This window comes from Crinia signifera, unplaced genomic scaffold (assembly GCF_055691185.1).
Source record: "Crinia signifera unplaced genomic scaffold, ASM5569118v1 HAP2_SCAFFOLD_69, whole genome shotgun sequence".
NCBI lineage: Eukaryota > Metazoa > Chordata > Amphibia > Anura > Myobatrachidae > Crinia > Crinia signifera.
In genome coordinates this window covers 843,366-987,544 of record NW_028142589.1, presented here as the reverse complement: position 1 = coordinate 987,544, position 144,179 = coordinate 843,366, and positions in this window count along the sequence as shown.

The window sequence follows — 144,179 nt, the reverse complement described above, 5'->3', positions numbered from 1 at the left end:
CCATCACATCCACAATCACATTACATCACATCCACAATCACTTCCCATCACATCCACAATCACATCACATTACATCACATCCACAATCACATCAATCCACAATCACATCACATCCACAATCACATCACATCCCATCACATCCACAATCACATCACATCCACAATCACATCCCATCCACAATCACATCCCATCACATCCACAATCACATCACATCCACAATCACATCCCATCACATCCACAATCCCATCACATCCACAATCACATCACATCCACAATCACATCCCATCCACAATCACATCACATTCACAATCACATCACATCACATCACATCCACAATCACATCACAATCACATCCCATCCACAATAACATCCCATCACATCCACAATCACATCCCATCCACCATCACATCACATCCACCATCACATCCACCATCACACCCACAATCACATCCCATACACAATCACATCCCATCCACCATCACATCCCATCACATCACATCCACAATAACATCCCATCACATCCACAATCACATCCCATCACATCCACAATCACATTACATCACATCCACAATCACATCCACAATTACATCCCATCACATCCACAATCACATTACATCACATCCACAATCACATCTACAATCACATCACATCCACAATCACATCACATCCCATCACATCCACAATCACATCACATCCACAATCACATCACATCCACAATCACATCCCATCACATCCACAATCCCATCACATCCACAATCACATCACATCCCATCCACAATCACATCCCATACACAATCACATCACATTCACAATCACATCCTATCACATCCACAATCACATCACATCCACAATCACATCCACATCACATCCACAATGACATCCACAATCACATCCACGTCCACAATCACATCCACATCCACAATCACATCCACAATCACATCCACAATCACATCCACATCCACAATCACATCACATCCACAATCACATCCACCATCACATCCACCATCACATCACATCCACAATCACATCACATCCACAATCACATCACATCCACAATCACATCACATGCACCATCACATCCACAATCACATCACATCCACAATCACATCACATCCACAATCACATCACATGCACCATCACATCCACCATCACATCCACCATCACATCACATCCACCATCACATCACATCCACCATCACATCACATCCACCATCACATCACATCCACAATCACATCACATCCACCATCACATCACATCCACCATCACATCACATCCACCTTCACATCCCATCACATCCACAATCACATCACATCCACAATCACATCCCATCCACAATCACATCCCATCCACAATCACATCCCATCCACCATCACATCACATCCGCCATCACATCCCATCACATCACATCCACAATCACATCCCATGCACAATCACATCCCATCCACAATAACATCCCATCACATCCACAATCACATCACATCCACAATCACATCACATCACATCCACAATCACATCCACAATCACATCCACAATCACATCCACAATCACATCACATCCACAATCCCATCCCATCCACAATCACATTCCATCACATCCACAATCACATCAAATCCACAATCACATCCCATCACATCCACAATCACATCACATCCACAATCACATCCACAATCACATCACATCCACAATCACATCCCATCACATCCACAATCACATTACATCCACAATCACATCACATGCACAATCACATCACATCCACAATCACATCACATTCACAATCACATCCCATCACATCCACAATCACATCACATCCACAATCACATCACATCCACAATCACATCCACGTCCACAATCACATCCACAATCGCATCACATCCACCATCACATCCACAATCACATCACATCCACCATCACATCACATCCACCATCACATCCACAATCACATCAACAATCACATCACATCCACCATCACATCCACCATCACATCACATACACCATCACATCCCATCACATCCACATCACATCACATCCACAATCACATCCCATACACAATCACATCCCATACACAATCACATCCCATCCACCATCACATCACATCCACCATCACATCGCATCACATGCACAATCACATCCCATCCACAATAACATCCCATCACATCCACCATCACATCCCATCACACCCACAATCACATCACATCCACAATCACATCACATCCACAATCACATCCCATACACAATCACATCCCATCCACCATCACATCCCATCACATCACATCCACAATAACATCCCATCACATCCCATCACATCCACAATCACATTACATCACATCCACAATCACATCCACAATCACATCCCATCACATCCACAATCACATTACATCACATCCACAATCACATCATATCCACAATCACATCACATCCACAATCACATCCCATCACATCCACAATCACATCCACAATCACATCCCATCCACAATCACATCCCATCACAATCACATCACATCCACAATCACATCCCATCACATCCACAATCCCATCACATCCACAATCACATCCCATCCACAATCACATCCCATCCACAATCACATCACATTCACAATCACATCCCATCACATCCACAATCACATCACATCCACAATCACATCACATCCACAATCACATCCACGTCCACAATCACATCCACATCCACAATCACATCACATCCACAATCACATCACATCCACCATCACATCCACCATCACATCCACAATCACATCCACAATCACATCACATCCACCATCACATCCACAATCACATCACATCCACAATCACATCACATCCACAATCACATCACATGCACCATCACATCCACAATCACATCCACCATCACATCCACCATCACATCACATCCACCATCACATCCACAATCACATCCACCATCACATCCACCATCACATCACATCCACCATCACATCCACAATCACATCACATCCACAATACATCCCATCCACAATCACATCCCATCCACAATCACATCCCATCCACCATCACATCCGCCATCACATCCCATCACATCACATGCACAATCACATCACATGCACAATCACATCCCATCCACAAAAACATCCCATCACATCCACAATCACATCCCATCACATCCACATCACAATCACATCCACATTCACATCACATCCCATCACATCCACAATCACATCCCATCCACAATCACATCCCATCACATCCACAATCACATCACATCTAATCACATCAACCATCACAGCACATCCACCATCACATCACATCACATCCCATCACATCCACAATCACATCCCATCACATCCACAATCATATCCACAATCACATCCACAATCACATCACATCCACAATCACATCCACAATCACATCATATCCACAATCACATCCACAATCACATCACATCCACAATCACATCACATCCCATCACATCCACAATCACATCACATCCACAATCACATCCCATCCACAATCACATCCCATCACATCCACAATCACATCCCATCACATCCACAATCCCATCACATCCACAATCACATGACATCCACAATCACATCCCATCCACAATCACATCACATCATCCCATCCACAATCACATCACATCCACAATCACATCCCATCACATCCACAATCACATCACATGAACAATCAAATCACATGCACAATCACATCACATCCACAATCACATCACATTCACAATCACATCCCATCACATCCACAATCACATCATATCCACAATCACATCCACAATCCCATCACATCCACAATCACATCCACGTCCACAATCACATCTACAATCACATCCACATCCACAATCACATCACATCCACAATCACATCACATCCACCATCACATCACATCCACCATCACATCCACAATCACATCACATGCACCATCACATCACATCCACCATCACATCCACCATCACATCCACAATCACATCACATCCACCATCACATCCACCATCACATCACATCCACCATCACATCCACCATCACATCACATCCACAATCACATCACATCCACAATCACATCCCATACACAATCACATCCCATCCACCATCACATCACATCCACCATCACATCCACAATCACATGCACAATCACATCACATCCACAATCACATCAAATCCCCAATAACATCCCATCACATCCACAATCACATCCCATCACATCCACAATCACATCACATCCACCATCACATCACATCCACCATCACATCACATCCACCATCACATCCCATCACATCCACAATCACATCACATCCACAATCACATCACATCCACAATCACATCCCATACACAATCACATCCCATACACCATCACATCACATCACCATCACATCGCATCACATTCACAATCACATCACATGCACATCCCATCCACAATAACATCCCATCACATCCACAATCACATCCCATCCACCATCACATCACATCCACCATCACATCACATCCACCATCACATCCCATCACACCCACAATCACATCACATCCACAATCACATCCCATACACAATCATATCCCATCCACCATCACATCCCATCACATCACATCCACAATCACATCCACAATAACATCCCATCACATCCCATCACATCCACAATCACATTACATCACATCCACAATCACATCCCATCACATCCACAATCACATTACATCACATCCACAATCACATCCACAATCACATCATATCCACAATCACATCACATCCCATCACATCCACAATCACATCACATCCACAATCACATCCCATCACATCCACAATCACATCTCATCCACAATCACATCCCATCACATCCACAATCACATCACATCCCATCACATCCACAATCCCATCACATCCACAATCACATCACATCCACAATCCCATCCCATCCACAATCACATCACATTCACAATCACATCCCATCACATCCACAATCACATCCACAATCACATCACATCCACCATCACATCACATCCACCATCACATCCACAATCACATCACATGCACCATCACATCCACAATCACATCACATCCACAATCACATCCACCATCACATCACATCCACCATCACATCACATCCACCATCACATCACATCCACCATCACATCCACAATCACATCACATCCACAATCACATCACATCCACAATCACATCCCATCCACAATCACATCCCATCCACCATCACATCACATCCGCCATCACATCCCATCACATCCACAATCACATCACATGCACAATCACATCCCATCCACAAAAACATCCCATCACATCCCATCACATCACATCACATCCACAATCACATCCACAATCACATCCCATCCCATCACATCCACAATCACATCCCATCCACAATCACATCCCATCCACAATCACATCCCATCACATCACATCCACAATCACATCTAATCACATCAACCATCACAGCACATCCACCATCACATCCACCATCACATCCACCATCACATCCACAATCACATCCACAATCACATCACATCCACAATCACATCCACAATCACATCATATCCACAATCACATCCACAATCACATCACATCCACAATCACATCACATCCACAATCACATCATATCCACAATCACATCCACAATCACATCACATCCACAATCACATCCCATCCCATCACATCCACAATCACATCACATCCACAATCACATCCATCCACAATCACATCCCATCACATCCACAATCACATCCACAATCACATCCCATCACATCCACAATCACATGACATCCACAATCACATCCCATCCACAACACATCATCCCATCCACAATCACATCACATCCACAATCACATCCCATCACATCCACAATCACATCACATGCACAATCACATCACATCTACAATCACATCATATCCACAATCACATCACATCCACAATCACATCCACAATCACATCTACAATCACATCCACAATCACATCACATCCACAATCACATCACATCCACCATCACATCCCATCCACCATCACATCGCATCACATCCACAATCACATCACATGCACAATCACATCCCATCCACAATAACATCCCATCACATCCACAATCACATCCCATCCACCATCACATCACATTCACAATCACATCACATCCACCATCACATCCCATCGCACCCACAATCACATCACATCCACAATCACATCCCATACACCATCACATCCCATCCACCATCACATCCCATCACATCCACAATCACATCCCATCCACAATAACATCCCATCACATCCACAATCACATTACATCACATCCACTATCACATCCCATCACATCCACAATCACATTACATCACATCCACAATCACATCCACAATCACATCATATCCACAATCACATCACATCCACAATCACATCACATCCACAATCACATCACATCCCATCACATCCACAATCACATCACATCCACAATCACATCCCATCCACAATCACATCCCATCACATCCACAATCACATCACATCCACAATCATATCCCATCACATCCACAATCCCATCACATCCACAATCACATCACATCCACAATCACATCCCATCACATCCACAATCACCTCACATCCACAATCACATCACATCCACAATCACATCACATCCACAATCACATCCACGTCCACAATCACATCCACATCCACAATCACATCACATCCACAATCACATCACATCCACCATCACATCCACCATCACATCCACTATTACATCCACAATCACATCCACAATCACAATCCACCATCACATCCACAATCACATCCACAATCACATCCACGTCCACAATCACATCCACAATCACATCACATCCACAATCACATCACATCCACAATCACATCCACTATTACATCCACAATCACATCCACCATCACATCCACCATCACATCCACAATCACATCACATCCACAATCACATCACATGCACCATCACATCCACAATCACATCACATCCACCATCACATCATATCCACCATCACATCACATCCACCATCACATCCACCATCACATCACATCCACCATCACATCACATCCACCATCACATCCACAATCACATCACATCCACAATCACATCACATCCACAATCACATCACATGCACCATCACATCCACAATCACATCACATCCACAATCACATCATATCCACCATCACATCACATCCACCATCACATCCACCATCACATCACATCCACCATCACATCCACCATCACATCACATCCACAATCACATCACATCCACCATCACATCACATCCACCATCACATCCACCATCACATCACATCCACCATCACATCCCATCACATCCACAATCACATCACATCCACAATCACATCCCATCCACAATCACATCCCATCCACAATCACATCCCATCCACCATCACATCACATCCGCCATCACATCCCATCACATCACATCCACAATCACATCACATGCACAATAACATCCCATCCACAATAACATCCCATCACATCCACAATCACATCCCATCACATCCACAATCACATCACATCACATCCACAATCACATCCACAATCACATCCACAATCACATCACATCACATCCACATCACATCCACAATCCCATCCCATCCACAATCACATTCCATCACATCCACAATCACATCAAATCCACAATCACATCCCATCACATCCACAATCACATCACATCCACAATCACATCCCATCCACAATCACATCCCATAACATCCACAATCACATCACATCCACAATCACATCACATGCACAATCACATCACATCCACAATCACATCACATTCACAATCACATCCCATCACATCCACAATCACATCACATCCACAATCACATCACATCCACAATCACATCCACAATCACATCACGTCCACAATCACATCCACATCCACAATCACATCACATCCACAATCACATCACATCCACCATCACATCCACAATCATATCACATCCACCATCACATCCACCATCACATCCACAATCACATCACATCAACAATCACATCACATCCACCATCACATCACATCCACCATCACATCCACCATCACATCCCATCACATCCACAATCACATCCCATACACAATCACATCCCATCCACCATCACATCACATTCACCATCACATCGCATCACATCCACAATCACATCACATGCACAATCACATCCCATCCACAATAACATCCCATCACATCCACAATCACATCCCATCCACCATCACATCACATCCACCATCACATCACATCCACCATCACATCCCATCACACCCACAATCACATCACATCCACAATCACATCACATCCACAATCACATCCACAATCACATCACATCCACAATCACATCCCATACACAATCACATCCCATCCACCATCACATCCCATCACATCCCATCCACAATAACATCCCATCACATCCCATCCACAATCACATTACATCACATCCACAATCACATCCCATCACATCCACAATCACATCACATCACATCCACAATCACATCCACAATCACATCATATCCACAATCACATCACATCCACAATCACATCACATCCCATCACATCCACAATCACATCACATCCACAATCACATCCCATCCACAATCACATCCCATCACATCCACAATCACATCCCATCCACAATCACATCCCATCACATCCACAATCCCATCACATCCACAATCACATCACATCCACAATCACATCCCATCCACAATCACATCACATTCACAATCACATCACATCACATCCACAATCACATCACAATCACATCCCATCCAGAATAACATCCCATCACATCCACAATCACATCCCATCCACCATCACATCACATCCACCATCACATCCACCATCACACCCACAATCACATCCCATACACAATCACATCCCATCCACCATCACATCCCATCACATCACATCCACAATCACATCCCATCCACAATAACATCCCATCACATACACAATCACATCCCATCACATCCACAATCACATTACATCACATCCACAATCACATCCACAATCACATCCCATCACATCCACAATCACATTACATCACATCCACAATCACATCTACAATCACATCACATCCACAATCACATCACATCCCATCACATCCACAATCACATCACATCCACAATCACATCCCATCCACAATCACATCCCATCACATCCACAATCCCATCACATCCACAATCACATCACATCCCATCCACAATCACATCCCATACACAATCACATCACATTCACATCCCATCACATCCACAATCCCATCACATCCACAATCACATCACATCCACAATCACATCCACGTCCACAATCACATCACATCCACAATAACATCCACAATCACATCCACGTCCACAATCACATCCACATCCACAATCACATCCACGTCCACAATCACATCCACAATCACATCACATCACATCCACAATCACATCACATCCACCATCACATCCACCATCACATCACATCCACAATCACATCACATCCACAATCACATCACATCCACAATCACATCACATGCACCATCACATCCACAATCACATCACATCCACAATCACATCACATCCACAATCACATCACATGCACCATCACATCCACCATCACATCCACCATCACATCACATCCACCATCACATCACATCCACCATCACATCACATCCACAATCACATCACATCCACCATCACATTACATCCACCATCACATCACATCCACCATCACATCACATCCACCTTCACATCCCATCACATCCACAATCACATCACATCCACAATCACATCCATCCACAATCAAATCCCATCCACAATCACATCCCATCCACCATCACATCCGCCATCACATCCCATCACATCACATCCACAATCACATCACATGCACAATCACATCCCATCCACAATAACATCCCATCACATCCACAATCACATCCCATCACATCCACAATCACATCACATCACATCCACAATCACATCACATCCACAATCCCATCCCATCCACAATCACATTCCATCACATCCACAATCACATCACATCCACAATCACATCACATCCACAATCACATCCCATCACATCCACAATCACATAACATCCACAATCACATCACATGCACAATCACATCACATCCACAATCACATCACATTCACAATCACATCCCATCACATCCACAATCACATCACATCCACAATCACATCCACAATCACATCCACGTCCACAATCACATCCACAATCACATCCACATCCACAATCACATCACATCCACAATCACATCACATCCACAATCACATCACATCCACCATCACATCACATCCACCATCACATCCACCATCACATCCCACAATCACATCAACAATCACATCACATCCACCATCACATCACATCCACCATCACATCCACCATCACATCACATCCACCATCACATCCCATCACATCCACAATCACATCACATCCACAATCACATCCCATACACAATCACATCCCATACACAATCACATCCCATCCACCATCACATCACATCCACCATCACATCGCATCACATGCACAATCACATCCCATCCACAATAACATCCCATCACATCCACAATCACATCACATCCACCATCACATCCCATCACACCCACAATCACATCCCATACACAATCACATCCCATCCACCATCACATCCCATCACATCACATCCACAATAACATCCCATCACATCCCATCACATCCACAATCACATTACATCACATCCACAATCACATCCACAATCACATCCCATCACATCCACAATCACATTACATCACATCCACAATCACATCATATCCACAATCACATCCACAATCACATCACATCCACAATCACATCACATCCCATCACATCCACAATCACATCACATCCACAATCACATCCCATCCACAATCACATCCCATCACAATCACATCACATCCACAATCACATCCCATCCACAATCCCATCACATCCACAATCACATCCCATCCACAATCACATCCCATCCACAATCACATCACATTCACAATCACATCCCATCACATCCACAATCACATCACATCCACAATCACATCACATCCACAATCACATCCACGTCCACAATCACATCACATCCACAATCACATCACATCCACCATCACATCCACCATCACATCCACCATCACATCCACAATCACATCCACAATCACATCACATCCACCATCACATCCACAATCACATCACATCCACAATCACATCACATGCACCATCACATCCACAATCACATCCACCATCACATCCACCATCACATCCACCATCACATCCACAATCACATCACATCCACAATCACATCCCATCCACAATCACATCCCATCCACAATCACATCCCATCCACCATCACATCACATCCGCCATCACATCCCATCACATCACATGCACAATCACATCCCATCCACAAAAACATCCCATCACATCCACAATCACATCCCATCACATCCACATCACATCCACAATCACATCCACATCCACAATCACATCCACATCCACAATCACATCACATCCCATCACATCCACAATCACATCCCATCCACAATCACATCCTATCACATCCACAATCACATCCACAATCACATCACATCTAATCACATCAACCATCACAGCACATCCACCATCACATCACATCCCATCACATCCACAATCACATCCCATCACATCCACAATCACATCCACAATCACATCCACAATCACATCACATCCACAATCACATCCACAATCACATCATATCCACAATCACATCCACAATCACATCACATCCACAATCACATCACATCCCATCACATCCACAATCACATCACATCCACAATCACATCCCATCCACAATCACATCCCATCACATCCACAATCACATCCACAATCACATCCCATCACATCCACAATCCCATCACATCCACAATCACATGACATCCACAATCACATCCCATCCACAATCACATCACATCATCCCATCCACAATCACATCACATCCACAATCACATCCCATCACATCCACAATCACATCACATGCACAATCAAATCACATGCACAATCACATCACATCCACAATCACATCACATTCACATCCCATCACATCCACAATCACATCATATCCACAATCACATCCACAATCACATCACATCCACAATCACATCCACGTCCACAATCACATCCACATCCACAATCACATCACATCCACAATCACATCACATCCACCATCACATCACATCCACCATCACATCCACCATCACATCCACAATCACATCACATGCACCATCACATCACATCCACAATCACATCACATCCACCATCACATCCACCATCACATCCACCATCACATCACATCCACCATCACATCACATCCACCATCACATCCACCATCACATCACATCCACAATCACATCACATCCACAATCACATCCCATACACAATCCCATCCCATCCACCATCACATCACATCCACCATCACATCCCATCACATCACATCCACAATCACATGCACAATCACATCACATCCACAATCACATCAAATCCCCAATAACATCCCATCACATCCACAATCACATCCCATCACATCCACAATCACATCACATCCACCATCACATCACATCCACCATCACATCACATCCACCATCACATCACATCCACCATCACATCCCATCACATCCACAATCACATCACATCCACAATCACATCACATCCACAATCACATCCCATACACAATCACATCCCATCCACCATCACATCACATCAACCATCACATCGCATCACATTCACAATCACATCACATGCACAATCACATCCCATCCACAATAACATCCCATCACATCCACAATCACATCCCATCCACCATCACATCACATCCACCATCACATCACATCCACCATCACATCCCATCACACCCACAATCACATCACATCCACAATCACATCCCATACACAATCATATCCCATCCACCATCACATCCCATCACATCACATCCACAATCACATCCACAATAACATCCCATCACATCCCATCACATCCACAATCACATTACATCACATCCACAATCACATCCCATCACATCCACAATCACATTACATCACATCCACAATCACATCATATCCACAATCACATCACATCCCATCACATCCACAATCACATCCACAATCACATCTCATCCACAATCACATCCCATCACATCCACAATCACATCACATCCCATCACATCCACAATCCCATCACATCCACAATCACATCACATCCACAATCCCATCCCATCCACAATCACATCACATTCACAATCACATCCCATCACATCCACAATCACATCCACAATCACATCACATCCACCATCACATCACATCCACCATCACATCCACAATCACATCACATGCACCATCACATCCACAATCACATCACATCCACAATCACATCACATCCACCATCACATCACATCCACCATCACATCACATCCACCATCACATCCACCATCACATCACATCCACCATCACATCCACAATCACATCACATCCACAATCACATCACATCCACAATCACATCCCATCCACAATCACATCCCATCCACCATCACATCACATCCGCCATCACATCCCATCACATCCACAATCACATCACATGCACAATCACATCCCATCCACAAAAACATCCCATCACATCCACAATCACATCCCATCACATCCACAATCACATCACATCACATCCACAATCACATCCACAATCACATCCCATCCCATCACATCCACAATCACATCCCATCCACAATCACATCCCATCCACAATCACATCCCATCCACAATCACATCCCATCACATCACATCCACAATCACATCTAATCACATCAACCATCACAGCACATCCACCATCACATCCACCATCACATCCACAATCACATCCACAATCACATCACATCCACAATCACATCCACAATCACATCATATCCACAATCACATCCACAATCACATCACATCCACAATCACATCACATCCACAATCACATCCACAATCACATCATATCCACAATCACATCCACAATCACATCACATCCACAATCACATCCCATCCCATCACATCCACAATCACATCACATCCACAATCACATCCCATCCACAATCACATCCCATCACATCCACAATCACATCCACAATCACATCCCATCACATCCACAATCCCATCACATCCACAATCACATGACATCCACAATCACATCCCATCCACAATCACATCACATCATCCCATCCACAATCACATCACATCCACAATCACATCCATCACATCCACAATCACATCACATGCACAATCACATCACATCTACATCACATCATATCCACAATCACATCCACAATCACATCACATCCACAATCACATCCACAATCACATCTACAATCACATCCACAATCACATCACATCCACAATCACATCACATCCACCATCACATCCACCATCACATCCACAATCACATCACATGCACCATCACATCACATCCACCATCACATCCACAATCACATCACATCCACAATCACATCACATCCACCATCACATCACATCCACCATCACATCACATCCACCATCACATCACATCCACCATCACATCACATCCACCATCACATCACATCCACAATCACATCACATCCACAATCACATCCCATACACCATCACATCACATCCACCATCACATCCCATCACATCCACAATCACATCACATGCACAATCACATCACATCCACAATCACATCAAATCCCCAATAACATCCCATCACATCCACAATCACATCCCATCACATCCACAATCACATACCATCACATCCACAATCACATCCACAATCACATCACATCCACAATCACATCACATCCCATCACATCCACAATCACATCCCATCCACAATCACATCCCATCACATCCACAATCACATCACATCCACAATCACATCCCATCACATCCACAATCCCATCACATCCACAATCACATCACATCCACAATCACATCCCATCCACAATCACATCCCATCACATCCACAATCACATCCACCATCACATCCACAATCACATCCACAATCACATCACATCCACAATCACATCCACAATCACATCACATCCACCATTACATAACATCCACCATCACATCCACAATCACATCACATCCACCATCACATCCACCATCACATCCACCATCACATCCCCCAACCATTACGCCGTGGCCAGAACATTTTCTGCGTCGGTTCCGGCTTTCACTCCCAGAAGCATCCCGTCGCGTCCAGAACATCTCATGTGTCGGTTCCAGCTTTCAGTTCCAAAAACACCTCGCCGCGGCCATAACATCTCATCCGTCGGTTCCGGCTTTATCCCCAAGCACCTTGCCAAGGCGGTAACATTTCATTCACAGGTTCCAGCTTTCACCCTCCAGGCACATAGCTGCATACTGTATGGACAAGTTATTCGCCGGATCCAGTTTTCACATCCCAATCAAGTGTGATAGGGTACAATGGTGTGAAAGTGATATATGGGGCCTATATACAGTATTATCACTTCATTTCTGCCAATGTAGGTGAAAATTATAATTTTCACTTACTTTTGTAGAAAATAAGTACGTCACAGCGGCCGGTACATCTCATTCTCCGTTTTTGGCTTTCACCCCTCAACCATTACGCCGTGGCCGGAACATTTTCTGCGTCGGTTCCGGCTTTCATTCCTAAAAGCATCTCGTCGCAGGCCAGAACATCTCATGCGTCGGTTCTGGCATTCACTCCCAAAAGCACCTCGTCACGGCCAGAACATCTCATCCGTCGGTTCCGGCTTCAACCCCCAAGCACCTTGCTAAGTCAGGAACATTTCCTCACAGGTTCCAGATTTTACCCTCCAGGCACATAGCTGCGTACAAGTTATTCCCAGATTCCGGTTTTCACACCCCAATCGAATGTGAAAGGGTACAGCGGTGTGAAAGTGGTATTTGGGGTCTAAAAATTATCACTTTTTTTTACCAAAGTAGGTGAAAATAACAATTTTCACCTACTTTTGTAGAAAATAAGTACCTTGCAGCAGTCGGTACATCTCATGCGCCGGTTCCGGCTTTCACTGCCCAACCATCACGCCGGAACATTTCTTGTGCTGCTTCCAGGTTTCACCCACAAAAGCACCTTGCCAAGGCGGTGACATTTCATTCACAGGTTCCAGCTTTCACCCTCCAGGCACATAGCTGCATATGGACAAGTTATTCGCCGGATCCAGTTTCCACATCCCAATCAAGTGTGATAGGGTACAATGGTGTGAAAGTGATATATGGGGCCTATATATTATCACTTCATTTCTACCAATGTAGGTGAAAATGATCATTTTCACTTACTTTTATAGAAAATAAGTACATCACAGTGGCTGGAACATCTCATACTGTTTTTGGCTTTCATCCCCCAACCATTACGCCGTGGCCAGAACATTTTCTGCGTCGGTTCCGGCTTTCACTCCCAGAAGCATCCCGTCGCGTCCAGAACATCTCATGCGTCGGTTCCAGCTTTCAATTCCAAAACCACCTCGCCGCGGCCAGAACATCTCATCCGTCGGTTCCGGCTTTACCCCCAAGCACCTTGCCAAGGCGCTGACATTTCATTCACAGGTTCCAGCTTTCACCCTCCAGGCACATAGCTGCATACTCTATGGACAAGTTATTCGCCGGATCCAGTTTTCACATCCCAATCAAGTGTGATAGGGTACAATGGTGTGAAAGTGATATATGGGGCCTATATATTATCACTTCATTTCTGCCAATGTAGGTGAAAATTATCATTTTCACTTACTTTTGTAGAAAATAAGTACGTCACAGCGGCCGGAACATCTCATGCTCCGTTTGTGGCTTTCACCCCTCAACCATTATGCCATGGCCGGAACATTTTCTGCGTCGGTTCCGGCTTTCACTCCCAAAAGCATCCCGTCGCGTCCAGAACATCTCATGCGTCGGTTCTGGCTTTCACTCCTAAAAAGAACCTCGTCGTGGCCAGAACATCTCATCTGTCGGTTCCGGCTTAACCCCCCAAGCACCTTGCCAAGTCGGGAACATTTCATTCACAGGTTCCAGCTTTTACCCTCCAGGCACATAGCCGTGTACGGAACAAATTATTCCCAGGTTCCGATTTTCACACCCCAATCAAATATGAAAGGGTACAGCGGTGTGAAAATAATATATTGGGCCTATAAATGATCACATTTTTTTTTTACCAAAGAAGGTGGAAATAACAATTTTCACCTACTTTTGTAGAAAATAAGTACCTCACAGCAGCCGGTACATCTCATGCGCCGGTTTCGGCTTTCACCGCCAAACCACCACGCAGCTACTGGAACATTCCTTTCACCGGTTCCAGGTTTCACCCACAAAAGCACCTTGCCACGGCAGTACCATTTCATTCACAGGTTCCAGCTTTCACCCTCCAGGCACATAGCTGCATATGGACAAGTTATTTGCCGGATCCAGTTTCCACATCCCAATCAAGTGTGATAGGGTACAGTGGTGTGAAAGTGGTTTATGGGGACTATATATTATCACTTCATTTCTACCAAAGTAGGTGAAAATGATCATTTTTACTTACTTTTGTAGAAAATAAGTACCTCACAGCGGCCGAAACATCTCATGCTCCGTTTTTGGCTTTCACCCCCCAACCATCACGCCGCAGCCGGAACATTTTCTGCGTCGGTTCCAGCTTTCATTCCCAAAAGCATCTCGTCGCAGGCCAGAACATCTCATGCGTCGGTTCTGGCTTTCACTCCCAAAAGCACCTCGTCGTGGCCAGAACATCTCATCCGTGGGTTCCGGCTTTACCCCCCAAGCACCTTGCCAAGGTGGGAACATTTCATTCACAGGTTCTAGCTTTTACCCTCCAGGCACATAGCCGCGTACATAACAAGCTATTCGCCGGTTCCGGTTTTCACACCCCAATCAAATGTGAAAGGGTACAGCGGTGTGAAAGTGGTATATGGGGCCTATAAATTATCACTTTTTTTTTTTACCAAAGTAGGTGAAAATTATTATTTTCACCTACTTTAGTAGAAAAAAGTATTACTGACATTCAATAAAAAAGCAATGCAGACAATATCACTGCTATCTCCCGCACTGATATCAGCCCTGATTTGGCTCGCTGTCTGCATAAAATAATATAATGACCTCAATTCATCAAACTTTAAACATAATTTAAGGAAGACCATACATATTTGATAAATATACATGTATGCCAGGAAGATATTATCGCGCCTGCTTACCTGTTGTGGGTAGCTGCTCCTGCAATTTGACGTTTGGAATATGCTGTAGTAAAAATGATGTCACAGTAGTCCAGAGACGTAGTTGGGTAAGTAGTTGACATCACAATTCATTCGTGGAGAAGGTCTACCTGAAAAAAAGAAGTAGGAGGCGCGATAATATGTTCATGACATACATGCATATTTATTAATAATGTGTCTTACATCGTAACACACATAAATGCAGTACTATACAGACAACACAAGTCATCCTTATCAGTTCCTGCCCCAGTGATTGCAAATACATGCTACAGCACATATTAGACCCTTAACTGTGGACCCGTTACTCAGTTTTACAAACTGAGCAGGTCCCCGGGTATGTGCTCTGCAGCAGCAAGTCTTGAGGGGACTATCACCCCCCAAAGCACCTCACAGTGCCTGGAACATCTCATGCGCCAGTTTAGGCTTTCACCTGCCTTCAAGCCCATCGCAAAAGCATGACAATCTCATGCGACGGATCTGGCACCTCTCCAAAGCACCTCAACGCGTCCGGAACATTTCATGCGCCGCTTCCGGCTTTCACCCCCAAACACCACGCCGCGACCAAAACATTTATTACGCCGGTTCCAACTTTCACCCCCAAAAGCACCTTGTCGCAGCCAGAATATCTCATACGTCGGTTCAGGCTTCAACCCCTCCCAAGCACCTTGCCAAGGTGGGAACATTTCATTCACAGGTTCCAGCTTTTACCCTCCAGGCACATAGCTGCATATGGACAAGTTATTCGCCAGATCCAATTTTCACAACCCAATCAAGTGTTATAACACTTCCTGCACCGGTTCCGGCTTTCACTCCCAAAAGTACCTCGTCGCGGGCCAGAACATCTCATGCGTCGGTTCCGGCTTTCACTCCCAAAAGATCCTCGTTACGGCCAAAACATCTCATGCGTCGGTTTCCGGCTTTCACACCCCAAATGTGAAAGGGTACAGCGGTGTGAAAGTGGTATATGGGGCCTATAAATGATCAATTTTTTTTTACCAAAGTAGGTGGAAATAACAATTTTCACCTACTTTTGTAGAAAATAAGTAACTCACACGCCGCGACTGGAACATTCCTTGCGTCGGTTCCGGCTTTCACTCCCAAAAGCACCTCGTCGCGTGCCAGAACATCTCATGCGTCGGTTCAGGCTTCAACCCCTCCCAAGCACCTTGCCAAGGTGGGAACATTTCATTCACAGGTTCCAGCTTTTACCCTCCAGGCACATAGCTGCATATGGACAAGTTATTCGCCAGATCCAGTTTTCACACCCCAATCAAGTGTTATAACATTTCCTGCACCGGTTCCGGCTTTCACTCCCAAAAGCACCTCGTCGCGTGCCGGAACATCTCATGAGTCCGTTCCAGCTTTCACTCCCAAAAGCATACCATCGCGGCCAGAACATCTCATGCGTCGGTTCCAGCTTTCACTTCCAAAAGCACCTCATCACAGCCAGAACATCTCATCCGTCGGTTCCGGCTTCAACCCCCAAGCACCTTGCTAAGTCAGGAACATTTCATCACAGGTTCCAGATTTTACCCTCCAGGCACATAGCTGCGTACAAGTTATTCCCAGATTCCGGTTTTCACACCCCAATCGAATGTGAAAGGGTACAGTGGTGTGAAAGTGGTATATGGGGTCTAAAAATTATAACTTTTCTTTTACCAAAGCAGGTGAAAATAACAATTTTCACCTACTTTTGTAGAAAATAAGTACCTTGCAGCAGTCGGTACATCTCATGCGCCGGTTCTGGCTTTCACTGCCCAACCATCACGCCGGAACATTTCTTGTGCCGGTTCCAGGTTTCACCCACAAAAGCACCTTGCCAAGGCGGTGACATTTCATTCACAGGTTCCAGCTTTCACCCTCCAGGCACATAGCTGCATATGGACAAGTTATTCGCCGGATCCAGTTTCCACATCCCAATCAAGTGTGATAGGGTACAGTGGTGTGAAAGTGGTTTATGGGGACTATATATTATCACTTCATTTCTACCAAAGTAGATGAAATTGATCATTTTCACTTACTTTTGTAGAAAATAAGTACGTCACAGCGGCCGAAACATCTCATGCTCCGTTTTTGGCTTTCACCCCCCAACCATCACGCCGCAGCCGGAACATTTTCTGCGTCGGTTCCAGCTTTCATTCCCAAAAGCATCTCGTCGCAGGCCAGAACATCTCATGCGTCGGTTCTGGCTTTCACTCCCAAAAGCACCTTGTCGTGGCCAAATCTACAATTTGTCGGTAGATACTCTCAATAGAAATAATATACAATAATTGAATGAGTGCCCCGAATTGGGAATTCTTCTCTTCCTTCTAGTATTTGCAAATATATTCCCAGGGAGCACCTCCAGAGCCAAAAGAGATATAAATTATACATCTAAATAAACAAAAATATATATCTGGAAATATCGAACCAAAAGAAACTGATATTAGTCTGTGCGGACAACCACAATTCTTCTGGACCCCACAATGGATAAGGTCTCTATGAGACCACTCCCCACTCAAACTAGACCCTCACACTTTCCGGGAATAGTAGCAGAGATGGGCCTCATTGATGCTTGGAGGGTGAAACATCCTACCTCTAAACAATACTTGTGCTTCTCCCATTCCCACTCCTCCTTCTCTAGGATTGATCTAGCACTGATTACACCGGATTTGATTCCTAGAATCCGTCACACTACGTATGAGAGTAGAGGCATTTCAGATCACTCCCCTGTTGCGCTCCACCTAGACCTTAACGGCCAAAGGGGTCAGTCACTGTGGAAACTAAACCCCTTCTGGCTGACCCGAATGGGTACAGGACTGGACCTCGAGGCGGCATGGAAGGAGTTTTTTGAAAAAAAACTCTGGAACTGTAGCTACGGAAGTCCTGTGGGATGCCTTCAAGGCCTTCCTCAGGGGGACCCTGATCCAGAGGGTCTCTAACCTAAAAACGTTTTACAGGAAACAAGAGTCAGAATTAGAAGAACTGTGTGTTGCGGCTGAATTAAAATACCTCACAGATAAATTAGAATCCTCCAAAATAGAATGGTTGAGCGCCCAAAAAAAATGGAAATCATATCTTCTAGACAAAACCCGATACAAATTACTGTTCACCTCGCACTCGACCTATGCCTTTGGTGATAGGCCGGGCAGCTTCATGGCAAGACTTATGCGAGGGGAGAGGGGCCCCTGTACAGTCGTAGAACTCCATACAACTAGCGGACAAATAGTCGCGCAGACCCCCGACATCGCTAACGAATTTGTCTCTTACTATAAAAATCTTTATACTTCCAAATCTCTAGCTGAAGAAGATGATCTCAGGGCATATCTACGCAACATCACGCTCCCCTCTCTATCCACTGAAGACCGCAATCTGTTAGACTCACCCTTCACACTAGAAGAAATAAAATCTGCTATACAGGCCTCCCCTGGTGGTAAAGCACCAGGTTCTGATGGAATCCCATCCGAATTATACAAGAAACACATAGACTTCTTTGCAGCTCACCTACTGGACATCTCCCAACAAATAATCAAAGAGGGTAGTCTCCCGACATCAATGTCGGAAGCTATAATTATCGTCCTCCCCAAACCCGGCAAAGATCCCTCTTATCCAGACTCCTACCGTCCTATTTCCCTTCTCCCAACAGATATTAAGATACTCGACAAAGTATTGGCTGCCAGACTCAATCGAGTTATAAGCCACATAATCCACCCAGACCAGATGGGCTTTATGCCCAATAAAACCACCTCCATCAACCTCCGCCGACTGTTCACACACCTGCAGACTCCTGGAGAGGACCGATCCACCTCAGCCATTGCCTCCCTAGATGCAGCAAAGGCATTCGACTCGGTTGAGTGGAATTACCTTTGGGAGGTAATGGACTGTTTTGGCTTTGGACCAAAATTTATTGGCTTCATTCAAACACTATATGCCTCACCGTCGGCTAGGATATCGGTAAATGGATACTTATCCCAATCATTCCCCCTGTTCAGAGGCACTAGGCAGGGCTGTCCCCTGTCCCCCGCATTATTCGCCATTGCCATTGAACCCTTGGCCTGTGTGATCAGGGCAAACAACAACATTGCTGGCTTAAAAGTGGGGTCCAGGGAAGACAAAATAGCCTTATACCCCTTTTACACCAAAATCCCTGGTCAGACCCTGGTCTTTGAACACGCTAGTTTCTAGGGTTGGACCCAGCTTCCTACCCCATTTACACAGCACTGTGACCCAGGTTGGACCCAGGTCTGCACCGTTTACACTGAACCTGGGTCAGCCCTGATTTTCCCTATGGATGACATTAAAAATGTCCATTTTAGGACTGATAACCTGCCATCCAACCTTCCTTCAAGGATTTAAAATAAAAATTAAAAGACATGACTAGTTAGCATTGAAGAATGTTGGTTTGTTTATTTTGTATAATATTTTTCAAAAAGTTTTATTCAGTGCTCAAGCACACATAGCGGTATAAAAGTGCAACATCTCCCATGTGCTCCCCCAGCCCCCCCCCCCCAAAAAAATAACATAAATGACACTGCATCCAATTTTGATTTCTGTGTGCACTGCCCGTATCCTTCCTGCTGTATTTTGCCACTGCAGCGCACTGTGAAAAGGCGTCCAGCACTTCTGGTATCCTTTCAGCACTACCTACTTGGGACCATTTACACCGCCCACGACCCAGGTCCAACCAGTGTTCAACCCTGGTCAGGACCTGGGAAGGAGACCAGTGTTACTGGACCTGGGTTGGCCCCTTTTACACCAAAGTTGACCTGGGTCCAACCTGGGTTTTTCATTGGTGTAAAAGGGCTATCATATGCCGACGACATCCTCTTATTTATTCAGGACTACTCCAATTCTCTGCCCCTAATATTCAGTACCATTACAGAGTTCGGTCAATACTCCGGACTATTAATTAATTGGTCTAAGTCCTCTATTACACCACTTAGAGGCACGGTTCCAAACCCTCTCCCCATGCAACTCCCACTCCCATGGTCAGACACCTTTAAATACCTAGGAATATGGGTATCAAATAAATCCAACTCTTATGTCGCACTGAATCTTCTCCCACAAATAACCTATCTCCGCACAAAAACACCACTTTGGAGCAAATTACCACTAACGGTCACTGGAAGAATCAATCTGGTGAAAATGGTCTTCCAACCGAAACTTCTTTACATTCTCCAGCAAGCTCCAATATATATCCCCCAGAAGCACTTAAAAAAAATAGAAAGCTTACTCTCCTCCTTAATATGTGCAGGCAAGCGCCCTAGGGTCAGCCTACAAACCCTCACTAGACCCAAAAATCTAGGCGGCTTGGCCCTACCTGATTTCAGGCACTATTACTACGCAGCCCAGCTGTGCTTCATATGGGAATGGTTAAACGTAAAAGACACTCCTACCCTCCACATACAATTATTTGCCCAACACTACCCGGGAAGTTCCCCACTACAAATCCTTTTAGGTGGCACCACTGGGAATATTAGAATCCCCTTGGTCAGACAAGCAATTATTGTGTGGAAACTGATCCACGGAGTTATGGGGGGTCAAGGGTGGGACCCAGAGATATCCCTACTTAATACCAATGCCCTCCCCGAACTGGCTTCTCTGGAAGTGGACAGCACATGGAATAGGTGGAGTGTATCCAATCTGGGAGAATTGTACCAAAACAACACTATTAAAACTTTCCAGGAGCTGCAGGTGGATTTCCCTATTCCCACCTCGCAGTTCTATAGATACCTCCAAAAACGTCATGCCCTAAACAAACAAGTGGGGTCCTCACCTTGCCCATCTATTAATCACTTCCCCGTTAAGACACTGATTCAGGGAACCCCGGGAGGTCACCTGGTATCCACACTATATTCGGCTATACAGCAGAAATCGCACTCAGAATCCCTCCCCCATATTAGGTCAAAGTGGGAAGCGGACCTGGGGACCATGACAGATGAAATTTGGTCCACTGCACTGGAGGCTCACAGGTTGTCCACAAATAGTATCAGATTCCAACAGATACAGTACTATATTCTGCACAGGGTGTACATGACACCGTCACTGCTACATCGCATAGGAGGATCCTCATCCTCGGTATGCCCCAGGTGCAATGCAGCAGAGGGTACCTTATTCCACTTGCTGTGGTCATGTCCTAACATAACTGCATACTGGGAAGCTGTAACTGATTTTTTGAGGGGTGCGGGCATCCCCGGGAATGCGATCACTCCTGGTGCTTGTTTGATATCAGCCTTTGAAGAGGAAGCCCTCACTGTTATGGATAGACGCTTTGTGATCAATATATGTGCCCTAGTTAAAGTGCTCATAGCTAGACTGTGGATGAGGGGTGAAGCCCCGAGTAAAGCAGCTTGGATCTCCCTGGTCAATGAAACAGTGAGTCATGAAAAATTCGTATACTTGTCCAGAAATAGTGTGAAAAAATTCCACTCTATATGGTGTAAATGGTTGGAGTCTTCCTATTCAACAAGAGTTACTCCTTAAAATCAGTGCCTGGGGATCAGCGCCCTACTATACGGCAGGTTAACTAAAGTGTGAAGGATCCAATAATAATACTACCTTCCCAGTAGCTTCTATGTGTATATAATCTGTCACCCGAACACCGATGCCCTGTACCCTTTTAAATGCAACCACTGCCTATAATATTGTGATCCGCCACATGAAGAGCCCAACACATCTCTTGTATCTATGCCTTGAAATTCCCTATACAAATTGCCTACGCGCAAAGCACCTATGTCACGCCTGCAACTAATCCAAATTTTAAAGATGCCTGTTACTAGATAGTAACATAAACCGTGCTCTGTTGGGACACTAATGTATGTACTGTACCATTATACATGTATCGACATATGGGTATCACCTCTTTATATCTACTTGTTGTAACCCTCTATTAGATGAAGGATTCTGCACTTATGTACTAAGTCTTGCTTGTATGTAACTTGTTTTTGTTTGTTATTGTTCTTAATGCATATAAAAAACAATAAAAATTTATTGAATAAAAAAAAAAAAAAAAGTGGTATATGGGGTCTAAAAATGATCAATTTTCACCTACTTTTGTAGAAAATAAGTACCTTGCAGCAGTCGGTACATCTCATGCGCCGGTTCCGGCTTTCACTGCCCAACCATCACGCCGGAACATTTCTTGTGCCGGTTCCAGGTTTCACCCACAAAAGCACCTTGCCAAGGCGGTGAAATTTCATTCACAGGTTCCAGCTTTCACCCTCCAGGCACATAGCTGCATATGGACAAGTTATTTGCCGGATCCAGTTTTCACATCCCAATCAAGTGTGATAGGGTACAGTGGTGTGAAAGTGGTTTATGGGGACTATATATTATCACTTCATTTCTACCAAAGTAGGTGAAATTGATCATTTTCACTTACTTTTGTAGAAAATAAGTACGTCACAGCGGCCGAAACATCTCATGCTCCGTTTTTGGCTTTCACCCCCCAACCATCACGCCGCAGCCGGAACATTTTCTGCGTCGGTTCCAGCTTTCATTCCCAAAAGCACCTCGTCGCAGGCCAGAACATCTCATGCGTCGGTTTCCGGCTTTCACACCTTAATCTAATGTGAAAGGGTACAGCGGTGTGAAAGTGGTATATGAGGCCTATAAATGATCACATTTTTTTTACCAAAGTAGGTGGAAATTTTTTTCACCTACTTTTGTAGAAAATAAGTAACTCACACGCCGCGACCGGAACATTCCTTGCGTCGGTTCCGGCTTTCACTCCCAAAAGCACCGCGTCGCATGCCAGAACATCTCATGCGTCGGTTCCGGCTTTCACTCCCAAAAGCATACCGTCGCGGCCAGAACATCTCATGCGTCGGTTCCAGCTTTCACTTCCAAAAGCACCTCGTCACGGCCAGAACATCTCATCCGTCGGTTCCGGCTTCAACCCCCAAGCACCTTGCTAAGTCAGGAACATTTCATCACAGGTTCCAGATTTTACCCTCCAGGCACATAGCTGCGTACAAGTTATTCCCAGATTACGGTTTTCACACCCCAATCGAATGTGAAAGGGTACAGCGGTGTGAAAGTGGTATATGGGGTCTAAAAATTATCACTTTTCTTTTACCAAAGCAGGTGAAAATAACAATTTTCACCTACTTTTGTAGAAAATAAGTACCTTGCAGCAGTCGGTACATCTCATGCGCCAGTTCTGGCTTTCATTGCCCAACCATCACGCCGGAACATTTCTTGTGCCGGTTCCAGGTTTCACCCACAAAAGCACCTTGCCAAGGCGGTGACATTTCATTCACAGGTTTCAGATTTCACCCTCCAGGCACATACAGATGGGTCTGTTCCCATCCTTGCAGGGGATGGCGCTGGCGTCGCCAGCCGCCATCCCCCGCCAGCGCCATGGCGATCGTGAGAAGGGGATGCGCGCGCACGAGAGGCGCGCGCGCCCCCTTCCGACGGCGCTTCCAAACGTTTCCCCGGGTCCCCGCCGCCTGCCCGCACCCCCCCTAACCCCCCCCTAACCCCGTCCGTCTCCCTGAGGCGGAGACGGACAGGGTTTCCGCCACGCTAGCGACGGAGACTGAGACGCGCGTGCGCGTGAGACGCACGCGCGTCTCAGTCTCCTCGCTGGCGAGGCTGCTGGCGGGTCGCCAGCGCGTACGTTCTGGCGACCCGCCAGCAAGGATGTGCATAGGCACATACTGTAGCTGCATATGGACAAGTTATTCGCCGGATCCAGTTTCCACATCCCAATCAAGTGTGATAGGGTACAGTGGTGTGAAAGTGGTTTATGGGGACTATATATTATCACTTCATTTCAACCAAAGTAGGTGAAATTTATCATTTTCACTTACTTTTGTCGAAAATAAGTACCACACAGCGGCCGAAACATCTCATGCTCCGTTTTTGGCTTTCACCCCCCAACCATCACGCCGCAGCGGGAACATTTTCTGCGTCGGTTCCAGCTTTCATTCCCAAAAGCATCTCGTCGCAGGCCAGAACATCTTATGCGTCGGTTCCGGCTTTCACTCCCAAAAGCATCCCGTCGCGTCCAGAACATCTCATGCGTCGGTTCTGGCTTTCACTCCCAAAAGCATCCCGTCGCGGCCAGAACATCTCATGCGTTGGTTCCAGCTTTCACTTCCAAAAGCACCTCGTCACGGCCAGAACATCTCATCCGTCGGTTCCGGCTTCAACCCCCAAGCACCTTGCTAAGTCAGGAACATTTCATCACAGGTTCCAGATTTTACCCTCCAGGCACATAGCTGCGTACAAGTTATTCCCAGATTCCGATTTTCACACCCCAATCGAATGTGAAAGGGTACAGCGGTGTGAAAGTGGTATATGGGGTCTAAAAATTATCACTTTTTTTTTACCAAAGGAGGTGAAAATAACAATTTTCACCTACTTTTGTAGAAAATAAGTACCTTGCAGCAGTCGGTACATCTCATGCGCCGTTTCCGGCTTTCACTGTTCAACCATCACGCCGGAACATTCCTTGTGCCGGTTCCAGGTTTCACCCACAAAAGCACCTTGCCAAGGCGGTGACATTTCATTCACAGGTTCCAGCTTTCACCCTCCAGGCACATAGCTGCATATGGACAAGTTATTTGCCGGATCCAGTTTTCACATCCCAATCAAGTATGATAGGGTAAAGTGGTGTGAAAGTGGTTTATGGGGACTATATATTATCACTTCATTTCTACCAAAGTAGGGTGAAATTGATCATTTTCACTTACTTTTGTAGAAAATAAGTATGTCACAGCGGCCGAAACATCTCATGCTCCGTTTTTGGCTTTCACCCCCCAACCATCACGCCGCAGCCGGAACATTTTCTGCGTCGGTTCCAGCTTTCATTCCCAAAAGCATCTCGACGCAGGCCAAAACATCTCATCCGTCGGTTCCGGCTTTACCCCCCAAGCACCTTGCCAAGGTGGGAACATTTCATTTACAGGTTCCAGCTTTTACCCTCCAGGCACATAGCCGCGTACATAACAAGCTATTCGCCGGTTCCGGTTTTCACACCCCAATCAAATGTGAAAGGGTACAGCGGTGTGAAAGTGGTATATGGGGCCTATAAATTATCACTTCTTTTTTTTTACCAAAGTAGGTGAAAATTATTATTTTCACCTACTTTAGTAGAAAAAAGTATTACTGACATTCAATAAAAAAGCAATGCAGGCAGTCAGCACCAATTTACTACTGTATATCTATGTATTCTAAAGGTAGCTTACTCTAGTTCCCCTCTACCCCCACCGCTCTGCTGTAAAATTGTAGACTATGGGCCTTTTTAGGTTCCCCAGGTCTATAAACGCAGAGTCTACTTGTGCATTTAAGAATCTGTATTTTCAACACTACATGCTTTGTACCCACGCCCCCCTCCCTCGCCCCCCATGTGTTCCCCCGGCTTCCCCTCCTCACCCGTGCCCAATCAGCAGGAGGCGACACTATAAGATGCTATTGAAACTACTATTAATGAATGGCTAATCTAAAAGTGATCTCCCTTAACGTGAAAGGCCTTAATATACCGGAGAAAAGATCTAAGATTCTCCACATGATGCACACTGACGGGCAGATGTAGTCCTCCTACAGGAGACCCATTTTAAAAAGGGTTCAGCTCCGAGACTATCCTCCAAACACTATCCAGTGGGCTATTTCAATGACTTCTCAGAGACCAAATCCAAGGGAGTAGCAATCCTATTCGCTAAAAATGTCTATTTGTCAGCAGTTACAGAGACTCCGATTGGCGACGGTAGAGGTCTGATGGTTAAGGCGACCATCGCACATCAGACCTTCACATTTGTCAATTTATACCTCCCCAATAAAGGCCAAATCCGCTTCCTTAGAGAAGCCCTGGAGCAGATAGAAGAGGCCCTGGAAGGAGTAATAGTAGTGGGAGGTGACTTCAATTGGGTCTTAGAACCAGAAGTGGACTCCACAAGCACACCTAACAGAAGCTCACAAAAGGACACTAGGAGATTCAAAACACTACTACATGATTTCCAGCTAATAGACACCTGGCGCTTAGCCCACCCCACAGACAGGGATTACACATTTTATTCACACCCACACAATTCTTACTCCCGTATAGATTACCTTTGTGTAGACCATAAATCCCTTGACCTAGTAGTCGAAACATCAATAGGACAGATAGCGAGCTCGGATCATGCCCCTATAGTTCTCTGCCTATCCCTTGCCCACCCACCCATTCGCCAATGGAGATGGCGCCTCAACGAACAGCTCCTGAGGGACGATGGTTGTCGGACTCAGATTGCAGAGGCCATCGATGATTACATAATCCACAATAATATAGATAAAATATCGCCAGTCTCCTTGTGGGAGGCCCACAAGTGCGTAATTAGGGGCAAATGCATTCAAATAGGTTCCCGTTTGAAAAAGAAAAAGACAGAATGTAGGGAGGCCCTACTCGACAAAATTAAGAAATTGGAACTAATACACAAAACCTCCCTGACCCCAGAAATTTTAGTAGAACTACAGGAAGCAAGGCCCGCCCTAAGCAGCCTACTCAATGAAAGCACCCGCAGAGCGTTTCGATGCTGCCGCCACAAATATCATAGATGGGGAAACAAGCCTGGTAAACTACTTGCCAGAGCCCTAAGGGCCCAAAGAGCCCAAACATATATCAAAGAGATGAAAGACCCGGCTGGTATCCTACATGCATCTGACACCAAAATGGCGGAAATTTTCCACAGTTATTACACGACCCTTTATAACCTGGCATCCAGTAACCCCTCCAGTGACCCCCTAGCCCATAGACGCGAGGTGATGAAATACTTAGAGGAAATAAACTTCCCCGCTCTCCCAACGGATATTACATCCGCACTAAACAAACCTTTTACAGAACCAGAACTAGTAGAGGTATTGAGGACGTCCCCATCGGGCAAAAGTCCGGGGCCGGACGGCTTTACGATAACATACTACAAGGCATTCCAGGATAGGCTCCTGCCTCTCCTGCTACGAGCCTGCAATGCAGTTTCCCAAACCTCCCCATTCTCACCACAATACCTGGGTGCCCACATAACAGACTTACCAAAAGACGGCAAAGACCCAACCCTACCGTCCAGCTACCGACCCATATCACTGCTAAATGTGGATGTTAAATTATACGCTAAACTATTGTCCAATCGTCTGGCCCCTTTAATGCCTAAGGTGATTCACCCAGACCAGGTAGGCTTTGTAAGGGGGAGAGAGGCAAGGGATAATACTATAAGAGTCATCGACCTGATTGCACACGCCCAGAACACCAAGACCCCTACTATGCTCCTCTCCACAGACGCAGAAAAAGCGTTTGACAGGGTGGACTGGATATTCATGGAGGCGATCTTACGACGTATAGGCATAGGCGACATGTTTCTACAAAAGATTCTGGCACTATACCGGTCACCTTCTGCACAAGTGAGAGTCAATGGCCTTCTGTCCGGTCCGATAGCCATATCGAATGGCACAAGACAGGGATGCCCACTGTCCCCTTTAATATTCGTACTATGTATGGAAGCTCTGGCTAGAGCCATTAGGTCGAATCCTGACATCAAGGGGCTGACAGTGGGCAATACTGATCATAGATTAGCATTGTTCGCTGATGATCTATTGGCGGTGATCACAAACCCCACAGTTTCGCTACCCAACCTTATGAAAGAATTCTCACGCTTCAGCATATTGTCAAACTTTAAGATAAACTATACCAAGTCCATGGCTCTAAATGTCTCCCTCCCCACCAGCCTAGCTTTGTCTCTAAGACCCACGTTCCCCTTCTCATGGCACCCGACACACATTAAGTACTTAGGCATATCTATCCCCTCTTCACTACCAACTACGGTAACCCTTAACCACACCCCATTACTACAGAACTTACGGAGAGAAATGGTGCAGTGGTCGACACAGAAGTTCTCATGGCTAGGCCGAATAAACATAGTTAAAATGAACATACTACCCAGGCTTGTATATTTATTCCAGACCATCCCCCTAAAACTCCCGCAGCAGTTCCTAGTAGAAACCCAAAGAATGATCAGCAAATTCGTATGGGGGGGCAAGAAACCCAGATTTAAACATTGCTACCTACACCGCAGGAGATCCCAGGGAGGCCAACAACTTCCAATGATCTCAGCATTCCACCAAGCCACAGTCCTCCACAGAATATTAGACTGGACACGGGCAGACACATCTGGGAAACAATGGGTTGACCTAGAGGGCCACTCCTCCGGAATATGCCTACAAACCACCCCATGGCTCCCGAACGTAATACGTTCCACACATCCAACGGTGGGGCCTACACTGTCACTGTGGAGAAATATGAGATATAAATTAGGCCTGTCCTCGAAAGATTCCTTATTACTCCCTTTTCTCAATAACCCAGACTTCACACCAGGAAGAGCGGGGGCCATTGCTACTAGATGGCGAGAGGCTGGGTTGACAAGAATAGTGAATCTAGTGTCAATGGGACATATCACACCCTTCAGCGAGCTTAGAACAGCTAAAAAATTACCTGCATCTGACCATTGGTTTTACCTACAGATACGACACTTTACCAATTCCAAAAGGTCCCCAGCCCAACTAACAATGGAACCCACACCATTTGAAATACTGTGCTCCCACCCCTCGGAACCTGTCCATGTGATATCAACAATCTATAAGATTGTACTTCACAGCCATACCAGTGAAGATCCCTCTTTCTATGCGGCATGGGACTCCGACCTTTCCCCCCGAGGGATAACAATAAATTGGTCTAAACATTGCGAGACCATGGCCCGCTGCTCCACGAGCTTAGAGGTGGTGGAGACGCAGTACAAGCTATTCACCAGGTGGTATCGTTGCCCACCCCTACTACATAAGATCTATCCATCAGTTTCCCCCCTCTGTTGGCGCTGTGATAGCGACAGGGGCACATTGGTACACATTTGGTGGGACTGCCCCCGAATTGCGGCCTTCTGGAAAGCGGTCATCCAGCTCTCCTCGGAAATAATAGGTCACCCGGCTCCCGACAACATTGATTTTTGGTTGCTATCCCACAGCACCATCCCCATAACAAAATACAAACAATCCCTGCTTAGACATCTTAACAATGCAGCGAGAGCAATAGTGCCAGTACATTGGAGGTCAGCAGACCCCCCGGGGATTTGGGAATGGTTTCAGAGGATAGAATTTTATAGGTCCATGGAAGACATATATTACTCAGCTTTGGAAAAGTATTCCGACTATCAAGCCACTTGGTTAACCTGGATTAATTTTAAATCCTCAGAATTATATAGAAGCTATATGCCTCGGGACTCGGCGTCTCCCTGACAGAGTGCACCATACGGCCGCATAGACAAAGTAGCCGAAAACCCCAAACACAACCTACTCATCTGTATACATGTAAGACGACAGCCCGCCCTGCTACCCCCCCCCTAACCTTTCATTCCTCCCCCTCATACCCCTCCCCTTATGTCATGTATGTACCAATGTTCATAAAGACACGAAGCAAGGAGTTTTCAAATATCCAGCGCAACTCTTTTCTTGTACCAATCAGAAGAAATCAGAGTAGTTGTCTTCTTTTTATCTACCAATTTTATTGTTTGTTAAAGACATATTACATCACCTTTATATTTTGTCACACTGTTTGAATGAAGAATGTCACTCCTTGTTACATATATGTTTCAAAATACCAAAATGACATGTACTGCCTGTAATTATTTTGAAAAATCTAAATAAAGAATATAAAAAAAAAAAAAAAGCAATGCAGACAATATCACTGCTATCTCCCGCACTGATATCAGCCCTGATTTGGCTCGCTGTCGGCATAAAATAATATAAGGACCTCAATTCATCAAACTTTAAACATAATTTAAGGAAGACCATACATATTTGATAAATATACATGTATGCCAGGAAGATATTATCGCGCCTGCTTACCTGTTGTGGGTGGCTGCTCCTGCAATTTGACGTTTGGAATATGCTGTAGTAAAAATGATGTCACAGTAGTCCAGAGACGTAGCTGGGTAAGTAGTTGACATCACAATTCATTCGTGGAGAAGGTCTACCTGAAAAAAAGAAGAAGGAGGCGCGATAATATGTTCATGACATACAGATGGCGCCGGGCTTGTCTTTGCTGGGGATGGCGGAGGACTCGCCACCCGCCATCCCCCGCCCCGCGCCATCTGTATGTCGGAAGGGGACGCGCGTGCACGAGGTGCACGCGCGTCCCGTTCCGACGGTGCTTTTCCCCGGGTCCCCGCCGGCTTCCCCGGGTCCCCGCCGGTCCACACCGCCCCCCCGCAGCCCCCCGCAGCCCTGCCCGTCTCCCTGAAGCTGGATACGGGCAGGACTGCACCCGCCGCGCCGCCTCGCCGCCCGGCTATTGAGACGCTCGTGCGTGGGAAACGCACGAGCGTCTCATTCAGCCAGAGCGCCAGATTGCTGGCGGATCGCCAGGGACACGGTCCTGGCGCTCCGCCAGCAATAATAAGGCCGGCGCCATCTGTACATGCATATTTATTAATAATATGTCTTACATCGTAACACACATAAATGCAGTACTATACAGACAACACAAGTCATCCTTATCAGTTCCTGCCCCAGTGATTGCAAATACATGCTACAGCACATATTAGACCCTTAACTGTGGACCCGTTACTCAGTTTTACAAACTGAGCAGGTCCCCGGGTATGTGCTCTGCAGCAGCCAGTCTTGAGGAGCTGTCAGGGACTATCACCCCCCAAATCACCTCACAGTGCCTGAAACATCTCATGCGCCAGTTTAGGCTTTCACCCGCCTTCAAGCCCATCGCAAAAGCATGACAATCTCATGCTCCGGATCTGGCACCTCTCCAAAGCACCTCAACGGAACATTTCATGCGCCGCTTCCGGCTTTCACCCCCAAAAGCATCCCGTCGCGTCCAGAACATCTCATGCGTCGGTTCTGGCTTTCACTCCTAAAAGCACCTCGTCGCAGCCAGAATATCTCATCCGTCGGTTCTGGCTTAACCCCCCAAGCACCTTGCCAAGTCGGGAACATTTCATTCACAGGTTCCAGCTTTTACCCTCCAGGCACATAGCCGTGTACGGAACAAATTATTCCCAGGTTCCGATTTTCACACCCCAATCGAATGTGAAAGGGTACAGCGGTGTGAAAGTAATATATGGGGCCTATAAATGATCACTTTTTTTTACCAAAGGTGGAAATAACAATTTTCACCTACTTTTGTAGAAAATAAGTAACTCACAGCAGCCGGTACATCTCATGCGCCGGTTTCGGCTTTCACCGCCAAACCACCACGCCGCTACTGGAACATTCCTTTCACCGGTTCCAGGTTTCACCCACAAAAGCACCTTGCCAAGGCAGTACCATTTCATTCACAGGTTCCAGCTTTCACCCTCCAGGCACATAGCTGCATATGGACAAGTTATTTGCCGGATCCAGTTTTCACATCCCAATCAAGTGTGATAGGGTACAGTGGTGTGAAAGTGGTTTATGGGGACTATATATTATCACTTCATTTCTACCAAAGTAGGTGAAATTTATCATTTTCACTTACTTTTGTAGAAAATAAGTACCACACAGCGGCCGAAACATCTCATGCTCCGTTTTTGGCTTTCACCCCCCAACCATCACGCCGCAGCTGGAACATTTTCTGCGTCGGTTCCAGCTTTCATTCCCAAAAGCATCTCGTCGCAGGCCAGAAAATCTTATGCGTCGGTTCCGGCTTTCACTCCCAAAAGCATCCCGTCGCGTCCAGAACATCTCATGCGTCGGTTCTGGCTTTCACTCCCAAAAGCATCCCGTCGCGGCCAGAACATCTCATGCGTTGGTTCCAGCTTTCACTTCCAAAAGCACCTCATCACGGCCAGAACATCTCATCCGTCGGTTCCGGCTTCAACCCCCAAGCACCTTGCTAAGTCAGGAACATTTCATCACAGGTTCCAGATTTTACCCTCCAGGCACATAGCTGCGTACAAGTTATTCCCAGATTCCGGTTTTCACACCCCAATCGAATGTGAAAGGGTACAGCGGTGTGAAAGTGGTATATTGGGTCTAAAAATTATCACTTTTTTTTACCAAAGGAGGTGAAAATAACAATTTTCACCTACTTTTGTAGAAAAGAAGTACCTTGCAGCAGTCGGTACATCTCATGCGCCGGTTGCGGCTTTCACTGCCCAACCATCACGCCGGAACATTTCATGTGCCGGTTCCAGGTTTCACCCACAAAAGCACCTTGCCAAGGCGGTGACATTTCATTCACAGGTTCCAGCTTTCACCCTCCAGGCACATAGCTGCATATGGACAAGTTATTTGCCGGATCCAGTTTTCACATCCCAATCAAGTGTGATAGGGTACAGTGGTGTGAAAGTGGTTTATGGGGACTATATATTATCACTTAATTTCTACCAAAGTAGGTGAAATTGATCATTTTCCCTTACTTTTGTAGAAAATAAGTACGTCACAGTGGCCGAAACATCTCATGCTCCGTTTTTGGCTTTCACCCCCCAACCATCATGCCGCAGCCGGAACATTTTCTGCGTCGGTTCCAGCTTTCATTCCCAAAAGCATCTCGTCGCAGACCAGAACATCTCATGCGTCGGTTCTGGCTTTCACTCCCAAAAGCACCTCGTCGTGGCCAGAACATCTCATCCGTCGGTTCCGGCTTTACCCCCCAAGCACCTTGCCAAGGTGGGATCATTTCATTCACAGGTTCCAGCTTTTACCCTCCAGGCACATAGCCGCGTACATAACAAGCTATTCGCCGGTTCCGGTTTTCACACCCCAATCAAATGTGAAAGGGTACAGCGGTGTGAAAGTGGTATATGGGGCCTATAAATGATTACTGACATTCAATAAAAAAGCAATGCAGACAATATCACTGCTATCTCCCGCACTGATATCAGCCCTGATTTGGCTCGCTGTCTGCATAAAATAATATAAGGACCTCAATTCATCAAACTTTAAACATAATTTAAGGAAGACCATACATATTTCATAAATATACATGTATGCCAGGAAGATATTATCGCGCCTGCTTACCTGTTGTGGGTAGCTGCTCCTGCAATTTGACGTTTGGAATATGCTGTAGTAAAAATGATGTCACAGTAGTCCAGAGACGTAGCTGGGTAAGTAGTTGACATCACAATTCATTCGTGGAGAAGGTCTACCTGAAAAAAAGAAGAAGGAGGCGCGATAATATGTTCATGACATACATGCATATTTATTAATAATGTGTCTTACATCGTAACACACATAAATGCAGTACTATACAGACAACACAAGTCATCCTTATCAGTTCCTGCCCCAGTGATTGCAAATACATGCTACAGCACATATTAGACCCTTAACTGTGGACCCGTTACTCAGTTTTACAAACTGAGCAGGTCCCCGGGTATGTGCTCTGCAGCAGCCAGTCTTGAGGAGCTGTCAGGGACTATCACCCCCCAAAGCACCTCACAGTGCCTGGAACATCTCATGCGCCAGTTTAGGCTTTCACCCGCCTTCAAGCCCATCGCAAAAGCATGACAATCTCATGCTCCGGATCTGGCACCTCTCCAAAGCACCTCAACGCGTCCGGAACATTTCATGCGCCGCTTCCGGCTTTCACCCCCAAACACCACGCCGCGGCCAGAACATTTATTGCGCCGGTTCCAACTTTCACCCCCAAAAGCACCTCGTCGCAGCCAGAATATCTCATACGTCGGTTCAGGCTTCAACCCCTCCCAAGCACCTTGCCAAGGTGGGAACATTTCATTCACAGGTTCCAGCTTTTACCCTCCAGGCACATAGCTGCATATGGACAAGTTATTCGCCAGATCCAGTTTTCACACCCCAATCAAGTGTTATAACATTTCCTGCACCGGTTCCGGCTTTCACTCCCAAAAGCACCTCGTCGCAGGCCAGAACATCTCATGCGTCGGTTTCCAGTTTTCACACCTTAATCTAATGTGAAAGGGTACAGCGGTGTGAAAGTGGTATATGAGGCCTATAAATGATCACATTTTTTTTACCAAAGTAGGTGGAAATAACAATTTTCACCTACTTTTGTAGAAAATAAGTAACTCACACGCCGCGACCGGAACATTCCTTGCGTCGGTTCCGGCTTTAACTCCCAAAAGCACCTCAACGCATGCCAGAACATCTCATGCGTCGGTTCTGGCTTTCACTCCCAAAAGCAAACCGTCGCGGCCAGAACATCTCATGCGTCGGTTCCAGCTTTCACTTCCAAAAGCACCTCGTCACGGCCAGAACATCTCATCCGTCGGTTCCGGCTTCAACCCCCAAGCACCTTGCTAAGTCAGGAACATTTCATCACAGTTTCCAGATTTTACCCTCCAGGCACATAGCTGCGTACAAGTTATTCCCAGATTCCGGTTTTCACACCCCAATCGAATGTGAAAGGGTACAGCGGTGTGAAAGTGGTATATGGGGTCTAAAAATTATCACTTTTCTTTTACCAAAGCAGGTGAAAATAACAATTTTCACCTACTTTTGTAGAAAATAAGTACCTTGCAGCAGTCGGTACATCTCATGCGCCGGTTCTGGCTTTCACTGCCCAACCATCACGCCGGAACATTTCTTGTGCCGGTTCCAGGTTTCACCCACAAAAGCACCTTGCCAAGGCGGTGACATTTCATTCACAGGTTCCAGCTTTCACCCTCCAGGCACATAGCTGCATATGGACAAGTTATTCGCCGGATCCAGTTTCCACATCCCAATCAAGTGTGATAGGGTACAATGGTGTGAAAGTGATGTATGGGGCCTATATATTATCACTTCATTTCTACCAATGTAGGTGAAAATGATAATTTTCACTTACTTTTATAGAAAATAAGTACCTCACAGTGGCTGGAACATCTCATACTGTTTTTGGCTTTCATCCCCCAACCATTACGCCGTGGCCAGAACATTTTCTGCGTCGGTTCCGGCTTTCACTCCCAGAAGCATCCCGTCGCGTCCAGAACATCTCATGCGTCGGTTCCAGCTTTCCGTTCCAAAAACACCTCGCCGCGGCCAGAACATCTCATCCGTCGGTTCCGGCTTTACCCCCAAGCACCTTGCCAAGGCGGTGACATTTCATTCACAGGTTCCAGCTTTCACCCTCCAGGCACATAGCTGCATACTGTATCGACTGTAAGTTATTCGCCGGATCCAGTTTCCACATCCCAATCAAGTGTGATAGGGTACAATGGTGTGAAAGTGATATATGGGGCCTATATATTATCACTTCATTTCTGCCAATGTAGGTGAAAATGATAATTTTCACTTACTTTTGTAGAAAATAAGAACGTCACAGCGGCCGGAACATCTCATGCTCCGTTTTTGGCTTTCATCCCTCAACCATTACGCCGTGGCCGGAACATTTTCTGCGTCGGTTCCGGCTTTCACTCCCAAAAGCACCTCGTCGTGGCCAGAACATCTCATCCGTCGGTTCTGGCTTAACCCCCCAAGCACCTTGCCAAGTCGGGAACATTTCATTCACAGGTTCCAGCTTTTACCCTCCAGGCACATAGCCGTGTACGGAACAAATTATTCCCAGGTTCTGATTTTCACACCCCAATCGAATGTGAAAGGGTACAGCGGTGTGAAAGTAATATATGGGGCCTATAAATGATCACATTTTTTTTACCAAAGAAGGTGGAAATAACAATTTTCACCTACTTTTGTAGAAAATAAGTACCTCACAGCAGCCGGTACATCTCATGCGCCGGTTTCGGCTTTCACCGCCAAACCACCACGCCGCTACTGGAACATTCCTTTCACCGGTTCCAGGTTTCACCCACAAAAGTACCTTGCCAAGGCAGTACCATTTCATTCACAGGTTCCAGCTTTCACCCTCCAGGCACATAGCTGCATATGGACAAGTTATTTGCCGGATCCAGTTTTCACATCCCAATCAAGTGTGATAGGGTACAGTGGTGTGAAAGGGGTTTATGGGGACTATATATTATCACTTCATTTCTACCAAAGTAGGTGAAATTTATCATTTTCACTAACTTTTGTAGAAAATAAGTACCACACAGCGGCCGAAACATCTCATGCTCCGTTTTTGGCTTTCACCCCCCAACCATCACGCCGCAGCCGGAACATTTTCTGCGTTGGTTCCAGCTTTCATTCCCAAAAGCATCTCGTCGCAGGCCAGAACATCTTATGCGTCGGTTCCGGCTTTCACTCCCAAAAGCATCCCGTCGCGTCCAGAACATCTCATGCGTCGGTTCTGGCTTTCACTCCCAAAAGCATCCCGTCGCGGCCAGAACATCTCATGCATTGGTTCCAGCTTTCACTTCCAAAAGCACCTCGTCACGGCCAGAACATCTCATCCGTCGGTTCCGGCTTCAACCCCCAAGCACCTTGTTAAGTCAGGAACATTTCATCACAGGTTCCAGATTTTACCCTCCAGGCACATAGCTGCGTACAAGTTATTCCCAGATTCCGGTTTTCACACCCCAATCGAATGTGAAAGGGTACAGCGGTGTGAAAGTGGTATATGGGGTCTAAAAATTATCACTTTTTTTTACCAAAGGAGGTGAAAATAACAATTTTCACGTACTTTTGTAGAAAATAAGTACCATGCAGCAGTCGGTACATCTCATGCGCCGGTTCCGGCTTTCACTGCCCAACCATCGCGCTGGAACATTTCTTGTGCCGGTTCCAGGTTTCACCCACAAAAGCACCTTGCAAAGGCGGTGACATTTCATTCACAGGTTCCAGCTTTCACCCTCCAGGCACATAGCTGCATATGGACAAGTTATTTGCCGGATCCAGTTTTCACATCCCAATCAAGTGTGATAGGGTACAGTGGTGTGAAAGTGGTTTATGGGGACTATATATTATCACTTCATTTCTACCAAAGTAGGTGAAATTGATCATTTTCACTTACTTTTGTAGAAAATAAGTACGTCACAGCGGCCGAAACATCTCATGCTCCGTTTTTGGCTTTCACCCCCCAACCATTACGCCACAGCCGGAACATTTTCTGCGTCGGTTCCAGCTTTCATTCCCAAAAGCATCTCGTCGCAGGCCAGAACATCTCATGCGTCGGTTCTGGCTTTCACTCCCAAAAGCACCTCGTCGTGGCCAGAACATCTCATCCGTCGGTTCCGGCTTTACCCCCCAAGCACCTTGCCCAGGTGGGAACATTTCATTCACAGGTTCCAGCTTTTACCCTCCAGGCACATAGCCGCGTACATAACAAGCTATTCGCCGGTTCCGGTTTTCACACCCCAATCAAATGTGAAAGGGTACAGTGGTGTGAAAGTGGTATATGGGGCCTATAAATTATCACTTTTTTTTTCACCAAAGTAGGTGAAAATTATTATTTTCACCTACTTTAGTAGAAAAAAGTATTACTGACATTCAATAAAAAAGCAATGCAGACAATATCACTGCTATCTCCCGCACTGATATCAGCCCTGATTTGGCTCACTGTCTGCATAAAATAATATAAGGACCTCAATTCATCAAAATTTAAACATAATTTAAGGAAGAACATACATATTTGATAAATATACATGTATGCCAGGAAGATATTATCGCGCCTGCTTACCTGTTGTGGGTAGCTGCTCCTGCAATTTGACGTTTGGAATATGCTGTAGTAAAAATGATGTCACAGTAGTCCAGAGACGTAGCTGGGTAAGTAGTTGACATCACAATTCATTCGTGGAGAAGGTCTACCTGAAAAAAAGAAGGAGGCGCGATAATATGTTCATGACATACATGCATATTTATTAATAATGTGTCTTACATCGTAACACACATAAATGCAGTACTATACAGACAACACAAGTCATCCTTATCAGTTCCTGCCCCAGTGATTGCAAATACATGCTACAGCACATATTAGACCCTTAACTGTGGACCCGTTACTCAGTTTTACAAACTGAGCAGGTCCCCGGGTATGTGCTCTGCAGCAGCCAGTCTTGAGGAGCTGTCAGGGACTATCACCCCCCAAAGCACCTCACAGTGCCTGGAACATCTCATGCGCCAGTTTAGGCTTTCACCCGCCTTCAAGCACATCGCAAAAGCATGACAATCTCATGCTCCGGATCTGGCACCTCTCCAAAGCACCTCAACGCGTCCGGAACATTTCATGTGCCGCTTCCGGCTTTCACCTCCAAACACCACGCCGCAGCCAGAACATTTATTGCGCCGGTTCCAACTTTCACCCCCAAAAGCACCTTGTCGCAGCCAGAATATCTCATACGTCGGTTCAGGCTTCAACCCCTCCCAAGCACCTTGCCAAGGTGGGAACATTTCATTCACAGGTTCCAGCTTTTACCCTCCAGGCACATAGCTGCATATGGACAAGTTATTCGCCAGATCCAGTTTTCACACCCCAATCAAGTGTTATAACATTTCCTGCACCGGTTCCGGCTTTCACTCCCAAAAGCACCTCGTCGCAGGCCAGAACATATCATGCGTCGGTTCCGGCTTTCACTCCCAAAAGATCCTCGTCACGGCCAAAACATCTCATGCGTCGGATTCCGGCTTTCACACCTTAATCTAATGTGAAAGGGTACAGCGGTGTGAAAGTGGTATATGGGGCCTATAAATGATCACATTTTTTTTACCAAAGTAGATGGAAATAACAATTTTCACCTACTTTTGTAGAAAATAAGTAACTCACACGCCGCGACCGGAACATTCCTTGCGTCTGTTCCGGCTTTCAGTTCCAAAAACACCTCGCCGCGGCCAGAACATCTCATCCGTCGGTTCCGGCTTTACCACCAAGCACCTTGCCAAGGCGGTGACATTTCATTCACAGGTTCCAGCTTTCACCCTCCAGGCACATAGCTGCATACTGTATGGACAAGTTATTCGCCGGATCCAGTTTCCACATCCCAATCAAGTGTGATAGGGTACAATGGTGTGAAAGTGATATATGGGGCCTATATATTATCACTTCATTTCTGCCAATGTAGGTGAAAATTATAATTTTCACTTACTTTTGTAGAAAATAAGAACGTCACAGCGGCCGGAACATCTCATGCTCCGTTTTTGGCTTTCACCCCTCAACCATTACGCCGTGGACGGAACATTTTCTGCGTCGGTTCCGGCTTTCACTCCCAAAAGCATCCCGTCGCGTCCAGAACATCTCATGCGTCGATTCTGGCTTTCACTCCTAAAAGCACCTCGTCGTGGCCAGAACATCTCATCCGTCGGTTCTGGCACATAGCCGTGTACGGAACAAATTATTCCCAGGTTCCGATTTTCACACCCCAATCGAATGTGAAAGGGTACAGCGGTGTGAAAGTAATATATGGGGCCTATAAATGATCACATTTTTTTTACCAAAGAAGGTGGAAATAACAATTTTCACCTACTTTTGTAGAAAATAAGTACCTCACAGCAGCCAGTACATCTCATGCGCCGGTTTTGGCTTTCACCGCCAAACCACCACGCCGCTACTGGAACATTCCTTTCACCGGTTCCAGGTTTCACCCACAAAAGCACCTTGCCAAGGCAGTACCATTTCATTCACAGGTTCCAGCTTTCACCCTCCAGGCACATAGCTGCATATGGACAAGTTATTTGCCGGATCCAGTTTTCACATCCCAATCAAGTGTGATAGGGTACAGTGGTGTGAAAGTGGTTTATGGGGACTATATATTATCACTTCATTTCTACCAAAGTAGGTGAAATTTATCATTTTCAATTACTTTTGTAGAAAATAAGTACGTCACAGCGGCCGAAATATCTCATGCTCCGTTTTTGGCTTTCACCCCCCAACCATCACGCCGCAGCCGGAACATTTTCTGCGTCGGTTCCAGCATTCATTCCCAAAAGCATCTCGTCGCAGGCCAGAACATCTTATGCGTCGGTTCCGGCTTTCACTCCCAAAAGCATCACGTCGCGTGAAAGAACATCTCATGCGTCGGTTCCGGCTTTCACTCCCAAAAGCATACCGTCGCGGCCAGAACATCTCATGCGTCGGTTCCAGCTTTCACTTCCAAAAGCACCTCGTCACGGCCAGAACATGTCATCCGTCGGTTCCGGCTTCAACCCCCAAGCACCTTGCTAAGTCAGGAACATTTCATCACAGGTTCCAGATTTTACCCTCCAGGCACATAGCTGCGTACAAGTTATTCCCAGATTCCGGTTTTCACACCCCAATCGAATGTGAAAGGGTACAGCGGTGTGAAAGTGGTATATGGGGTCTAAAAATTATCACTTTTCTTTTACCAAAGCAGGTGAAAATAACAATTTTCACCTACTTTTGTAGAAAATAAGTACCTTGCAGCAGTCGGTACATCTCATGCGCCGGTTCTGGCTTTCACTGCCCAACCATCACGCCGGAACATTTCTTGTGCCGGTTCCAGGTTTCACCCACAAAAGCACCTTGCCAAGGCGGTGACATTTCATTCACAGGTTCCAGCTTTCACCCTCCAGGCACATAGCTGCATATGGACAAGTTATTCGCCGGATCCAGTTTCCACATCCCAATCAAGTGTGATAGGGTACTATGGTGTGAAAGTTATATATGGGGCCTATATATTATCACTTCATTTCTACCAATGTAGGTGAAAATGATAATTTTCACTTACTTTTATAGAAAATAAGTACCTCACAGTGGCTGGAACATCTCATACTGTTTTTGGCTTTCATCCCCCAACCATTACGCCGTGGCCAGAACATTTTCTGCGTCGGTTCCGGCTTTCAATCCCAGAAGCATCCCGTCGCGTCCAGAACATTTCATGCGTCGGTTCCAGCTTTCAGTTCCAAAAACACCTCGCCGCGGCCAGAACATCTCATCCGTCGGGTCCGGCTTTACCACCAAGCACCTTGCCAAGGCGGTGACATTTCATTCACAGGTTCCAGCTTTCACCCTCCAGGCACATAGCTGCATACTGTATGGACAAGTTATTCGCCGGATCCAGTTTCCACATCCCAATCAAGTGTGATAGGGTACAATGGTGTGAAAGTGATATATGGGGCCTATATATTATCACTTCATTTCTACCAATGTAGGTGAAAATGATAATTTTCACTTACTTTTATAGAAAATAAGTACCTCACAGTGGCTGGAACATCTCATACTGTTTTTGGCTTTCATCCCCCAACCATTACGCCGTGGCCAGAACATTTTCTGCGTCGGTTCCGGCTTTCACTCCCAGAAGCATCCCGTCGCGTCCAGAACATCTCATGCGTCGGTTCCAGCTTTCAGTTCCAAAAACACCTCGCCGCGGCCAGAACATCTCATCCGTCGGGTCTGGCTTAACCCCCCAAGCACCTTGCAAAGTCGGGAACATTTCATTCACAGGTTCCAGCTTTTACCCTCCAGGCACATAGCCGTGTACGGAACAAATTATTCCCAGGTTCCGATTTTCACACCCCAATCGAATGTGAAAGGGTACAGCGGTGTGAAAGTAATATATGGGGCCTATAAATGATCACATTTTTTTTACCAAAGAAGGTGGAAATAACAATTTTCACCTACTTTTGTAGAAAATAAGTACCTCACAGCAGCCGGTACATCTCATGCGCCGGTTTTGGCTTTCACCGCCAAACCACCACGCCGCTACTGGAACATTCCTTTCACCGGTTCCAGGTTTCACCCACAAAAGCACCTTGCCAAGGCAGTACCATTTCATTCACAGGTTCCAGCTTTCACCCTCCAGGCACATAGCTGCATATGGACAAGTTATTTGCCGGATCCAGTTTTCACATCCCAATCAAGTGTGATAGGGTACAGTGGTGTGAAAGTGGTTTATGGGGACTATATATTATCACTTCATTTCTACCAAAGTAGGTGAAATTTATCATTTTCAATTACTTTTGTAAAAAATAAGTACCACACAGCGGCCGAAACATCTCATGCTCCGTTTTTGGCTTTCACCCCCCAACCATCACGCCGCAGCCGATACATTTTCTGCGTCGGTTCCAGCTTTCATTCCCAAAAGCATCTCGTCGCAGGCCAGAACATCTTATGCGTCGGTTCCGGCTTTCACTCCCAAAAGCATCCCGTCGCGTCCAGAACATCTCATGCGTCGGTTCTGGCTTTCACTCCCAAAATCATCCCGTCGCGGCCAGAACATCTCATGCGTTGGTTCCAGCTTTCACTTCCAAAAGCACCTCGTCACGGCCAGAACATCTCATCCGTCGGTTCCGGCTTCAACCCCCAAGCACCTTGCTAAGTCAGGAACATTTCATCACAGGTTCCGGATTTTACCCTCCAGGCACATAGCTGCGTACAAGTTATTCCCAGATTCCGGTTTTCACACCCCAATCGAATGTGAAAGGGTACAGCGGTGTGAAAGTGGTATATGGGGTCTAAAAATTATCACTTTTTTTTACCAAAGCAGGTGAAAATAACAATTTTCACCTACTTTTGTAGAAAATAAGTACCTTGCAGCAGTCGGTACATCTCATGCGCCGGTTCCGGCTTTCACTGTCCAACCATCACGCCGGAACATTTCTTGTGCCGGTTCCAGGTTTCACCCACAAAAGCACCTTGCCAAGGCGGTGACATTTCATTCACAGGTTCCAGCTTTCACCCTCCAGGCACATAGCTGCATATGGACAAGTTATTTGCCGGATCCAGTTTTCACATCCCAATCAAGTGTGATAGGGTATAGTGGTGTGAAAGTGGTTTATGGGGACTATATATTATCACTTAATTTCTACCAAAGTAGGTGAAATTGATCATTTTCACTTACTTTTGTAGAAAATAAGTACGTCACAGCGGCCGAAACATCTCATGCTCCGTTTTTGGCTTTCACCCCCCAACCATTACGCCACAGCCGGAACATTTTCTGCGTCGGTTCCAGCTTTCATTCCCAAAAGCATCTCGTCGCAGGCCAGAACATCTCATGCGTCGGTTCTGGCTTTCACTCCCAAAAGCACCTCGTCGTGGCCAGAACATCTCATCCGTCGGTTCCGGCTTTACCCCCCAAGCACCTTGCCAAGGTGGGAACATTTCATTCACAGGTTCCAGCTTTTACCCTCCAGGCACATAGCTGCGTACATAACAAGCTATTCGCCGGTTCCGGTTTTCACACCCCAATCAAATGTGAAAGGGTACAGCGGTGTGAAAGTGGTATATGGGGCCTATAAATTATCACTTTTGTTTTTTACCAAAGTAGGTTAAAATTATTATTTTCACCTACTTTAGTAGAAAAAAGTATTACTGACATTCAATAAAAAAGCAATGCAGACAATATCACTGCTATCTCCCGCACTGATATCAGCCCTGATTTGGCTCGCTGTCTGCATAAAATAATATAAGGACCTCAATTCATCAAACTTTAAACATAATTTAAGGAAGACCATACATATTTGATAAATATACATGTATGCCAGGAAGATATTATCGCGCCTGCTTACCTGTTGTGGGTAGCTGCTCCTGCAATTTGACGTTTGGAATATGCTGTAGTAAAAATGATGTCACAGTAGTCCAGAGACGTAGCTGGGTAAGTAGTTGACATCACAATTCATTCGTGGAGAAGGTCTACCTGAAAAAAAAAGAAGAAGGAGGCGCGATAATATGTTCATGACATACATGCATATTTATTAATAATGTGTCTTACATCGTAACACACATAAATGCAGTACTATACAGACAACACAAGTCATCCTTATCAGTTCCTGCCCCAGTGATTGCAAATACATGCTACAGCACATATTAGACCCTTAACTGTGGACCCGTTACTCAGTTTTACAAACTGAGCAGGTCCCCGGGTATGTGCTCTGCAGCAGCCAGTCTTGAGGAGCTGTCAGGGACTATCACCCCCCAAAGCACCTCACAGTGCCTGGAACATCTCATGCGCCAGTTTAGGCTTTCACCCGCCTTCAAGCCCATCGCAAAAGCATGACAATCTCATGCTCCGGATCTGGCACCTCTCCAAAGCACCTCAACGCGTCCGGAACATTTCATGCGCCGCTTCCGGCTTTCACCCCCAAACACCACGCCGCGGCCAGAACATTTATTGCGCCGGTTCCAACTTTCACCCCCAAAAGCACCTCGTCGCAGCCAGAATATCTCATACGTCGGTTCAGGCTTCAACCCCTCCCAAGCACCTTGCCAAGGTGGGAACATTTCATTCACAGGTTCCAGCTTTTACCCTCCAGGCACAAAGCTGCATATGGACAAGTTATTCGCCAGATCCAGTTTTCACACCCCAATCAAGTGTTATAACATTTCCTGCACCAGTTCCGGCTTTCACTCCCAAAAGCACCTCGTCGCAGGCCAGAACATCTCATGCGTCGGTTCCGGCTTTCACTCCCAAAAGATCCTCGTCACGGCCAAAACATCTCATGCGTCGGTTTCCGGCTTTCACACCTTAATCTAATGTGAAAGGGTACAGTGGTGTGAAAGTGGTATATGGGGCCTATAAATGATCAAATTTTTTTTACCAAAGTAGGTGGAAATAACAATTTTCACCTACTTTTGTAAAAAATAAGTAACTCACACGCCGCGACCGGAACATTCCTTGCGTCGGTTCCGGCTTTCACTCCCAAAAGCACCTTGTCGCGTGCCAGAACATCTCATGAGTCGGTTCCGGCTTTCACTCCCAAAAGCATACCGTCGCGGCCAGAACATCTCATGCGTCGGTTCCAGCTCTCACTTCCAAAAGCACCTCGTCACGGCCAGAACATCTCATCCGTCGGTTCCGGCTTCAACCCCCAAGCACCTTGCTAAGTCAGGAACATTTCATCACAGGTTCCAGATTTTACCCTCCAGGCACATAGCTGCGTACAAGTTATTCCCAGATTCCGGTTTTCACACCCCAATCGAATGTGAAAGGGTACAGCGGTGTGAAAGTGGTATATGGGGTCTAAAAATTATCACTTTTCTTTTACCAAAGCAGGTGAAAATAACAATTTTCACCTACTTTTGTAGAAAATAAGTACCTTGCAGCAGTCGGTACATCTCATGCGCCGGTTCTGGCTTTCACTGCCCAACCATCACGCCGGAACATTTCTTGTGCCGGTTCCAGGTTTCACTCACAAAAGCACCTTGCCAAGGCGGTGACATTTCATTCACAGGTTCCAGCTTTCACCCTCCAGGCACATAGCTGCATATGGACAAGTTATTCGCCGGATCCAGTTTCCACATCCCAATCAAGTGTGATAGGGTACATTGGTGTGAAAGTGATATATGGGGCCTATATATTATCACTTCATTTCTACCAATGTAGGTGAAAATGATAATTTTCACTTACTTTTATAGAAAATAAGTACCTCACAGTGGCTGGAACATCTCATACTGTTTTTGGCTTTCATCCCCCAACCATTACGCCGTGGCCAGAACATTTTCTGCGTCGGTTCCGGCTTTCACTCCCAGAAGCATCCCGTCGCGTCCAGAACATCTCATGCGTCGGTTCCAGCTTTCAGATCCAAAAACACCTCGCCGCGGCCAGAAAATCTCATCCGTCGGTTCCGAGTTTACCCCCAAGCACCTTGCCAAGGCGGTGACATTTCATTCACAGGTTCCAGCTTTCACCCTCCAGGCACATAGCTGCATACTGTATGGACAAGTTATTCGCCGGATCCAGTTTCCACATCCCAATCAAGTGTGATAGGGTACAATGGTGTGAAAGTGATATATGGGGCCTATATATTATCACTTCATTTCTGCCAATGTAGGTGAAAATGATAATTTTCACTTACTTTTGTAGAAAATAAGAACATCACAGCTGCCGGAACATCTCATGCTCCGTTTTTGTCTTTCACCCCTCAACCATTACGCCGTGGCCGGAACATTTTCTGCATCAGTTCCGGCTTTCACTCCCAAAAGCATCCCGTCGAGTCCAGAACATCTCATGCGTCGGTTCTGGCTTTCACTCCTAAAAGCACCTCGTCTTGGCCAGAACATCTCATCCGTCGGTTCTGGCTTAACCCCCCAAGCACCTTGCCAAGTCGGGAACATTTCATTCACAGGTTCCAGCTTTTACCCTCCAGGCACATAGCCGTGTACGGAACAAATTATTCCCAGGTTCCGATTTTCACACCCCAATCGAATGTGAAAGGGTACAGCGGTGTGAAAGTAATATATGGGGCCTATAAATGATCACATTTTTTTTACCAAAGAAGGTGGAAATAACAATTTTCACCTACTTTTGTAGAAAATAAGTACCTCACAGCAGCCGGTACATCTCATGCGCCGGTTTCGGCTTTCACCGCCAAACCACCACGCCGCTACTGGAACATTCCTTTCACCGGTTCCAGGTTTCACCCACAAAAGCACCTTGCCAAGGCAGTACCATTTCATTCACAGGTTCCAGCTTTCACCCTCCAGGCACATAGCTGCATATGGACAAGTTATTTGCCGGATTCAGTTTTCACATCCCAATCAAGTGTGATAGGGTACAGTGGTGTGAAAGTGGTTTATGGGGACTATATATTATCACTTCATTTCTATCAAAGTAGGTGAAATTTATCATTTTCACTTACTTTTGTAGAAAATAAGTACCACACAGTGGCCGAAACATCTCATGCTCCGTTTTTGGCTTTCACCCCCCAACCATCAAGCCGCAGCCGGAACATTTTCTGCGTCGGTTCCAGCTTTCATTCCCAAAAGCATCCCGTCGCAGGCCAGAACATCTTATGCGTCGGTTCCGGCTTTCACTCCCAAAAGCATCCCGTCGCGTCCAGAACATCTCATGCGTCGGTTCTGGCTTTCACTCCCAAAAGCATCCCGTCGCGGCCAGAACATCTCATGCGTTGGTTCCAGCTTTCACTTCCAAAAGCACCTCGTCACGGCCAGAACATCTCATCCGTCGGTTCCGGCTTCAACCCCCAAGCACCTTGCTAAGTCAGGAACATTTCATCACAGGTTCCAGATTTTACCCTCCAGGCACATAGCTGCGTAAAAGTTATTCCCAGATTCCGGTTTTCACACCCCAATCGAATGTGAAAGGGTACAGCGGTGTGAAAGTGGTATATGGGGTCTAAAAATTATCACTTTTTTTTACCAAAGGAGGTGAAAATAATAATTTTCACCTACTTTTGTAGAAAATAAGTACCTTGCAGCAGTCGGTACATCTCATGCGCCGGTTCCGGCTTTCACTGCCCAACCATCACGCCGGAACATTTCTTGTGCCGGTTCCAGGTTTCACCCACAAAAGCACCTTGCCAAGGCGGTGACATTTCATTTACAGGTTCCAGCTTTCACCCTCCAGGCACATAGCTGCATATGGACAAGTTATTTGCCAGATCCAGTTTTCACATCCCAATCAAGTGTGATAGGGTACAGTGGTGTGAAAGTGGTTTATGGGGACTATATATTATCACTTCATTTCTACCAAAGTAGGTGAAATTGATCATTTTCACTTACTTTTGTAGAAAATAAGTACGTCAAAGCGGCCAAAACATCTCATGCTCCGTTTTTGGCTTTCACCCCCCAACCATCACGCCGCAGCCGGAACATTTTCTGCGTCGGTTCCAGCTTTCATTCCCAAAAGCATCTCGTCGCAGGCCAGAACATCTCATCCGCCGGTTCCGGCTTTACCCCCCAAGCACCTTGCCAAGGTGGGAACATTTCATTCACAGGTTCCAGCTTTTACCCTCCAGGCACATAGCCGCGTACATAACAAGCTATTCGCCGGTTCCGGTTTTCACACCCCAATCAAATGTGAAAGGGTACAGCGGTGTGAAAGTGGTATATGGGGCCTATAAATTATCACTTTTTTTTTTTTTACCAAAGTAGGTGAAATTATTAATTTCACCTACTTTAGTAGAAAAAAGTATTACTGACATTCAATTCAAAAAAGCAATGCAGACAATATCACTGCTATCTCCCGCACTGATATCAGCCCTGATTTGGCTCGCTCTCTGCATAAAATAATATAAGGACCTCAATTCATCAAACTTTAAACATAATTTAAGGAAGACCATACATATTTGATAAATATACATGTATGCCAGGAAGATATTATCGCGCCTGCTTACCTGTTGTGGGTAGCTGCTCCTGCAATTTGACATTTGGAATATGCTGTAGTAAAAATGATGTCACAGTAGTCCAGAGACGTAGCTGGGTAAGTAGTTGACATCACAATTCATTCGTGGAGAAGGTCTACCTGAAAAAAAGAAGAAGGAGGCGCGATAATATGTTCATGACATACATGCATATTTATTAATAATGTGTCTTACATCGTAACACACATAAATGCAGTACTATACAGACAACACAAGTCATCCTTATCAGTTCCTGCCCCAGTGATTGCAAATACATGCTACAGCACATATTAGACCCTTAACTGTGGACCCGTTACTCAGCTTTACAAACTGAGCAGGTCCCCGGGTATGTGCTCTGCAGCAGCCAGTCTTGAGGAGCTGTCAGGGACTATCACCCCCCAAAGCACCTCACAGTGCCTGGAACATCTCATGCGCCAGTTTAGGCTTTCACCCGCCTTCAAGCCCATCGCAAAAGCATGACAATCTCATGCTCCGGATCTGGCACCTCTCCAAAGCACCTCAACGCGTCCGGAACATTTCATGCGCCGCTTCCGGCTTTCACCCCCAAACACCACGCCGCGGCCAGAACATTTATTGCGCCGGTTCCAACTTTCACCCCCAAAAGCACCTCGTCGCAGCCAGAATATCTCATACGTCGGTTCAGGCTTCAACCCCTCCCAAGCACCTTGCCAAGGTGGGAACATTTCATTCACAGGTTCCAGCTTTTACCCTCCAGGCACAAAGCTGCATATGGACAAGTTATTCGCCAGATCCAGTTTTCACACCCCAATCAAGTGTTATAACATTTTCTGCACCAGTTCCGGCTTTCACTCCCAAAAGCACCTCGTCGCAGGCCAGAACATCTCATGCGTCGGTTCCGGCTTTCACTCCCAAAAGATCCTCGTCACGGCCAAAACATCTCATGCGTCGGTTTCCGGCTTTCACACCTTAATCTAATGTGAAAGGGTACAGTGGTGTGAAAGTGGTATATGGGGCCTATAAATGATCACATTTTTTTTACCAAAGTAGGTGGAAATAACAATTTTCACCTACTTTTGTAAAAAATAAGTAACTCACACGCCGCGACCGGAACATTCCTTGCGTCGGTTCCGACTTTCACTCCCAAAAGCACCTTGTCGCGTGCCAGAACATCTCATGAGTCGGTTCCGGCTTTCACTCCCAAAAGCATACCGTCGCGGCCAGAACATCTCATGCGTCGGTTCCAGCTCTCACTTCCAAAAGCACCTCGTCACGGCCAGAACATCTCATCCGTCGGTTCCGGCTTCAACCCCCAAGCACCTTGCTAAGTCAGGAACATTTCATCACAGGTTCCAGATTTTACCCTCCAGGCACATAGCTGCGTACAAGTTATTCCCAGATTCCGGTTTTCACACCCCAATCGAATGTGAAAGGGTACAGCGGTGTGAAAGTGGTATATGGGGTCTAAAAATTATCACTTTTCTTTTACCAAAGCAGGTGAAAATAACAATTTTCACCTACTTTTGTAGAAAATAAGTACCTTGCAGCAGTCGGTACATCTCATGCGCCGGTTCTGGCTTTCACTGCCCAACCATCACGCCGGAACATTTCTTGTGCCGGTTCCAGGTTTCACTCACAAAAGCACCTTGCCAAGGCGGTGACATTTCATTCACAGGTTCCAGCTTTCACCCTCCAGGCACATAGCTGCATATGGACAAGTTATTCGCCGGATCCAGTTTCCACATCCCAATCAAGTGTGATAGGGTACATTGGTGTGAAAGTGATATATGGGGCCTATATATTATCACTTCATTTCTACCAATGTAGGTGAAAATGATGATTTTCACTTACTTTTATAGAAAATAAGTACCTCACAGTGGCTGGAACATCTCATACTGTTTTTGGCTTTCATCCCCCAACCATTACGCCGTGGCCAGAACATTTTCTGCGTCGGTTCCGGCTTTCACTCCCAGAAGCATCCCGTCGCGTCCAGAACATCTCATGCGTCGGTTCCAGCTTTCAGATCCAAAAACACCTCGCCGCGGCCAGAAAATCTCATCCGTCGGTTCCGAGTTTACCCCCAAGCACCTTGCCAAGGCGGTGACATTTCATTCACAGGTTCCAGCTTTCACCCTCCAGGCACATAGCTGCATACTGTATGGACAAGTTATTCGCCGGATCCAGTTTCCACATCCCAATCAAGTGTGATAGGGTACAATGGTGTGAAAGTGATATATGGGGCCTATATATTATCACTTCATTTCTGCCAATGTAGGTGAAAATGATAAGTTTCACTTACTTTTGTAGAAAATAAGAACATCACAGCTGCCGGAACATCTCATGCTCCGTTTTTGTCTTTCACCCCTCAACCATTACGCCGTGGCCGGAACATTTTCTGCATCGGTTCCGGCTTTCACTCCCAAAAGCATCCCGTCGAGTCCAGAACATCTCATGCGTCGGTTCTGGCTTTCACTCCTAAAAGCACCTCGTCTTGGCCAGAACATCTCATCCGTCGGTTCTGGCTTAACCCCCCAAGCACCTTGCCAAGTCGGGAACATTTCATTCACAGGTTCCAGCTTTTACCCTCCAGGCACATAGCCGTGTACGGAACAAATTATTCCCAGGTTCCGATTTTCACACCCCAATCGAATGTGAAAGGGTACAGCGGTGTGAAAGTAATATATGGGGCCTATAAATGATCACATTTTTTTTACCAAAGAAGGTGGAAATAACAATTTTCACCTACTTTTGTAGAAAATAAGTACCTCACAGCAGCCGGTACATCTCATGCGCCGGTTTCGGCTTTCACCGCCAAACCACCACGCCGCTACTGGAACATTCCTTTCACCGGTTCCAGGTTTCACCCACAAAAGCACCTTGCCAAGGCAGTACCATTTCATTCACAGGTTCCAGCTTTCACCCTCCAGGCACATAGCTGCATATGGACAAGTTATTTGCCGGATTCAGTTTTCACATCCCAATCAAGTGTGATAGGGTACAGTGGTGTGAAAGTGGTTTATGGGGACTATATATTATCACTTCATTTCTATCAAAGTAGGTGAAATTTATCATTTTCACTTACTTTTGTAGAAAATAAGTACCACACAGTGGCCGAAACATCTCATGCTCCGTTTTTGGCTTTCACCCCCCAACCATCAAGCCGCAGCCGGAACATTTTCTGCGTCGGTTCCAGCTTTCATTCCCAAAAGCATCCCGTCGCAGGCCAGAACATCTTATGCGTCGGTTCCGGCTTTCACTCCCAAAAGCATCCCGTCGCGTCCAGAACATCTCATGCGTCGGTTCTGGCTTTCACTCCCAAAAGCATCCCGTCGCGGCCAGAACATCTCATGCGTTGGTTCCAGCTTTCACTTCCAAAAGCACCTCGTCACGGCCAGAACATCTCATCCGTCGGTTCCGGCTTCAACCCCCAAGCACCTTGCTAAGTCAGGAACATTTCATCACAGGTTCCAGATTTTACCCTCCAGGCACATAGCTGCGTAAAAGTTATACCCAGATTCCGGTTTTCACACCCCAATCGAATGTGAAAGGGTACAGCGGTGTGAAAGTGGTATATGGGGTCTAAAAATTATCACTTTTTTTTACCAAAGGAGGTGAAAATAATAATTTTCACCTACTTTTGTAGAAAATAAGTACCTTGCAGCAGTCGGTACATCTCATGCGCCGGTTCCGGCTTTCACTGCCCAACCATCACGCCGGAACATTTCTTGTGCCGGTTCCAGGTTTCACCCACAAAAGCACCTTGCCAAGGCGGTGACATTTCATTTACAGGTTCCAGCTTTCACCCTCCAGGCACATAGCTGCATATGGACAAGTTATTTGCCAGATCCAGTTTTCACATCCCAATCAAGTGTGATAGGGTACAGTGGTGTGAAAGTGGTTTATGGGGACTATATATTATCACTTCATTTCTACCAAAGTAGGTGAAATTGATCATTTTCACTTACTTTTGTAGAAAATAAGTACGTCAAAGCGGCCAAAACATCTCATGCTCCGTTTTTGGCTTTCACCCCCCAACCATCACGCCGCAGCCGGAACATTTTCTGCGTCGGTTCCAGCTTTCATTCCCAAAAGCATCTCGTCGCAGGCCAGAACATCTCATCCGCCGGTTCCGGCTTTACCCCCCAAGCACCTTGCCAAGGTGGGAACATTTCATTCACAGGTTCCAGCTTTTACCCTCCAGGCACATAGCCGCGTACATAACAAGCTATTCGCCGGTTCCGGTTTTCACACCCCAATCAAATGTGAAAGGGTACAGCGGTGTGAAAGTGGTATATGGGGCCTATAAATTATCACTTTTTTTTTTTTTACCAAAGTAGGTGAAATTATTATTTTCACCTACTTTAGTAGAAAAAAGTATTACTGACATTCAATTCAAAAAAGCAATGCAGACAATATCACTGCTATCTCCCGCACTGATATCAGCCCTGATTTGGCTCGCTCTCTGCATAAAATAATATAAGGACCTCAATTCATCAAACTTTAAACATAATTTAAGGAAGACCATACATATTTGATAAATATACATGTATGCCAGGAAGATATTATCGCGCCTGCTTACCTGTTGTGGGTAGCTGCTCCTGCAATTTGACATTTGGAATATGCTGTAGTAAAAATGATGTCACAGTAGTCCAGAGACGTAGCTGGGTAAGTAGTTGACATCACAATTCATTCGTGGAGAAGGTCTACCTGAAAAAAAGAAGAAGGAGGCGCGATAATATGTTCATGACATACATGCATATTTATTAATAATGTGTCTTACATCGTAACACACATAAATGCAGTACTATACAGACAACACAAGTCATCCTTATCAGTTCCTGCCCCAGTGATTGCAAATACATGCTACAGCACATATTAGACCCTTAACTGTGGACCCGTTACTCAGCTTTACAAACTGAGCAGGTCCCCGGGTATGTGCTCTGCAGCAGCCAGTCTTGAGGAGCTGTCAGGGACTATCACCCCCCAAAGCACCTCACAGTGCCTGGAACATCTCATGCGCCAGTTTAGGCTTTCACCCGCCTTCAAGCCCATCGCAAAAGCATGACAATCTCATGCTCCGGATCTGGCACCTCTCCAAAGCACCTCAACGCGTCCGGAACATTTCATGCGCCGCTTCCGGCTTTCACCCCCAAACACCACGCCGCGGCCAGAACATTTATTGCGCCGGTTCCAACTTTCACCCCCAAAAGCACCTCGTCGCAGCCAGAATATCTCATACGTCGGTTCAGGCTTCAACCCCTCCCAAGCACCTTGCCAAGGTGGGAACATTTCATTCACAGGTTCCAGCTTTTACCCTCCAGGCACAAAGCTGCATATGGACAAGTTATTCGCCAGATCCAGTTTTCACACCCCAATCAAGTGTTATAACATTTCCTGCACCGGTTCCGGCTTTCACTCCCAAAAGCACCTCGTCGCAGGCCAGAACATCTCATGCGTCGGTTCCGGCTTTCACTCCCAAAAGATCCTCGTCACGGCCAAAACATCTCATGCGTCGGTTTCCGGCTTTCACACCTTAATCTAATGTGAAAGGGTACAGTGGTGTGAAAGTGGTATATGGGGCCTATAAATGATCACATTTTTTTTACCAAAGTAGGTGGAAATAACAATTTTCACCTACTTTTGTAAAAAATAAGTAACTCACACGCCGCGACCGGAACATTCCTTGCGTCGGTTCCGGCTTTCACTCCCAAAAGCACCTTGTCGCGTGCCAGAACATCTCATGAGTCGGTTCCGGCTTTCACTCCCAAAAGCATACCGTCGCGGCCAGAACATCTCATGCGTCGGTTCCAGCTCTCACTTCCAAAAGCACCTCGTCACGGCCAGAACATCTCATCCGTCGGTTCCGGCTTCAACCCCCAAGCACCTTGCTAAGTCAGGAACATTTCATCACAGGTTCCAGATTTTACCCTCCAGGCACATAGCTGCGTACAAGTTATTCCCAGATTCCGGTTTTCACACCCCAATCGAATGTGAAAGGGTACAGCGGTGTGAAAGTGGTATATGGGGTCTAAAAATTATCACTTTTCTTTTACCAAAGCAGGTGAAAATAACAATTTTCACCTACTTTTGTAGAAAATAAGTACCTTGCAGCAGTCGGTACATCTCATGCGCCGGTTCTGGCTTTCACTGCCCAACCATCACGCCGGAACATTTCTTGTGCCGGTTCCAGGTTTCACTCACAAAAGCACCTTGCCAAGGCGGTGACATTTCATTCACAGGTTCCAGCTTTCACCCTCCAGGCACATAGCTGCATATGGACAAGTTATTCGCCGGATCCAGTTTCCACATCCCAATCAAGTGTGATAGGGTACATTGGTGTGAAAGTGATATATGGGGCCTATATATTATCACTTCATTTCTACCAATGTAGGTGAAAATGATAATTTTCACTTACTTTTATAGAAAATAAGTACCTCACAGTGGCTGGAACATCTCATACTGTTTTTGGCTTTCATCCCCCAACCATTACGCCGTGGCCAGAACATTTTCTGCGTCGGTTCCGGCTTTCACTCCCAGAAGCATCCCGTCGCGTCCAGAACATCTCATGCGTCGGTTCCAGCTTTCAGATCCAAAAACACCTCGCCGCGGCCAGAAAATCTCATCCGTCGGTTCCGAGTTTACCCCCAAGCACCTTGCCAAGGCGGTGACATTTCATTCACAGGTTCCAGCTTTCACCCTCCAGGCACATAGCTGCATACTGTATGGACAAGTTATTCGCCGGATCCAGTTTCCACATCCCAATCAAGTGTGATAGGGTACAATGGTGTGAAAGTGATATATGGGGCCTATATATTATCACTTCATTTCTGCCAATGTAGGTGAAAATGATAAGTTTCACTTACTTTTGTAGAAAATAAGAACATCACAGCTGCCAGAACATCTCATGCTCCGTTTTTGTCTTTCACCCCTCAACCATTACGCCGTGGCCGGAACATTTTCTGCATCGGTTCCGGCTTTCACTCCCAAAAGCATCCCGTCGAGTCCAGAACATCTCATGCGTCGGTTCTGGCTTTCACTCCTAAAAGCACCTCGTCGTGGCCAGAACATCTCATCCGTCGGTTCTGGCTTAACCCCCCAAGCACCTTGCCAAGTCGGGAACATTTCATTCACAGGTTCCAGCTTTTACCCTCCAGGCACATAGCCGTGTACGGAACAAATTATTCCCAGGTTCCGATTTTCACACCCCAATCGAATGTGCAAGGGTACAGCGGTGTGAAAGTAATATATGGGGCCTATAAATGATCACATTTTTTTTATCAAAGAAGGTGGAAATAACAATTTTCACCTACTTTTGTAGAAAATAAGTACCTCACAGCAGCCGGTACATCTCATGCGCCGGTTTCGGCTTTCACCGCCAAACCACCACGCCGCTACTGGAACATTCCTTTCACCGGTTCCAGGTTTCACCCACAAAAGCACCTTGCCAAGGCAGTACCATTTCATTCACAGGTTCCAGCTTTCACCCTCCAGGCACATAGCTGCATATGGACAAGTTATTTGCCGGATCCAGTTTTCACATCCCAATCAAGTGTGATAGGGTACAGTGGTGTGAAAGTGGTTTATGGGGACTATATATTATCACTTCATTTCTACCAAAGTAGGTGAAATTTATCATTTTCACTTACTTTTGTAGAAAATAAGTACCACACAGCGGCCGAAACATCTCATGCTCCGTTTTTGGCTTTCACCCCCCAACCATCACGCCGCAGCCGGAACATTTTCTGCGTCGGTTCCAGCTTTCATTCCCAAAAGCATCTCGTCGCAGGCCAGAACATCTTATGCGTCGGTTCCGGCTTTCACTCCCAAAAGCATCCCGTCGCGTCCAGAACATCTCATGCGTCGGTTCTGGCTTTCACTCCCAAAAGCATCCCGTCGCGGCCAGAACATCTCATGCGTTGGTTCCAGCTTTCACTTCCAAAAGCACCTCGTCACGGCCAGAACATCTCATCCGTCGGTTCCGGCTTCAACCCCCAAGCACCTTGCTAAGTCAGGAACATTTCATCACAGGTTCCAGATTTTACCCTCCAGGCACATAGCTGCGTACAAGTTATTCCCAGATTCCGGTTTTCACACCCCAATCGAATGTGAAAGGGTACAGCGGTGTGAAAGTGGTATATGGGGTCTAAAAATTATCACTTTTTTTTTACCAAAGGAGGTGAAAATAACAATTTTCACCTACTTTTGTAGAAAATAAGTACCTTGCAGCAGTCGGTACATCTCATGCGCCGGTTCCGGCTTTCACTGTCCAACCATCACGCCGGAACATTTCTTGTGCCGGTTCCAGGTTTCACCCACAAAAGCACCTTGCCAAGGCGGTGACATTTCATTCACAGGTTCCAGCTTTCACCCTCCAGGCACATAGCTGCATATGGACAAGTTATTTGCCGGATCCAGTTTTCACATCCCAATCAAGTGTGATAGGGTACAGTGGTGTGAAAGTGGTTTATGGGGACTATATATTATCACTTGATTTCTACCAAAGTAGGTGAAATTGATCATTTTCACTTACTTTTGAAGAAAATAAGTACGTCACAGAGGCCGAAACATCTCATGCTCTGTTTTTGGCTTTCACCCCCCAACCATCACGCCGCAGCCGGAACATTTTCTGCGTCGGTTCCAGCTTTCATTCCCAAAAGCATCTCGTCGCAGGCCAGAACATCTCATGCATCGGTTCTGGCTTTCACTCCCAAAAGCACCTCGTCGTGGCCAGAACATCTCATCCGTCGGTTTCGGCTTTACCCCCCAAGCACCTTGCCAAGGTGGGAACATTTCATTCACAGGTTCCAGCTTTTACCCTCCAGGCACATAGCCGCGTACATAACAAGCTATTCGCCGGTTCCGGTTTTCACACCCCAATCAAATGTGAAAGGATACAGCGGTGTGAAAGTGGTATATGGGGCCTATAAATTATCACTTTTTTTTTTTTTACCAAAGTAGGTGAAAATTATTATTTTCACCTACTTTAGTAGAAAAAAGTATTACTGACATTCAATAAAAAAGCAATGCAGACAATATCACTGCTATCTCCCGCACTGATATCAGCCCTGATTTGGCTCGCTGTCTGCATAAAATAATATAAGGACCTCAATTCATCAAACTTTAAACATAATTCAAGGAAGACCATACATATTTGATAAATATACATGTATGCCAGGAAGATATTATCGCGCCTGCTTACCTGTTGTGGGTAGCTGCTCCTGCAATTTGACGTTTGGAATATGCTGTAGTAAAAATGATGTCACAGTAGTCCAGAGACGTAGCTGGGTAAGTAGTTGACATCACAATTCATTCGTGGAGAAGGTCTACCTGAAAAAAAGAAGAAGGAGGCGCGATAATATGTTCATGACATACATGCATATTTATTAATAATGTGTCTTACATCGTAACACACATAAATGCAGTACTATACAGACAACACAAGTCATCCTTATCAGTTCCTGCCCCAGTGATTGCAAATACATGCTACAGCACATATTAGACCCTTAACTGTGGACCCGTTACTCAGCTTTACAAACTGAGCAGGTCCCCGGGTATGTGCTCTGCAGCAGCCAGTCTTGAGGAGCTGTCAGGGACTATCACCCCCCAAAGCACCTCACAGTGCCTGGAACATCTCATGCGCCAGTTTAGGCTTTCACCCGCCTTCAAGCCCATCGCAAAAGCATGACAATCTCATGCTCCGGATCTGGCACCTCTCCAAAGCACCTCAACGCGTCCGGAACATTTCATGCGCCGCTTCCGGCTTTCACCCCCAAACACCACGCCGCGGCCAGAACATTTATTGCGCCGGTTCCAACTTTCACCCCCAAAAGCACCTCGTCGCAGCCAGAATATCTCATACGTCGGTTCAGGCTTCAACCCCTCCCAAGCACCTTGCCAAGGTGGGAACATTTCATTCACAGGTTCCAGCTTTTACCCTCCAGGCACAAAGCTGCATATGGACAAGTTATTCGCCAGATCCAGTTTTCACACCCCAATCAAGTGTTATAACATTTCCTGCACCGGTTCCGGCTTTCACTCCCAAAAGCACCTCGTCGCAGGCCAGAACATCTCATGCGTCGGTTCCGGCTTTCACTCCCAAAAGATCCTCGTCACGGCCAAAACATCTCATGCGTCGGTTTCCGGCTTTCACACCTTAATCTAATGTGAAAGGGTACAGTGGTGTGAAAGTGGTATATGGGGCCTATAAATGATCACATTTTTTTTACCAAAGTAGGTGGAAATAACAATTTTCACCTACTTTTGTAAAAAATAAGTAACTCACACGCCGCGACCGGAACATTCCTTGCGTCGGTTCCGGCTTTCACTCCCAAAAGCACCTTGTCGCGTGCCAGAACATCTCATGAGTCGGTTCCGGCTTTCACTCCCAAAAGCATACCGTCGCGGCCAGAACATCTCATGCGTCGGTTCCAGCTCTCACTTCCAAAAGCACCTCGTCACGGCCAGAACATCTCATCCGTCGGTTCCGGCTTCAACCCCCAAGCACCTTGCTAAGTCAGGAACATTTCATCACAGGTTCCAGATTTTACCCTCCAGGCACATAGCTGCGTACAAGTTATTCCCAGATTCCGGTTTTCACACCCCAATCGAATGTGAAAGGGTACAGCGGTGTGAAAGTGGTATATGGGGTCTAAAAATTATCACTTTTCTTTTACCAAAGCAGGTGAAAATAACAATTTTCACCTACTTTTGTAGAAAATAAGTACCTTGCAGCAGTCGGTACATCTCATGCGCCGGTTCTGGCTTTCACTGCCCAACCATCACGCCGGAACATTTCTTGTGCCGGTTCCAGGTTTCACTCACAAAAGCACCTTGCCAAGGCGGTGACATTTCATTCACAGGTTCCAGCTTTCACCCTCCAGGCACATAGCTGCATATGGACAAGTTATTCGCCGGATCCAGTTTCCACATCCCAATCAAGTGTGATAGGGTACATTGGTGTGAAAGTGATATATGGGGCCTATATATTATCACTTCATTTCTACCAATGTAGGTGAAAATGATAATTTTCACTTACTTTTATAGAAAATAAGTACCTCACAGTGGCTGGAACATCTCATACTGTTTTTGGCTTTCATCCCCCAACCATTACGCCGTGGCCAGAACATTTTCTGCGTCGGTTCCGGCTTTCACTCCCAGAAGCATCCCGTCGCGTCCAGAACATCTCATGCGTCGGTTCCAGCTTTCAGATCCAAAAACACCTCGCCGCGGCCAGAAAATCTCATCCGTCGGTTCCGAGTTTACCCCCAAGCACCTTGCCAAGGCGGTGACATTTCATTCACAGGTTCCAGCTTTCACCCTCCAGGCACATAGCTGCATACTGTATGGACAAGTTATTCGCCGGATCCAGTTTCCACATCCCAATCAAGTGTGATAGGGTACAATGGTGTGAAAGTGATATATGGGGCCTATATATTATCACTTCATTTCTGCCAATGTAGGTGAAAATGATAAGTTTCACTTACTTTTGTAGAAAATAAGAACATCACAGCTGCCAGAACATCTCATGCTCCGTTTTTGTCTTTCACCCCTCAACCATTACGCCGTGGCCGGAACATTTTCTGCATCGGTTCCGGCTTTCACTCCCAAAAGCATCCCGTCGAGTCCAGAACATCTCATGCGTCGGTTCTGGCTTTCACTCCTAAAAGCACCTCGTCGTGGCCAGAACATCTCATCCGTCGGTTCTGGCTTAACCCCCCAAGCACCTTGCCAAGTCGGGAACATTTCATTCACAGGTTCCAGCTTTTACCCTCCAGGCACATAGCCGTGTACGGAACAAATTATTCCCAGGTTCCGATTTTCACACCCCAATCGAATGTGCAAGGGTACAGCGGTGTGAAAGTAATATATGGGGCCTATAAATGATCACATTTTTTTTATCAAAGAAGGTGGAAATAACAATTTTCACCTACTTTTGTAGAAAATAAGTACCTCACAGCAGCCGGTACATCTCATGCGCCGGTTTCGGCTTTCACCGCCAAACCACCACGCCGCTACTGGAACATTCCTTTCACCGGTTCCAGGTTTCACCCACAAAAGCACCTTGCCAAGGCAGTACCATTTCATTCACAGGTTCCAGCTTTCACCCTCCAGGCACATAGCTGCATATGGACAAGTTATTTGCCGGATCCAGTTTTCACATCCCAATCAAGTGTGATAGGGTACAGTGGTGTGAAAGTGGTTTATGGGGACTATATATTATCACTTCATTTCTACCAAAGTAGGTGAAATTTATCATTTTCACTTACTTTTGTAGAAAATAAGTACCACACAGCGGCCGAAACATCTTATGCTCCGTTTTTGGCTTTCACCCCCCAACCATCACGCCGCAGCCGGAACATTTTCTGCGTCGGTTCCAGCTTTCATTCCCAAAAGCATCTCGTCGCAGGCCAGAACATCTTATGCGTCGGTTCCGGCTTTCACTCCCAAAAGCATCCCGTCGCGTCCAGAACATCTCATGCGTCGGTTCTGGCTTTCACTCCCAAAAGCATCCCGTCGCGGCCAGAACATCTCATGCGTTGGTTCCAGCTTTCACTTCCAAAAGCACCTCGTCACGGCCAGAACATCTCATCCGTCGGTTCCGGCTTCAACCCCCAAGCACCTTGCTAAGTCAGGAACATTTCATCACAGGTTCCAGATTTTACCCTCCAGGCACATAGCTGCGTACAAGTTATTCCCAGATTCCGGTTTTCACACCCCAATCGAATGTGAAAGGGTACAGCGGTGTGAAAGTGGTATATGGGGTCTAAAAATTATCACTTTTTTTTTACCAAAGGAGGTGAAAATAACAATTTTCACCTACTTTTGTAGAAAATAAGTACCTTGCAGCAGTCGGTACATCTCATGCGCCGGTTCCGGCTTTCACTGTCCAACCATCACGCCGGAACATTTCTTGTGCCGGTTCCAGGTTTCACCCACAAAAGCACCTTGCCAAGGCGGTGACATTTCATTCACAGGTTCCAGCTTTCACCCTCCAGGCACATAGCTGCATATGGACAAGTTATTTGCCGGATCCAGTTTTCACATCCCAATCAAGTGTGATAGGGTACAGTGGTGTGAAAGTGGTTTATGGGGACTATATATTATCACTTGATTTCTACCAAAGTAGGTGAAATTGATCATTTTCACTTACTTTTGAAGAAAATAAGTACGTCACAGAGGCCGAAACATCTCATGCTCTGTTTTTGGCTTTCACCCCCCAACCATCACGCCGCAGCCGGAACATTTTCTGCGTCGGTTCCAGCTTTCATTCCCAAAAGCATCTCGTCGCAGGCCAGAACATCTCATGCATCGGTTCTGGCTTTCACTCCCAAAAGCACCTCGTCGTGGCCAGAACATCTCATCCGTCGGTTTCGGCTTTACCCCCCAAGCACCTTGCCAAGGTGGGAACATTTCATTCACAGGTTCCAGCTTTTACCCTCCAGGCACATAGCCGCGTACATAACAAGCTATTCGCCGGTTCCGGTTTTCACACCCCAATCAAATGTGAAAGGATACAGCGGTGTGAAAGTGGTATATGGGGCCTATAAATTATCACTTTTTTTTTTTTTACCAAAGTAGGTGAAAATTATTATTTTCACCTACTTTAGTAGAAAAAAGTATTACTGACATTCAATAAAAAAGCAATGCAGACAATATCACTGCTATCTCCCGCACTGATATCAGCCCTGATTTGGCTCGCTGTCTGCATAAAATAATATAAGGACCTCAATTCATCAAACTTTAAACATAATTCAAGGAAGACCATACATATTTGATAAATATACATGTATGCCAGGAAGATATTATCGCGCCTGCTTACCTGTTGTGGGTAGCTGCTCCTGCAATTTGACGTTTGGAATATGCTGTAGTAAAAATGATGTCACAGTAGTCCAGAGACGTAGCTGGGTAAGTAGTTGACATCACAATTCATTCGTGGAGAAGGTCTACCTGAAAAAAAGAAGAAGGAGGCGCGATAATATGTTCATGACATACATGCATATTTATTAATAATGTGTCTTACATCGTAACACATATAAATGCAGTACTATACAGACAACACAAGTCATCCTTATCAGTTCCTGCCCCAGTGATTGCAAATACATGCTACAGCACATATTAGACCCTTAACTGTGGACCCGTTACTCAGTTTTACAAACTGAGCAGGTCCCCGGGTATGTGCTCTGCAGCAGCCAGTCTTGAGGAGCTGTCAGGGACTATCACCCCCCAAAGCACCTCACAGTGCCTGGAACATCTCATGCGCCAGTTTAGGCTTTCACCCGCCTTCAAGCCCATCGCAAAAGCATGACAATCTCATGTTCTGGATCTGGCACCTCTCCAAAGCACCTCAACGCGTCCGGAACATTTCATGTGCCGCTTCCGGCTTTCACCCCCAAACACCACGCCGCGGCCAGAACATTTATTGCGCCGGTTCCAACTTTCACCCCCAAAAGCACCTCGTCGCAGCCAGAATATCTCATACGTCGGTTCAGGCTTCAACCCCTCCCAAGCACCTTGCCAAGGTGGGAACATTTCATTCACAGGTTCCAGCTTTTACCCTCCAGGCACATAGCTGCATATGGACAAGTTATTCGCCAGATCCAGTTTTCACACCCCAATCAAGTGTTATAACATTTCCTTCACCGGTTCCGGCTTTCACTCCCAAAAGCACCTCGTCGCAGGCCAGAACATCTCATGCGTCGGTTTCCGGCTTTCACACCTTAATCTAATGTGAAAGGGTACAGTGGTGTGAAAGTGGTATATGAGGCCTATAAATGATCACATTTTTTTTACCAAAGTAGGTGGAAATAACAATTTTCATCTACTTTTGTAGAAAATAAGTAACTCACACGCCGCGACCGGAACATTCCTTGCGTCGGTTCCGGCTTTCACTCCCAAAAGCACCTCGTCGCGTGCCAGAACATCTCATGCGTCGGTTCCGGCTTTCACTACCAAAAGCATACCGTCGCGGCCAGAACATCTCATGCGTCGGTTCCAGCTTTCACTTCCAAAAGCACCTCGTCACGGCCAGAACATCTCATCCGTCGGTTCCGGCTTCAACCCCCAAGCACCTTGCTAAGTCAGGAACATTTCATCACAGGTTCCAGATTTTATCCTCCAGGCACATAGCTGCGTACAAGTTATTCCCAGATTCCGGTTTTCACACCCCAATCGAATGTGAAAGGGTACAGCGGTGTGAAAGTGGTATATGGGGTCTAAAAATTATCACTTTTCTTTTACCAAAGCAGGTGAAAATAACAATTTTCACCTACTTTTGTAGAAAATAAGTACCTTGCAGCAGTCGGTACATCTCATGCGCCGGTTCTGGCTTTCACTGCCCAACCATCACACCGGAACATTTGTTGTGCCGGTTCCAGGTTTCACCCACAAAAGCACCTTGCCAAGGCGGTGACATTTCATTCACAGGTTCCAGCTTTCACCCTCCAGGCACATAGCTGCATATGGACAAGTTATTCGCCGGATCCAGTTTCCACATCCCAATCAAGTGTGATAGGGTACAATGGTGTGAAAGTGATGTATGGGGCCTATATATTATCACTTCATTTCTACCAATGTAGGTGAAAATGATAATTTTTACTTACTTTTATAGAAAATAAGTACCTCACAGTGGCTGGAACATCTCATACTGTTTTTGGCTTTCATCCCCCAACCATTACGCCGTGGCCAGAATATTTTCTGCGTCGGTTCCGGCTTTCACTCCCAGAAGCATCCCGTCGCGTCCAGAACATCTCATGCGTCGGTTCCAGCTTTCAGTTCCAAAAACACCTCGCCGCGGCCAGAAAATCTCATCCGTCGGTTCCAGCTTTACCACCAAGCACCTTGCCAAGGCGGTGACATTTCATTCACAGGTTCCAGCTTTCACCCTCCAGGCACATAGCTGCATACTGTATGGACAAGTTATTCGCCGGATCCAGTTTCCACATCCCAATCAAGTGTGATAGGGTACAATGGTGTGAAAGTGATATATGGGGCCTATATATTATCACTTCATTTCTGCCAATGTAGGTGAAAATTATAATTTTCACTTACTTTTGTAGAAAATAAGAACGTCACAGCGGCCGGAACATCTCATGCTCCGTTTTTGGCTTTCACCCCTCAACCATTACGCCGTGGCCGGAACATTTTCTGCGCCGGTTCCGGCTTTCACTCCCAAAAGCATCCCGTCGCGTCCAGAACATCTCATGCGTCGGTTCTGGCTTTCACTCCTAAAAGCACCTCGTCGTGGCCAGAACATCTCATCCGTCGGTTCTGGCTTAACCCCCCAAGCACCTTGCCAAGTCGGGAACATTTCATTCACAGGTTCCAGCTTTTACCCTCCAGGCACATAGCCGTGTACGGAACAAATTATTCCCAGGTTCCGATTTTCACACCCCAATCGAATGTGAAAGGGTACAGCGGTGTGAAAGTAATATATGGGGCCTATAAATGATCACATTTTTTTTACCAAAGAAGGTGGAAATAACAATTTTCACCTACTTTTGTAGAAAATAAGTACCTCACAGCAGCCGGTACATCTCATGCGCCGGTTTTGGCTTTCACCGCCAAACCACCACGCCGCTACTGGAACATTCCTTTCACCGGTTCCAGGTTTCACCCACAAAAGCACCTTGCCAAGGCAGTACCATTTCATTCACAGGTTCCAGCTTTCACCCTCCAGGCACATAGCTGCATATGGACAAGTTATTTGCCGGATCCAGTTTTCACATCCCAATCAAGTGTGATAGGGTACAGTGGTGTGAAAGTGGTTTATGGGGACTATATATTATCACTTCATTTCTACCAAAGTAGGTGAAATTTATCATTTTCAATTACTTTTGTAGAAAATAAGTACCACACAGCGGCCGAAACATCTCATGCTCCGTTTTTGGCTTTCACCCCCCAACCATCACGCCGCAGCCGGAACATTTTCTGCGTCGGTTCCAGCTTTCATTCCCAAAAGCATCTCGTCGCAGGCCAGAAAATCTTATGCGTCGGTTCCGGCTTTCACTCCCAAAAGCATCCCGTCACGTCCAGAACATCTCATGCGTCGGTTCTGGCTTTCACTCCCAAAAGCATCCCGTCGCGGCCAGAACATCTCATGCGTTGGTTCCAGCTTTCACTTCCAAAAGCACCTCGTCACGGCCAGAACATCTCATCCGTCGGTTCCGGCTTCAACCCCCAAGCACCTTGCTAAGTCAGGAACATTTCATCACAGGTTCCAGATTTTACCCTCCAGGCACATAGCTGCGTACAAGTTATTCCCAGATTCCGGTTTTCACACCCCAATCGAATGTGAAAGGGTACAGCGGTGTGAAAGTGGTATATGGGGTCTAAAAATTATCACTTTTTTTTACCAAAGGAGGTGAAAATAACAATTTTCACCTACTTTTGTAGAAAATAAGTACCTTGCAGCAGTCGGTACATCTCATGCGCCGGTTCCAGCTTTCACTGCCCAACCATCACGCCGGAACATTTCTTGTGCCGGTTCCAGGTTTCACCCACAAAAGCACCTTGCCAAGGCGGTGACATTTCATTCACAGGTTCCAGCTTTCACCCTCCAGGCACATAGCTGCATATGGACATGTTATTTGCCGGATCCAGTTTTCACATCCCAATCAAGTGTGATAGGGTACAGTGGTGTGAAAGTGGTTTATGGGGACTATATATTATCACTTCATTTCTACCAAAGTAGGTGAAATTGATCATTTTCACTTACTTTTGTAGAAAATAAGTACGTCACAGCGGCCGAAACATCTCATGCTCCGTTTTTGGCTTTCACCCCCCAACCATCACGCCGCAGCCGGAACATTTTCTGCGTCGGTTCCAGCTTTCATTCCCAAAAGCATCTCGTCGCAGGCCAGAACATCTCATGCGTCGGTTCTGGCTTTCACTCCCAAAAGCACCTCGTCGTGGCCAGAACATCTCACCCGTCGGTTCCGGCTTTACCCCCCAAGCACCTTGCCAAGGTGGGAACATTTCATTCACAGGTTCCAGCTTTTACCCTCCAGGCACATAGCCGCGTACATAACAAGCTATTCGCCGGTTCCGGTTTTCACACCCCAATCAAATGTGAAAGGGTACAGCGGTGTGAAAGTGGTATATGGGGCCTATAAATTATCACTTTTTTTTTTTACCAAAGTAGGTGAAAATTATTATTTTCACCTACTTTAGTAGAAAAAAGTATTACTGACATTCAATAAAAAAGCAATGCGGACAATATCACTGCTATCTCCCGCACTGATATCAGCCCTGATTTGGCTCGCTGTCTGCATAAAATAATATAAGGACCTCAATTCATCAAACTTTAAACATAATTTAAGGAAGACCATACATATTTGATAAATATACATGTATGCCAGGAAGATACTATCGCGCCTGCTTACCTGTTGTGGGTAGCTGCTCCTGCAATTTGACGTTTGGAATATGCTGTAGTAAAAATGATGTCACAGTAGTCCAGAGACGTAGCTGGGTAAGTAGTTGACATCACAATTCATTCGTGGAGAAGGTCTACCTGAAAAAAAGAAGGAGGCGCGATAATATGTTCATGACATACATGCATATTTATTAATAATGTGTCTTACATCGTAACACACATAAATGCAGTACTATACAGACAACACAAGTCATCCTTATCAGTTCCTGCCCCAGTGATTGCAAATACATGCTACAGCACATATTAGACCCTTAACTGTGGACCCGTTACTCAGTTTTACAAACTGAGCAGGTCCCCGGGTATGTGCTCTGCAGCAGCCAGTCTTGAGGAGCTGTCAGGGACTATCACCCCCCAAAGCACCTCACAGTGCCTGGAACATCTCATGCGCCAGTTTAGGCTTTCACCCGCCTTCAAGCCCATCGCAAAAGCATGACAATCTCATGCTCCGGATCTGGCACCTCTCCAAAGCACCTCAACGCGTCCGGAACATTTCATGCGCCGCTTCCGGCTTTCACCCCCAAACACCACGCCGCGGCCAGAACATTTATTGCGCCGGTTCCGACTTTCACCCCCAAAAGCACCTCGTCGCAGCCAGAATATCTCATACGTCGGTTCAGGCTTCAACCCCTCCCAAGCACCTTGCCAAGGTGGGAACATTTCATTCACAGGTTCCAGCTTTTACCCTCCAGGCACATAGCTGCATATGGACAAGTTATTCGCCAGATCCAGTTTTCACACCCCAATCAAGTGTTATAACATTTCCTGCACCGGTTCCGGCTTTCACTCCCAAAAGCACCTCGTCGCAGGCCAGAACATCTCATGCGTCGGTTTCCGGCTTTCACACCTTTTTTTTTTTTTTTTTTTTTTTTTTAATTGTCTTTATTTGGTTTTTTTTTTTTACAACATGTAACATATATCATTTAGCATTTATCAATACGTGGGTCACAGTTCATAAACATTTACACTGACACATAAAAAAAAAAACAACAAAACAAAAAAAAAAAAAAAAAAAACATCCTGCATTGTGGATAGAGAACCCTTTTTCCCCCCTCCCCCCACCCGTAGACCGTCCCTCATGAAAGTTCCCCAGCTTCTTCGGTTCCATCAGAGCATTGAGTTGTAATGGTGTACATGGGGAGTGTATTTGTTTTCCTTATTTTTCTTTTTTTGTCTACCTGTCTGGTTAATCTTCTATATTATCCCTTCCGTGCGAATTTACTGTTTAAATTACACCCCTCGTGAGTGTGTTTACACTATCTTGGTGATCTATCTAAGGATTATAGTATTTTAATAAATTTATCTGTTTTTATTTTTATTTTTTATTTTTTAAATTTTATTCTTGTGTTTTTAACCCTTTTTTTTTTTTTTTTTTTTTTTTTCCCTTTTTTTATTCTGTGACTTTACAATCTATTTATTTTATTTTCATTCTGAATTGTGTAAATCCCAATTTCCCCCATTTTTTAAATTTCCAATACTATAAATTATGTACCTCTATAATACCGTGAATGATACCATTCACCCCATATGTTAAAAAATTTATTTATATTATTTCTTGTGATATAAACTTCCTTCTCGTGTTCAAATGTATTGTTAACCAGGTTAGACCATTCTAATATCCCCGGAGTGTTTTTTGCCATCCATGCACGTGCAATGGACACCTTAGCTATTGAGCTTAAATTCAGGGCCAACTGTTTGGATTGACTGGATATTCCCTTCTCTGGCCAGGCTCCCAATATCAGGGCTGCCGGGTTGATTACCTGTTGGGGAATTCCCATACTGATCAAAATACCTCTGATGTCCCTCCAGAATATTTGCACTGAATTACACCGCCATATGAGATGCCAGAAATTACATTCGCCTTCCCCGCATTTGGGGCATCTTTCTGCCTCGTTGCCAGTAAACCTACTTATTTTAGTTGGGGATAAATAGATACGGTGGATTATATTATATTGAATCTGTTGAATTTTGAGGGAGTTAGTTGATAACTTAATATTAAAAAGTGCCTTCTCCCAGTCCCCTTTTGTTAAATATGGGAGGTCTTCAACCCATTTACTCACAAGACCTTCCAACTGATCTGTCTGTATCATAGATGTTATATGTTTATACAGTTTGGATATGGTTTTACTTGTGCCCACTTTCCTGACAAGGGTTTTTGTTGGATTATCCTTTACTTCGATGGGAGAATTTCTTGTGTGTTCCTCAAGGGCACTCCTAATTTGAAGGTATCGAAAGAACATGTTTTTTAGCAGACCGTATTCTTCCTGGAGTTGCTGGAATGTTTTCATTATATTTTGATCCGTTATTTGACCGATGGTTGCAATTCCTGCCTCTATCCAGACTCTACTTCCCTGCTGTTCTTCTAATTTTTTAAAGGGGGCTAAAGAAAAAATATTTGTTTCGGGGTCCAACCCTTTATGACCTTGTTCCTTGTTCACCCATCTCCATATTTTTATCGCCTGATTTATAATTTGGGGGTATTTTTTAGAGCATCTATTTGCAAGAATGGCTTGTAGTGGGGAATAACCTGGGAGGGTCAAATTTACCATGTTCTTTGTTACTGTTAGTTGACCGGAATCCTTAAGCCATTCCTGCAAATGGGCAAGCTGGGCCGCAATGTAATAGGATTTGAAGTCTGGAAAGGCTAGCCCCCCCTGTTCTCTCGGCCGCATAAGTGTGGTAAGCTTAATCCTAGGGGTCTTATTCCTCCAAATAAATGATATCAGTACCCCGTTCATTCTCCTAAATACGGCGTTACTAATATATACTGGTGAGTGTTGTAGTTCATAGAGGAGTTTCGGTTGTATTATCATTTTTGTGAGGTTGACCCTCCCCATAAGAGTCAAGGGTAATTTGACCCAACTTTTACATTTTATTTTAATTTCGTCTATCAGTGGGGCGATGTTCATGGCAACATAGTCATCGGGGTTCTTGGAGATCACTACTCCCAGATAGTTGAATTTATCCACCCTAGGTATACTTCCTTCCCCATTAAGTGTATCCTCCCGTCCTCCCAATACCATTAAATGGGATTTATCTCTATTTATCATAAGGCCGGAATAGGAACCAAATTCATCCAAAGTTGCCATAATCCGAGGGAGTTCTTGTTTGTAGTTAGACATTCCCACCAATAAGTCGTCGGCATACAACGAGACAAGGCTACCCACAGATCCTCCGTCCCCGGCTTGTGCATCTGGCAGGTCTTGCCTAAGGCTACATGCCAGAGGCTCAATGGCCACTGCGAACAATGTTGGGGAAAGTGGGCAGCCCTGTCTCGTGCCCCGAAACAAAGGAAACGCCGCCGAGACAAACCCGTTGATAGACACTCTGGCAGTAGGGCTGTGATACATAGAGAAGACCCTATTGATAAACTGGGGACCAATACCAAAGGCTTCCAGCGTGTTTCTCAGGTATGGCCATTCCAATGAATCAAAGGCCTTATTGGTATCGAATGAGGCCACTGCTGTCTGGATTCTCATAGCCTTCCCTGTTTGTAGGTAAGTAAATACTCGTCTCAAATTTATGGCCGTGGACATACCCCTTCTGAATCCAGTTTGATCGGGGTGGATAATTTCATCTATAACTTTATTTAACCTATTTGCCAGAATCATTGCGTAGATCTTTGCGTCCACTGTCAACAAGGATATCGGTCTATACGACTCCGCTTTTAGTGGGTCTTTCCCTTTTTTAAGTATGACCGTTATTACAGCCTCTGTCATGGACTGGGATAATGATTTTCCCTTTTCCATCTGTTGGTAAAAGTAAAACAGCCTTGATGCCAGAGTGTCTTCCATTATCTTATATATCTCTGCCGGGAGCCCGTCTATCCCCGGGGCCTTCCCGGCGGAAAGGCCCTTAATTGCATCAGTGATCTCTTCTGGCCTAATGGGCTGTTCTAGTACTTCTCTGGCCTCAATTGAGATCTTGGGGAGTTTTAGTTTATTTAAATATGTCTTACACTCATCATTCCTAATTATGTTCTTTGATTTATATATCTCTGCCAGATGTTTAACAAAGACATCTACTACTTTTGAAGTTTCGGTAACTACCTCTCCGGTGCCCGTGGCTATTTTTGAAATCAAATTGGGGGGTTTATCCCCTCTGGCAATATGTGCCATGAGTTTCCCCGCTCTGTCTGCGTTTAGGTAAATTTTGTGTGAGTCCTTTAACAGCCTGCACTTTGCCATTTCTTGCAGGTGTGTGACCCAGGAACGCTGTGCCAAGAGCCATTCTTGTTTGTTAGGTTCACCTTTATTTAACTGATAATTTTGCTCAAGGGTCATCATTTTTGCTTCCAGCATCAGCTCTTTTTTTTGGAGTGTACCCCTAACTTGTGCAATTTTTTTAATCATTATTCCCCTCAAAAAGGCCTTAAAGGACTCCCACACTATTTCGGGTTTAGTAGAGTGAATGTTTATTCCAAAGAATCCGTCAATTTCCATCCTTACATCACCCAAGTCTCCCAGCTGGGGCAGCCATACTGGCTGAAACCTCCAGTATTGAAAACCTCTTGATGACTCTGGGTCCAATTGTACCACCACTGGGGAGTGGTCCGATATTCCTCGAGGTCTATATTCAATATGTGTGATGTTGTTTAATACATTCCTGGAGGAGAAAATCATATCGATCCTCGAGAAATTATTAAACGTGGGTGAGTAGCAGGAAAACTGACGCTTCTCCGGAAACCTTTCTCTCCAGACATCATACAGACCCATTTCTTCAATAAATTTTGCAAAGTTGCTTCTCCCTGTCTGGTTTCCCCTTCTAGGGCTCCAGATATCCAACCTATAATCTATCACATTATTGAAGTCCCCCAAACAGATACATGAATTATCTGGCCTGGCAGCGATGAATTCAAGTGCATTTCTGAGTACATCAAAACGAAAGGGCGGTGGAACATAGACCGATAGGAGATTAAACCTAATTGTATTTATCAAACCTTCTAAAAACACATATTGACCGTTATGATCTATCTGTACAGAAATATGTTCATATACCACCGTCTTTTTAATCAGGATCGAAATCCCACGTGATGATGAAGTGTAGGGCGCGTGGAAAGCTTGCGCAATCCAGGGTCGTTTTAGAGACAGTAATTTGTCTCCGCATAGATGGGTCTCTTGTAGGCAGATAATATCGGCCGCTAGAGCCTTGCATTGTTTAAGAACTAATGATCTCTTAATCTTATTGTTCAGACCGCGAACATTCCACGTCATTATTTTAACCATTTACTTTTTTATGTTTTTGAGAATTTGCAGGCTTTCCCAGCATTTAACCTTTGTAATACCAGACATATAAGCATTCATATGTTTTATATTGTAATTATAAATGACCTCAGTCCTTGTCTTCTTGTGAGGGTTGTGGGACAGGGTCTCAACAATGCAGACAAACAAAAAGTAATAAGATACAACGTATAACATATACCCCCCCTCCACCCTCCACCCTGTATAACCTACCCATTGAGGCATACCTCTAACCTTCCCCCCCATCTTTTCCCCTACACTTGGGGCTCTTTACTTACTAACCACTTCTGGCGTGGCGGGAACCCCCAGCAGCTTCCTAGGTCATCGAATATAAATTATTTTAACTCCACGATCTTTTAAAATCCTTTCCTAAGATGGCTCACCCTAATGTTGGTATTCAATCTTAACCCCGTTTCCCTACTCCCGCTGTCATTTAGCTGTTAATGCTGTGTTTATAAAGCCAAATTACCCGGAATACAATCTGTTCAATTGCTAATTGCTTTTTTGGCAGGATATGTTTTATCCAGCCATAGAGCTGCTTCAGACACTTCAGTGAAGAATCTTGATTCTCCATCAATCATTACTTTAAGCCGTGTGGGGTACAACATGGAATATTTGATGTCCAGCTCTCTCAGCCTGGTTTTAATGTTGCGGAATTTGGCCCTATCCCTCTGAACCTCTTGCGGGAGGTCCGGGAAGGTCGCTATCTTAGAGCCATTAAACCCAAAGTCCGGTTTGTCCCGCGTTAGTTTCAGGACTCTGTCCCGATCCCTGAAATGGAGAAACTTAGCGATAAGGGTACGGGGGAATGCTCCAGGTATAGGTGGGCGTGCTGGAACTCGATGAGCCCTCTCAATTGAGAATTGTGCAGAGAAGTTCTCCTGCCCAAACTCTTTTTTAAGCAGTTCTTCCAAGAATTTTTCCGGCTCTCTTCCTTCTGCTCTTTCCTCTATGCCCACAAATCTAACGTTGTTCCGCCGCAACCTTCCTTCCATATCGGTGAATTTTACACGGAGGTCCGACAGTTGACTGGATATTACATTAACTTGGGCCTGTAGGGGGACCATTGTATCCTCCGTTGTTGACACCCTCTTCTCCAGCTCCAAAACCCTGTCCCTAGTTTTCTGAGCATCGTCTCTGATCAGCATGATATCTGACTGCAGTTTGTTAATCTGTTCTGATAGTCGTACTTCACAATTGTTCACTGCATCCAGTACCTGCTGTAGTGTGACTTCTGGAACAAGGGTTTGGCTGGTTTGTTTGGAGGGTGTTTTGGAGGGTGTTGTTTGCGGTGTAACAGACTGAGAATTATTTGCCGCTTGTGTTTGGGTACGGGCGAATTTTTCCAGTCGGGCCGCAGCCGTGTTTGGATTACCTTTCACCATTTTTGTTTTACCGGTGAGCCTTCGTATTATACTACTCGTGAACTGATAGCTCCCCAGGCAACACTCCGGGTGTCAACTTCAGTTCAATAGGAGTATTGTGCCTTGTTTTATCAGTCAGTGATATTGCCACTATGAGCTTAAAGTCTATAAGGCAGTCCTGTAATACTACTCTGTACGAGCAGTCACCTTAATGTCCCAATGAGGCCAAGTTAACCACAAAAATGTGCAGGCTTAATCACAACAGTCTAAGCATTTAGCACCGTACCTCACTGTCTCGGACCAGACAGGTTGTAGTGTTGTAGCTGCTACTACGGCTGGTGAGGTCTAGTTCAAAGTTCCTGCTGTTTCCTTAAAGACTTTGTGGCTGGACCGGTGGAATATATTGTATCCGTTAGAGCCCTGTTGGGCAACTTGATGTCTCCTGGCGGTCGCCCTGGTTCTCTTCCTCCTCTACTGGAAAGTTTTTCTGGGCCAATGCCCTGGCTTTCTCCTGGCTCAGGAGGGGTACGATGCCAGCCGTCTCTCACACGGCATGGACCGGGCTTCCTTATGCCAAAACCGGGACTGTGTGTTTGTAAACCTTTATATTTCCAAATTAACAGAGATATGACCCCCAGGCAACAGTTCAGCAGGGCTATGCGGACGCAACTCTGTATTGAACTTCAAGCCGGGACAGGGCACAGGAAGATCAAAACACTCCAATATATTAGTAATACAAATGGTGGCAGGGGCAGGAGTCCCTTACCAAGGGACAGCGCTGTAGGCTGGGGCGTCAGGGGGTTTTCATACACAGTCCAATACCAGTCTTTGCGGGCTGTGCTCAAGTAGCTGCTGCGCTGCTTGTGCAGTGTTGTGTATGGCGCTGACCTGCAGGCCACAGTTCAGCAGGGCTGTATGGACACAGTGTTATATTTCCAACCAGAGCAGGACATAGGAGGATCCAAACACTTAGTTTCCCCTCTTCCACAACGTCCCTGCAATAATGTGGCTGGCTGCAGGAGCAAAAAATCCCTTACTGAGGGACAGCACTGCACTGTAAGGCGTCAGTCAGGTAACCAGTCTGTAGCCTTCGGCGCTGTCCGAGTGCCTGAACTCCGGTGACTGCTGCGCTGTGTATGCAGTGTAACTGCAGGACGATGCCTACAGCGCTGACCAACAGGACAGCCAACCGCCGCTTTGTGTAGACGGGGCCGCCGGAGATCGTCTGCAGACGTACCGTCACGTCAGCCGCCTGCTTCGGCCGCTGAACCACCTTCCAGCCTCAGCCGCAGATCCTCCTTCCACCTCCCGCTTGTGTCACGGTCCGGGACCCCTGAAGCGCAGCAGAATGCGCCCGCTATCCGGCGGTAAGCAGGGACGGTGGGCAGTGGTCTGGGAGCTTCCACGGTCTCTGGGAGTTAGCGACAGGGTTCAGCTGTGTAGGCTGTGGGTATTCATCTATACGCGAGTATAGCGTGGAGTAGACATTCGCGTGCCGGAGGCTCCCGCTCTCATGAGCCTACTCACACGCCGCCGTGGTCACGCCCCCCGGCTTTCACACCTTAATCTAATGTGAAAGGGTACAGCGGTGTGAAAGTGGTATATGAGGCCTATAAATGATCACATTTTTTTTACCAAAGTAGGTGGAAATAACAATTTTCACCTACTTTTGTAGAAAATAAGTAACTCACACGCCGCAACCGGAACATTCCTTGCGTCGGTTCCGGCTTTCACTCCCAAAAGCACCTCGTCGCGTGCCAGAACATCTCATGCGTCGGTTCCGGCTTTCACTCCCAAAAGCACCTCGTCACGGCCAGAACATCTCATCCGTCGGTTCTGGCTTCAACCCCCAAGCACCTTGCTAAGTCAGGAACATTTCATCACAGGTTCCAGATTTTACCCTCCAGGCACATAGCTGCGTACAAGTTATTCCCAGATTCCGGTTTTCACACCCCAATCGAATGTAAAAGGGTACAGCGGTGTGAAAGTGGTATATGGGGTCTAAAAATTATCACTTTTCTTTTACCAAAGCAGGTGAAAATAACAATTTTCACCTACTTTTGTAAAAAATAAGTACCTTGCAGCAGTCGGTACATCTCATGCGCCGGTTCTGGCTTTCACTGCCCAACCATCACGCCGGAACATTTCTTGTGCCGGTTCCAGGTTTCACCCACAAAAGCACCTTGCCAAGGCAGTGACATTTCATTCACAGGTTCCAGCTTTCACCCTCCAGGCACATAGCTGCATATGGACAAGTTATTCGCCGGATCCAGTTTCCACATCCCAATCAAGTGTGATAGGGTACAATGGTGTGAAAGTGATGTATGGGGCCTATATATTATCACTTCATTTCTACCAATGTAGGTGAAAATGATCATTTTCACTTACTTTTATAGAAAATAAGTACCTCACAGTGGCTGGAGCATCTCATACTGTTTTTGGCTTTCATCCCCCAACCATTACGCTGTGGCCAGAACATTTTCTGCGTCGGTTCCGGCTTTCACTCCCAGAAGCATCCCGTCGCGTCCAGAACATCTCATGCGTCGGTTCCAGCTTTCAGTTCCAAAAACACCTCGCCGCGGCCAGAACATCTCATCCGTCGGTTCCGGCTTTACCCCCAAGCACCTTGCCAAGGCGGTGACATTTCATTCACAGGTTCCAGCTTTCACCCTCCAGGCACATAGCTGCATATGGACAAGTTATTCGCCAGATCCAGTTTTCACACCCCAATCAAGTGTTATAACATTTCCTGCACCGGTTCCGGCTTTCACTCCCAAAAGCACCTCGTCGCAGGCCAGAACATCTCATGCGTCGGTTTCCGGCTTTCACACCTTAATCTAATGTGAAAGGGTACAGCGGTGTGAAAGTGGTATATGAGGCCTATAAATGATCACATTTTTTTTACCAAAGTAGGTGGAAATAACAATTTTCATCTACTTTTGTAGAAAATAAGTAACTCACACGCCGCGACCGGAACATTCCTTGCGTCGGTTCCGGCTTTCACTCCCAAAAGCACCTCGTCGCGTGCCAGAACATCTCATGCGTCGGTTCCGGCTTTCACTACCAAAAGCATACCGTCGCGGCCAGAACATCTCATGCGTCGGTTCCAGCTTTCACTTCCAAAAGCACCTCGTCACGGCCAGAACATCTCATCCGTCGGTTCCGGCTTCAACCCCCAAGCACCTTGCTAAGTCAGGAACATTTCATCACAGGTTCCAGATTTTATCCTCCAGGCACATAGCTGCGTACAAGTTATTCCCAGATTCCGGTTTTCACACCCCAATCGAATGTGAAAGGGTACAGCGGTGTGAAAGTGGTATATGGGGTCTAAAAATTATCACTTTTCTTTTACCAAAGCAGGTGAAAATAACAATTTTCACCTACTTTTGTAGAAAATAAGTACCTTGCAGCAGTCGGTACATCTCATGCGCCGGTTCTGGCTTTCACTGCCCAACCATCACACCGGAACATTTGTTGTGCCGGTTCCAGGTTTCACCCACAAAAGCACCTTGCCAAGGCGGTGACATTTCATTCACAGGTTCCAGCTTTCACCCTCCAGGCACATAGCTGCATATGGACAAGTTATTCGCCGGATCCAGTTTCCACATCCCAATCAAGTGTGATAGGGTACAATGGTGTGAAAGTGATGTATGGGGCCTATATATTATCACTTCATTTCTACCAATGTAGGTGAAAATGATAATTTTTACTTACTTTTATAGAAAATAAGTACCTCACAGTGGCTGGAACATCTCATACTGTTTTTGGCTTTCATCCCCCAACCATTACGCCGTGGCCAGAATATTTTCTGCGTCGGTTCCGGCTTTCACTCCCAGAAGCATCCCGTCGCGTCCAGAACATCTCATGCGTCGGTTCCAGCTTTCAGTTCCAAAAACACCTCGCCGCGGCCAGAAAATCTCATCCGTCGGTTCCAGCTTTACCACCAAGCACCTTGCCAAGGCGGTGACATTTCATTCACAGGTTCCAGCTTTCACCCTCCAGGCACATAGCTGCATACTGTATGGACAAGTTATTCGCCGGATCCAGTTTCCACATCCCAATCAAGTGTGATACTGTACAATGGTGTGAAAGTGATATATGGGGCCTATATATTATCACTTCATTTCTGCCAATGTAGGTGAAAATTATAATTTTCACTTACTTTTGTAGAAAATAAGAACGTCACAGCGGCCGGAACATCTCATGCTCCGTTTTTGGCTTTCACCCCTCAACCATTACGCCGTGGCCGGAACATTTTCTGCGTCGGTTCCGGCTTTCACTCCCAAAAGCATCCCGTCGCGTCCAGAACATCTCATGCGTCGGTTCTGGCTTTCACTCCTAAAAGCACCTCGTCGTGGCCAGAACATCTCATCCGTCGGTTCTGGCTTAACCCCCCAAGCACCTTGCCAAGTCGGGAACATTTCATTCACAGGTTCCAGCTTTAACCCTCCAGGCACATAGCCGTGTACGGAACAAATTATTCCCAGGTTCCGATTTTCACACCCCAATCGAATGTGAAAGGGTACAGCGGTGTGAAAGTAATATATGGGGCCTATAAATGATCACATTTTTTTTACCAATGAAGGTGGAAATAACAATTTTCACCTACTTTTGTAGAAAATAAGTACCTCACAGCAGCCGGTACATCTCATGCGCCGGTTTTGGCTTTCACCGCCAAACCACCACGCCGCTACTGGAACATTCCTTTCACCGGTTCCAGGTTTCACCCACAAAAGCACCTTGCCAAGGCAGTACCATTTCATTCACAGGTTCCAGCTTTCACCCTCCAGGCACATAGCTGCATATGGACAAGTTATTTGCCGGATCCAGTTTTCACATCCCAATCAAGTGTGATAGGGTACAGTGGTGTGAAAGTGGTTTATGGGGACTATATATTATCACTTCATTTCTACCAAAGTAGGTGAAATTTATCATTTTCAATTACTTTTGTAGAAAATAAGTACCACACAGCGGCCAAAACATCTCATGCTCCGTTTTTGGCTTTCACCCCCCAACCATCACGCCGCAGCCGGAACATTTTCTGCGTCGGTTCCAGCTTTCATTCCCAAAAGCATCTCGTCGCAGGCCAGAAAATCTTATGCGTCGGTTCCGGCTTTCACTCCCAAAAGCATCCCGTCGCGTCCAGAACATCTCATGCGTCGGTTCCGGCTTTCACTCCCAAAAGCACCTCGTCGCGTGCCAGAACATCTCATGCGTCGGTTCCGGCTTTCACTTCCAAAAGCACCTCGTCACGGCCAGAACATCTCATCCGTCGGTTCTGGCTTCAACCCCCAAGCACCTTGCTAAGTCAGGAACATTTCATCACAGGTTCCAGATTTTACCCTCCAGGCACATAGCTGCGTACAAGTTATTCCCAGATTCCGGTTTTCACACCCCAATCGAATGTAAAAGGGTACAGCGGTGTGAAAGTGGTATATGGGGTCTAAAAATTATCACTTTTCTTTTACCAAAGCAGGTGAAAATAACAATTTTCACCTACTTTTGTAAAAAACTAGTACCTTGCAGCAGTCGGTACATCTCATGCGCCGGTTCTGGCTTTCACTGCCCAACCATCACGCCGGAACATTTCTTGTGCCGGTTCCAGGTTTCACCCACAAAAGCACCTTGCCAAGGCAGTGACATTTCATTCACAGGTTCCAGCTTTCACCCTCCAGGCACATAGCTGCATATGGACAAGTTATTCGCCGGATCCAGTTTCCACATCCCAATCAAGTGTGATAGGGTACAATGGTGTGAAAGTGATGTATGGGGCCTATATATTATCACTTCATTTCTACCAATGTAGGTGAAAATGATCATTTTCACTTACTTTTATAGAAAATAAGTACGTCACAGCGGCCGAAACATCTCATGCTCCGTTTTTTGGCTTTCACCCCCCAACCATCACGCCGCAGCCGGAACATTTTCTGCGTCGGTTCCAGCTTTCATTCCCAAAAGCATCTCGTCGCAGGCCAGAACATCTCATGCGTCGGTTCTGGCTTTCACTCCCAAAAGCACCTCGTCGTGGCCAGAACATCTCACCCGTCGGTTCCGGCTTTACCCCCCAAGCACCTTGCCAAGGTGGGAACATTTCATTCACAGGTTCCAGCTTTTACCCTCCAGGCACATAGCCGCGTACATAACAAGCTATTCGCCGGTTCCGGTTTTCACACCCCAATCAAATGTGAAAGGGTACAGCGGTGTGAAAGTGGTATATGGGGCCTATAAATTATCACTTTTTTTCTTTACCAAAGTAGGTGAAAATTATTATTTTCACCTACTTTAGTAGAAAAAAGTATTACTGACATTCAATAAAAAAGCAATGCGGACAATATCACTGCTATCTCCCGCACTGATATCAGCCCTGATTTGGCTCGCTGTCTGCATAAAATAATATAAGGACCTCAATTCATCAAACTTTAAACATAATTTAAGGAAGACCATACATATTTGATAAATATACATGTATGCCAGGAAGATATTATCGCGCCTGCTTACCTGTTGTGGGTAGCTGCTCCTGCAATTTGACGTTTGGAATATGCTGTAGTAAAAATGATGTCACAGTAGTCCAGAGACGTAGCTGGGTAAGTAGTTGACATCACAATTCATTCGTGGAGAAGGTCTACCTGAAAAAAAGAAGAAGGAGGCGCGATAATATGTTCATGACATACATGCATATTTATTAATAATGTGTCTTACATCGTAACACACATAAATGCAGTACTATACAGACAACACAAGTCATCCTTATCAGTTCCTGCCCCAGTGATTGCAAATACATGCTACAGCACATATTAGACCCTTAACTGTGGACCCGTTACTCAGTTTTACAAACTGAGCAGGTCCCCGGGTATGTGCTCTGCAGCAGCCAGTCTTGAGGAGCTGTCAGGGACTATCACCCCCCAAAGCACCTCACAGTGCCTGGAACATCTCATGCGCCAGTTTAGGCTTTCACCCGCCTTCAAGCCCATCGCAAAAGCATGACAATCTCATGCTCCGGATCTGGCACCTCTCCAAAGCACCTCAACGCGTCCGGAACATTTCATGCGCCGCTTCCGGCTTTCACCCCCAAACACCACGCCGCGGCCAGAACATTTATTGCGCCGGTTCCGACTTTCACCCCCAAAAGCACCTCGTCGCAGCCAGAATATCTCATACGTCGGTTCAGGCTTCAACCCCTCCCAAGCACCTTGCCAAGGTGGGAACATTTCATTCACAGGTTCCAGCTTTTACCCTCCAGGCACATAGCTGCATATGGACAAGTTATTCGCCAGATCCAGTTTTCACACCCCAATCAAGTGTTATAACATTTCCTGCACCGGTTCCGGCTTTCACTCCCAAAAGCACCTCGTCGCAGGCCAGAACATCTCATGCGTCGGTTTCCGGCTTTCACACCTTAATCTAATGTGAAAGGGTACAGCGGTGTGAAAGTGGTATATGAGGCCTATAAATGATCACATTTTTTTTACCAAAGTAGGTAGAAATAACAATTTTCACCTACTTTTGTAGAAAATAAGTAACTCACACGCCGCGACCGGAACATTCCTTGCGTCGGTTCCGGCTTTCACTCCCAAAAGCACCTCGTCGCGTGCCAGAATATCTCATGCGTCGGTTCCGGCTTTCACTCCCAAAAGCATACCGTCGCGGCCAGAACATCTCATGCGTCGGTTCCAGCTTTCACTTCCAAAAGCACCTCGTCACGGCCAGAACATCTCATCCGTCGGTTCCGGCTTCAACCCCCAAGCACCTTGCTAAGTCAGGAACATTTCATCACAGGTTCCAGATTTTACCCTCCAGGCACATAGCTGCGTACAAGTTATTCCCAGGTTCCAGTTTTCACACCCCAATCGAATGTGAAAGGGTACAGAGGTGTGAAAGTGGTATATGGGGCCTAAAAATTATCACTTTTTTTTTTACCAAAGTAGGTGAAAATAACAATTTTCACCTACTTTTGTAGAAAATAAGTACCTTGCAGCAGTCGGTTCATCTCATGCGCCGGTTCCGGCTTTCACTGCCCAACCATCACGCCGGAACATTTCTTGTGCCGGTTCCAGGTTTCACCCACAAAAGCACCTTGCCAAGGCGGTGACATTTCATTCACAGGTTCCAGCTTTCACCCTCCAGGCACATAGCTGCATATGGACAAGTTATTCGCCGGATCCAGTTTCCACATCCCAATCAAGTGTGATAGGGTACAATGGTGTGAAAGTGATATATGGGGCCTATATATTATCACTTCATTTCTACCAATGTAGGTGAAAATTATAATTTTCACTTACTTTTATAGAAAATAAGTACCTCACAGTGGCTGGAACATCTCATACTGTTTTTGGCTTTCATCCCCCAACCATTACACCGTGGCCAGAACATTTTCTGCGTCGGTTCCGGCTTTCACTCCCAGAAGCATCCCGTCGCGTCCAGAACATCTTATGCGTCGGTTCCAGCTTTGAATTCCAAAAACACCTCGCCGCGGCCAGAACATCTCATCCGTCGGTTCCGGCTTTACCCCCAAGCACCTTGCCAAGGTGGGAACATTTCATTCACAGGTTCCAGCTTTTACCCTCCAGGCACATAGCCGCGTACATAACAAGCTATTCGCCGGTTGCGGTTTTCATACCCCAATCAAATGTGAAAGGGTACAGCGGAGTAAAAGTGGTATATGGGGCCTATAAATTATCACTTATTTTTTTTACCAAAGTAGGTGAAAATTATTATTTTCACCTACTTTAGTAGAAAAAAAGTATTACTGACATTCAATAAAAAGGCAATGCAGACAATATCACTGCTATCTCCTGCACTGATATCAGCCCTGATTTGGCTCGCTGTCTGCATAAAATAATATAAGGACCTCAATTCATCAAACTTTAAACATAATTTAAGGAAGACCATACATATTTGATAAATATGCATGTATGCCAGGAAGATATTATCGCGCCTGCTTACCTGTTGTGGGTAGCTGCTCCTGCAATTTGACGTTTGGAATATGCTGTAGTAAAAATGATGTCACAGTAGTCCAGAGACGTAGCTGGGTAAGAAGTTGACATCACAATTCATTCGTGGAGAAGGTCTACCTGAAAAAAAAGAAGAAGGAGGCGCGATAATATGTTCATGACATACATGCATATTTATTAATAATGTGTCTTACATCGTAACACACATAAATGCAGTACTATACAGACAACACAAGTCATCCTTATCAGTTCCTGCCCCAGTGATTGCTAATACATGCTACAGCACATATTAGACCCTTAACTGTGGACCCGTTACTCAGTTTTACAAACTGAGCAGGTCCCCGGGTATGTGCTCTGCAGCAGCCAGTCTTGAGGAGCTGTCAGGAACTATCACCCCCAAAGCACCTCACAGTGCCTGGAACATCTCATGCGCCCGTTTAGGCTTTCACCCGCCTTCAAGCCCATCGCAAAAGCATGACAATCTCATGCGCCGGATCTGGCACCTCCCCAAAGCACCTCACCGCGGCCGGAACATTTCATGCGCCGCTTCCGGCTTTCACCCCCCAAACACCACGCCGCGGCCAGAACATTTATTGCACCGGTTCCAGCTTTCACCCCCAAAAGCACCTCGTCGCAGCCAGAATATCTCATACGTCGGATCAGGCTGCAACCCCTCCCAAGCACCTTGCCAAGGTGGGAACATTTCATTCACAGGTTCCAGCTTTTACCCTCCAGGCACATAGCTGCATACGGACAAGTTAATCGACAAATCCAGTTTTCATACCCCAATCAAGTGTTATAACATTTCCTGCACCGGTTCCGGCTTTCACTTCCAAAAGCACCTCGTCTCGGGCCAGAACATCTCATGCGTCGGTTTCCGGCTTTCACACCCCAATCTAAGGTGAAAGGGTACAGCGGTGTGAAAGTGGTATATAGGGCCTATAAATGATCACATTTTTTTTACCAAAGTAGGTGGAAATAACAATTTTCACCTACTTTTGTAGAAAATAAGTCACTCACACGCCGCGACCGGAACATTCCTTGCGTCGGTCCCGGCTTTCACTCCCAAAAGCACCTCGGCGCGTGCCAGAACATCTCATGCGTCGGTTCCGGCTTTCACTCCCAAAAGCATACCTTCGCGGTCAGAACATCTCATGCGTCGGTTCCAGCTTTCACTTCCAAAAGCACCTCGTCACGGCCAGAACATCTCATCCGTCGGTTCCGGCTTCAACCCCCAAGCACCTTGCTAAGTCAGGAACATTTCATCACAGGTTCCAGATTTTACCCTCCAGGCACATAGCTGCGTACAAGTTATTCCCAGATTCCGGTTTTCACACCCCAATCGAATGTGAAAGGGTACAGCGGTGTGAAAGTGGTATATGGGGTCTAAAAATTATCACTTTTTTTTTTTACCAAAGTAGCTGAAAATAACAATTTTCACCTACTTTTGTAGAAAAGAAGTACCTTGCAGCAGTCGGTACATCTCATGCGCCGATTCCGGCTTTCACTGCCCAACCATCACGCCGGAACATTTCTTGTGCCGGTTCCAGGTTTCACCCACAAAAGCACCTTGCCAAGGCGGTGACATTTCATTCACAGGTTCCAGCTTTCACCGACCAGGCACATAGCTGCATATGGACAAGTTATTCGCCGGATCCAGTTTCCACATCCCAATCAAGTGTGATAGGGTACAACGGTGTGAAAGTGATATATGGGGCCTATATATTATCACTTCATTTTTGCCAATGTAGGTGAAAATGATAATTTTCACTTACTTTTGTAGAAAATAAGTATGTCACAGCGGCCGGAACATCTCATGCTCCGTTTTTGGCTTTCACCCCTCAACCATTACGCCGTGGCCGGAACATTTTCTGCGTCGGTTCCGGCTTTCACTCCCAAAAGCATCCCGTCGCGTCCAGAACATCTCATGCGTCGGTTCTGGCTTTCACTCCTAAAAGCACCTCGTCGTGGCCAGAACATCTCATCCGTCGGTTCCGGCTTTACCCCCAAGCACCTTGCCAAGGCGGTGACATTTCATTCACAGGTTCCAGCTTTCACCCTCCAGGCACATAGCTGCATACTGTATGGACAAGTTATTCTCCGGATCCAGTTTCCACATCCCAATCAAGTGTGATAGGGTACAATGGTGTGAAAGTGATATATGGGGCCTATATATTATCACTTCAATTCTGCCAATGTAGGTGAAAATGATAATTTTCACTTACTTTTGTAGAAAATAAGAACGTCACAGCGGCCGGAACATCTCATGCTCCGTTTTTGGCTTTCACCCCTCAACCATTACGCCGTGGCCGGAACATTTTCTGCGTCGGTTCCGGCTTTCACTCCCAAAAGCATCCCGTCGCGTCCAGAACATCTCATGCGTCGGTTCTGGCTTTCACTCCTAAAAGCACCTCGTCGTGGCCAGAACATCTCATCCGTCGGTTCTGGCTTAACCCCCCAAGCACCTTGCCAAGTCGGGAACATTTCATTCACAGGTTCCAGCTTTTACCCTCCAGGCACATAGCCGTGTATGGAACAAATTGTTCCCAGGTTCCGATTTTCACACCCCAATCGAATGTGAAAGGGTACAGTGGTGTGAAAGTAATATATGGGGCCTATAAATGATCACTTTTTTTTACCAAAGAAGGTGGAAATAACAATTTTCACCTACTTTTGTAGAAAATAAGTACCTCACAGCAGCCGGTACATCTCATGCGCCGGTTCCGGCTTTCACTGCCCAACCATCATGCCGGAACATTTCTTGTGCCGGTTCCAGGTTTCACCCACAAAAGCACCTTGCCAAGGCGGTGACATTTCATTCACAGGTTCCAGCTTTCACCCTCCAGGCACATAGCTGCATATGGACAAGTTATTTGCCGGATCCAGTTTTCACATCCCAATCAAGTGTGATAGGGTACAGTGGTGTGAAAGTGGTTTATGGGGACTATATATTATCACTTCATTTCTACCAAAGTAGGGTGAAATTGATAATTTTCACTTACTTTTGTAGAAAATAAGTACGTCACAGCGGCCGAAACATCTCATGCTCCGTTTTTGGCTTTCACCCCCCAACCATCATGCCGCAGCCGGAACATTTTCTGCGTCGGTTCCAGCTTTCATTCCCAAAAGCATCTCGTCGCAGGCCAGAACATCTCATGCGTCGGTTCTGGCTTTCACTCCCAAAAGCACCTCGTCATGGCCAGAACATCTCATCCGTCGGTTCCGGCTTTACCCCCCAAGCACCTTGCCAAGGTGGGAACATTTCATTCACAGGTTCCAGCTTTTACCCTCCAGGCACATAGCCGCGTACATAACAAGCTATTCGCCGGTTCCGGTTTTCACACCCCAATCAAATGTGAAAGGGTACAGCGGTGTGAAAGTGGTATATGGGGCCTATAAATTATCACTTTTTTTTTTTTACCAAAGTAGGTGAAAATTATTATTTTCACCTACTTTAGTAGAAAAAAAGTATTACTGACATTCAATAAAAAAGCAATGCAGACAATATCACTGCTATCTCCCGCACTGATATCAGCCCTGATTTGGCTCGCTGTCGGCATAAAATAATATAAGGACCTCAATTCATCAAACTTTAAACATAATTTAAGGAAGACCATACATATTTGATAAATATACATGTATGCCAGGAAGATATTATCGCGCCTGCTTACCTGTTGTGGGTAGCTGCTCCTGCAATTTGACGTTTGGAATATGCTGTAGTAAAAATGATGTCACAGTAGTCCAGAGACGTAGCTGGGTAAGTAGTTGACATCACAATTCATTCGTGGAGAAGGTCTACCTGAAAAAAAGAAGAAGGAGGCGCGATAATATGTTCATGACATACATGCATATTTATTAATAATGTGTCTTACATCGTAACACACATAAATGCAGTACTATACAGACAACACAAGTCATCCATTCCTGCCACAGTGATTGCAAATACATGCTACAGCACATATTAGACCCTTAACTGTGGACCCGTTACTCAGTTTTACAAACTGAGCAGGTCCCCGGGTATGTGCTCTGCAGCAGCCAGTCTTGAGGAGCTGTCAGGGACTATCACCCCCCAAAGCACCTCACAGTGCCTGGAACATCTCATGCGCCAGTTTAGGCTTTCACCCGCCTTCAAGCCCATCGCAAAAGCATGACAATCTCATGCTCCGGATCTGGCACCTCTCCAAAGCACCTCAACGCGTCCGGAACATTTCATGCGCCGCTTCCGGCTTTCACCCCCAAACACCACGCCGCGGCCAGAACATTTATTGCGCCGGTTCCAACTTTCACCCCCAAAAGCACCTCGTCGCAGCCAGAATATCTCATACGTCGGTTCAGGCTTCAACCCCTCCCAAGCACCTTGCCAAGGTGGGAACATGTGATTCACAGGTTCCAGCTTTTACCCTCCAGGCACATTGCTGCATATGGACAAGTTATTCGCCAGATCCAGTTTTCACACCCCAATCAAGTGTTATAACATTTCCTGCACCGGTTCCGGCTTTCACTCCCAAAAGCACCTCGTCGCAGGCCAGAACATCTCATGCGTCGGTTTCCGGCTTTCACACCTTTATCTAATGTGAAAGGGTACAGCGGTGTGAAAGTGGTATATGAGGCCTATAAATGATCACATTTTTTTTACCAAAGTAGGTGGAAATAACAATTTTCACCTACTTTTGTAGAAAATAAGTAACTCACACGCCGCAACCGGAACATTCCTTGCGTCGGTTCCGGCTTTCACTCCCAAAAGCACCTCGTCGCGTGCCAGAACATCTCATGCGTCGGTTCCGGCTTTCACTCCCAAAAGCACCTCGTCACGGCCAGAACATCTCATCCGTCGGTTCCGGCTTCAACCCCCAAGCACCTTGCTAAGTCAGGAACATTTCATCACAGGTTCCAGATTTTACCCTCCAGGCACATAGCTGCGTACAAGTTATTCCCAGATTCCGGTTTTCACACCCCAATCGAATGTAAAAGGGTACAGCGGTGTGAAAGTGGTATATGGGGTCTAAAAATTATCACTTTTCTTTTACCAAAGCAGGTGAAAATAACAATTTTCACCTACTTTTGTAAAAAATAAGTACCTTGCAGCAGTCGGTACATCTCATGCGCCGGTTCTGGCTTTCACTGCCAAACCATCACGCCGGAACATTTCTTGTGCCGGTTCCAGGTTTCACCCACAAAAGCACCTTGCCAAGGCGGTGACATTTCATTCACAGGTTCCAGCTTTCACCCTCCAGGCACATAGCTGCATATGGACAAGTTATTCGCCGGATCCAGTTTCCACATCCCAATCAAGTGTGATAGGGTACAATGGTGTGAAAGTGATGTATGGGGCCTATATATTATCACTTCATTTCTACCAATGTAGGTGAAAATGATAATTTTCACTTACTTTTATAGAAAATAAGTACCTCACAGTGGCTGGAGCATCTCATACTGTTTTTGGCTTTCATCCCCCAACCATTACGCTGTGGCCAGAACATTTTCTGCGTCGGTTCCGGCTTTCACTCCCAGAAGCATCCCGTCGCGTCCAGAACATCTCATGCGTCGGTTCCAGCTTTCAGTTCCAAAAACACCTCGCCGCGGCCAGAACATCTCATCCGTCGGTTCCGGCTTTACCCCCAAGCACCTTGCCAAGGCGGTGACATTTCATTCACAGGTTCCAGCTTTCACCCTCCAGGCACATAGCTGCATACTGTATGGACAAGTTATTCGCCGGATCCAGTTTCCACATCCCAATCAAGTGTGATAGGGTACAATGGTGTGAAAGTGATATATGGGGCCTATATATTATCACTTCATTTCTGCCAATGTAGGTGAAAATGATAATTTTCACTTACTTTTGTAGAAAATAAGAACGTCACAGCGGCCGGAACATCTCATGCTCCGTTTTTGGCTTTCACCCCTCAACCATTACGCCGTGGCCGGAACATTTTCTGCGTCGGTTCCGGCTTTCACTCCCAAAAGCATCCCGTCGCGTCCAGAACATCTCATGCGTCGGTTCTGGCTTTCACTCCTAAAAGCACCTCGTCGTGGCCAGAACATCTCATCCATCGGTTCTGGCTTAACCCCCCAAGCACCTTGCCAAGTCGGGAACATTTCATTCACAGGTTCCAGCTTTTACCCTCCAGGCACATAGCCGTGTACGGAACAAATTATTCCCAGGTTCCGATTTTCACACCCCAATCGAATGTGAAAGGGTACAGCGGTGTGAAAGTAATATATGGGGCCTATAAATGATCACATTTTTTTTACCAAAGAAGGTGAAAATAACAATTTTCACCTACTTTTGTAGAAAATAAGTACCTCACAGCAGCCGGTACATCTCATGCGCCGGTTTCGGCTTTCACCGCCAAACCACCACGCCGCTACTGGAACATTCCTTTCACCGGTTCCAGGTTTCACCCACAAAAGCACCTTGCCAAGGCAGTACCATTTCATTCACAGGTTCCAGCTTTCACCCTCCAGGTGAATTTCTGCATATGGACAAGTTATTTGCCGGATCCAGTTTTCACATCCCAATCAAGTGTGATAGGGTACAGTGGTGTGAAAGTGGTTTATGGGGACTATATATTATCACTTCATTTCTACCAAAGTAGGTGAAATTTATCATTTTCACTTACTTTTGTAGAAAATAAGTACCACACAGCGGCCGAAACATCTCATGCTCCGTTTTTGGCTTTCACCCCCAAACCATCACGCCGCAGCCGGAACATTTTTTGCGTCGGTTCCAGCTTTCATTCCCAAAAGCATCTCGTCGCAGGCCAGAACATCTAATGCGTCGGTTCCGGCTTTCACTCCCAAAAGCATCCCGTCGCGTCCAGAACATCTCATGCGTCGGTTCTGGCTTTCACTCCCAAAAGCATCCCGTCGCGGCCAGAACATCTCATGCGTTGGTTTCAGCTTTCACTTCCAAAAGCACATCCTCACGGCCAGAACATCTCATCCGTCGGTTCCGGCTTCAACCCCCAAGCACCTTGCTAAGTCAGGAACATTTCATCACAGGTTCCAGATTTTACCCTCCAGGCACATAGCTGGGTACAAGTTATTCCCAGATTCCGGTTTTCACACCCCAATCGAATGTGAAAGGGTACAGCAGTGTGAAAGTGGTATATGGGGTCTAAAAATTATCACTTTTTTTTACCAAAGGAGGTGAAAATAACAATTTTCACCTACTTTTGTAGAAAATAAGTACCTTGCAGCAGTCGGTACATCTCATGCGCCGGTTCCGGCTTTCACTGCCCAACCATCACGCCGGAACATTTCTTGTGCCGGTTCCAGGTTTCACCCACAAAAGCACCTTGCCAAGGCGGTGACATTTCATTCACAGGTTCCAGCTTTCACCCTCCAGGCACATAGCTGCATATGGACAAGTTATTTGCCGGATCCAGTTTTCACATCCCAATCAAGTGTGATAGGGTACAGTGGTGTGAAAGTGGTTTATGGGGACTATATATTATCACTTCATTTCTACCAAAGTAGGTGAAATTGATCATTTTCACTTACTTTTGTAGAAAATAAGTACGTCACAGCGGCCGAAACATCTCATGCTCCGTTTTTTGGCTTTCACCCCCCAACCATCACGCCGCAGCCGGAACATTTTCTGCGTCGGTTCCAGCTTTCATTCCCAAAAGCATCTCGTCGCAGGCCAGAACATCTCATGCGTCGGTTCTGGCTTTCACTCCCAAAAGCACCTCGTCGTGGCCAGAACATCTCACCCGTCGGTTCCGGCTTTACCCCCCAAGCACCTTGCCAAGGTGGGAACATTTCATTCACAGGTTCCAGCTTTTACCCTCCAGGCACATAGCCGCGTACATAACAAGCTATTCGCCGGTTCCGGTTTTCACACCCCAATCAAATGTGAAAGGGTACAGCGGTGTGAAAGTGGTATATGGGGCCTATAAATTATCACTTTTTTTCTTTACCAAAGTAGGTGAAAATTATTATTTTCACCTACTTTAGTAGAAAAAAGTATTACTGACATTCAATAAAAAAGCAATGCGGACAATATCACTGCTATCTCCCGCACTGATATCAGCCCTGATTTGGCTCGCTGTCTGCATAAAATAATATAAGGACCTCAATTCATCAAACTTTAAACATAATTTAAGGAAGACCATACATATTTGATAAATATACATGTATGCCAGGAAGATATTATCGCGCCTGCTTACCTGTTGTGGGTAGCTGCTCCTGCAATTTGACGTTTGGAATATGCTGTAGTAAAAATGATGTCACAGTAGTCCAGAGACGTAGCTGGGTAAGTAGTTGACATCACAATTCATTCGTGGAGAAGGTCTACCTGAAAAAAAGAAGAAGGAGGCGCGATAATATGTTCATGACATACATGCATATTTATTAATAATGTGTCTTACATCGTAACACACATAAATGCAGTACTATACAGACAACACAAGTCATCCTTATCAGTTCCTGCCCCAGTGATTGCAAATACATGCTACAGCACATATTAGACCCTTAACTGTGGACCCGTTACTCAGTTTTACAAACTGAGCAGGTCCCCGGGTATGTGCTCTGCAGCAGCCAGTCTTGAGGAGCTGTCAGGGACTATCACCCCCCAAAGCACCTCACAGTGCCTGGAACATCTCATGCGCCAGTTTAGGCTTTCACCCGCCTTCAAGCCCATCGCAAAAGCATGACAATCTCATGCTCCGGATCTGGCACCTCTCCAAAGCACCTCAACGCGTCCGGAACATTTCATGCGCCGCTTCCGGCTTTCACCCCCAAACACCACGCCGCGGCCAGAACATTTATTGCGCCGGTTCCGACTTTCACCCCCAAAAGCACCTCGTCGCAGCCAGAATATCTCATACGTCGGTTCAGGCTTCAACCCCTCCCAAGCACCTTGCCAAGGTGGGAACATTTCATTCACAGGTTCCAGCTTTTACCCTCCAGGCACATAGCTGCATATGGACAAGTTATTCGCCAGATCCAGTTTTCACACCCCAATCAAGTGTTATAACATTTCCTGCACCGGTTCCGGCTTTCACTCCCAAAAGCACCTCGTCGCAGGCCAGAACATCTCATGCGTCGGTTTCCGGCTTTCACACCTTAATCTAATGTGAAAGGGTACAGCGGTGTGAAAGTGGTATATGAGGCCTATAAATGATCACATTTTTTTTACCAAAGTAGGTAGAAATAACAATTTTCACCTACTTTTGTAGAAAATAAGTAACTCACACGCCGCGACCGGAACATTTCTTGCGTCGGTTCCGGCTTTCACTCCCAAAAGCACCTCGTCGCGTGCCAGAACATCTCATGCGTCGGTTCCGGCTTTCACTCCCAAAAGCACCTCGTCACGGCCAGAACATCTCATCCGTCGGTTCCGGCTTCAACCCCCAAGCACCTTGCTAAGTCAGGAACATTTCATCACAGGTTCCAGATTTTACCCTCCAGGCACATAGCTGCGTACAAGTTATTCCCAGATTCCGGTTTTCACACCCCAATCGAATGTAAAAGGGTACAGCGGTGTGAAAGTGGTATATGGGGTCTAAAAATTATCACTTTTCTTTTACCAAAGCAGGTGAAAATAACAATTTTCACCTACTTTTGTAAAAAATAAGTACCTTGCAGCAGTCGGTACATCTCATGCGCCGGTTCTGGCTTTCACTGCCCAACCATCACGCCGGAACATTTCTTGTGCCGGTTCCAGGTTTCACCCACAAAAGCACCTTGCCAAGGCGGTGACATTTCATTCACAGGTTCCAGCTTTCACCCTCCAGGCACATAGCTGCATATGGACAAGTTATTCGCCGGATCCAGTTTCCACATCCCAATCAAGTGTGATAGGGTACAATGGTGTGAAAGTGATGTATGGGGCCTATATATTATCACTTCATTTCTACCAATGTAGGTGAAAATGATAATTTTCACTTACTTTTATAGAAAATAAGTACCTCACAGTGGCTGGAGCATCTCATACTGTTTTTGGCTTTCATCCCCCAACCATTACGCTGTGGCCAGAACATTTTCTGCGTCGGTTCCGGCTTTCACTCCCAGAAGCATCCCGTCGCGTCCAGAACATCTCATGCGTCGGTTCCAGCTTTCAGTTCCAAAAACACCTCGCCGCGGCCAGAACATCTCATCCGTCGGTTCCGGCTTTACCCCCAAGCACCTTGCCAAGGCGGTGACATTTCATTCACAGGTTCCAGCTTTCACCCTCCAGGCACATAGCTGCATACTGTATGGACAAGTTATTCGCCGGATCCAGTTTCCACATCCCAATCAAGTGTGATAGGGTACAATGGTGTGAAAGTGATATATGGGGCCTATATATTATCACTTCTTTTCTGCCAATGTAGGTGAAAATGATAATTTTCACTTACTTTTGTAGAAAATAAGAACGTCACAGCGGCCGGAACATCTCATGCTCCGTTTTTGGCTTTCACCCCTCAACCATTACGCCGTGGCCGGAACATTTTCTGCGTCGGTTCCGGCTTTCACTCCCAAAAGCATCCCGTCGCGTCCAGAACATCTCATGCGTCGGTTCTGGCTTTCACTCCTAAAAGCACCTCGTCGTGGCCAGAACATCTCATCCATCGGTTCTGGCTTAACCCCCCAAGCACCTTGCCAAGTCGGGAACATTTCATTCACAGGTTCCAGCTTTTACCCTCCAGGCACATAGCCGTGTACGGAACAAATTATTCCCAGGTTCCGATTTTCACACCCCAATCGAATGTGAAAGGGTACAGCGGTGTGAAAGTAATATATGGGGCCTATAAATGATCACATTTTTTTTACCAAAGAAGGTGAAAATAACAATTTTCACCTACTTTTGTAGAAAATAAGTACCTCACAGCAGCCGGTACATCTCATGCGCCGGTTTCGGCTTTCACCGCCAAACCACCACGCCGCTACTGGAACATTCCTTTCACCGGTTCCAGGTTTCACCCACAAAAGCACCTTGCCAAGGCAGTACCATTTCATTCACAGGTTCCAGCTTTCACCCTCCAGGTGAATTTCTGCATATGGACAAGTTATTTGCCGGATCCAGTTTTCACATCCCAATCAAGTGTGATAGGGTACAGTGGTGTGAAAGTGGTTTATGGGGACTATATATTATCACTTCATTTCTACCAAAGTAGGTGAAATTTATCATTTTCACTTACTTTTGTAGAAAATAAGTACCACACAGCGGCCGAAACATCTCATGCTCCGTTTTTGGCTTTCACCCCCAAACCATCACGCCGCAGCCGGAACATTTTTTGCGTCGGTTCCAGCTTTCATTCCCAAAAGCATCTCGTCGCAGGCCAGAACATCTAATGCGTCGGTTCCGGCTTTCACTCCCAAAAGCACCTCGTCGCGTGCCAGAACATCTCATGCGTCGGTTCCGGCTTTCACTCCCAAAAGCATACCGTCGCGGCCAGAACATCTTATGCGTCGGTTCCAGCTTTCACTTCCAAAAGCACCTCGTCACGGCCAGAACATCTCATCCGTCGGTTCCGGCTTCAACCCCCAAGCACCTTGCTAAGTCAGGAACATTTCATCACAGGTTCCAGATTTTACCCTCCAGGCACATAGCTGCGTACAAGTTATTCCCAGGTTCCAGTTTTCACACCCCAATCGAATGTGAAAGGGTACAGAGGTGTGAAAGTGGTATATGGGGCCTAAAACTTATCACTTTTTTTTTTACCAAAGTAGGTGAAAATAACAATTTTCACCTACTTTTGTAGAAAATAAGTACCTTGCAGCAGTCGGTTCATCTCATGCGCCGGTTCCGGCTTTCACTGCCCAACCATCACGCCGGAACATTTCTTGTGCCGGTTCCAGGTTTCACCCACAAAAGCACCTTGCCAAGGCGGTGACATTTCATTCACAGGTTCCAGCTTTCACCCTCCAGGCACATAGCTGCATATGGACAAGTTATTCGCCGGATCCAGTTTCCACATCCCAATCAAGTGTGATAGGGTACAATGGTGTGAAAGTGATATATGGGGCCTATATATTATCACTTCATTTCTACCAATGTAGGTGAAAATTATAATTTTCACTTACTTTTATAGAAAATAAGTACCTCACAGTGGCTGGAACATCTCATACTGTTTTTGGCTTTCATCCCCCAACCATTACGCCGTGGCCAGAACATTTTCTGCGGCGGTTCCGGCTTTCACTCCCAGAAGCATCCCGTCGCGTCCAGAACATCTCATGCGTCGGTTCCAGCTTTCAGTTCCAAAAACACCTCGCCGCGGCCAGAACATCTCATCCGTCGGTTCCGGTTTTACCACCAAGCACCTTGCCAAGGTGGGAACATTTCATTCACAGGTTCCAGCTTTTACCCTCCAGGCACATAGCCGCGTACATAACAAGCTATTCGCCGGTTGCGGTTTTCATACCCCAATCAAATGTGAAAGGGTACAGCGGAGTAAAAGTGGTATATGGGGCCTATAAATTATCACTTATTTTTTTTACCAAAGTAGGTGAAAATTATTATTTTCACCTACTTTAGTAGAAAAAAAGTATTACTGACATTCAATAAAAAGGCAATGCAGACAATATCACTGCTATCTCCTGCACTGATATCAGCCCTGATTTGGCTCGCTGTCTGCATAAAATAATATAAGGACCTCAATTCATCAAACTTTAAACATAATTTAAGGAAGACCATACATATTTGATAAATATGCATGTATGCCAGGAAGATATTATCGCGCCTGCTTACCTGTTGTGGGTAGCTGCTCCTGCAATTTGACGTTTGGAATATGCTGTAGTAAAAATGATGTCACAGTAGTCCAGAGACGTAGCTGGGTAAGAAGTTGACATCACAATTCATTCGTGGAGAAGGTCTACCTGAAAAAAAAGAAGAAGGAGGCGCGATAATATGTTCATGACATACATGCATATTTATTAATAATGTGTCTTACATCGTAACACACATAAATGCAGTACTATACAGACAACACAAGTCATCCTTATCAGTTCCTGCCCCAGTGATTGCTAATACATGCTACAGCACATATTAGACCCTTAACTGTGGACCCGTTACTCAGTTTTACAAACTGAGCAGGTCCCCGGGTATGTGCTCTGCAGCAGCCAGTCTTGAGGAGCTGTCAGGAACTATCACCCCCAAAGCCCCTCACAGTGCCTGGAACATCTCATGCGCCAGTTTAGGCTTTCACCCGCCTTCAAGCCCATCGCAAAAGCATGACAATCTCATGCGCCGGATCTGGCACCTCCCCAAAGCACCTCACCGCGGCCGGAACATTTCATGCGCCGCTTCCGGCTTTCACCCCCCAAACACCACGCCGCGGCCAGAACATTTATTGCACCGGTTCCAGCTTTCACCCCCAAAAGCACCTCGTCGCAGCCAGAATATCTCATACGTCGGATCAGGCTGCAACCCCTCCCAAGCACCTTGCCAAGGTGGGAACATTTCATTCACAGGTTCCAGCTTTTACCCTCCAGGCACATAGCTGCATACGGACAAGTTAATCGACAAATCCAGTTTTCATACCCCAATCAAGTGTTATAACATTTCCTGCACCGGTTCCGGCTTTCACTTCCAAAAGCACCTCGTCTCGGGCCAGAACATCTCATGCGTCGGTTTCCGGCTTTCACACCCCAATCTAAGGTGAAAGGGTACAGCGGTGTGAAAGTGGTATATAGGGCCTATAAATGATCACATTTTTTTTACCAAAGTAGGTGGAAATAACAATTTTCACCTACTTTTGTAGAAAATAAGTCACTCACACGCCGCGACCGGAACATTCCTTGCGTCGGTCCCGGCTTTCACTCCCAAAAGCACCTCGGCGCGTGCCAGAACATCTCATGCGTCGGTTCCGGCTTTCACTCCCAAAAGCATACCTTCGCGGTCAGAACATCTCATGCGTCGGTTCCAGCTTTCACTTCCAAAAGCACCTCGTCACGGCCAGAACATCTCATCCGTCGGTTCCGGCTTCAACCCCCAAGCACCTTGCTAAGTCAGGAACATTTCATCACAGGTTCCAGATTTTACCCTCCAGGCACATAGCTGCGTACAAGTTATTCCCAGATTCCGGTTTTCACACCCCAATCGAATGTGAAAGGGTACAGCGGTGTGAAAGTGGTATATGGGGTCTAAAAATTATCACTTTTTTTTTTTACCAAAGTAGCTGAAAATAACAATTTTCACCTACTTTTGTAGAAAATAAGTACCTTGCAGCAGTCGGTACATCTCATGCGCCGGTTCCGGCTTTCACTGCCCAACCATCACGCCGGAACATTTCTTGTGCCGGTTCCAGGTTTCACCCACAAAAGCACCTTGCCAAGGCGGTGACATTTCATTCACAGAATCCAGCTTTCACCCTCCAGGCACATAGCTGCATACTGTATGGACAAGTTATTCGCCGGATCCAGTTTCCACATCCCAATCAAGTGTGATAGGGTACAATGGTGTGAAAGTGATATATGGGGCCTATATATTATCACTTCATTTCTGCCAATGTAGGTGAAAATGATAATTTTCACTTACTTTTGTAGAAAATAAGAACGTCACAGCGGCCGGAACATCTCATGCTCCGTTTTTGGCTTTCACCCCTCAACCATTACGCCGTGGCCGGAACATTTTCTGCGTCGGTTCCGGCTTTCACTCCCAAAAGCATCCCGTCGCGTCCAGAACATCTCATGCGTCGGTTCTGGCTTTCACTCCTAAAAGCACCTCGTCGTGGCCAGAACATCTCATCCGAAGGTTCTGGCTTAACCCCCCAAGCACCTTGCCAAGTCGGGAACATTTCATTCACAGGTTCCAGCTTTTACCCTCCTGGCACATAGCCGTGTACGGAACAAATTATTCCCAGGTTCCGATTTTCACACCCCAATCGAATGTGAAAGGGTACAGCGGTGTGAAAGTAATATATGGGGCCTATAAATGATCACATTTTTTTTTACCAATGAAGGTGGAAATAACAATTTTCACCTACTTTTGTAGAAAATAAGTACCTCACAGCAGCCGGTACATCTCATGCGCCGGTTTCGGCTTTTACCGCCAAACCACAACGCCGCTACTGGAACATTCCTTTCACCGGTTCCAGGTTTCACCCACAAAAGCACCTTGCCAAGGCAGTACCATTTCATTCACAGGTTCCAGCTTTCACCCTCCAGGCACATAGCTGCATATGGACAAGTTATTTGCCGAATCCAGTTTTCACATCCCAATCAAGTGTGATAGGGTACAGTGGTGTGAAAGTGGTTTATGGGGACTATATATTATCACTTCATTTCTACCAAAGTAGGTGAAATTTATCATTTTCACTTACTTTTGTAGAAAATAAGTACCACACAGCGGCCGAAACATCTCATGCTCAGTTTTTGGCTTTCATCCCCCAACCATTACGCCGTGGCCAGAACATTTTCTGCGTTGGTTCCGGCTTTCACTCCCAGAAGCATCCCGTCGCGTCCAGAACATCTCATGCGTCGGTTCCAGCTTTCAGTTCCAAAAACACCTCGCCGCGGCCAGAACATCTCATCCGTCGGTTCCGGCTTTACCCCCAAGCACCTTGCCAAGGCGGTGACATTTCATTCACAGGTTCCAGCTTTCACCCTCCAGGCACATAGCTGCATACTGTATGGACAAGTTATTCGCCGGATCCAGTTTCCACATCCCAATCAAGTGTGATAGGGTACAATGGTGTGAAAGTGATATATGGGGCCTATATATTATCACTTCAATTCTGCCAATGTAGGTGAAAATGATAATTTTCACTTACTTTTGTAGAAAATAAGAACGTCACAGCGGCCGGAACATCTCATGCTCCGTTTTTGGCTTTCACCCCTCAACCATTACGCCGTGGCCGGAACATTTTCTGCGTCGGTTCCGGCTTTCACTCCCAAAAGCATACCGTCACGGCCAGAACATCTCATGCGTCGGTTCCAGCTTTCACTTCCAAAAGCACCTCGTCACGGCCAGAACATCTCATCCGTCGGTTCCGGCTTCAACCCCCAAGCACCTTGCTAAGTCAGGAACATTTCATCACAGGTTCCAGATTTTACCCTCCAGGCACATAGCTGCGTACAAGTTATTCCCAGATTCCGGTTTTCACACCCCAATCGAATGTGAAAGGGTACAGCGGTGTGAAAGTGGTATATGGGGTCTAAAAATTATCACTTTTTTTTACCAAAGGAGGTGAAAATAACAATTTTCACCTACTTTTGTAGAAAATAAGTACCTTGCAGCAGTCGGTACATCTCATGCGCCGGTTCTGGCTTTCACTGACCAACCATCACGCCGGAACATTTCTTGTGCCGGTTCCAGGTTTCACCCACAAAAGCACCTTGCCAAGGCGGTGACATTTCATTCACAGGTTCCAGCTTTCACCCTCCAGGCACATAGCTTCATATGGACAAGTTATTCGCCGGATCCAGTTTCCACATCCCAATCAAGTGTGATAGGGTACAATGGTGTGAAAGTGATGAATGGGGCCTATATATTATCACTTCATTTCTACCAATGTAGGTGAAAATGATAATTTTCACTTACTTTTATAGAAAATAAGTACCTCACAGTGGCTGGAACATCTCATACTGTTTTTGGCTTTCATCCCCCAACCATTACACCGTGGCCAGAACATTTTCTGCGTCGGTTCCGGCTTTCACTCCCAGAAGCATCCCGTCGCGTCCAGAACATCTCATGCGTCGGTTCCAGCTTTCAGTTCCAAAAACACCTCGCCACGGCCAGAACATCTCATCCGTCGGTTCCGGCTTTACCCACAAGCACCTTGCCAAGGCGGTGACATTTCATTCACAGGTTCCAGCTTTCACCCTCCAGGCACATAGCTGCATACTGTATGGACAAGTTATTCGCCGAATCCAGTTTTCACATCCCAATCAAGTGTGATAGGGTACAGTGGTGTGAAAGTGGTTTATGGGGACTATATATTATCACTTCATTTCTACCAAAGTAGGTGAAATTTATCATTTTCACTTACTTTTGTAGAAAATAAGTACCACACAGCGGCCGAAACATCTCATGCTCCGTTTTTGGCTTTCACCCCCCAAACATCACGCCGCAGCCAGAACATTTTCTGCGTCGGTTCCAGCTTTCATTCCCAAAAGCATCTCGTCGCAGGCCAGAACATCTTATGCGTCGGTTCCGGCTTTCACTCCCAAAAGCATCCCGTCGCGTCCAGAACATCTCATGCGTCGGTTCTGGCTTCAACCCCTCCCAAGCACCTTGCCAAGGTGGGAACATTTCATTCACAGGTTCCAGCTTTTACCCTCCAGGCACATAGCTGCATTTGGACAAGTTATTCGCCAGATCCAGTTTTCACACCCCAATCAATTGTTATAACATTTCCTGCACCGGTTCCGGCTTTAACTCCCAAAAGCACCTCGTCGCAGGCCAGAACATCTCATGCGTCGGTTTCCGGCTTTCACACCTTAATCTAATGTGAAAGGGTACAGCGGTGTGAAAGTGGTATATGAGGCCTATAAATGATCACATTTTTTTTACAAAAGTAGGTGGAAATAACAATTTTCACCTACTTTTGTAGAAAATAAGTAACTCACACGCCGCGACCGGAACATTCCTTGCGTCGGTTCCGGCTTTCACTCCCAAAAGCACCTCGTCGCATGCCAGAACATCTCATGCGTCGGTTCTGGCTTTCACTCCCAAAAGCATACCGTCGCGGCCAGAACATCTCATGCGTCGGTTCCAGCTTTCACTTCCAAAAGCACCTCGTCACGGCCAGAACATCTCATCCGTCGGTTCCGGCTTCAACCCCCAAGCACCTTGCTAAGTCAGGAACATTTCATCACAGGTTCCAGATTTTACCCTCCAGGCACACAGCTGCGTACAAGTTATTCCCAGATTCCGTTTTTCACACCCCAATCGAATGTGAAAGGGTACAGCGGTGTGAAAGTGGTATATGGGGTCTAAAAATTATCACTTTTCTTTTACCAAATCAGGTGAAAATAACAATTTTCACCTACTTTTGTGGAAAATAAGTACCTTGCAGCAGTCGGTACATCTCATGCGCCGGTTCTGGCTTTCACTGCCCAACCATCACGCCGGAACATTTCTTGTGCCGGTTCCAGGTTTCACCCACAAAAGCACCTTGCGAAGGCGGTGACATTTCATTCACAGGTTCCAGCTTTCACCCTCCAGGCACATAGCTGCATATGGACAAGTTATTCGCCGGATCCAGTTTCCACATCCCAATCAAGTGTGATAGGGTACAATGGTGTGAAAGTGATGTATGGGGCCTATATATTATCACTTCATTTCTACCAATGTAGGTGAAAATGATAATTTTCACTTACTTTTATAGAAAATAAGTACCTCCCAGTGGCTGGAACATCTCATACTGTTTTTGGCTTTCATCCCCCAACCATTACGCCGTGGCCAGAACATTTTCTGCGTCGGTACCGGCTTTCACTCCCAGAAGCATCCCGTCGCGTCCAGAACATCTCATGCGTCGGTTCCAGCTTTCAGTTCCAAAAACACCTCGCCGCGGCCAGAACATCTCATCCGTCGGTTCCGGCTTTACCCCCAAGCACCTTGCCAAGGCGGTGACATTTCATTCACAGGTTCCAGCTTTCACCCTCCAGGCACATAGCTGCATACTGTATGGACAAGTTATTCGCCGGATCCAGTTTCCACATCCCAATCAAGTGTGATAGGGTACAATGGTGTGAAAGTGATATATGGGGCCTATATATTATCACTTCATTTCTGCCAATGTAGGTGAAAATGATAATTTTCACTTACTTTTGTAGAAAATAAGAACGTCACAGCGGCCGGAACATCTCATGCTCCGTTTTTGGCTTTCACCCCTCAACCATTACGCCGTGGCCGGAACATTTTCTGCGTCGGTTCCGGCTTTCACTCCCAAAAGCATCCCGTCGCGTCCAGAACATCTCATGCGTCGGTTCTGGCTTTCACTCCTAAAAGCACCTCGTCGTGGCCAGAACATCTCATCCGAAGGTTCTGGCTTAACCCCCCAAGCACCTTGCCAAGTCGGGAACATTTCATTCACAGGTTCCAGCTTTTACCCTCCAGGCACATAGCCGTGTACGGAACAAATTATTCCCAGGTTCCGATTTTCACACCCCAATCGAATGTGAAAGGGTACAGCGGTGTGAAAGCAATATATGGGGCCTATAAATGATCACATGTTTTTTACCAATGAAGGTGGAAATAACAATTTTCACCTACTTTTGTAGAAAATAAGTACCTCACAGCAGCCGGTACATCTCATGCGCCGGTTTCGGCTTTCACCGCCAAACCACCACGCCGCTACTGGAACATTCCTTTCACCGGTTCCAGGTTTCACCCACAAAAGCACCTTGCCAAGGCAGTACCATTTCATTCACAGGTTCCAGCTTTCACCCTCCAGGCACATAGCTGCATATGGACAAGTTATTTGCCGGATCCAGTTTTCACATCCCAATCAAGTGTGATAGGGTACAGTGGTGTGAAAGTGGTTTATGGGGACTATATATTATCACTTCATTTCTACCAAAGTAGGTGAAATTGATAATTTTCACTTACTTTTGTAGAAAATAAGTACCACACAGCGGCCGAAACATCTCATGCTCCGTTTTTGGCTTTCACCCCCCAACCATCACGCCGCAGCCGGAACATTTTCTGCGTCGGTTCCAGCTTTCATTCCCAAAAGCATCTCGTCGCAGGCCAGAACATCTTATGCGTCGGTTCCGGCTTTCACTCCCAAAAGCATCCCGTCGCGTCCAGAACATCTCATGCGTCGGTTCTGGCTTCAACCCCTCCCAAGCACCTTGCCAAGGTGGGAACATTTCATTCACAGGTTCCAGCTTTTACCCTCCAGGCACATAGCTGCATATGGACAAGTTATTCGCCAGATCCAGTTTTCACACCCCAATCAAGTGTTATAACATTTCCTGCACCGGTTCCGGCTTTAACTCCCAAAAGCACCTCGTCGCAGGCCAGAACATCTCATGCGTCGGTTTCCGGCTTTCACACCTTAATCTAATGTGAAAGGGTACAGCGGTGTGAAAGTGGTATATGAGGCCTATAAATGATCACATTTTTTTTACCAAAGTAGGTGGAAATAACAATTTTCACCTACTTTTGTAGAAAATAAGTAACTCACACGCCGCGACCGAAACATTCCTTGCGTCGGTTCCGGCTTTCACTCCCAAAAGCACCTCGTCGCGTCCAGAACATCTCATGCGTCGGTTCCGGCTTTCACTCCCAAAAGCATCCCGTCGCGGCCAGAACATCTCATCCGTCGGTTCCGGCTTTCACTCCCAAAAGCATACCGTCGCGGCCAGAACATCTCATGCGTCGGTTCCAGCTTTCACTTCCAAAAGCACCTCGTCACGGCCAGAACATCTCATCCGTCGGTTCCGGCTTCAACCCCCAAGCACCTTGCTAAGTCAGGAACATTTCATCACAGGTTCCAGATTTTACCCTCCAGGCACATAGCTGCGTACAAGTTATTCCCAGATTCCGGTTTTCACACCCCAATCGAATGTGAAAGGGTACAGCGGTGTGAAAGTGGTATATGGGGTCTAAAAATTATAACTTTTCTTTTACCAAAGCAGGTGAAAATAACAATTTTCACCTACTTTTGTAGAAAATAAGTACCTTGCAGCAGTCGGTACATCTCATGCGCCGGTTCTGGCTTTCACTGCCCAACCATCACGCCGGAACATTTCTTGTGCCGGTTCCAGGTTTCACCCACAAAAGCACCTTGCCAAGGCGGTGACATTTCATTCACAGGTTCCAGCTTTCACCCTCCAGGCACATAGCTGCATATGGACAAGTTATTCGCCGGATCCAGTTTCCACATCCCAATCAAGTGTGATAGGGTACAATGGTGTGAAAGTGATGTATGGTGCCTATATATTATCACTTCATTTCTACCAATGTAGGTGAAAATGATAATTTTCACTTACTTTTATAGAAAATAAGTACCTCACAGTGGCTGGAACATCTCATACTGTTTTTGGCTTTCATCCCCCAACCATTACGCCGTGGCCAGAACATTTTCTGCGTCGGTTCCGGCTTTCACTCCCAGAAGCATCCCGTCGCGTCCAGAACATCTCATGCGTCGGTTCCAGCTTTCAGTTCCAAAAACACCTCGCCGCGGCCAGAACATCTCATCCGTCGGTTCCGGCTTTACCCCCAAGCACCTTGCCAAGGCGGTGACATTTCATTCACAGGCTACAGCTCTCACCCTCCAGGCACATAGCTGCATACTGTATGGACAAGTTATTCGCCGGATCCAGTTTCCACATCCCAATCAAGTGTGATAGGGTACAATGGTGTGAAAGTGATATATTGGGCCTATATATTATCACTTCATTTCTGCCAATGTAGGTGAAAATTATCATTTTCACTTACTTTTGTAGAAAATAAGAACGTCACAGCGGCCGGAACATCTCATGCTCCGTTTTTGGCTTTCACCCCTCAACCATTACGCCGTGGCCGGAACATTTTCTGCGTCGGTTCCGGCTTTCACTCCCAAAAGCATCCCGTCGCGTCCAGAACATCTCATGCGTCGGTTCTGGCTTTCACTCCTAAAAGCACCTCGTCGTGGCCAGAACATCTCATCCGTCGGTTCTGGCTTAACCCCCCAAGCACCTTGCCAAGTCGGGAACATTTCATTCACAGGTTCCAGCTTTTACCTTCCAGGCACATAGCCGTGTACGGAACAAATTATTCCCAGGTTCCGATTTTCACACCCCAATCGAATGTGAAAGGGTACAGCGGTGTGAAAGTAATATATGGGGCCTATAAATGATCACATTTTTTTTACCAAAGAAGGTGGAAATAACAATTTTCACCTACTTTTGTAGAAAATAAGTACCTCACAGCAGCCGGTACATCTCATGCGCCGGTTTCAGCTTTCAGCGCCAAACCACCATGCCGCTACTGGAACATTCCTTTCACCGGTTCCAGGTTTCACCCACAAAAGCACCTTGCCAAGGCAGTACCATTTCATTCACAGGTTCCAGCTTTCACCCTCCAGGCACATAGCTGCATATGGACAAGTTATTTGCCGGATCCAGTTTTCACATCCCAATCAAGTGTGATAGGGTACAGTGGTGTGAAAGTGGTTTATGGGGACTATATATTATCACTTCATTTCTACCAAAGTAGGTGAAATTGATAATTTTCACTTACTTTTGTAGAAAATAAGTACCACACAGCGGCCGAAACATCTCATGCTCCGTTTTTGGCTTTCACCCCCCAACCATCACGCCGCAGCCGGAACATTTTCTGCGTCGGTTCCAGCTTTCATTCCCAAAAGCATCTCGTCGCAGGCCAGAACATCTTAGGCGTCGGTTCCGGCTTTCACTCCCAGAAGCATCCCGTCGCGTCCAGAACATCTCATGCGTCGGTTCCAGCTTTCAGTTCCAAAAACACCTCTCCGCGGCCAGAACATCTCATCCGTCGGTTCCGGCTTTACCCCCAAGCACCTTGCCAAGGCGGTGACATTTCATTCACAGGTTCCAGCTTTCACCCTCCAGGCACATAACTGTATGGACAAGTTATTCGCCGGATGCAGTTTCCACATCCCAATCAAGTGTGATAGGGTACAATGGTGTGAAAGTGATATATGGGGCCTATATATTATCACTTCATTTCTGCCAATGTAGGTGAAAATGATAATTTTCACTTACTTTTGTAGAAAATAAGAACGTCACAGCGGCCGGAACATCTCATGCTCCGTTTTTGGCTTTCACCCCTCAACCATTACGCCGTGGCCGGAACATTTTCTGCGTCGGTTCCGGCTTTCACTCCCAAAAGCATCCCTTCGCGTCCAGAACATCTCATGCGTCGGTTCTGGCTTAACCCCCCAAGCACCTTGCCAAGTCGGAAACATTTCATTCACAGGTTCCAGCTTTTACCCTCCAGGCACATAGCCGTGTACGGAACAAATTATTCCCAGGTTCCGATTTTCACACCCCAATCGAATGTGAAAGGGTACAGCGGTGTGAAAGTAATATATGGGGCCTATAAATGATCACATTTTTTTTTACCAAAGAAGGTGGAAATAGCAATTTTCACCTACTTTTGTAGAAAATAAGTACCTCCCAGCAGCCGGTACATCTCATGCGCCGGTTTCGGCTTTCAGCGCCAAACCACCACGCCGCTACTGGAACATTCCTTTCACCGGTTCCAGGTTTCACCCACAAAAGCACCTTGCCAAGGCAGTACCATTTCATTCACAGGTTCCGGCTTTCACCCTCCAGGCACATAGCTGCATATGGACAAGTTATTTGCCGGATCCAGTTTTCACATCCCAATCAAGTGTGATAGGGTACAGTGGTGTGAAAGTGGTTTATGGGGACTATATATTATCACTTAATTTCTACCAAAGTAGGTGAAATTTATCATTTTCACTTACTTTTGTAGAAAATAAGTACCACACAGCGGCCGAAACATCTCATGCTCCGTTTTTGGCTTTCACCCCCCAACCATCACGCCGCAGCCGGAACATTTTCTGCGTCGGTTCCAGCTTTCATTCCCAAAAGCATCTTGTCGCAGGCCGGAACATCTTATGCGTCGGTTCCGGCTTTCACTCCCAAAAGCACCTCGTCGCGTGCCAGAACATCTCATGCGTCGGTTCCGGCTTTCACTCCCAAAAGCATACCGTCGCGGCCAGAACATCTCATGCGTCGGTTCCAGCTTTCACTTCCAAAAGCACCTCGTCACGGCCAGAACATCTCATCCGTCGGTTCCGGCTTCAACCCCCAAGCACCTTGCTAAGTCAGGAACATTTCATCACAGGTTCCAGATTTTACCCTCCAGGCACATAGCTGCGTACAAGTTATTCCCAGATTCCGGTTTTCACACCCCAATCGAATGTGAAAGGGTACAGCGGTGTGAAAGTGGTATATGGGGTCTAAAAATTATCACTTTTCTTTTACCAAAGCAGGTGAAAATAACAATTTTCACCTACTTTTGTAGAAAATAAGTACCTTGCAGCAGTCGGTACATCTCATGCGCCGGTTCTGGCTTACACTGCCCAATCATCACGCCGGAACATTTCTTGTGCCGGTTCCAGGTTTCACCCACAAAAGCACCTTGCCAAGGCGGTGACATTTCATTCACAGGTTCCAGCTTTCACCCTCCAGGCACATAGCTGCATATGGACAAGTTATTCGCCGGATCCAGTTTCCACATCCCAATCAAGTGTGATAGGGTACTATGGTGTGAAAGTGATATATGGGGCCTATATATTATCACTTCATTTCTACCAATGTAGGTGAAAATGATCATTTTCACTTACTTTTATAGAAAATAAGTACCTCACAGTGGCTGGAACATCTCATACTGTTTTTGGCTTTCATCCCCCAACCATTACGCCGTGGCCAGAACATTTTCTGCGGCGGTTCCGGCTTTCACTCCCAGAAGCATCCCGTCGCGTCCAGAACATCTCATGCGTCGGTTCCAGCTTTCAGTTCCAAAAACACCTCGCCGCGGCCATAACATCTCATCCGTCGGTTCCGGTTTTACCACCAAGCACCTTGCCAAGGCGGTGACATTTCATTCACAGGTTCCAGCTTTCACCCTCCAGGCACATAGCTGCATACTGTATGGACAAGTTATTCGCCGGATCCAGTTTCCACATCCCAATCAAGTGTGATAGGGTACAATGGTGTGAAAGTGATATATGGGGCTTATATATTATCACTTCATTTCTGCCAATGTAGGTGAAAATGATAATTTTCACTTACTTTTGTAGAAAATAAGAACGTCACAGCGGCCGGAACATCTCATGCTCCGTTTTTGGCTTTCACCCCTCAACCATTACGCCGTGGCCGGAACATTTTCTGCGTCGGTTCCGGCTTTCACTCCCAAAAGCATCCCGTCGCGTCCAGAACATCTCATGCGTCGATTCTGGCTTTCACTCCTAAAAGCACCTCGTCGTGGCCAGAACATCTCATCCGTCGGTTCTGGCTTAACCCCCCAAGCACCTTGCCAAGTCGGGAACATTTCATTCACAGGTTCCAGCTTTTACCCTCCAGGCACATAGCCGTGTACGGAACAAATTATTCCCAGGTTCCGATTTTCACACCCCAATCGAATGTGAAAGGGTACAGCGGTGTGAAAGTAATATATGGGGCCTATAAATGATCACATTTTTTTTACCAAAGAAGGTGGAAATAACAATTTTCACCTACTTTTGTAGAAAATAAGTACCTCACAGCAGCCGGTACATCTCATGCGCCGGTTTTGGCTTTCACCGCCAAACCACCACGCCGCTACTGGAACATTCCTTTCACCGGTTCCAGGTTTCACCCACAAAAGCACCTTGCCAAGGCAGTACCATTTCATTCACAGGTTCCAGCTTTCACCCTCCAGGCAAATAGCTGCATATGGACAAATTATTTGCCGGATCCAGTTTTCACATCCCAATCAAGTGTGATAGGGTACAGTGGTGTGAAAGTGGTTTATGGGGACTATATATTATCACTTCATTTCTACCAAAGTAGGTGAAGTTTATCATTTTCAATTACTTTTGTAGAAAATAAGTACCACACAGCGGCCGAAACATCTCATGCTCCGATTTTGGCTTTCACCCCCCAACCATCACGCCGCAGCCGGAACATTTTCTGCGTCGGTTCCAGCTTTCATTCCCAAAAGCATCTCGTCGCAGGCCAGAACATCTTATGCGTCGGTTCCGGCTTTCACTCCCAAAAGCATCCCGTCGCGTCCAGAACATCTCATGCGTTGGTTCCAGCTTTCACTTCCAAAAGCACCTCGTCACAGCCAGAACATCTCATCCGTCGGTTCCGGCTTCAACCCCCAAGCACCTTGCTAAGTCAGGAACATTTCATCACAGGTTCCAGATTTTACCCTCCAGGCACATAGCTGCGTACAAGTTATTCCCAGATTCCGGTTTTCACACCCCAATCGAATGTGAAAGGGTACAGCGGTGTGAAAGTGGTATATGGGGTCTAAAAATTATCACTTTTCTTTTACCAAAGCAGGTGAAAATAACAATTTTCACCTACTTTTGTAGAAAATAAGTACCTTGCAGCAGTCGGTACATCTCATGCGCCGGTTCTGGCTTTCACTGCCCAACCATCACGCCGGAACATTTCTTGTGCCGGTTCCAGGTTTCACCCACAAAAGCACCTTGCCAAGGCGGTGACATTTCATTCACAGGTTCCAGCTTTCACCCTCCAGGCACATAGCTGCATATGGACAAGTTATTCGCCGGATCCAGTTTCCACATCCCAATCAAGTGTGATAGGGTACAATGGTGTGAAAGTGATGTATGGGGCCTATATATTATCACTTCATTTCTACCAATGTAGGTGAAAATGATAATTTTCACTTACTTTTATAGAAAATAAGTACCTCACAGTGGCTGGAACATCTCATACTGTTTTTGGCTTTCATCCCCCAACCATTACGCCGTGGCCAGAACATTTTCTGCGTCGGTTCCGGCTTTCACTCCCAGAAGCATCCCGTCGCGTCCAGAACATCTCATGCGTCGGTTCCAGCTTTCAGTTCCAAAAACACCTCGCCGCGGCCAGAACATCTCATCCGTCGGTTCCGGCTTTACCCCCAAGCACCTTGCCAAGGCGGTGACATTTCATTCACAGGTTCCAGCTTTCACCCTCCAGGCACATAGCTGCATACTGTATCGACTGTAAGTTATTCGCCGGATCCAGTTTCCACATCCCAATCAAGTGTGATAGGGTACAATGGTGTGAAAGTGATATATGGGGCCTATATATTATCACTTCATTTCTGCCAATGTAGGTGAAAATGATAATTTTCACTTACTTTTGTAGAAAATAAGTACCACACAGCGGCCGAAACATCTCATGCTCCGTTTTTGGCTTTCACCCCCCAACCATCACGCCGCAGCCGGAACATTTTCTGCGTCGGTTCCAGCTTTCATTCCCAAAAGCATCTCGTCGCAGGCCAGAACATCTTATGCGTCGGTTCCGGCTTTCACTCCCAAAAGCATCCCGTCGCGTCCAGAACATCTCATGCGTTGGTTCCAGCATTCACTTCCAAAAGCACCTCGTCACAGCCAGAACATCTCATCCGTCGGTTCCGGCTTCAACCCCCAAGCACCTTGCTAAGTCAGGAACATTTCATCACAGGTTCCAGATTTTACCCTCCAGGCACATAGCTGCGTACAAATTATTCCCAGATTCCGGTTTTCACACCCCAATCGAATGTGAAAGGGTACAGCGGTGTGAAAGTGGTATATGGGGTCTAAAAATTATCACTTTTCTTTTACCAAAGCAGGTGAAAATAACAATTTTCACCTACTTTTGTAGAAAATAAGTACCTTGCAGCAGTCGGTACATCTCATGCGCCGGTTCTGGCTTTCACTGCCCAACCATCACGCCGGAACATTTCTTGTGCCGGTTCCAGGTTTCACCCACAAAAGCACCTTGCCAAGGCGGTGACATTTCATTCACAGGTTCCAGCTTTCACCCTCCAGGCACATAGCTGCATATGGACAAGTTATTCGCCGGATCCAGTTTCCACATCCCAATCAAGTGTGATAGGGTACAATGGTGTGAAAGTGATGTATGGGGCCTATATATTATCACTTCATTTCTACCAATGTAGGTGAAAATGATAATTTTCACTTACTTTTATAGAAAATAAGTACCTCACAGTGGCTGGAACATCTCATACTGTTTTTGGCTTTCATCCCCCAACCATTACGCCGTGGCCAGAACATTTTCTGCGTCGGTTCCGGCTTTCACTCCCAGAAGCATCCCGTCGCGTCCAGAACATCTCATGCGTCGGTTCCAGCTTTCAGTTCCAAAAACACCTCGCCGCGGCCAGAACATCTCATCCGTCGGTTCCGGCTTTACCCCCAAGCACCTTGCCAAGGCGGTGACATTTCATTCACAGGTTCCAGCTTTCACCCTCCAGGCACATAGCTGCATACTGTATCGACTGTAAGTTATTCGCCGGATCCAGTTTCCACATCCCAATCAAGTGTGATAGGGTACAATGGTGTGAAAGTGATATATGGGGCCTATATATTATCACTTCATTTCTGCCAATGTAGGTGAAAATGATCATTTTCACTTACTTTTGTAGAAAATAAGAACGTCACAGCGGCCGGAACATCTCATGCTCCGTTTTTGGCTTTCACTCCTCAACCATTACGCCGTGGCCGGAACATTTTCTGCGTCGGTTCCGGCTTTCACTCCCAAAAGCATCCCGTCGCGTCCAGAACATCTCATGCGTCGGTTCTGGCTTTCACTCCTAAAAGCACCTCGTCATGGCCAGAACATCTCATCCGTCGGTTCTGGCTTAACCCCCCAAGCACCTTGCCAAGTCGGGAACATTTCATTCACAGGTTCCAGCTTTTACCCTCCAGGCACATAGCCGTGTACGGAACAAATTATTTCCAGGGTCCGATTTTCACACCCCAATCGAATGTGAAAGGGTACAGCGGTGTGAAAGTAATATATGGGGCCTATAAATGATCACATTTTTTTTACCAAAGAAGGTGGAAATAACAATTTTCACCTACTTTTGTAGAAAATAAGTACCTCACAGCAGCCGGTACATCTCATGCGCCGGTTTCGGCTTTCACCGCCAAACCACCACGCCGCTACTGGAACATTCCTTTCACCGGTTCCAGGTTTCACCCACAAAAGCACCTTGCCAAGGCAGTACCATTTCATTCACAGGTTCCAGCTTTCACCCTCCAGGCACATAGCTGCATATGGACAAGTTATTTGCCGAATCCAGTTTTCACATCCCAATCAAGTGTGATAGGGTACAGTGGTGTGAAAGTGGTTTATGGGGACTATATATTATCACTTCATTTCTACCAAAGTAGGTGAAATTTATAATTTTCACTAACTTTTGTAGATAATAAGTACCACACAGCGGCCGAAACATCTCATGCTCCGTTTTTGGCTTTCACCCCCTAACCATCACGCCGCAGCCGGAACATTTTCTGCGTCGGTTCCAGCTTTCATTCCCAAAAGCATCTCATTGCAGGCCAGAACATCTTATGCGTCGGTTCCGGCTTTCACTCCCAAAAGCATCCCGTCGTGTCCAGAACATCTCATGCGTCGGTTCTGGCTTTCACTCCCAAAAGCATCCCGTCGCGGCCAGAACATCTCATACGTTGGTTCCAGCTTTCACTTCCAAAAGCACCTCGTCACGGCCAGAACATCTCATCCGTCGGTTCCGGCTTCAACCCCCAAGCACCTTGCTAAGTCAGGAACATTTCATCACAGGTTCCAGATTTTACCCTCCAGGCACATAGCTGCGTACAAGTTATTCCCAGATTCCGGTTTTCACACCCCAATCGAATGTGAAAGGGTACAGCGGTGTGAAAGTGGTATATGGGGTCTAAAAATTATCACTTTTTTTTACCAAAGGAGGTGAAAATAACAATTTTCACCTACTTTTGTAGAAAATAAGTACCTTGCAGCAGTCGGTACATCTCATGCGCCGGTTCCGGCTTTCACTGCCCAACCATCGCGCTGGAACATTTCTTGTGCCGGTTCCAGGTTTCACCCACAAAAGCACCTTGCCAAGGCGGTGACATTTCATTCACAGGTTCCAGCTTTCACCCTCCAGGCACATAGCTGCATATGGACAAGTTATTTGCCGGATCCAGTTTTCACATCCCAATCAAGTGTGATAGGGTACAGTGGTGTGAAAGTGGTTTATGGGGACTATATATTATCACTTCATTTCTACCAAAGTAGGTGAAATTGATCATTTTCACTTACTTTTGTAGAAAATAAGTACGTCACAGCGGCCGAAACATCTCATGCTCCGTTTTTGGCTTTCACCCCCCAACCATCACGCCGCAGCCGGAACATTTTCTGCGTCGGTTCCAGCTTTCATTCCCAAAAGCATCTCGTCGCAGGCCAGAACATCTCATGCGTCGGTTCTGGCTTTCACTCCCAAAAGCACCTCGTCGTGGCCAGAACATCTCATACGTCGGTTCCGGCTTTACCCCCCAAGCACCTTGCCCAGGTGGGAACATTTCATTCACAGGTTCCAGCTTTTACCCTCCAGGCACATAGCCGCGTACATAACAAGCTATTCGCCGGTTCCGGTTTTCACACCCCAATCAAATGTGAAAGGGTACAGCGGTGTGAAAGTGGTATATGGGGCCTATAAATTATCACTTTTTTTTTTTACCAAAGTAGGTGAAAATTATTATTTTCACCTACTTTAGTAGAAAAAAGTATTACTGACATTCAATAAAAAAGCAATGCAGACAATATCACTGCTATCTCCCGCACTGATATCAGCCCTGATTTGGCTCGCTGTCTGCATAAAATAATATAGGGAACTCAATTCATCAAACTTTAAACATAATTTAAGGAAGACCATACATATTTGATAAATATACATGTATGCCAGGAAGATATTATCGCGCCTGCTTACCTGTTGTGGGTAGCTGCTCCTGCAATTTGACGTTTGGAATATGCTGTAGTAAAAATGATGTCACAGTAGTCCAGAGACGTAGCTGGGTAAGTAGTTGACATCACAATTCATTCGTGGAGAAGGTCTACCTGAAAAAAAGAAGAAGGAGGCGCGATAATATGTTCATGACATACATGCATATTTATTAATAATGTGTCTTACATCGTAACACACATAAATGCAGTACTATACAGACAACACAAGTCATCCTTATCAGTTCCTGCCCCAGTGATTGCAAATACATGCTACAGCACATATTGGACCCTTAACTGTGGACCCGTTACTCAGTTTTACAAACTGAGCAGGTCCCCGGGTATGTGCTCTGCAGCAGCCAGTCTTGAGGAGCTGTCAGGGACTATCACCCCCCAAAGCACCTCACAGTGCCTGGAACATCTCATGCGCCAGTTTAGGCTTTCACCCGCCTTCAAGCCCATCGCAAAAGCATGACAATCTCATGCTCCGGATCTGGCACCTCTCCAAAGCACCTCAACGCGTCCGGAACATTTCATGTGCCGCTTCCGGCTTTCACCCCCAAACACCACGCCGCAGCCAGAACATTTATTGCGCCGGTTCCAACTTTCACCCCCAAAAGCACCTTGTCGCAGCCAGAATATCTCATACGTCGGTTCAGGCTTCAACCCCTCCCAAGCACCTTGCCAAGGTAGTAACATTTCATTCACAGGTTCCAGCTTTTACCCTCCAGGCACATAGCTGCATATGGACAAGTTATTCGCCAGATCCAGTTTTCACACCCCAATCAAGTGTTATAACATTTCCTGCACCGGTTCCGGCTTTCACTCCCAAAAGCACCTCGTCGCAGGCCAGAACATCTCATGCGTCGGTTCCGGCTTTCACTCCCAAAAGATCCTCGTCACGGCCAAAACATCTCATGCGTCGGTTTCCGGCTTTCACACCTTAATCTAATGTGAAAGGGTACAGCGGTGTGAAAGTGGTATATGGGGCCTATAAATGATCACATTTTTTTTACCAAAGTAGGTAGAAATAACAATTTTCACCTACTTTTGTAGAAAATAAGTAACTCACACGCCGCGACCGGAACATTCCTTGCGTCGGTTCCGGCTTTCACTCCCAAAAGCACCTCGTCGCGTGCCAGAACATCTCATGCGTCGGTTCCGGCTTTCACTCCCAAAAGCATACCGACGCGGCCAGAACATCTCATGCGTCGGTTCCAGCTTTCACTTCCAAAAGCACCTCGTCACGGCCAGAACATCTCATCCGTCGGTTCCGGCTTCAACCCCCAAGCACCTTGCTAAGTCAGGAACATTTCATCACAGGTTCCAGATTTTACCCTCCAGGCACATAGCTGCGTACAAGTTATTCCAAGATTCCGGTTTTCACACCCCAATCGAATGTGAAAGGGTACAGCGGTGTGAAAGTGGTATATGGGGTCTAAAAATTATCACTTTTCTTTTACCAAAGCAGGGGAAAATAACAATTTTCACCTACTTTTGTAGAAAATAAGTACCTTGCAGCAGTCGGTACATCTCATGCGCCGGTTCTGGCTTTCACTGCCCAACCATCACGCCGGAACATTTCTTGTGCCGGTTCCAGGTTTCACCCACAAAAGCACCTTGCCAAGGCGGTAACATTTCATTCACAGGTTCCAGCTTTCACCCTCCAGGCACATAGCTGCATATGGACAAGTTATTCGCCGGATCCAGTTTCCACATCCCAATCAAGTGTGATAGGGTACAATGGTGTGAAAGTGATATATGGGGCCTATATATTATCACTTCATTTCTACCAATGTAGGTGAAAATGATAATTTTCACTTACTTTTATAGAAAATAAGTACCTCACAGTGGCTGGAACATCTCATACTGTTTTTGTCTTTCATCCCCCAACCATTACGCCGTGGCCAGAACATTTTCTGCGTCGGTTCCGGCTTTCACTCCCAGAAGCATCCCGTCGCGTCCAGAACATCTCATGCGTCGGTTCCAGCTTTCAGTTCCAAAAACACATCGCCGCGGCCAAAACATCTCATCCGTCGGTTCCGGCTTTACCCCCAAGCACCTTGCCAAGGTGGTGACATTTCATTCACAGGTTCCAGCTTTCACCCTCCAGGCACATAGCTGCATACTGTATAGACAAGTTATTCGCCGGATCCAGTTTCCACATCCCAATCAAGTGTGATAGGGTACAATGGTGTGAAAGTGATATATGGGGCCTATATATTATCACTTCATTTCTGCCAATGTAGGTGAAAATTATAATTTTCACTTACTTTTGTAGAAAATAAGAACGTCACAGCGGCCGGAACATCTCATGCTCCGTTTTTGGCTTTCACCCCTCAACCATTACGCCGTGGCCGGAACATTTTCTGCGTCGGTTCCGGCTTTCACTCCCAAAAGCATCCCGTCGCGTCCAGAACATCTCATGCGTCGGTTCTGGCTTTCACTCCTAAAAGCACCTCGTCGTGGCCAGAACATCTCATCCGACGGTTCTGGCTTAACCCCCCAAGCACCTTGCTAAGTCGGGAACATTTCATTCACAGGTTCCAGCTTTTACCCTCCAGGCACATAGCCGTGTACGGAACAAATTATTCCCAGGTTTCGATTTTCACACCCCAATCGAATGTGAAAGGGTACAGCGGTGTGAAAGTAATATATGGGGCCTATAAATGATCACATTTTTTTTACCAAAGAAGGTGGAAATAACAATTTTCACCTACTTTTGTAGAAAATAAGTACCTCACAGCAGCCGGTACATCTCATGCGCCGGTTTCGGCTTTCACTGCCAAACCACCACTACTGGAACATTCCTTTCACCGGTTCCAGGTTTCACCCACAAAAGCACCTTGCCAAGGCAGTACCATTTCATTCACAGGTTCCAGCTTTCACCCTCCAGGCACATAGCTGCATATGGACAAGTTATTTGCCGGATCCAGTTTTCACATCCCAATCAAGTGTGATAGGGTACAGTGGTGTGAAAGTGGTTTATGGGGACTATATATATTATCACTTCATTTCTACCAAAGTAGGTGAAATTGATCATTTTCACTTACTTTTGTAGAAAATAAGTACGTCACAGCGGCCGAAACATCTCATGCTCCGTTTTTGGCTTTCACCCCCCCAACCATCACGCCGCAGCCGGAACATTTTCTGCGTCGGTTCCAGCTTTCATTCCCAAAAGCATCTCGTCGCAGGCCAGAACATCTCATGCGTCGGTTCTGGCTTTCACTCCCAAAAGCACCTCGTCGTGGCCAGAACATCTCATCCGTTGGTTCCGGCTTTACCCCCCAAGCACCTTGCCAAGGTGGGAACATTTCATTCACAGGTTCCAGCTTTTACCCTCCAGGCACATAGCCGCGTACATAACAAGCTATTCGCCGGATCCGGTTTTCACACCCCAATCAAATGTGAAAGGGTACAGCGGTGTGAAAGTGGTATATGGGGCCTATAAATGATCACTTTTTTTTTTTACCAAAGTAGGTGAAAATTATTATTTTCACCTACTTTAGTAGAAAAAAGTATTACTGACATTCAATAAAAAAGCAATGCAGACAATATCACTGCTATCTCCCGCACTGATATCAGCCCTGATTTGGCTCGCTGTCTGCATAAAATAATATAAGGACCTCAATTCATCAAACTTTAAACATAATTTAAGGAAGACCATACATATTTGATAAATATACATGTATGCCAGGAAGATATTATCGCGCCTGCTTACCTGTTGTGGGTAGCTGCTCCTGCAATTTGACGTTTGGAATATGCTGTAGTAAAAATGATGTCACAGTAGTCCAGAGACGTAGCTGGGTAAGTAGTTGACATCACAATTCATTCGTGGAGAAGGTCTACCTGAAAAAAAGAAGAAGGAGGCGCGATAATATGTTCATGACATACATGCATATTTATTAATAATGTGTCTTACATCGTAACACACATAAATGCAGTACTATACAGACAACACAAGTCATCCTTATCAGTTCCTGCCCCAGTGATTGCAAATACATGCTACAGCACATATTAGACCCTTAACTGTGGACCCGTTACTCAGTTTTACAAATTGAGCAGGTCCCCGGGTATGTGCTCTGCAGCAGCCAGTCTTGAGGAGCTGTCAGGGACTATCACCCCCCAAAGCACCTCACAGTGCCTGGAACATCTCATGCGCCAGTTTAGGCTTTCACCCGCCTTCAAGCCCATCGCAAAAGCATGACAATCTCATGCTCCGGATCTGGCACCTCTCCAAAGCACCTCAACGCGTCCGGAACATTTCATGCGCCGCTTCCGGCTTTCACCCCCAAACACCACGCCGCGGCCAGAACATTTATTGCGCCGGTTCCAACTTTCACCCCCAAAAGCACCTCGTCGCAGCCAGAATATCTCATACGTCGGTTCAGGCTTCAACCCCTCCCAAGCACCTTGCCAAGGTGGAAACATTTCATTCACAGGTTCCAGCTTTTACCCTCCAGGCACATAGCCGCGTACATAACAAGCTATTCGCCGGATCCGGTTTTCACACCCCAATCAAATGTGAAAGGGTACAGCGGTGTGAAAGTGGTATATGGGGCCTATAAATGATCACTTTTTTTTTTTACCAAAGTAGGTGAAAATTATTATTTTCACCTACTTTAGTAGAAAAAAGTATTACTGACATTCAATAAAAAAGCAATGCAGACAATATCACTGCTATCTCCCGCACTGATATCAGCCCTGATTTGGCTCGCTGTCTGCATAAAATAATATAAGGACCTCAATTCATCAAACTTTAAACATAATTTAAGGAAGACCATACATATTTGATAAATATACATGTATGCCAGGAAGATATTATCGCGCCTGCTTACCTGTTGTGGGTAGCTGCTCCTGCAATTTGACGTTTGGAATATGCTGTAGTAAAAATGATGTCACAGTAGTCCAGAGACGTAGCTGGGTAAGTAGTTGACATCACAATTCATTCGTGGAGAAGGTCTACCTGAAAAAAAGAAGAAGGAGGCGCGATAATATGTTCATGACATACATGCATATTTATTAATAATGTGTCTTACATCGTAACACACATAAATGCAGTACTATACAGACAACACAAGTCATCCTTATCAGTTCCTGCCCCAGTGATTGCAAATACATGCTACAGCACATATTAGACCCTTAACTGTGGACCCGTTACTCAGTTTTACAAATTGAGCAGGTCCCCGGGTATGTGCTCTGCAGCAGCCAGTCTTGAGGAGCTGTCAGGGACTATCACCCCCCAAAGCACCTCACAGTGCCTGGAACATCTCATGCGCCAGTTTAGGCTTTCACCCGCCTTCAAGCCCATCGCAAAAGCATGACAATCTCATGCTCCGGATCTGGCACCTCTCCAAAGCACCTCAACGCGTCCGGAACATTTCATGCGCCGCTTCCGGCTTTCACCCCCAAAAGCACCTCGTCGCAGCCAGAATATCTCATACGTCGGTTCAGGCTTCAACCCCTCCCAAGCACCTTGCCAAGGTGGAAACATTTCATTCACAGGTTCCAGCTTTTACCCTCCAGGCACATAGCTGCATATGAACAAGTTATTCGCCAGATCCAGTTTTCACACCCCAATCAAGTGTTATAACATTTCCTGCACCGGTTCCGGCTTTCACTCAAAAAAAAGCACCTCGTCGCAGGCCAGAACATCTCATGCGTCAGTTTCCAGCTTTCACACCTTAATCTAATGTGAAAGGGTACAGCGGTGTGAAAGTGGTATATGGGGCCTATAAATGATCACATTTTTTTTACCAAAGTAGGTGGAAATAACAATTTTCACCTACTTTTGTAGAAAATAAGTAACTCACACGCCGCTACCGGAACATTCCTTGCGTCGGTTCCGGCTTTCACTCCTAAAAGCACCTCGTCGCGTGCCAGAACATCTCATGCGTCGGTTCCGGCTTTCACTCCCAAAAGCATACCGTCGCGGCCAGAACATCTCATCCGTCGGTTCCGGCTTCAACCCCCAAGCACCTTGCTAAGTCAGGAACATTTCATCACAGGTTCCAGATTTTACCCTCCAGGCACATAGCTGCGTACAAGTTATTCCCAGATTCCGGTTTTCACACCCCAATCGAATGTGAAAGGGTACAGCGGTGTGAAAGTGGTATATGGGGGTCTAAAAATTATCACTTTTCTTTTACCAAAGCAGGTGAAAATAACAATTTTCACCTACTTTTGTAGAAAAAAAGTACCTTGCAGCAGTCGGTACATCTCATGCGCCGGTTCTGGCTTTCACTGCCCAACCATCACGCCGGAACATTTCTTGTGCCGGTTCCAGGTTTCACCCACAAAAGCACCTTGCCAAGGCGGTGACATTTCATTCACAGGTTCCAGCTTTCACCCTCCAGCCACATAGCTGCATATGGACAAGTTATTCGCCGGATCCAGTTTCCACATCCCAATGAAGTGTGATAGGGTACAATGGTGTGAAAGTGATATATGGGGCCTATATATTATCACTTCATTTCTACCAATGTAGGTGAAAATGATAATTTTCACTTACTGTTATAGAAAATAAGTACCTCACAGTGGCTGGAACATCTCATACTTTTTTTGTCTTTCATCCCCCAACCATTACGCCGTGGCCAGAACATTTTCTGCGTCGGTTCCGGCTTTCACTCCCAGAAGCATCCCGTCGCGTCCAGAACATCTCATGCGTCGGTTCCAGCTTTCAGTTCCAAAAACACCTCTCCGCGGCCAGAACATCTCATCCGTCCGTTCCGGCTTTACCCCCAAGCACCTTGCCAAGGCGGTGACATTTCATTCACAGGTTCCAGCTTTCACCCTCCAGGCACATAGCTGCATACTGTATGGACAAGTTATTCGCCGGATCCAGTTTCCACATCCCAATCAAGTGTTGATAGGGTACAATGGTGTGAAAGTGATATATGGGGCCTATATATTATCACTTCATTTCTGCCAATGTAGGTGAAAATTATAATTATCATTTACTTTTGTAGAAAATAAGAACGTCACAGCGGCCGGAACATCTCATGCTCCATTTTTGGCTTTCACCCCTCGACCATTACGCCGTGGCCGGAACATTTTCTGCGTCGGTGCCGGCTTTCACGCCCAAAAGCATCCCGTCGCGTCCAGAACATCTCATGCGTCGGTTCTGGCTTTCACTCCAAAAAGCACCTCGTCGTGGCCAGAACATCTCATCCGTCGGTTCTGGCTTAACCCCCCAAGCACCTTGCCAAGTCGGGAACATTTCATTCACAGGTTCCAGCTTTTACCCTCCAGGCACATAGCCGTGTACGGAACAAATTATTCATAGGTTCCGATTTTCACACCCCAATCGAATGTGAAAGGGTACAGCGGTGTGAAAGTAATATATGGGGCCTATAAATGATCACATTTTTTTTACCAAAGAAGGTGGAAATAACAATTTTCACCTACTTTTGTAGAAAATAAGTACCTCACAGCAGCCAGTACATCTCATGCACCGGTTTCGGCTTTCACCGCCAAACCACCATGCCGCTACTGGAACATTCCTTTCACCGGTTCCAGGTTTCACCCACAAAAGCACCTTGCCAAGGCAGTACCATTTCATTCACAGGTTCCAGCTTTCACCCTCCAGGCACATACTGTAGCTGCATATGGACAAGTTATTTGCCGGATCCAGTTTTCACATCCCAATCAAGTGTGATAGGGTACAGTGGTGTGAAAGTGGTTTATGGGGACTATATATATTATCACTTCATTTCTACCAAAGTAGGTGAAATTGATCATTTTCACTTACTTTTGTAGAAAATAAGTACGTCACAGCGGCCGAAACATCTCATGCTCCGTTTTTGGCTTTCACCCCCCAACCATCACGCCGCAGCTGGAACATTTTCTGCGTCGGTTCCAGCTTTCATTCCCAAAAGCATCTCGTCGCAGGCCAGAACATCTCATGCGTCGGTTCTGGCTTTCACTCCCAAAAGCACCTCGTCGTGGCCAGAACATCTCATCCGTCGGTTCCGGCTTTACCCCCCAAGCACCTTGCCAAGGTGGGAACATTTCATTCACAGGTTCCAGCTTTTACCCTCCAGGCACATAGCCGCGTACATAACAAGCTATTCGCCGGTTCCGGTTTTCACACCCCAATCAAATGTGAAAGGGTACAGCGGTGTGAAAGTGGTATATGGGACTTATAAATGATCACTTTTTTTTTTTACCAAAGTAGGTGAAAATTATTATTTTCACCTACTTTAGTAGAAAAAAGTATTACTGACATTCAATAAAAAAGCAATGCAGACAATATCACTGCTATCTCCCGCACTGATATCAGCCCTGATTTGGCTCGCTGTCTGCATAAAATAATATAAGGACCTCAATTCATCAAACTTTAAACATAATTTAAGGAAGACCATACATATTTGATAAATATACATGTATGCTAGGAAGATATTATCGCGCCTGCTTACCTGTTGTGGGTAGCTGCTCCTGCAATTTGACGTTTGGAATATGCTGTAGTAAAAATGATGTCACAGTAGTCCAGAGACGTAGCTGGGTAAGTAGTTGACATCACAATTCATTCGTGGAGAAGGTCTACCTGAAAAAAAGAAGAAGGAGGCGCGATAATATGTTCATGACATACATGCATATTTATTAATAATGTGTCTTACATCGTAACACACATAAATGCAGTACTATACAGACAACACAAGTCATCCTTATCAGTTCCTGCCCCAGTGATTGCAAATACATGCTACAGCACATATTAGACCCTTAACTGTGGACCCGTTACTCAGTTTTACAAATTGAGCAGGTCCCCGGGTATGTGCTCTGCAGCAGCCAGTCTTGAGGAGCTGTCAGGGACTATCACCCCCCAAAGCACCTCACAGTGCCTGGAACATCTCATGCGCCAGTTTAGGCTTTCACCCGCCTTCAAGCCCATCGCAAAAGCATGACAATCTCATGCTCCGGATCTGGCACCTCTCCAAAGCACCTCAACGCGTCCGGAACATTTCATGCGCCGCTTCCGGCTTTCACCCCCAAAAGCACCTCGTCGCAGCCAGAATATCTCATACGTCGGTTCAGGCTTCAACCCCTCCCAAGCACCTTGCCAAGGTGGAAACATTTCATTCACAGGTTCCAGCTTTTACCCTCCAGGCACATAGCTGCATATGAACAAGTTATTCGCCAGATCCAGTTTTCACACCCCAATCAAGTGTTATAACATTTCCTGCACCGGTTCCGGCTTTCACTCAAAAAAAAGCACCTCGTCGCAGGCCAGAACATCTCATGCGTCAGTTTCCAGCTTTCACACCTTAATCTAATGTGAAAGGGTACAGCGGTGTGAAAGTGGTATATGGGGCCTATAAATGATCACATTTTTTTTACCAAAGTAGGTGGAAATAACAATTTTCACCTACTTTTGTAGAAAATAAGTAACTCACACGCCGCTACCGGAACATTCCTTGCGTCGGTTCCGGCTTTCACTCCCAAAAGCACCTCGTCGCGTGCCAGAACATCTCATGCGTCGGTTCCGGCTTTCACTCCCAAAAGCATACCGTCGCGGCCAGAACATCTCATCCGTCGGTTCCGGCTTCAACCCCCAAGCACCTTGCTAAGTCAGGAACATTTCATCACAGGTTCCAGATTTTACCCTCCAGGCACATAGCTGCGTACAAGTTATTCCCAGATTCCGGTTTTCACACCCCAATCGAATGTGAAAGGGTACAGCGGTGTGAAAGTGGTATATGGGGTCTAAAAATTATCACTTTTCTTTTACCAAAGCAGGTGAAAATAACAATTTTCACCTACTTTTGTAGAAAAAAAGTACCTTGCAGCAGTCGGTACATCTCATGCGCCGGTTCTGGCTTTCACTGCCCAACCATCACGCCGGAACATTTCTTGTGCCGGTTCCAGGTTTCACCCACAAAAGCACCTTGCCAAGGCGGTGACATTTCATTCACAGGTTCCAGCTTTCACCCTCCAGCCACATAGCTGCATATGGACAAGTTATTCGCCGGATCCAGTTTCCACATCCCAATGAAGTGTGATAGGGTACAATGGTGTGAAAGTGATATATGGGGCCTATATATTATCACTTCATTTCTACCAATGTAGGTGAAAATGATAATTTTCACTTACTGTTATAGAAAATAAGTACCTCACAGTGGCTGGAACATCTCATACTTTTTTTGTCTTTCATCCCCCAACCATTACGCCGTGGCCAGAACATTTTCTGCGTCGGTTCCGGCTTTCACTCCCAGAAGCATCCCGTCGCGTCCAGAACATCTCATGCGTCGGTTCCAGCTTTCAGTTCCAAAAACACCTCGCCGCGGCCAGAACATCTCATCCGTCCGTTCCGGCTTTACCCCCAAGCACCTTGCCAAGGCGGTGACATTTCATTCACAGGTTCCAGCTTTCACCCTCCAGGCACATAGCTGCATACTGTATGGACAAGTTATTCGCCGGATCCAGTTTCCACATCCCAATCAAGTGTGATAGGGTACAATGGTGTGAAAGTGATATATGGGGCCTATATATTATCACTTCATTTCTGCCAATGTAGGTGAAAATTATAATTTTCATTTACTTTTGTAGAAAATAAGAACGTCACAGCGGCCGGAACATCTCATGCTCCATTTTTGGCTTTCACCCCTCGACCATTACGCCGTGGCCGGAACATTTTCTGCGTCGGTGCCGGCTTTCACGCCCAAAAGCATCCCGTCGCGTCCAGAACATCTCATGCGTCGGTTCTGGCTTTCACTCCAAAAAGCACCTCGTCGTGGCCAGAACATCTCATCCGTCGGTTCTGGCTTAACCCCCCAAGCACCTTGCCAAGTAGGGAACATTTCATTCACAGGTTCCAGCTTTTACCCCCCAGGCACATAGCCGTGTACGGAACAAATTATTCATATGTTCCGATTTTCACACCCCAATCGAATGTGAAAGGGTACAGCGGTGTGAAAGTAATATATGGGGCCTATAAATGATCACATTTTTTTTACCAAAGAAGGTGGAAATAACAATTTTCACCTACTTTTGTAGAAAATAAGTACCTCACAGCAGCCAGTACATCTCATGCACCGGTTTTGGCTTTCACCGCCAAACCACCATGCCGCTACTGGAACATTCCTTTCACCGGTTCCAGGTTTCACCCACAAAAGCACCTTGCCAAGGCAGTACCATTTCATTCACAGGTTCCAGCTTTCACCCTCCAGGCACATACTGTAGCTGCATATGGACAAGTTATTTGCCGGATCCAGTTTTCACATCCCAATCAAGTGTGATAGGGTACAGTGGTGTGAAAGTGGTTTATGGGGACTATATATATTATCACTTCATTTCTACCAAAGTAGGTGAAATTGATCATTTTCACTTACTTTTGTAGAAAATAAGTACGTCACAGCGGCCGAAACATCTCATGCTCCGTTTTTGGCTTTCACCCCCCAACCATCACGCCGCAGCTGGAACATTTTCTGCGTCGGTTCCAGCTTTCATTCCCAAAAGCATCTCGTCGCAGGCCAGAACATCTCATGCGTCGGTTCTGGCTTTCACTCCCAAAAGCACCTCGTCGTGGCCAGAACATCTCATCCGTCGGTTCCGGCTTTACCCCCCAAGCACCTTGCCAAGGTGGGAACATTTCATTCACAGGTTCCAGCTTTTACCCTCCAGGCACATAGCCGCGTACATAACAAGCTATTCGCCGGTTCCGGTTTTCACACCCCAATCAAATGTGAAAGGGTACAGCGGTGTGAAAGTGGTATATGGGACTTATAAATGATCACTTTTTTTTTTTTACCAAAGTAGGTGAAAATTATTATTTTCACCTACTTTAGTAGAAAAAAGTATTACTGACATTCAATAAAAAAGCAATGCAGACAATATCACTGCTATCTCCCGCACTGATATCAGCCCTGATTTGGCTCGCTGTCTGCATAAAATAATATAAGGACCTCAATTCATCAAACTTTAAACATAATTTAAGGAAGACCATACATATTTGATAAATATACATGTATGCTAGGAAGATATTATCGCGCCTGCTTACCTGTTGTGGGTAGCTGCTCCTGCAATTTGACGTTTGGAATATGCTGTAGTAAAAATGATGTCACAGTAGTCCAGAGACGTAGCTGGGTAAGTAGTTGACATCACAATTCATTCGTGGAGAAGGTCTACCTGAAAAAAAGAAGAAGGAGGCGCGATAATATGTTCATGACATACATGCATATTTATTAATAATGTGTCTTACATCGTAACACACATAAATGCAGTACTATACAGACAACACAAGTCATCCTTATCAGTTCCTGCCCCAGTGATTGCAAATACATGCTACAGCACATATTAGACCCTTAACTGTGGACCCGTTACTCAGTTTTACAAATTGAGCAGGTCCCCGGGTATGTGCTCTGCAGCAGCCAGTCTTGAGGAGCTGTCAGGGACTATCACCCCCCAAAGCACCTCACAGTGCCTGGAACATCTCATGCGCCAGTTTAGGCTTTCACCCCCCTTCAAGCCCATCGCAAAAGCATGACAATCTCATGCTCCGGATCTGGCACCTCTCCAAAGCACCTCAACGCGTCCGGAACATTTCATGCGCCGCTTCCGGCTTTCACCCCCAAAAGCACCTCGTCGCAGCCAGAATATCTCATACGTCGGTTCAGGCTTCAACCCCTCCCAAGCACCTTGCCAAGGTGGAAACATTTCATTCACAGGTTCCAGCTTTTACCCTCCAGGCACATAGCTGCATATGAACAAGTTATTCGCCAGATCCAGTTTTCACACCCCAATCAAGTGTTATAACATTTCCTGCACCGGTTCCGGCTTTCACTCAAAAAAAAAGCACCTCGTCGCAGGCCAGAACATCTCATGCGTCAGTTTCCAGCTTTCACACCTTAATCTAATGTGAAAGGGTACAGCGGTGTGAAAGTGGTATATGGGGCCTATAAATGATCACATTTTTTTTACCAAAGTAGGTGGAAATAACAATTTTCACCTACTTTTGTAGAAAATAAGTAACTCACACGCCGCTACCGGAACATTCCTTGCGTCGGTTCCGGCTTTCACTCCCAAAAGCACCTCGTCGCGTGCCAGAACATCTCATGCGTCGGTTCCGGCTTTCACTCCCAAAAGCATACCGTCGCGGCCAGAACATCTCATCCGTCGGTTCCGGCTTCAACCCCCAAGCACCTTGCTAAGTCAGGAACATTTCATCACAGGTTCCAGATTTTACCCTCCAGGCACAAAGCTGCGTACAAGTTATTCCCAGATTCCGGTTTTCACACCCCAATCGAATGTGAAAGGGTACAGCGGTGTGAAAGTGGTATATGGGGTCTAAAAATTATCACTTTTCTTTTACCAAAGCAGGTGAAAATAACAATTTTCACCTACTTTTGTAGAAAAAAAGTACCTTGCAGCAGTCGGTACATCTCATGCGCCGGTTCTGGCTTTCACTGCCCAACCATCACGCCGGAACATTTCTTGTGCCGGTTCCAGGTTTCACCCACAAAAGCACCTTGCCAAGGCGGTGACATTTCATTCACAGGTTCCAGCTTTCACCCTCCAGCCACATAGCTGCATATGGACAAGTTATTCGCCGGATCCAGTTTCCACATCCCAATGAAGTGTGATAGGGTACAATGGTGTGAAAGTGATGTATGGGGCCTATATATTATCACTTCATTTCTACCAATGTAGGTGAAAATGATAATTTTCACTTACTTTTATAGAAAATAAGTACCTCACAGTGGCTGGAACATCTCATACTGTTTTTGGCTTTCATCCCCCAACCATTACGCCGTGGCCAGAACATTTTCTGCGTCGGTACCGGCTTTCACTCCCAGAAGCATCCCGTCGCGTCCAGAACATCTCATGCGTCGGTTCCAGCTTTCAGTTCCAAAAACACCTCGCCGCGGCCAGAACATCTCATCCGTCGGTTCCGGCTTTACCCCCAAGCACCTTGCCAAGGCGGTGACATTTCATTCACAGGTTCCAGCTTTCACCCTCCAGGCACATAGCTGCATACTGTATGGACAAGTTATTCGCCGGATCCAGTTTCCACATCCCAATCAAGTGTGATAGGGTACAATGGTGTGAAAGTGATATATGGGGCCTATATATTATCACTTCATTTCTGCCAATGTAGGTGAAAATGATAATTTTCACTTACTTTTGTAGAAAATAAGAACGTCACAGCGGCCGGAACATCTCATGCTCCGTTTTTGGCTTTCACCCCTCAACCATTACGCCGTGGCCGGAACATTTTCTGCGTCGGTTCCGGCTTTCACTCCCAAAAGCATCCCGTCGCGTCCAGAACATCTCATGCGTCGGTTCTGGCTTTCACTCCTAAAAGCACCTCGTCGTGGCCAGAACATCTCATCCGAAGGTTCTGGCTTAACCCCCCAAGCACCTTGCCAAGTCGGGAACATTTCATTCACAGGTTCCAGCTTTTACCCTCCAGGCACATAGCCGTGTACGGAACAAATTATTCCCAGGTTCCGATTTTCACACCCCAATCGAATGTGAAAGGGTACAGCGGTGTGAAAGTAATATATGGGGCCTATAAATGATCACATTTTTTTTACCAATGAAGGTGGAAATAACAATTTTCACCTACTTTTATAGAAAATAAGTACCTCACAGTGGCTGGAACATCTCATACTGTTTTTGGCTTTCATCCCCCAACCATTACGCCGTGGCCAGAACATTTTCTGCGTCGGTACCGGCTTTCACTCCCAGAAGCATCCCGTCGCGTCCAGAACATCTCATGCGTCGGTTCCAGCGTTCAGTTCCAAAACACCTCGCCGCGGCCAGAACATCTCATCCGTCGGTTCCGGCTTTACCCCCAAGCACCTTGCCAAGGCGGTGACATTTCATTCACAGGTTCCAGCTTTCACCCTCCAGGCACATAGCTGCATACTGTATGGACAAGTTATTCGCCGGATCCAGTTTCCACATCCCAATCAAGTGTGATAGGGTACAATGGTGTGAAAGTGATATATGGGGCCTATATATTATCACTTCATTTCTGCCAATGTAGGTGAAAATGATAATTTTCACTTACTTTTGTAGAAAATAAGAACGTCACAGCGGCCGGAACATCTCATGCTCCGTTTTTGGCTTTCACCCCTCAACCATTACGCCGTGGCCGGAACATTTTCTGCGTCGGTTCCGGCTTTCACTCCCAAAAGCATCCCGTCGCGTCCAGAACATCTCATGCGTCGGTTCTGGCTTTCACTCCTAAAAGCACCTCGTCGTGGCCAGAACATCTCATCCGAAGGTTCTGGCTTAACCCCCCAAGCACCTTGCCAAGTCGGGAACATTTCATTCACAGGTTCCAGCTTTTACCCTCCAGGCACATAGCCGTGTACGGAACAAATTATTCCCAGGTTCCGATTTTCACACCCCAATCGAATGTGAAAGGGTACAGCGGTGTGAAAGTAATATATGGGGCCTATAAATGATCACATTTTTTTTACCAATGAAGGTGGAAATAACAATTTTCACCTACTTTTGTAGAAAATAAGTACCTCACAGCAGCCGGTACATCTCATGCGCCGGTTTCGGCTTTCACCGCCAAACCACCACGCCGCTACTGGAACATTCCTTTCACCGGTTCCAGGTTTCACCCACAAAAGCACCTTGCCAAGGCAGTACCATTTCATTCACAGGTTCCAGCTTTCACCCTCCAGGCACATAGCTGCATATGGACAAGTTATTTGCCGGATCCAGTTTTCACATCCCAATCAAGTGTGATAGGGTACAGTGGTGTGAAAGTGGTTTTTGGGGACTATATATTATCACTTCATTTCTACCAAAGTAGGTGAAATTGATAATTTTCACTTACTTTTGTAGAAAATAAGTACCACACAGCGGCCGAAACATCTCATGCTCCGTTTTTGGCTTTCACCCCCCAACCATCACGCCGCAGCCGGAACATTTTCTGCGTCGGTTCCAGCTTTCATTCCCAAAAGCATCTCGTCGCAGGCCAGAACATCTTATGCGTCGGTTCCGGCTTTCACTCCCAAAAGCATCCGTCGCGTCCAGAACATCTCATGCGTCCGTTCTGGCTTCAACCCCTCCCAAGCACCTTGCCAAGGTGGGAACATTTCATTCACAGGTTCCAGCTTTTACACTCCAGGCACATAGCTGCATATGGACAAGTTATTCGCCAGATCCAGTTTTCACACCCCAATCAAGTGTTATAACATTTCCTGCACCAGTTCCGGCTTTAACTCCCAAAAGCACCTCGTCGCAGGCCAGAACATCTCATGCGTCGGTTTCCGGCTTTCACACCTTAATCTAATGTGAAAGGGTACAGCGGTGTGAAAGTGGTATATGAGGCCTATAAATGATCACATTTTTTTTACCAAAGTAGGTGGAAATAACAATTTTCACCTACTTTTGTAGAAAATAAGTAACTCACACGCCGCGACCGAAACATTCCTTGCGTCGGTTCCGGCTTTCACTCCCAAAAGCACCTCGTCGCGTCCAGAACATCTCATGCGTCGGTTTCCGGCTTTCACACCTTAATCGAATGTGAAAGGGTACAGCGGTGTGAAAGTGGTATATGGGGTCTAAAAATTATCACTATTTTTTTACCAAAGGAGGTGAAAATAACAATTTTCACCTACTTTTGTAGAAAATAAGTACCTTGCAGCAATTGGTACATCTCATGCGCCGGTTCCGGCTTTCACTGCCCAACCATCACGCCGAAACATTTCTTGTGCCGGTTCCAGGTTTCACCCACAAAAGCACCTTGCCAAGGCGGTGACATTTCATTCACAGGTTCCAGCTTTCACCCTCCAGGCACATAGCTGCATATGGACAAGTTATTTGCCGGATCCAGTTTTCACATCCCAATCAAGTGTGATAGGGTACAGTGGTGTGAAAGTGGTTTATGGGGACTATATATTATCACTTCATTTCTACCAAAGTAGGGTGAAATTGATCATTTTCACTTACTTTTGTAGAAAATAAGTACGTCACAGCGGCCGAAACATCTCATGCTCCGTTTTTGGCTTTCACCCCCCAACCATCACGCCGCAGCCGGAACATTTTCTGCGTCGGTTCCAGCTTTCATTCCCAAAAGCATCTCGTCGCAGGCCAGAACATCTCATGCGTCGGTTCTGGCTTTCACTCCCAAAAGCACCTCGTCGTGGCCAGAACATCTCATCCGTCGGTTCCGGCTTTACCCCCCAAGCACCTTGCCAAGGTGGGAACATTTCATTCACAGGTTCCAGCTTTTACCCTCCAGGCACATAGCCGCGTACATAACAAGCTATTCGCCGGTTCCGGTTTTCACACCCCAATCAAATGTGAAAGGGTACAGCGGTGTGAAAGTGGTATATGGGGCCTATAAATGATCACTTTTTTTTTTTACCAAAGTAGGTGAAAATTATTATTTTCACCTACTTTAGTAGAAAAAAGTATTACTGACATTCAATAAAAAAGCAATGCAGACAATATCACTGCTATCTCCCGCACTGATATCAGCCCTGATTTGGCTCGCTGTCTGCATAAAATAATATAAGGACCTCAATTCATCAAACTTTAAACATAATTTAAGGAAGACCATACATATTTGATAAATATACATGTATGCCAGGAAGATATTATCGCGCCTGCTTACCTGTTGTGGGTAGCTGCTCCTGCAATTTGACGTTTGGAATATGCTGTAGTAAAAATGATGTCACAGTAGTCCAGAGACGTAGCTGGGTAAGAAGTTGACATCACAATTCATTCGTGGAGAAGGTCTACCTGAAAAAAAGAAGAAGGAGGCGCGATAATATGTTCATGACATACATGCATATTTATTAATAATGTGTCTTACATCGTAACACACATAAATGCAGTACTATACAGACAACACAAGTCATCCTTATCAGTTCCTGCCCCAGTGATTGCAAATACATGCTACAGCACATATTAGACCCTTAACTGTGGACCCGTTACTCAGTTTTACAAACTGAGCAGGTCCCCGGGTATGTGCTCTGCAGCAGCCAGTCTTGAGGAGCTGTCAGGGACTATCACCCCCCAAAGCAACTCACAGTGCCTGGAACATCTCATGCGCCAGTTTAGGCTTTCACCCGCCTTCAAGCCCATCGCAAAAGCATGACAATCTCATGCTCCGGATCTGGCACCTCTCCAAAGCACCTCAACGCGTCCGGAACATTTCATGCGCCGCTTCCGGCTTTCACCCCCAAACACCACGCCGCGGCCAGAACATTTATTGCGCCGGTTCCAACTTTCACCCCCAAAAGCACCTCGTCGCAGCCAGAATATCTCATACGTCGGTTCAGGCTTCAACCCCTCCCAAGCACCTTGCCAAGGTGGGAACATTTCATTCACAGGTTCCAGCTTTTACCCTCCAGGCACATAGCTGCATATGGACAAGTTATTCGCCAGATCCAGTTTTCACACCCCAATCAAGTGTTATAACATTTCCTGCACCGGTTCCGGCTTTCACTCCCAAAAGCACCTCGTCGCAGGCCAGAACATCTCATGCGTCGGTTTCCGGCTTTCACACCTTAATCTAATGTGAAAGGGTACAGCGGTGTGAAAGTGGTATATGAGGCCTATAAATGATCACATTTTTTTTACCAAAGTAGGTGGAAATAACAATTTTCACCTACTTTTGTAGAAAATAAGTAACTCACACGCCGCGACCGGAACATTCCTTGCGTCGGTTCCGGCTTTCACTCCCAAAAGCACCTCGTCGCATGCCAGAACATCTCATGCATCGGTTCTGGCTTTCACTCCCAAAAGCATACCGTCGCGGCCAGAACATCTCATGCGTCGGTTCCAGCTTTCACTTCCAAAAGCACCTCGTCACGGCCAGAACATCTCATCCGTCGGTTCCGGCTTCAACCCCCAAGCACCTTGCTAAGTCAGGAACATTTCATCACAGGTTCCAGATTTTGGTACATGTGAGTTATCCGGGCTCCCGATTTTGTCCTTAAATTTGGTTAACTTAAGGACACCCGACCGACGCGATGCCCACGATTTAGCTCCAAATCGGGGGCATCGCGTCGGTCGTGGCCGTTATAAGGGGCCGCGACGCGATGCCCCCGATTTCCCATAGACAGTAATGTTAAAAGACACGATATCGGGGGCATCGCGTCGGTCGTGGCCGTTATAAGGGGCCGCGACGCGATGCCCACGATTTCCCATAGACAGTAATGTTAAAAGACACGATGGACCCGATTTCCCATAGACAGTAATGTTAAAAGACGCGATGGACCCGATTTCCCATAGACAGCAATGTTAAAATAAAATTTCAATGTGAAATTGGGCAATATGTTTTTAAAAAAAATGTTTCATGGCCCCCCACCACCGTTAACGCCACCCCGCTATTGACGCCAACCCGAAGCGTGGCGAGCGCAGCGAGCCCGCGAGGGGCGGCGGTACGCGTCCTCCGACCTTTTCATGCCCTACTATCCACTAGGGCGTGGAGTGAGAATAGAATAGTGTGGCGAGCGCAGCGAGCCACCGAGCCCGAAGCGTGGCGAGCCCCGCGAGGGGACGCGGACACCTGTGAAGCCCGCAAGGGCACGCGGATACCTGTGAAGGTGTCCGCGTCCCCTCGCGGGGCTCGCTGCGCTCGCCACGCTTCGGGCTCGGTGGCTCGCTGCGCTCGCCACGCTTCGGGCTCGGTGGCTCGCTGCGCTCGCCACACTATTCTATTCTCACTCCACGCCCTAGTGAATAGTAGGGCATGAAAAGGTCGGAGGACGCGTATCGCCGCCCCTCGCGGGCTCGCTGCGCTCGCCACGCTTCGGGTTGGCGTCAATAGCGTGGTGGCGTTAACGGTGGTGGGGGGCCATGAAACATTTTTTTTAAAAACATATTGGCCAATTTCACATTGTAATTTTATTTTAACATTGCTGTCTATGGGAAATCGGGTCCATCGCGTCTTTTAACATTACTGTCTATGGGAAATCGTGTCGGAAATCGGGTCCATCGTGTCTTTTAACATTACTGTCTATGGGAAATCGTGGGCATCGCGTCGCGGCTCCTTATAACAGCCACGACCGACGCGATGCCCACGATTTCGGGCGCGATGAAAAAATCGGGAGCCCGGATAACTCACAAGTACCCAGATTTTACCCTCCAGGCACATAGCTGCGTACAAGTTATTCCCAGATTCCGGTTTTCACACCCCAATCGAATGTGAAAGGGTACAGCGGTGTGAAAGTGGTATATGGGGTCTAAAAATTATCACTTTTCTTTTACCAAAGCAGGTGAAAATAACAATTTTCACCTACTTTTGTAGAAAATAAGTACCTTGCAGCAGTCGGTACATCTCATGCGCCGGTTCTGGCTTTCACTGCCCAACCATCACGCCGGAACATTTCTTGTGCCGGTTCCAGGTTTCACCCACAAAAGCACCTTGCCAATGCGGTGACTTTTCATTCACAGGTTCCAGCTTTCACCCTCCAGGCACATAGCTGCATATGGACAAGTTATTCGCCGGATCCAGTTTCCACATCCCAATCGAATGTGAAAGGGTACAGCGGTGTGAAAGTGGTATATGGGGTCTAAAAATTATCACTTTTCTTTTACCAAAGCAGGTGAAAATAACAATTTTCACCTACTTTTGTAGAAAATAAGTACCTTGCAGCAGTCGGTACATCTCATGCGCCGGTTCTGGCTTTCACTGCCCAACCATCACGCCGGAACATTTCTTGTGCCGGTTCCAGGTTTCACCCACAAAAGCACCTTGCCAAGGCGGTGACATTTCATTCACAGGTTCCAGCTTTCACCCTCCAGGCACATAGCTGCATATGGACAAGTTATTCGCCGGATCCAGTTTCCACATCCCAATCAAGTGTGATAGGGTACAATGGTGTGAAAGTGATGTATGGGGCCTATATATTATCACTTCATTTCTACCAATGTAGGTGAAAATGATAATTTTCACTTACTTTTATAGAAAATAAGTACCTCACAGTGGCTGGAACATCTCATACTGTTTTTGGCTTTCATCCCCCAACCATTACGCCGTGGCCAGAACATTTTCTGCGTCGGTTCCGGCTTTCACTCCCAGAAGCATCCCGTCGCGTCCAGAACATCTCATGCGTCGGTTCCAGCTTTCAGTTCCAAAAACACCTCGCCGCGGCCAGAACATCTCATCCGTCGGTTCCGGCTTTACCCCCAAGCACCTTGCCAAGGCGGTGACATTTCATTCACAGGTTCCAGCTTTCACCCTCCAGGCACATAGCTGCATACTGTATCGACTGTAAGTTATTCGCCGGATCCAGTTTCCACATCCCAATCAAGTGTGATAGGGTACAATGGTGTGAAAGTGATATATGGGGCCTATATATTATCACTTCATTTCTGCCAATGTAGGTGAAAATGATAATTTTCACTTACTTTTGTAGAAAATAAGAACGTCACAGCGGGCGGAACATCTCATGCTCCGTTTTTGGCTTTCACCCCTCAACCATTACGCCGTGGCCGGAACATTTTCTGCGTCGGTTCCGGCTTTCACTCCCAAAAGCATCCCGTCGCGTCCAGAACATCTCATGCGTCGATTCTGGCTTTCACTCCTAAAAGCACCTCGTCGTGGCCAGAACATCTCATCCGTCGGTTCTGGCTTAACCCCCCAAGCACCTTGCCAAGTCGGGAACATTTCATTCACAGGTTCCAGCTTTTACCCTCCAGGCACATAGCCGTGTACGGAACAAATTATTCCCAGGTTCCGATTTTCACACCCCAATCGAATGTGAAAGGGTACAGCGGTGTGAAAGTAATATATGGGGCCTATAAATGATCACATTTTTTTTACCAAAGAAGGTGGAAATAACAATTTTCACCTACTTTTGTAGAAAATAAGTACCTCACAGCAGCCGGTACATCTCATGCGCCGGTTTTGGCTTTCACCGCCAAACCACCACGCCGCTACTGGAACATTCCTTTCACCGGTTCCAGGTTTCACCCACAAAAGCACTTTGCCAAGGCAGTACCATTTCATTCACAGGTTCCAGCTTTCACCCTCCAGGCAAATAGCTGCATATGGACAAATTATTTGCCGGATCCAGTTTTAACATCCCAATCAAGTGTGATAGGGTACAGTGGTGTGAAAGTGGTTTATGGGGACTATATATTATCACTTCATTTCTACCAAAGTAGGTGAAATTTATCATTTTCAATTACTTTTGTAGAAAATAAGTACCACACGGCGGCCGAAACATCTCATGCTCCGTTTTTGGCTTTCACCCCCCAACCATCACGCCGCAGCCGGAACATTTTCTGCGTCGGTTCCAGCTTTCATTCCCAAAAGCATCTCGTCGCAGGCCAGAACATCTTATGCGTCGGTTCCGGCTTTCACTCCCAAAAGCATCCCGTCGCGTCCAGAACATCTCATGCGTTGGTTCCAGCTTTCACTTCCAAAAGCACCTCGTCACAGCCAGAACATCTCATCCGTCGGTTCCGGCTTCAACCCCCAAGCACCTTGCTAAGTCAGGAACATTTCATCACAGGTTCCAGATTTTACCCTCCAGGCACATAGCTGCGTACAAGTTATTCCCAGATTCCGGTTTTCACACCCCAATCGAATGTGAAAGGGTACAGCGGTGTGAAAGTGGTATATGGGGTCTAAAAATTATCACTTTTCTTTTACCAAAGCAGGTGAAAATAACAATTTTCACCTACTTTTGTAGAAAATAAGTACCTTGCAGCAGTCGGTACATCTCATGCGCCGGTTCTGGCTTTCACTGCCCAACCATCACGCCGGAACATTTCTTGTGCCGGTTCCAGGTTTCACCCACAAAAGCACCTTGCCAAGGCGGTGACATTTCATTCACAGGTTCCAGCTTTCACCCTCCAGGCACATAGCTGCATATGGACAAGTTATTCGCCGGATCCAGTTTCCACATCCCAATCAAGTGTGATAGGGTACAATGGTGTGAAAGTGATGTATGGGGCCTATATATTATCACTTCATTTCTACCAATGTAGGTGAAAATGATAATTTTCACTTACTTTTATAGAAAATAAGTACCTCACAGTGGCTGGAACATCTCATACTGTTTTTGGCTTTCATCCCCCAACCATTACGCCGTGGCCAGAACATTTTCTGCGTCGGTTCCGGCTTTCACTCCCAGAAGCATCCCGTCGCGTCCAGAACATCTCATGCGTCGGTTCCAGCTTTCAGTTCCAAAAACACCTCGCCGCGGCCAGAACATCTCATCCGTCGGTTCCGGCTTTACCCCCAAGCACCTTGCCAAGGCGGTGACATTTCATTCACAGGTTCCAGCTTTCACCCTCCAGGCACATAGCTGCATACTGTATCGACTGTAAGTTATTCGCCGGATCCAGTTTCCACATCCCAATCAAGTGTGATAGGGTACAATGGTGTGAAAGTGATATATGGGGCCTATATATTATCACTTCATTTCTGCCAATGTAGGTGAAAATGATAATTTTCACTTACTTTTGTAGAAAATAAGAACGTCACAGCGGCCGGAACATCTCATGCTCCGTTTTTGGCTTTCACCCCTCAACCATTACGCCGTGGCCGGAACATTTTCTGCGTCGGTTCCGGCTTTCACTCCCAAAAGCATCCCGTCGCGTCCAGAACATCTCATGCGTCGATTCTGGCTTTCACTCCTAAAAGCACCTCGTCGTGGCCAGAACATCTCATCCGTCGGTTCTGGCTTAACCCCCCAAGCACCTTGCCAAGTCGGGAACATTTCATTCACAGGTTCCAGCTTTTACCCTCCAGGCACATAGCCGTGTACGGAACAAATTATTCCCAGGTTCCGATTTTCACACCCCAATCGAATGTGAAAGGGTACAGCGGTGTGAAAGTAATATATGGGGCCTATAAATGATCACATTTTTTTTACCAAAGAAGGTGGAAATAACAATTTTCACCTACTTTTGTAGAAAATAAGTACCTCACAGCAGCCGGTACATCTCATGCGCCGGTTTTGGCTTTCACCGCCAAACCACCACGCCGCTACTGGAACATTCCTTTCACCGGTTCCAGGTTTCACCCACAAAAGCACCTTGCCAAGGCAGTACCATTTCATTCACAGGTTCCAGCTTTCACCCTCCAGGCAAATAGCTGCATATGGACAAATTATTTGCCGGATCCAGTTTTCACATCCCAATCAAGTGTGATAGGGTACAGTGGTGTGAAAGTGGTTTATGGGGACTATATATTATCACTTCATTTCTACCAAAGTAGGTGAAATTTATCATTTTCAATTACTTTTGTAGAAAATAAGTACCACACAGCGGCCGAAACATCTCATGCTCCGTTTTTGGCTTTCACCCCCCAACCATCACGCCGCAGCCGGAACATTTTCTGCGTCGGTTCCAGCTTTCATTCCCAAAAGCATCTCGTCGCAGGCCAGAACATCTTATGCGTCGGTTCCGGCTTTCACTCCCAAAAGCATCCCGTCGCGTCCAGAACATCTCATGCGTTGGTTCCAGCTTTCACTTCCAAAAGCACCTCGTCACAGCCAGAACATCTCATCCGTCGGTTCCGGCTTCAACCCCCAAGCACCTTGCTAAGTCAGGAACATTTCATCACAGGTTCCAGATTTTACCCTCCAGGCACATAGCTGCGTACAAGTTATTCCCAGATTCCGGTTTTCACACCCCAATCGAATGTGAAAGGGTACAGCGGTGTGAAAGTGGTATATGGGGTCTAAAAATTATCACTTTTCTTTTACCAAAGCAGGTGAAAATAACAATTTTCACCTACTTTTGTAGAAAATAAGTACCTTGCAGCAGTCGGTACATCTCATGCGCCGGTTCTGGCTTTCACTGCCCAACCATCACGCCGGAACATTTCTTGTGCCGGTTCCAGGTTTCACCCACAAAAGCACCTTGCCAAGGCGGTGACATTTCATTCACAGGTTCCAGCTTTCACCCTCCAGGCACATAGCTGCATATGGACAAGTTATTCGCCGGATCCAGTTTCCACATCCCAATCAAGTGTGATAGGGTACAATGGTGTGAAAGTGATGTATGGGGCCTATATATTATCACTTCATTTCTACCAATGTAGGTGAAAATGATAATTTTCACTTACTTTTATAGAAAATAAGTACCTCACAGTGGCTGGAACATCTCATACTGTTTTTGGCTTTCATCCCCCAACCATTACGCCGTGGCCAGAACATTTTCTGCGTCGGTTCCGGCTTTCACTCCCAGAAGCATCCCGTCGCGTCCAGAACATCTCATGCGTCGGTTCCAGCTTTCAGTTCCAAAAACACCTCGCCGCGGCCAGAACATCTCATCCGTCGGTTCCGGCTTTACCCCCAAGCACCTTGCCAAGGCGGTGACATTTCATTCACAGGTTCCAGCTTTCACCCTCCAGGCACATAGCTGCATACTGTATCGACTGTAAGTTATTCGCCGGATCCAGTTTCCACATCCCAATCAAGTGTGATAGGGTACAATGGTGTGAAAGTGATATATGGGGCCTATATATTATCACTTCATTTCTGCCAATGTAGGTGAAAATGATAATTTTCACTTACTTTTGTAGAAAATAAGAACGTCACAGCGGCCGGAACATCTCATGCTCCGTTTTTGGCTTTCACTCCTCAACCATTACGCCGTGGCCGGAACATTTTCTGCGTCGGTTCCGGCTTTCACTCCCAAAAGCATCCCGTCGCGTCCAGAACATCTCATGCGTCGGTTCTGGCTTTCACTCCTAAAAGCACCTCGTCGTGGCCAGAACATCTCATCCGTCGGTTCTGGCTTAACCCCCCAAGCACCTTGCCAAGTCGGGAACATTTCATTCACAGGTTCCAGCTTTTACCCTCCAGGCACATAGCCGTGTACGGAACAAATTATTTCCAGGGTCCGATTTTCACACCCCAATCGAATGTGAAAGGGTACAGCGGTGTGAAAGTAATATATGGGGCCTATAAATGATCACATTTTTTTTACCAAAGAAGGTGGAAATAACAATTTTCACCTACTTTTGTAGAAAATAAGTACCTCACAGCAGCCGGTACATCTCATGCGCCGGTTTCGGCTTTCACCGCCAAACCACCACGCCGCTACTGGAACATTCCTTTCACCGGTTCCAGGTTTCACCCACAAAAGCACCTTGCCAAGGCAGTACCATTTCATTCACAGGTTCCAGCTTTCACCCTCCAGGCACATAGCTGCATATGGACAAGTTATTTGCCGAATCCAGTTTTCACATCCCAATCAAGTGTGATAGGGTACAGTGGTGTGAAAGTGGTTTATGGGGACTATATATTATCACTTCATTTCTACCAAAGTAGGTGAAATTTATCATTTTCACTAACTTTTGTAGAAAATAAGTACCACACAGCGGCCGAAACATCTCATGCTCCGTTTTTGGCTTTCACCCCCTAACCATCACGCCGCAGCCGGAACATTTTCTGCGTCGGTTCCAGCTTTCATTCCCAAAAGCATCTCATTGCAGGCCAGAACATCTTATGCGTCGGTTCCGGCTTTCACTCCCAAAAGCATCCCGTCGTGTCCAGAACATCTCATGCGTCGGTTCTGGCTTTCACTCCCAAAAGCATCCCGTCGCGGCCAGAACATCTCATACGTTGGTTCCAGCTTTCACTTCCAAAAGCACCTCGTCACGGCCAGAACATCTCATCCGTCGGTTCCGGCTTCAACCCCCAAGCACCTTGCTAAGTCAGGAACATTTCATCACAGGTTCCAGATTTTACCCTCCAGGCACATAGCTGCGTACAAGTTATTCCCAGATTCCGGTTTTCACACCCCAATCGAATGTGAAAGGGTACAGCGGTGTGAAAGTGGTATATGGGGTCTAAAAATTATCACTTTTTTTTACCAAAGGAGGTGAAAATAACAATTTTCACCTACTTTTGTAGAAAATAAGTACCTTGCAGCAGTCGGTACATCTCATGCGCCGGTTCCGGCTTTCACTGCCCAACCATCGCACTGGAACATTTCTTGTGCCGGTTCCAGGTTTCACCCACAAAAGCACCTTGCCAAGGCGGTGACATTTCATTCACAGGTTCCAGCTTTCACCCTCCAGGCACATAGCTGCATATGGACAAGTTATTTGCCGGATCCAGTTTTCACATCCCAATCAAGTGTGATAGGGTACAGTGGTGTGAAAGTGGTTTATGGGGACTATATATTATCACTTCATTTCTACCAAAGTAGGTGAAATTGATCATTTTCACTTACTTTTGTAGAAAATAAGTACGTCACAGCGGCCGAAACATCTCATGCTCCGTTTTTGGCTTTCACCCCCCAACCATCACGCTGCAGCCGGAACATTTTCTGCGTCGGTTCCAGCTTTCATTCCCAAAAGCATCTCGTCGCAGGCCAGAACATCTCATGCGTCGGTTCTGGCTTTCACTCCCAAAAGCACCTCGTCGTGGCCAGAACATCTCATCCGTCGGTTCCGGCTTTACCCCCCAAGCACCTTGCCCAGGTGGGAACATTTCATTCACAGGTTCCAGCTTTTACCCTCCAGGCACATAGCCGCGTACATAACAAGCTATTCGCCGGTTCCGGTTTTCACACCCCAATCAAATGTGAAAGGGTACAGCGGTGTGAAAGTGGTATATGGGGCCTATAAATTATCACTTTTTTTTTTTACCAAAGTAGGTGAAAATTATTATTTTCACCTACTTTAGTAGAAAAAAGTATTACTGACATTCAATAAAAAAGCAATGCAGACAATATCACTGCTATCTCCCGCACTGATATCAGCCCTGATTTGGCTCGCTGTCTGCATAAAATAATATAAGGACCTCAATTCATCAAACTTTAAACATAATTTAAGGAAGACCATACATATTTGATAAATATACATGTATGCCAGGAAGATATTATCGCGCCCGCTTACCTGTTGTGGGTAGCTGCTCCTGCAATTTGACGTTTGGAATATGCTGTAGTAAAAATGATGTCACAGTAGTCCAGAGACGTAGCTGGGTAAGTAGTTGACATCACAATTCATTCGTGGAGAAGGTCTACCTGAAAAAAAGAAGAAGGAGGCGCGATAATATGTTCATGACATACATGCATATTTATTAATAATGTGTCTTACATCGTAACACACATAAATGCAGTACTATACAGACAACACAAGTCATCCTTATCAGTTCCTGCCCCAGTGATTGCAAATACATGCTACAGCACATATTAGACCCTTAACTGTGGACCCGTTACTCAGTTTTACAAACTGAGCAGGTCCCCGGGTATGTGCTCTGCAGCAGCCAGTCTTGAGGAGCTGTCAGGGACTATCACCCCCCAAAGCACCTCACAGTGCCTGGAACATCTCATGCGCCAGTTTAGGCTTTCACCCGCCTTCAAGCCCATCGCAAAAGCATGACAATCTCATGCTCCGGATCTGGCACCTCTCCAAAGCACCTCAACGCGTCCGGAACATTTCATGTGCCGCTTCCGGCTTTCACCCCCAAACACCACGCCGCAGCCAGAACATTTATTGCGCCGGTTCCAACTTTCACCCCCAAAAGCACCTTGTCGCAGCCAGAATATCTCATACGTCGGTTCAGGCTTCAACCCCTCCCAAGCACCTTGCCAAGGTGGTAACATTTCATTCACAGGTTCCAGCTTTTACCCTCCAGGCACATAGCTGCATATGGACAAGTTATTCGCCAGATCCAGTTTTCACACCCCAATCAAGTGTTATAACATTTCCTGCACCGGTTCCGGCTTTCACTCCCAAAAGCACCTCGTCGCAGGCCAGAACATCTCATGCGTCGGTTCCGGCTTCCACTCCCAAAAGATCCTCGTCACGGCCAAAACATCTCATGCGTCGGTTTCCGGCTTTCACACCTTAATCTAATGTGAAAGGGTACAGCGGTGTGAAAGTGGTATATGGGGCCTATAAATGATCACATTTTTTTTACCAAAGTAGGTAGAAATAACAATTTTCACCTACTTTTG